Source organism: Cnephaeus nilssonii, assembly GCF_951640355.1.
Source record: "Cnephaeus nilssonii genome assembly, chromosome: 2".
In the NCBI taxonomy this organism is placed as follows: Eukaryota; Metazoa; Chordata; class Mammalia; order Chiroptera; family Vespertilionidae; genus Cnephaeus; species Cnephaeus nilssonii.
The window spans coordinates 27,661,194-27,793,657 of record NC_137073.1 but is presented as its reverse complement, the minus strand read 5'-3'; the positions used below and the strand labels follow the sequence as shown (position 1 = coordinate 27,793,657).

Below are 132,464 nucleotides of genomic sequence, written 5' to 3'. Positions count from 1 at the left end.
GATCAACTTTAATGGAATTTGAGCCTGCAAAAGGCATTAAAATGCACTTTAAGATAAGAATGCTTTCATTCACTCTGTGTCCAGCATCCAAGACTCTGTGGGGTCAGAAATGGAATGATCAAACTTTATTTGGTGTAGTAGAAAAGGCAGGAACTGTGCTCACTGTTACACCTGGATTCAGATCCCAGCTCTGCCACTTATGAGCTGTCTGATCTGGGACAATATCTCTTAGCCTCAATTTTTTTCTTGAAAAGTGGGTATTGTCTCTGTGCCTGGCTTACAGAGTTGCTGTGAGGATGGAATGAAAACATGTATTAAGGGGCAGTGCTTGGGCACACAGTAAGTGCTCAGTAAATGGAAATGGTTATTATTAACACTATCAAGTGGCAGCAGCCATGGTGATTGGGGCTCCATTCAGAAAGCCACTCATCATCTTCAACTCACGGCCCACAAAAACTACTGGACAAAGATGAAGGTAAACATTACAAGACATACTTTAAGAATAACACTCTTAAATTGTATATCTCTTTTTCCTCACAGAGCCTCTAGTCTCAGAGATATTTGGATTTCAGCTTGCAGGAGGAGGTGATTTTTTTTTGTTTTAGGTTGTTTTTTTTTAAGTTTCTAATAGTAGATAAGAGTGGGGCTGGGATGAAGAAAGAGGGGTGCAGGAGTGACTCAGAGAAGGAGATGAGGTGCTGGAGTCCTCCAGGTGGGATAAGGAAGAAGAATTTATGTCATGAAGACAATGCCCATTTAGTAGCCATGACACAGAAACCTCTTTTCAGAAAGATCCCATGCTTGGTTCGATGTTGTGCTGTCATTATCATCTTAAAATTATTAATAATTTTAATTAAGGGCCCTGAATTTTCATTTTGCACTGAGCTCTGAAAATGTACTTATGAGGCCAGTCCTGCATAAGGATAAGGGTGAGGAGTGGACAGGGCTCGGTGTACCTTGAGCTGCCTGCCCCTGTGGATTACCCAGTGATCCTCACCTTTGAACCACGAGGTATCCCAGAGTCAGCACTTTTTAATCCCCTTGAGAGGAAGGAGGACTTGGATGTGTATGGGTGTCTTTAAGAATGGGGAATCTTGCTGTCCCTGACCAAGGTGGATCTGATATGACCAGGAAGGCTGTTGGGGAGCACACGAGACTTGGTTGGAAAGTTTGTAAGGAGGACATTCTGAGAAAAGGGAAGTGTGTGGAAGGCTTCCTGCCCTGTTTATCTGAATTACCACTTAGGGGAGACTTAGGGGAGTGTTGAAGGCGGCACCCTAATTATTCCTTGACCTTTCTAAACAGTCCTGTGCATATGCAGACCCCCGGGTGCTTACTGGAATCCTTATGCCTCATCTTTGGGTGCCCTTGCCTAGAGGACAGTGCAAACACATGTGTCCTCCCAAGAGTACTCATCCCACTGATTGTATCTAAAGATAAAAACTGCGATAAAAGCCTAAGGAGGCAGGCAATCGGGGCTGTCTGGTTGCTATAGCCAGGCAGTCCCTTAGCCTCTCTTTCACAGCAAACATTCTGTCAGAGTAATCCATTCAGCTGTGGCTCAGGGTCTGCTAGTCAGCCCCGGCAGAAGGCATTTCCCTGTGAGCAACTGTTAGACTGGCACCGATGGCGGATTTATGCTATCAGAAGTCTGCACTGGCTGCCCTTGCCCATAGGACATTTTGCCCTATTATGATTTTTTTCTGCACATGGGAATAATATAATAACTATATACTGTTTCTGCCTTCTCAGCATCCTTATTTCCTTTGCAGGAACTCTCCTTCTCTTTTCCATATGTTTCCAGTGGAACTGCTAATCATGATGCACTGTCCTCAGCCCATGGACACGTGACCCAGGCTGGGCCAATCACAGGGCTACATCCCCCCCTCAAGTCTGTGAGGGAGACAGGGTGGCAGTTTAGGGGCTACCAAAGTTGAAACCATCTCCATCCTCTGATTGCATTGAAATGGAAATTGCAGGTCACTGAAAGACAGACTAATCAGAGTATTTCACTCTTCCTTAATTCTCCGTGATCACAATGCAACTGTTCCTGTTGCTGCCTGAATGTGGGAATCATCAATTGCTCTGATGGGCACAGATCCCTGCAGCTGTGCAGCTCACTCAGGGAGGGGGTCAGACAACACAGGGCCTGCAAACATGACCAGGAAACCACTGCAAAAGTCCAGGATATCGCCACCCCTTTTATTGCCGTAGGGAAGAAAGAGGCCTATTTGTTTGTTTTGTTTATATAGTTAGTTAGTTCATTGATATTATTTGAGAACCAATAGGTGCTTTTCTTTGAGCTTCCATGGAAACAGCTATCTAAAAAGTGAGGAAGCATAATTCTCAAAGAGAATTTAAGAGGAGATCCTTAAGACATGGAACCATGCAAGGGCTTTTCATTTTATTTTATTTTAAAAAACAGCTTTATAGACATATAACTTGCATACCTTAAAAGCCACTCATTTTAAGTGTACTATTTAATGATTTCTAGTAATTTACCATCACCACAGTACAATTTTAGAACATTTTCATCTCTCTCCCTCGAATTTCTTGTGCCTATCTGCATACATGCCCCATCCCTACCCCCAGCCCCTGGCAACCACTAATCTACTTTTTCTCTCTATAGATTTGCCTTTTCTGGATATCTCTTATAAACAGAATGATATAATACATGGTTGGTTTTTGTCTGGCTTCTTTCATTTAGTAAAATGTGTTTGAGGTTCATCTATGTTGTAGCTATATGAGTAGTTGATAGTTCGTTTCTTTTTATTGCTGTAAATTACCCCATTGTATGCCGACACCACATTTTGTTTATCCATTCATCCATGTGAGCATTTGGGTTGTTTCCACTTTGGGGCAATTATGAATAATGCAACTCTGAATGTTCCCATATAAGTCCTCACATAGAGCGATGGTTCTTTAGACAATGCTGGATTTTTCTTCCTCACCACAGCGAGGCAAGCTCTTTCTTGTGAGAACTTTTGTGAACCTTGCTTGAGAATAATGGATAGGGTGATAACACTCATCTGCTACTCTTGAGAAGCCAAAATTGTTATAGAGGGTGTCAGAAGGTCTTAGACCCTAAATAAGGGATTTTCCTATAGTTCCCTTAGCAAGGCAGGACAACACCCAAAAGGGGCCAATGAGTCCCCTGATTGATCCGTATATGGATATTTGGAAAGATCTCTTTTCTCACTGGGGTTGCTATGCTGAGAAAACGTAAAGTTGGCGCTCACTAGTGCCATTCGTTCACTATGTGGAAGGAGACTGTCAGCAGAATTTATCCAATAACATTATTGAGTGCCTTCTAGGTGCTAGGCACTGTCTATGTATTATAATAATAGCTGTGCAAGAAATGTGCAAAAAATACCTAGAGCTTATCTCTAGTTGGGGAGACCATGAAAAATATAAGACGTGTTACATGGTGATATGTATTATGGAGAACAATGGAGCAGGAGAGGGAAGTAAGGAGTTCCTGGGACATTATAGAGGCTGCTATTTTGAAGAGGGGAAAGCTGGGGAAGATCAGATTGAGAAGGTGATGTTTTGGCAAACCTTTAAGGAAGCTGTGTCATCTAATGCTACCTAACAAATTACCACAGACTTAGCTGCTTAAAACAACACACATTTATTGTCTCACAGCTTATGAGGGTTAGGAGTCTGGGTGTGGCTTAGCTGGATTCTCTGCTTCAGGGTCTCCCACAGTCAGCTTTAATCAAGTCGGCTTGGGTTGGGGTCCTACCCAAAGGCTCAACTGGGATAGGATCTGCTTCCAAGCTAGCCTATCTAATAAAGACGGAATGTGCAAATTGACTGTAACTCCACGACAAAGATGGCAGCGCCCACAGCCAATAAGGAGGGAATATGCAAATTGACGTGATAAGGAGAGAGGTGGAAAGGTGGCTCCAGCCAGAGCGAAGGCAGTGCCGGCAGCTAGGGGAAGGAAGGCCTATTCTTGCACAAATTTTCGTGCATCGGGCCTCTAGTAGGGTTATAAGAGTCTCAGTTCCTCAAGGGCTTTTGGCCTGAGGGTCTCAATTCCTAGCTAGGCACCCTCATTTCCTTGCTGCGTGGGTCTCTCCATAGTAACTTGTATCATCAAAGCCAGCAAGGGAAAGAGTCTGCCACCAACAAAAAAAGTATTGCCTTGTGTAACATAACCACAAAAGTGACATTCCAACAACAGCTGTGATAGGTCTTGCCTATACTCAGTGGGAGGAGATTTTTCAGGGGTGTCAGTATCAGGAAGCAGGATCATTATGGGCCTTCTTAGAAGCCGCCTGTCAGTGAGTCATGGGGGACCTAAGGGGGAGGAGTGTAAGAGGCAGAAGGAACAAGTGCAGAGACCCTGGGGTTGCGGGGGGGGCGGGGGGGGGAGAGGGGAGGACTTGTCTGAGTGTTCAAGGAATAGGGAGGAGGCAAGTGTGGCTGGAGTGCACTGAGCAAGGGGTAAGGGAGTGGAGATGAGAACAGAGGGATGGGTAATGGAGGCCAGGTTTTGTGGGACCTTTTTGACTTTTACTTTAAATGAGATGGAAATCACTGGAGGGTTTTGGGCAGAGGAATGACATGAACTGACATTATTCTAGATCCTTGATACTCAAACTGTGGTCTGTGGACCCGCAGCATTGCCATCACTTAAAGCTTGTTAGAAATGCAGCATCTCAGGCCCCACCCCAGACCTACAGAATCCAAGTCTGCATTTAATAAGATTCCCCAGGTAAGTGGACTGCACAGGCAAGTCAGAACCTTAGTGGCATCAGAATCACCTGGAGGGGTTGTTGAAACACAGCCTTCCCAAGGCTGGTGTAAGATAAGGCAGATTAGAAAAATGCATGTGAAGCACTAGTGCAGCATAGTTCGGAACCCCGGGTTTCTGATTCAGCAGGTGCATTTCTAGCAAGGTCCCAGATGAACCTGATGCTGCTGGTCCAGGGACTGTGCTTTGAGAACCACTGGTCTACAGTGTGCCCGGTGCCAGGGCTGAGGGCTGAGTAAGACAAACCCCTGTCTTCAAGGTACTCACAGTATCAGGCCTTTCTCCCAGCCTCTGGGGAAGAACAGCATGTCAGAGCCAAAGCTCTTTCCTTGTCATAAATCCTTTAAAGGCAGGTTTCATATGCTTCCCCTGGAACCTCATCAGTGCCCTCACGCTCAGGCCCACCCTGGTGTTGTTCTATTTCTGCAGTCAGTCCCATCTCTGTTTCTCCTAGCTGGGCAGAGAGCGGGAACAGGTGGTCACCAGCTCCCTGCTGTTAACTCTTCATATGTGTGCAGCCCATTATTAAATCGCCCTCAGATTTTCCTTCTCGAAGACTAAATAATTAGCTACCCTTTTCTGAATCATGGGGTGGAGAGGGATTGGCTGACTGTAGCTACCAGCCTCTGACAGGATCATATGTGGTGGAAATTCTTGAACCAGTGTGGGGGCTGGAGGTAAGATGGGGTGGAGGCTTCAAAGGTTAGACCATTAGACTCCTTCATCTAAGCAAGATCCTTAGAAGAGATGCTGGCAGACAGCATGCAAAATCAGGAGATGTCCGGTGGGACGCAGGAATCAGCTGGAGGTCAGCCGTCACGGGTGAGTCAAACATCTTCAGGGACTATGGGCACCATTAGGCTTACCCCCACCTCAGGGTGATCTCCCACCCTGACCCATTCTAATCAATGGAAGAACACTCACAGGGAAGCCCGGCTGGTGGTGATCAGCCTCCTAGGTAGGAAGTGTCTGAACATCACAAAGATGATGTCCTGGCATGCCCAAGGTCAAGGTCAAACTTTGGACTACCTGTGTCAGCATCTTCTGGGAGGCTTGTTAGGAAGCAGATCTTCAGACCCTACTCCTAAACCTACTGCATCAGAGTCTTTGGGTGAGGAGTCTGACAATAGGGAGTTTAACAAGGCAGTCCCCCCCGCCCTACCCCCCCCCCCCCCCGCCACTTCCCCTACTCCTACTTATATGCACAATTAAGTTTGAGAAGGGCTGTCCTAGTGTGTGATATGGCTCTTTCTATTCTCAATCTTGGCCACCAACAAAAAAGGAAAACTGTTCAGAGTAAATAAAGTGCCGAGTAGAGCTACTAGTAAAAATATTGACTTGTCTGTGTGGTGTGTTTATATTTTGAAAATAAAAAATAGTAATAGCGAGCATTTCTTGAGTGCCTCCTTGGTGGCAGGCACTGTGCTAAGGGAAAAATATAGATTGGCCTGTGGAATCCTCACCTCCATGAAATTAGTAGCTGTTAATATCCCACTCACTTGAGGAGGGACTGAGTCGCATAGAGACATGCCCAAAGTCATACAGTTGGTAAGTGGCAGGCAACATGACTTAGACCCACGCCTGGCTGACACTGGCCAAGATTTTAACCTCCACATTATCCCTTCTCCTCCCTGACACACATTTCCTTTCCAATTATGAGACAGGATAAGAGGCACCGTGGCCACAGATTAAATATATGCTGGGGAAAGAGGGGGACGGCCACTAATTCTGAAATATGCACTACTGCTTCACATGCATTTTTCTAATTTGCCTTATCTAACACCAGCCTTGGGAAGGGATATTATATCCATTCTGCAGGTGAAGAAAACTGAGGCTACCAGGGATTAAGTGGATTGCCTGAGGCCACACAGCTATTATGGAGGTGAAGCTGGAATAGAAGCCAGATCTCTTACTATAGAATCACACGGCCCCTGGTGAGGATGGAAATGAAAGGGGTCAGTCCTGAGGATTATACTTAGCAGGTAGCCGCCCTTCCTATTTAAACCAGCCGTTTCGTTAGCCTGGAGACTTCTTACTTCCTGAACGTTCTGACACACTGCCCAGGTTTACAGCTAAAACAGGCTCTAAATGGCATGTTCGGGAAGCTGTATACTTAAAACGGACCTGCATGGCAGAAATAGAAAGTCACTTAACCAAATGTGTGTTACCCATATGGATGTCAGTGACTGCTTTTGCCAGTCTGGCGCTTTTTAACTATAATGGGTATCCTGAGATCTGTGGTTTGCGTTGCCACCTTAGGAGTCCTGCAGAGAAAACCATTATTATGTGCCTGTGTCTGCCATTCAGAGTGGGGCTTGGAGGGGAGAAGGTGAGAGGCCAGGTTCCTCATAGCCGCTTAGCCGCTGTAGACTGATGAGCCCAGGAATGCCACCAGGATGTAACTGCAGCCTCGTCTCCTGGTCATCAGCACTGTCATTCTGTGTTAGGAGGGGCTGAACTCCAGAGCCCTCTAATCTGCCCATTGGACAGCTCTGCCTGGACGTCCCACAGCCCTATCAGCATGGATGTGTCGTTTTTGTCTGCCAGAATCTCTTTTTTTAGAGAACCGGCACCTCCCCCTCTCTACGTGGTCCTTGCGGGATCATGGCTCATGATGCCCACACATCTGTGGTCTCCTGGTCCAGGCAGAGTGCCGAGTCCTCAGAGCTTGGTCCCAGGACCAATTAGAGTTGTTCCTTAAGATTTCATAAAAAGTCTCTTTTCCTTTTGGAGCATAAGGTGTTAAAATATAAGCTGAAGGCCATTAGTGGCCATTTTTCTGATGTTCACAGAGAAGCGGTGAGAAGGTGAGATACGGAGAGCGAGCGAGCATGGGTCCTCATGACATCAACAGCATCCCTAATCAGCCGGGCCTGTAGGATTTGCCCTGGGACTCCCAGTTAATGAGCCCCGCAAGTTCTTCTTTGCTCAAGCTGGATTGAATTGGGTTCTTGCAGGAACCCTGGATAATACATATCTGAGATTCACAGTATCCAAACACAAAACCCCGACTCCTCTCCCAGCAAACTGCTTTCTTCTAGCTTCCCCTGCCTTCCACAGCCTCAGCACTGCTCATTCAGTTACAGCCATTATTCACTGCCGTGGCCTTAGTTCAGATGCACATCACTTCTTAACTGGGTTGTGGCAATGGCCTCCTGCCTCCAAGTTTGTCTACTCCATGCCCACAAACAGACCCCCTGCCCCAGCCAAATTGTTTCTTTCTGAGCCTGATCCTTCCTGCTGTTGTGTGGGGTCATTCACGAGGCTGCTGGACTTCGGGCCCCTCCCACCTGTAAACCTCACGTGGCACCAGCCTCTCCTCGCTCCAGCAGAACTGCTTGCAGTTCCCATGCTCACTTCTAAGCTAACATACATGCTACTTTCAGTGGTTCTCAATCCTTTCTGTGCCAAGGACCCCTTGCCAGTCTGTGGAAGCCTATAGAGCCTCTCAAAATAATGTTTTTAAAATCATAGACTAGGATACATAAGGTTATAATGAAATTATAATTATATTGGTATCTAGTTATCAAAATATTCAAATTAATTTATATGGTAATGTAGATGCTTTGTCATTAATGCATTGCATAGAAAAAGCTAGTGGTGGGTCTAATAACTGTTTTACTTTTCAAGCAGTAAAGAGTGTAAAAGAAATTTCAATGTATTTGCAACAACTGTAATGTGATATGAATAGATATGACTTCTATTGGTGACAAAGTCCCATATTGCTGCCTGCATTCACAATAAAAGGAAATACTGAATTTCAGGTAGAGGTTAGGGACAAATGGAGATGTAACTTTCATGGACTCTCCAGAATCTGATCCATGGACACCACTGCCGGGGTTCTTGTCCCAGCATTACAAAGGGTTCAGCAATCTGGAGAAAGGCTGTGCATAGATGATTAAGTAGGAGAAAGATAGTTTTGAAAGGCATTGGGGGTCAGAGGAGCTTCAGCTAAAGGAGCTAAAGACTACCCCTTGACTCAGGACCCAGTGCTTTTTATTAACACAATTTGTCCTAAGGCAAGGTGGAGACATACACTTCAAAGTGTAGGGTTTCAAAGGGTAGGGTTTACAGAAGCATTGTCAGATTGGGGAATAGCCTACAGCTGTTCAGGTGTTTGGCCAACAGGAGGCAATAACATGTAGATTAAGATGCCCTGAGCTGTCTGGCAGCAAATGATTATCCTATTCAGGTTTGGGGGAGATGCTTTTTAGCCGTTCCAACAGATGATTACATATGTGGCTCAGCCCTTGTTGAGCCTCCAAGCTTCATCAACCTTTTGATGAAACTCTTGTAATTATGACATGCTGGAATTGGTTCCTGGCGCACCACCACCCTCCCTAGTCAAGCAACACTGGACTCTAGAGTAATCGCCCCACTTTTTGTTCTTTGGGACTCAGCTTAATGTCAACCCCTCCAGAAAGCCTTCTTTGACCTTAAATACACTAGGTTGGGTTCCCTCCTATGCACTCCTACAGCCCCCTTTATCATACCCCAGGCCCCATGCAATTCCACACATTCGTCAGTCTCCTGGATGGGGGGCTTCTCCTCCGAGGCCTGTGAAAGTGCCAGCTGCCGTGTCCAGACAGGCACAGCCTTGTTCTGAGTCCAGGTTATAACTCAAAGCCAGACTGCGGGTCCCTGAGACGGGCAGGGAGAGGTTCGACGAGCTGGAGATGCTGAAATCGTCTTGGAATGACAGCTGACACTTTTGATGAATGGCTTAGGGCTGACATCTCATTCATTCTTACATCTGAGGCAGATGGTGCAGCTGTGAAGAGCTGGTCCTTTAGAGCTAAACCTATCTGCACTTTCACCCTGTCCCTGTCACTTTTCCCTGTTTACATTGGGGACTCACTTCCTCTCAGAGCTTCCTCACCTGTAAAATGGATTAGACAGTAATCGTGCCCACCTTGTATGGCCCTGGTGCGTATTTAACAAGAATGCATGTGTAGTGCACAGTCCTAATAATGACTTGAGTTAGAAGCAGCATATGAGCTATTATTACCATCTATTTGCTCTTTCAGCAAACATTTATTAAGCACTTATTGCATGCCAGGTGCTTTACAGACATGAAAGCATTTGATACCCTCAGAGGTAGGTTCTCTTATCCCCATTTTAAATAACCTCCCCATTGGTAGAGGGGTGCTTGGTATTCTCAGACAGTTTTAAGTCGTTAGGGACTAAGATCCCAAACTAACCCTAAAGGTATCATCCCTCCCCTTTCCTCCAAGATTCTGCGCTGTGAGGCAGCCAGGTGCAGTGGTTAGGGGACGGTTCCGGCTTAGGCTGTCTTTGAACCCCAACTCTTGGATGCTGCATAACCCCTGGGCAAGCTCATCTAAGGAGTGGGATAATATTAATACCCACCTCATGGTTATCAGAGAATTAAAAGATAGAATTTTTGTAAAAGGTTTAAAACAGTCTTTCAGACACACAATCTCCAAAACGTTAGCTATCTTCATGGGAACCCCTGGCAAATTCCTCCACCTCTGGCCAGTCCCCTTGAGGGGCACCCATCCCAGCAGGCACCCCTCCTGTGTGAGGCCCACTTCCCATAATCAAATCACCCCTTCCCATCAGTGCTGAAGAAACACTGTGGATAAATACCATACACTGGTTAGGTGTTTGGACCTTGTGGGTTCAAACGCCAGAGGGGCCAGCTGTCATACCTGGGTAGAGTGGCTTTCCCTCTCTGCACCTCAGTTTCCTCATCTGTAAATTGGGGATAATTGCAGCCCCTCCCTCATAAAATTGAGAGTAATCAAGTCAACAGCAACAACAAAAACACTGAGTGAGTGTCTACTGGTGCTCTGGTTAGGGACTGTGCCAGCTGTATAGGAGTGAGCAAGAAGGATGAAATGAAAAAATGCTTGTGACGTGTTGAGCACAGTGCCCGCTGAATGATACACGTTCAACACGTGTTACATGCCAGGTGCTCCAAATGAAATAGTATGTCACACTCAAAACGTGTCTGTATGCTAGATTTTAACACAAAATACATAAACATGTGTAGCACATCTTTCATTACTTCCACATTCATTTTCTTATTTATTCCCACAAAACAGCCCTGGAGGATAGGCAGGGTAGAGATTTTATCAGCCATTTTTACCATGAAAACAGAGGCGCTGGGAGGTTAAAAGGCTGACGAACTGGTGACTGGCAACTGGAGAAGGCTGGCCATTTAAAAAGAGAGCCGGCGGAGGGCAATGTTCCACCTCAAATCCCTCCGTGGAGAGTCAGCCCCAGCTCTGGGGCCTTGGGGCGGGAGGACCAGCTTGGAGGAGGCTTCCAGGCCCAGGGCGCCCCAACCACGTGGGGAAGCTGCGGGTGGACACGCCCTGGGGCGCACGACCAGTGGCGCGGAGCTTCCAGCGGGCAGAGGCGCTCACGACTCTGGGCACGGCGCTGGGTGGCGCTGCCGGGCCGCCCCGCGCCAAACCTGTTGCGCGGAGGGCGCTTCTCGGCCAGGTTAGGGTGAAGGGGTGCTCCGCTCTCTCCCCGGGCCCCCTGCGTCCTCGGCCGCATCTCCCTTGGGGAGCCAACGCCCCATCTTAACGTGAGACTCATTCATTTGCCTCTGCATTCCTCACTGCAACAGTTCTAGGCGCGTCGGGTGGGGTGGGAATAAAGTTTTTCCAAGCTGGTCTGAGAGAGGGCTGGGTTGGGGAGGACCCTCCCAGCCACAGACTCCATGGCTGGACTGTGCCCTCTGCCACCCCGGGGGCTCTGCTCTCGGTAGGTGCCAGCCCTGGCGCCGACCGAGGGCTGACCCTGCCCGCCCTTTCCCACCCGCTTCCCCATCCCCATCCCCATCCCCTCCCCCGCCTCCCGTGCGCTCCGGCCCGGCGTCTCCGCCCCTCCCGCGCCGGGGTCGCTGCAGTCCCCGGCTGCCCCCGGCTCCCTCCTCAGGCGCCCTGGCCTCATTCCCGCCTGGGAGCGCCTCGGGGGGAGCGCGGGACAGCGAGGGAGGCCGAGGCGGGGGCCCTGGGCACCTCAGCTCTCCCAACCTGCTGGCGGCCCCGACTCCGGGAGCCGAAACGCAGGGAAAGGCAAGGACCGGGCGGCCGGCGGAGGGGCGGGCGCCGCTCATCAGCCACGCCAGTCACGTCTGGGGCCGCCCGGCCGCCTTTTCTACCTTTCCCCCTTTGCTTTCTCCCCCCTCTCCCCTCGGCGAGGGCAAAGTGGCCGTGGCGGCGCCATGCCCGGGCCGGAGTGAGTCGCGCGGGCGAAAATGGCGTACATCCAGGTAGGGCTGAGGCTGGGGGCCAGGTCCGCGGGGTGGGTGGGGAGGCCGTGCCCCCTTCGACCGACAGCGCGCGTAAGGGAGGGCTCGCGGCTGCGTCCCGCAAACTTGCCTGGGGGAAAAGGGTGCCCGAGCGCAGCAACCTGTGCGCCCCAGGAGGAGAGGCTGGGTACCCCCACACCCCCTAATGCTGGGCCCCTTGCAGACTCTGCACGCGCGCCTTCACCTCCTGGGGAAGGAAGGGGGGGGGGGTGGTGAGGCAGACTTTTCTTCCCACTCACCCATCCCCCTCCTTTGGCACCCCACCCCAGGGAGGGGCGGAGGCGAGCGGCCCGGGGCGCCCCAGCCACCCGGCCCGCCAGCTGTTGTTGCCTTGGTGACGGCTGGGCTAATTGGCAGGCGGAGTGAGCCTGAGGCAGCTGTTCTGGCCAGGAGGGACAAGGACGTTGTCTCTCCCGGGCACTGGGTGGTGCTAGGGGTGGGGGACACACCAGGAGCGGGCTGGTGCTGGTGCTGGTGGTGGTGCTGGTGCCGGTGGGGCAGCCGATTACTTAGGCCATTGTCTTGGGGTTGGGAGTTGTGGACCCCTATCATTTTGGGGAAACTCCCCTAAGAATCTCGGCCGAAATAATTTCCAAGCGTGATTATTTTGGAGGGGGATGGAAAGTGGGGGTGAGCTGCTTGACTACGAGACCTTTCTCCTTAATACAAGGCTGGAAGCGGCGACAGGTCAGCGCCAAGGTCATGCAGTCAGACCCTTTGCTTGCTTCTGGGACTGGCTCCTCTGAGCCGGGCAGAGAAGCCTACAGGCTCCCACAGCCAGGGTGCATCTGGGCTCACTTCTCATCTCCTCCGCCACAGTTGGGGGGCTGCTGGTCCCCGAGTTTCCCTCGGGCTCACACATCCCCTCAATTTGTCCTCAGACTTGTCATTTAGCCAGGAACTCTGCTCTGTCACCTGGCTAGCCTCCTCATCTCTCTCCTGGTTTAGGTTAGCCCCATTGGCTCCCCTTTCATGAAATCCCTAGGTCATCTTTTCAAGTTCATTGTAGGTCACGTCTACACCCACTGTGTGCTGGGTGTTGTTAGGAGGACTATTCAATAGTTGCTCAACAAACAGTTGGGTGACCACCTATTATGTGTGTGCACTGGGGGCACAGCTGTGGACACAGCATGATCCCTGCCTCTCAGAATGCAAATCTAGTGAGACACGAAGAACATCTGGACAGGCTTCTACCGTTCTTATTGACCACCTTCAACACCAAGGCGACACAGCTGCTTAGGGGGTCATCGTGAGATCTATACGTGGGGAATCAGTGAGGATGGCCTGGTGATGCTGGCTTAACTTCTAGAGCAAGTTGTTAAACTTTTTCTGTCAAGGGCCAGATAGTAAATATTTGTTTCTTTGAAGGCTGCAAGGTCTGTGTCTCAACTATTCTGCTCTGACTGTGGTGCTGAACAGCAATAGACAATAGTCAATGAATGGGCGTGGCTGTGTTCCAATAAAACTTTATTTATGAACACTGAAATTTGAATTTCATATATTTTGCATGAGTCAAGGAGTATTAATCTCCTTCTGACTTTTTTTCAAACATTTAGAAGTGTACAAACCGTTCTTAGCTGAAGTGCCACACAGAAATAGGCTGGCTGCAGGCTGGATTTCTCAACCCTGTTATAGAATGTCTGCGTTTCCTTTCATCCTGTTTCTTTCTGGCTTGAATCAGTTCTCCTCCACTGGATCAAACACGTGAACCCAGGAGGCCCAGTGTGAGGAAAGGCTCACAAAGCATGCTGATCGCCTCAGAGCACCTTCTCTCTCCTCTTTCTTCATCTTCCTGAGTTTTTCTTTGCTCCCTGACACTTACCTTGCACCTGGGTCTTGAGAAGGCTGGATGGTTGTTCCTTAGCAGGGACCCTGAGGTGGCCTTATCTCTGCTCATCACGGTTTTATAAACGGCTCTCCGACCACCACATACCGAGGAAAGGCTTCCCTAAATGAAGATAATGGGCATGGATTGTGAAAAAGCATCCCTTTATCCTTGTACTTGGTTGGAAGCTTTTTAAAGCACTTGCTCTTGTAAGCCCGACGAGGACATAGCTTTCTGCTGCTTTGCTCACCAAGATAGTCCCTGGTGCCCGGTTGGTTCCAGCTGGTCTTGAGAAACCACTCTGTTCTCATGAACCACAGAGAGGGGGCAGATATTTTGCAGCTGGGCAACACACAAGCATTCTCACAGCTTCCTAGGTTAGTCTTTTCATAGAGGAAAGAGGTAACTGAGGCTCAGAGTGGCCCCCTTCACTTGCCCGAGTCACATGATTGGCGAGTGGTGAGGCCAGGACTAGCACTTCTCTACTCAGCTCTTTGCGTGCCTACGTCCCCTGTCCCCCCACCCCCCTGACGCCCACCCAGCAGGTCTTGTTCTGGTTTGAGCTTTGCTTTTGGAAGAGTTTGTGATTAGTGCCCGAGACTTTGTTTTCCAAGCTGCAGCCCTATCCTTACCACTTCAAGGATTTTGAATTTTTCGTGAGCTATGTACCACCTGTACTGTTATTTACTTAATATTTTTTTCTATAAATGGATTCACACTTTTTTTTAGTTTAAAAACTCACATGAAAGGGAAACTTCATGTCAAAACCATAATAGAAAACCAGGATGACTTGATATAAGCAGAAGGCAATGGGACAAAAGAAACACAATTAGAATAATGCCACATTCTTAGATGCTCCCTTTGAGGCTCTGAGATGGGGGGGGCGGGGGGAGAGGACCTTCTCTCTGTTTAAAAAGGAAGGGGTGCATGTGTTAGGAAGATGTTATTGAATCTTTCTCCTCCTTGCAAGAGAATTGAAAAAAATAATAACAACTTTCTCCCTCTTGGTTCAAAGTTCTGAGTTTGAGTCTTGCCTCAGTTCATCTCTGGGACATGTCCCAGGCTAGGATGTGGAACTCCTCCTAACCTACCTGGTTTACTCGGCCCCTTTGGAAAGCCATCAAGACTCTCCCTGGAAGAGGGGAGGGAGCCTGTGTCTTAGGAACCTGTGAGAAGAAGATGGGATGGGGGGGAGGGGGCGGCAAAGAAGGGGGGCAGCCCGTCCCTCCTCCAAGGACCAGATTATGGCTTCCTTTTTGGCTCCCTCTATTTGTGGGTGGTCTTATGAAGCTTCCCACCATCTCCATTGGAGCAGAATTAGAAGGTAGGGCCTCCAGGAGGGCTGGGGAGCCGAGTCACATCCGCTCAGTGCCTGCTTGCATGTGGGCAAATCATGTCTTTTGGGGTTGGCTTCATGGTTATTTCTGTATAGGAAGGTTTGCTCTTCTGAAGTGTGGCTGCATTGGCTAGCATGACTATCTATCCACCCGCACTGATTCATAACAGCATACGGTGCAAATCAAACCGAAATGCTAAAGTTTCCCATTTATTTGGTGTTGGCTAGCCAGGAGGCTACCCGCAGCCCTGAAGATAGCAACACCTAGTTAGGAAGTCAGCTCCCTTCCCAGGATGGTAAGTGGAAAGATCCAGGGCTTTTTCTTGTTCTTTTCTGAGTTGCTGGAATATTGCTAAACTGGTCTTGTCTCTCTCTTTTTGTCGCCCCCACCCCCTCCACCCCGTGGCTTCATCTTGGATCTCTAAAAGGGCAGTTGGAACCTTTAAACGAGGTGGGTTAATTCAATGATGCGTTTGGTCTGGCTTCTAATCAAGAAATGCTTGCTTTTCATTTTGGAGTCTTATGTGAGGCTGTGGGGAATATTGAATATTAAACAGTCACCGGATGTTGATAAGGGCACTGTTTCCATGCCTTTCTGTGGCAGGGAGATCCCGGTGAAAAGACACTAGATGACAAGATAGGTTTCCCTCCCCACCCCCTACTTATTCCGTTTGATTATCTCTGTTTGCTTTTGTGTCACTGAGATTATCTTTTCTAAAAAGACTATTTTTGCTTTGCTCTCAAAATGACAGACTAATATTCACTGTGTTTCGGAACATACTGTGTAACCCTCACCATGGTGGGTATGCCGCCCACATGTCAAGAAAGACGTTCCCATAAACTACAAAAGAAACTACCTGCAAATGTCTCGCTGGCTATTAATGGCTCCGGCGAGGTGGTGTTTGCCATCTTTGCGCCTGCAATTGGTAAACAGAAATGGAAAACATTTTGTTCCAAGTGTTGACAGACCTCCTGCATGTCGTTATGTCTCACCAGGGATGGGCTGCTTGTAATTCGGGTGTTTTTCCTCTTCCTCCTCTCCACCCTTCCCGCGTCTCCTCTTGCCCCCCTCCCCGCCCACCTCCCCCAATGGCCTCAGGGTTTTCTTTCTAGAATCTCTGATCTGCTGCTGTGCAGATGGACCTGCCGGCACTGCTGTCAGAAGTGTTACGAGTCCAGCTGTTGCCAGTCGAGTGAGGATGAAGTTGAAATTCTGGGACCTTTTCCTGCCCAGACTCCTCCCTGGCTGTAAGTAACACTGCTCTCAACTCCCTTGAAAGCAATCTCAAGACCTCTTTTTATTCTGTTTCTGAGAGGGGGTGGGGCCTGGGGAAGGAGGATTTGAGGTATGAAAGCAGGGAAGGAAGGCAGGGTGCCCATTTTTTTGACCTCTTTGCTACTGATGGGACATGATCTGTGCCTCTCACTTTTTTTTGGCAAGCTGGTGAGACCAGCTGGTGGTGGGACTTCTGTTCAGCTAGTTTCACATCTTCTGAGATGTGAACTGTGTAATGCTAAACACGTGGGCACTTTTAATCACGTTGGGTGTCATTCCAAGCGGAAAAGAGATCTGTGAGCATCTATAGCCTTCAAGGGATGTCGGTTCTAAAGGTGTCCATCCAAGTCAGTACCTGGCAATTGGCCTGGCATCTGACCCAGTGCTTGGCACATGGTAGATGCATATAAATGTTTGTTGCCTGGCTGGGTAGATGGAATGAACAAACAAGTGTATCTTAGCTGATCTGACCAAGAGCTTCAGAAATAGGGAAGCCGAAAAGCACCTCCGGGCTTCATCCTGTCCTCCAACGCTGTTTATGTTCTCCCTGGCGTCTTTCATTTTATTTCCAATTCGTTCTCCTCCCGCGCCTGCACACAACATCTCCATCTGCCAGTCCCTCAGATATTTTGGGAACGCAGTTTTGAAGCTTTTGAGCCACGTGTCTGGTCCATCTCTCTGTGGCTGGGAGAGGGACGTGGACAGAGAGTCTGGGTTGAGTCTAGAGGGTCTGGGAATCATCAAGTACAACTTCTTATGATACAGACGGGGAGGCCCAGAGAGGAGAGAGACAGTGCACGTGCCCACAGCTGGAGCCTCCGTGGGGACCCAGTGCTGTCTCAGCTAAATCCTTGGGCTGAAGTTCCAGAAGCTCTGGTGCCCCGTCTTTCCCTCCATACTGGGGGGAGGGCGGGGTGCAAGGCGGGTCATGCCTCAGTACTTCCTCTCATTTTCTGTTTTTAGAGGCAAGTATTGCATATTTCCATAACAAAGTGGTTCTGTGTCAGGCTCTGTGAGTTGGTATTCTATTTTTTTCTACTTTTTCCTAGTTCTGTGACCTTGAGCAAGTTGCTTGATCTCTCTGCCTTGATTTTCCCATCTGTAAAATGGCGATGATAAAAATAATAGTATTTATATCATAGAGTTGTTGTGGTGATTGCATGAATTAGTGTATGGAAAAGGACTTAAGAACGCTTGACACCTGGTTGGCAATCCTAGATGAGAGTCTTTTTACCCTGTTTTTGTCTCAGTTTCCTCATCTGTAAAGTGGGAACAGTAATATGACTTACTTTAAATGGCTGTTATTCAGAGTAATGAGATATGCACATACCATGCTTATCACAGTAGTAAGTATTGATTTCTATCATTATATTGATAGGGATTCTTTAAACTGATTTAAAGGCGATGTTAAGGCACTCTTCCATTATTCATAGGTAGTGACCTGGATCCCGCAGATGTGTGTAGAGTTGAAATGTTTGGTGAAATAAACTCATTAATCAAGAGCTCAGTCCCATTTTCCAGTGCCCTGTGTGACAGAGATGGGCTTAGCCCATCTGGTGTCTTTGCTTTGAAGAAGGCCAGCTCTGTGAGGGCAGGGTTTCTGTCTGTCTAACTCCAAAAGATAGTTGTTGACCAGCTGACTAACGTACTGGCAGAAATTGAATCCTGAAAGCATCAGTCATCCAATTGAGCCCGGCCGGTGGCTCAGTGGTTGACTGTCGACCCATGAACCAATAGGTCGCTGGTTCTATTCCTGGTCAGGCACATGCCCTGGCGTGCAGGAGGCAGCCGACTGATGTTTCTCTCTCTATATAGCTCTACTTTCCTCTTTAAAAATCTAAAAAAAAAAAAAAAATGAATCTCAGTTTCTTTGGATTATTTCTTGAGTATACCCTGCAGACACTCAATAGAATCCTATTACTGTACTCAGGGGATTTAAAATCTAGTATAGGGGCCCCAATTGGGTGGCTGAGTTGGTTGGAGCGTTGTCCTGTTCACTGAAAGGTTGTGGGTTCAATTCTCAGTCAGGGCACATGCCTAGGTTTTGGGTTCGATCCCCTGTTGGTGTGAGTACGGGAGACAACCAATTGATGTCTCTATCTCCTTTCTTGTCTCTTGAAAATCAATAAAAAAACATATCCTTGGGTGAGGATTAAAACAAAAACAGCTAGTATAGGAGATAAGGCGAGTACATAAGTCCAGGCACCCCCTAGAGTTATGCATTCACGCCCTGCACACCCATATGACAGTCCTGCATAGAGTTGTCAATGGAAAAATCCAGGGAGAATGGCTTCATTCAGGCATAGCTGGATCCAGAGGCTTAAAAATTGCCTGGGTGTGCATGCGTGTGCTCTCTTTGTCTTCGTTTCGTTTGTATCGGCCTCATTCTTAAGCTTGCTCCTTCTTTGCCCCGTTCTTTTTTTTTTTTTTTTTGCCCCGTTCTTAACAGCAGCAAAAACACCAGGAAGGGCTCTCTTGCCCAGGTTTGGGGTAAATGTGCCCAATCACTTTTGCTTGGAGGAGATGGTGCTGGGATCACCCCTGGGTTGCCTGACCATCCTGGACCCAGGGGCAGGGTCATTTCCACTTGAAACACTTGAACTAAGCTAGTAGAACAGGGTTGGCACACTCTTCCTGTAAAGGGCCCGATAGTAAATATTTCAGCCTCATGGGCTTATTCTATGTTGCAACTAGTCAACTCTGTCATTGCTGTGCGGAAGCAACCAGACTCAATACATTAATGAATGGCATGGCTGTGTTCCAGTAACACTTCATTTACAAAAACCAGGCTGTGGATTTGGCCCTGTGGTTCGCTGAACTTTGTAATAGACAGTTTGGATGCTGTGACTGGACCCAGGGCAGGCACACACGACACATGGACACTACGTCTTGGAAGAGTTGTGAGGATCGTAGAAAATGAGCCTGCAAACTCTGATCGTGCAGGTTCTTGAATGCCAGATGAAGGAATTTGGATTTTCTTTTGAACCCGTAGAGAACCGGATAGACATTGAAAATCACAATCTGTTTGCCCCCAGATACCCGGATGGAGCGTTACAGATGCCCAGCCACTGAGTTGGATGACAGTTGCGCTTTGACCAGGCTACTGACCCTTTGGGCATGCAGAGGATTCTTTTGGGGGCAGGGGGTGGGACCCTCTGGGAAGACAGTTCTTTTGGTTTTGCCACCAGCAGAGAAGTGGGCTGGGAACTTCCCAGCAGAGCCAACGCACCACACAACTTCTGGAGGCTCCGTTCACTGGTGGTTATTATGAATGGCACCACCCAGAGTCGTGCAGTCTGCAGCCTGGACACTGTACATGACCTCCAAGCTGCCCAGGATGAACCAGGTCTTCCTGGAATCCTGGGCATCACTGAGTGCATTTTTGGCACTCAACACAGGGCAAAACGTTCAGAGAAATCTGGAAAGGGGAAGCGGGTTCAGTCGTTCAGAGGGCGAGTTTACAGCTTGTGCTCTCCCCAGCTTTATTTACCAAGTGGGCAGTCGCATGTTATCAAACAGGAAGGGAGTAGAAATGTCAAGTGCACAGGCTTTGCAGTGCTGTTCCTGCTGTGATATTTGAGCCCAGAACCACAGGGCTGGCAGATGAGCCGGCTCTGTGTGTGGGGGACACATCATTCATTGCCACACGTGCTTCTGTCATGTGGGCCCCCAGCTTTCCTTGGCTGGGCTGGCCTAGTGAGGGTCAGGAAACTGTACCGTCCAGCTGGCTCCTTGGGGGCAGTGCCAGAAAGACCCTCCTTGAAGAGTGAATTAAAGTCAGGTTATTTGTTTCTACAACTAGCATGTGTTGAGTACCTACTGTGTACAAAGCTCCACAGGCCTTGCAGGGGATGCCCAGCTCAGAAGTGTGGAGCTGTGACCCGGAGCCTGCCATTGCTTGACTCAGTTGGGGTTCTACCATTTAACAGTGGTGCCAATTACTTATCCATCCCTCTTCCCACCCTACCCTGGGGCTTATATTTCCTCACCTGTAAAAGGGGCACGGTTATTAATAACTAACTCCCAGGTTGTTTTAAGGGTGAAATCAGATGGTTCATACAGAGCATTTAGCCCAGTGCCCAGCACATAGTGGGCACTCAGCACCTGGTACCTTTGATCATAGTAGGTACATGTCTCACCACTAAGAAGTGTATCCTGTTATAGGAGGGTTGACAAGACATGGACTCAGATAATTGTGACACAAGATAAATGGGATAAGAACCACAGGAAGGGTATATTCATTCACTCACTGAGAAAATAAATGTGGAACACCCCAGATGCGCCAGGTAGTAAGGCAAGGTTGGCAGTGGTGACAGGTTAAGACAGATACTATCGCTGCCCATATGGAGCTGAAGCTTGGTGTCAGATGCAGAAGAGAAGCAAGCAAGCCACAACTAAAGATAAGTGATGTGCAATGTCAAAGAGAGACAAAAGCAGGTGCAGGGATAAGGGTTGAAGGGGGTGGGAGGAGGTGACGGGGACAGGGTGGGGCCTCTCTGAGGAGATGCTGTCGAAGCTGAGACCTGAATGATGATAAGGAACCAAACAGGTGATGGCGCCTGGAAGAGCATGCGGGGCAGAGGGAACAGTTGGCGCAGTGTGTGGGAGGAAGGCAGGGAGGCCTGGTGGTTGCAGAGGAGGCAGGGGTGGCTCAGGCATACACTGGTACTGTGTCAGAGGACTCAGCCTAGGCCCTGGGGGCCGATGGCTTTTAAGCTGGTCCTGGGAGGCTGGATGGGACTTCACAGGTGGAGGTGACCACCACAGAGGTATGGCAGTGGGGAGACAGGCTGTGCAGGTGGAGGTGCCCCAGTGACTCCTTCCATGGAAGATGCTACAGCTTTCATTTAAGGGAGAGCAAGAAGAATGATTGGTACAGTGTGATCCCACCTCTGTGACCTCCCCTACTTTCCACCCCCCACATTTCATCTGCTATGTTCTCCTAGAGACCAGGAGCCAGGGGCAGGCGAGGACTGTGCGTGTCCCGGCCTTATCACAGCCCCGGTCTTGTCCTCGCCGTGACCCTTATATCACTTTGGAAGAACATCAGATCCATCTCATTTCATGCACAGGATGCATCGAAAGACCTTGGAGAATTCGAAACTTGCATTTTTCAGGACTAGTTTCCCTGCAGGCTTAAATGTCAAGCTGGGGGATGCAGGCTTAAACATATCAATCCACAGCTGAGAGCTTGGGGCGTGTTATTAGCAGCATCCATCTCACGGCCACTTTGCCAGCTTTTGTCCCCTCCATCTTCCTCCCCGCAGCATCCTAACCTAGCAGCCTTATGAATATTGGGGGAATCTTAAAGACACCAGTAATACTAGCTGAAATGTATTGAGCACCTACCTACAGCATGCCAAGCAGTGTTATATACATTTTATATGTGTGAACACATTCAGTGTTCCCAGCAGCCATGCAAGGTGGGCACCGTTATTCTCATTTTACAGATAGGGAGATGGAGACACAGAGAGAGGAAGGGACCCAGCCAGGGGTTCAAACCGAGAGGTCCTGCTCTTTAATTACTACTCTGTATCGCCCCACCCTCCGACCCAAGGCTTTTCATCTTTTCATTGGGAGCACATTGAGTCGTGCCTGCTGCTAATTCATAGCTATTTCTTTACATCAAACTATTGTTCTTTAGTCATTGATTCTCAGGGCCGTTTTGTAGCTATAGCCCTGCCTCTCAAAGACCCCTTGAGTGACATGGTTATGGATATTTTTAAAAGATGCTAAACTATAGACAGAGGGGCTGTTGGAATAGCAGAGCGTTTCTCACCAAGAGCCACTTGCAAAAGTTGGGATGCACATGGACAGCCACATGGCTCCTTCCAGACTGAAGATTGACAGGCCTCGTGACTAGTCAAAGTGGTGCCCAGCCTCCGAGGCCACATCCTGAGTAAGGTCCCATATCTCTCCCTTCGGCCCCAGCTTTGACTGATTGCTCTAAATTGGGAAATATTCATTCATATCATTTCACATTTTGTGCAAAAAGCAAGACGTTATTGAGAGTTTAGGGCTACCACACTATTTCAGATTTGCATTATCCCAAGCTGCATAAACGACATGAGAGCTGTTTCCTCATGGTCTGTTCTCCAAGGGCAGAGATGCCTGTCCCTGGGGATTCTTTGACAACCATCGAGACCTCTTCCCTCCCACAGGATGGCCAGCAGGAGCAGTGACAAGGACGGGGACTCTGTGCACACAGCCAATGATGTCCCGCTGACCCCACGTACCAACTCCCCAGATCAAAGATGCTCATCCTCAGACACGTCGAAGTCTACGTACAGCCTGACCCGGAGGATTTCAAGTAAGCATCTCCGGCGTGGCAGAGCGTCTGGCTGGGGCAGTCTTGTGCTGCTCACCTCCCTTCAGAGTCCATGAACTAGTCCCACTAGCTGGGTCCCAGGACAGAGGAGGGGGGCTGGCTTTCCCAGACACTCAGCAGCAGCCCCAAGGAAAGATGTGAAGGACACGGTTGTCCCTGGGGAGGGGTAGAGTGGGATGACAGTCAGGAGACAGGATGAGGCAGCGATAATGACAACGTGACAGAAGTGCATTGCAGTGATCATTTTGACTGATTATTTTGTTTTTGCTCATCACTTTTCATTGAATTGGCTCAATTGATTGACATTGTCAGCATATATCATTTCAGCCCCCAAAGGCAAGTGTTACCATGTTATACTGCAGGGCTTGCAAATTCTAGTGACTCCAGGGTCCAGGTGGGTTGTGTCAGTAACTGAGTGAAGAGGGTTGGATAGAGATAAATATCACCCTAATGCAATGACAAATGGGAGCCGACTCTCAGCCTTGGGAGGTACTAGGGCAGGGTGGGGACTGTGGCCAATTGGGAAGCTAATGCCCTGTTGAAAAGGGCAGCTGCTACTCAGCTGTAGCCATGGGGGACTATGGGCCCAGTATTGCCTGATTTTTTTAAAAGAGAAACTGGCAACCTGGGTTTTCATATGAAACTTTCTTACTTTTAAACCCAAATAAAATGTATCTGTGGGTTGAATTTGTCTCGCAGGCCACCCAGTTTTTCCCCTCTGATGTATAACGTATGTGTTTGACCATATGGCATGATTTGGGTGGGGAGGAGGATGGGGAGTAAAGCCTAAGGACTCCCTAAATAGAATCGTTGAAGAAGTATGATAGTTACTTTGAGGTAAGCGTCATTGGCTCCATTTCACCGATGGGGAAACTGAGTCCCAGAGAGTCTAAAAAATGTGCCCGAGTCACATGGCTCATTAGTAGTGAGCCATATGGCTCACTAAGTAAGTAGTCGAGGTGGAACTTGACCCAGACACTCCAGCCCCAGAGTCCACTCTGAAAGTGGAGCGAGTATAGGGTAATGGTTAGAGCCAAGTCTCTGGGGCCACGCAGGTCAGGCTCCTCCTCTTACTAGGTGTGTGACCTTTGGTGAGTACTTCGGGGTTTTGTTTCCTCGTCTGTAAAATGGCTGGGGGTGGTGGGAATAGTCATTAGCGAATACCTTGTGGAGGTTAGATGACCTGCTCCATGCAGTGCATTTAGAATAGTGCCTGGCGCTTCGCTGCGGGGAGTATGGTGATGGGCCGATGCTGCCTCTCAGAGTGAAAGAGAGGCTTTCAGGTGTGGAGCGCAGAGGGTGAAGAGCGTTAGGAAGCAGCGGGGACGATGTGGGAAGCTGGGAACTGTTGCCCACCTCCGGAAGGGGCCCGGGACCGGTCCCCTGCGTGGTGGTGGTCATGGTTATTTCTGGCGGCTGTTTAGGTCTGGAGTCCAGACGACCCAGCTCCCCGCTCATCGATATTAAACCCATCGAGTTTGGCGTCTTCAGCGCCAAGAAGGAGCCCATCCAGCCCTCGGTGCTCAGACGGACCTATACCCCCGACGACTATTTCAGGAAGTTCGAGCCGCGGCTGTACTCCCTCGACTCCAACAGCGACGACGTGGACTTCCTGACGGACGAGGAGATCTTGTCCAAGTACCAGCTGGGCATGCTGCACTTCAGCACCCAGTACGACCTGCTGCACAACCACCTGACGGTGCGGGTGATCGAGGCGCGGGACCTGCCGCCCCCCATCGCCCAGGACGGCTCGCGCCAGGACATGGCGCACTCCAACCCCTACGTCAAGATCTGCCTCCTGCCGGACCAGAAGAACTCCAAGCAGACCGGGGTCAAACGCAAGACCCAGAAGCCCGTGTTTGAGGAGCGCTACACCTTCGAGATCCCCTTCCTGGAAGCGCAGAGGAGGACCCTGCTCCTCACCGTGCTGGATTTCGATAAGTTCTCCCGCCACTGCGTCATTGGGAAGGTGTCCGTGCCGCTGTGCGAGGTGGACCTGGTGAAAGGCGGGCACTGGTGGAAGGCGCTGATCCCCAGTTCCCAGGTAAGGAGGTGATGGGGGTGGGGGGGGGGGCGTGTCTTCTTCTGGGAGTTTGTGGTTTACTTTTTATGAGGATTTTTATTTTAAAAAATTGTTTTGCACCGTAAAACATTCTATATTTAAATAATTCTCTACTTACAAGAAATTGCAAACACAGAACAGAGTTCCCATGTACCCTTCCCCCAGCAACCGCCATGATAAATCTTACACGCCTAGAGTAGAGTACATTAGCACTGGCAAGTGATGGTGGCAGCTAAACTGCAGGCCTTCCTCAGTTTGCACCCGTTTTTACATGCACTGCTGTGTGTGTGTGTGTGTGTAGGTCTATGAAATTGTATCACATGTATAGGTTCATGTAACCACCACCACCCTGGGACTCTCCAGTCACTGAGGTGGGCTATTTAATAAGGAGAGTGATTATCCTGGGTAGGAAGCTATCAGTCATTTTGACTTTCTGAAATTGATTTGGGAAAAATAAAATGAGGGCTGAAGAACAGGATGATAGATGGATGTTTTGCAGGCAAATTGTGAGATCCCAGCCCAGGAACATGCAATTGGCTGCTTCAGAAGCCACCCATGGACCAGGCTCTGTGCCCACTGGTGGTTAGAGTCCCCCCCTTGGGCACTCTGTGGCTGAAGGATGACCGTGCGCCCACTGCGGGTGCAGCATGTGGTGGGAGCCCAAGGGAAGGAGAAGCCCCGGCCCCTGGAGGCCGGCCCAGCCCGCCTGTGCTGCAGAGAGCAGTCCTGTACAACAGGCGGGTTATTTTGCATCAAACACACCAAGGTGCTTCTCAAAGCTGAGCTCTCCTGGCCAGGGATTTAATGGTCCAGCACCACATGTACAGGGCACACATGTTAAACTTGAGGACTGGAGGGGCTGCCCCACTGCCAGAGTGTCAGTGTCTGTGCACATCCTCAAAGGTAGGAGCTTTGTTCATCTCTTAGTTTGGATTCCTCAAGAAGATGACCCTGGGGCAAGGGGAGTCATTTATTAGGGATGTGGCACTGGAGGGAACACAAGGAGAAACTGGAGAGGTCACATAAAGGGTGCATTTGGGGGCTGGTACCACTGTGGGTGACTGGGGTGGAAACTTGCTGGGAAAACTGGGAGCCAGCACCGGACGTGCCTGAGGGTCTTTCTACCTGACGGGCAAGGGAGCTAACGTTTTTATTCACTAACTATTATCAGCTATTGGATGCGGGCTGTTGGGAGATGAGGAGGTTTATTTCCTGGCGTTTCTGGACTGTTACACTGTCAGATGAAGAGACCTTTGACATCCACAGAGCTGGCCCCTATGCACTGACGTGGTCACGGCCAAGAGGTGGTGGGCAAGGTGTTGATAGTGTCTGCTACAATCCTAAATTCTCCGTGCCACGTGATCCGAATATATTGGGTGCTTTCCATGTATCCTCCGCAGTATTTGATATCACTGGGTTTTCAACTGTCAAGAGAGTTACAGTTGAAAGAGGGAAACTCCCCTCAACAAAATAATTTCTTTATGGCCAGGCTCCATTGTTGACATCAGTGGAAGGTCCCGGAGATGCAGAGAATCTTGCCTCCTTTAGGTCTTGGCTGAAATATCACCTTTTCAGCAAAGCGCTCCTGGCATATCTGCCCTAGTTTGGTTCTCCTGAATGCCGAGGCCCAGGCAAGGACCTGGGTACAGGTATATTTAGGAGGTGATCCCAGGAAGAAGGAGTGAGGGGCGAGCAGGACACAGGAAGGAGGGGACGTCAGTAGTCAGTGGTGGTTTTTGAAGTCTCCATTCTGTCTGCTGGCGCGGGGACACTGGCCAGGGGGGCTCCCTCAGGAGGGCTGGGCAGAAGAGAGAGAGACCAGGTGTGCCGGTATCGGCCGGAGCTGAGACCGCATCGAGCAGGACTATGGGAGCATCTGTAGCTGACACCAGAGGCCGCGTCCGCTGCATCACCCTGTTCATGTGGCTGCTCCACCGTGGGTCCAGCTTACCCTTCCCTTGCTTTATTTTTCTCCATGGCACTTAGCATCATCCCACAGAGCATAACGTTTTAGGGCCCGTCTTCCATGCTGGTAGGTAAACCCCACAGGGCAGAGGTCGTGTCTGTCTTGTTCCCCTGCACTGAGAGCAGTGCCTGGCGTGTGGTGGTGCTCAGTGGGATTTGTGGGGTGAATGAAGGATAGAAGGGAGAAAGGATTCCCCAGAGTGAATTTCTTTTTTTCCTCCTCCCTCCTTCCCTTTCGCACCCCTTCACCTCCCTCTGTCCCTTCCTTCCTCCCCTTTTCCCTTCTTCCTTCTTCCTTTTCTTGTCACACGAAGAAAGGGCTCGTGGGAACTCGGAGGGAAGAAGGACTCAGGCTTGCTCGGCCTTTATGCTCTTGAGGGCACAGGCCAGTTGTCTGTGGCTGGGTTTCCTTGAAGCGGTGCCCGAGGCAGGAATTTGGGTGTGGATTAGCGTCCTAGGGCTGCTGGGACTAAGCACCACACGTCGGGTGGCTTAAAACTCAGAACCGTATCTTCTCACAGACTGGGCGCTAGGAGTCGAAGATCAAGGTGTGGGCAGGGCTGTGCTCCGGGAGCCTGTAGGGAATCCTTCCTGCCTCTCTGGCTTCTGGTGGTGGCTGGCTCTCCGTGTTTCCCGGCTTGAAGCTGCATCAGTCCGATCTCTGCCTCCGTCATCACATGATGTTCTCTGTGTGTGTCTGTCTCTTCTCTTCTCATAAGGACACCAGTCCTATTGGATTAGAGACCCACCCTGCTCCGCTATGACCTCATCTTAAATAATAATCACATCTTCAGTGACTCTATTTCCAAATAAGGTCACACTCTGAGGCACTGGGGGTTAAGATGTCAATATATCTTTGAGTGGGGGTAGGGGGCGCGGGGGGGGGGGGGGTACAATTCAACCCAAAACAAGATGCAGGAGAAAACCCTGCAGGGAGGGAGTGAAGCCATCTAGGTAAAGGGTGACAGCCGGGGGCGGGGGGGGAGTGATGGGGGGGCAGGCCATGGCGTCAAGTGAGGCCTGGCCTACGCCTCATCTGTGCTGGGGAGGGGACTCTGGACTGTGGAGCGCTGCAGTGTTGTTCCTCCGTCAGACAAGCAAGTCAGTCTGGCTGCGAACCAGACCAGGAACAGCCGGGCGGCCATGGGCCTACCTAAAGCTCCTGCGCTATAAACACGGGTTCTGAACCAGGGGCACGTCTGTGTCTCGGGACACTTGGCAGTGCTGGGGGACATTCTGGGTTTGGTGGATGGAGGTGCTACCGCCACCTGCTGGGTGGAGACCAGGGATGCTGCCACCCATCCTGCCACACGCAGGGCAGCCCCACGGCACAGAATGATCCGAGCAGAGATGCTCCTAGTGCCGATAGGGTGAGGAAGCCTCCTGTGGAAGAACGGGGGGACAGAGGTTCGGGGGACAGCAGCGGGATCCGCCCTGATGGGCAAGCTGGTCCCTGAAGGGTGTGGAGGGTTTTTTCAGGGAGAGACCTCATTGGGGGAGAGCCAAGGATGGAGGGGTGAGGAGCAGATCTCCAGGTAGCTGCTTTGCTTTTCATTCCATATGTGGGAAAGGAGATACTGGTTCTCAACGAAAATCCACATCAAGCAAAACAGGCCTGCACTGGAGACAGCAACCAGAATCCTCGCGCAGTGCGCTGAGGCCATGGCTGACTGTCGTGGGAGCCCAGCATCCGCCTTCACCAGCACGCTTGGTTGGTCGGTTGAATGGAAGGGGAAGATGCAGTTGTGTAGTGGGGTGGAAGCCAAAACTCTGCAGTTTCTCATTTCCAGCTTGACTTCATGGTGCACAGGTCAGAGTGCCTCTTAGGGTCTAGTTCTCATTCTCTGCCTTGGAGAGCCCCTGGTTGGGTGGCTGCTAGCTCTCACAGAGAGGCGTCCTCTGGCTCACGGTAGGGTGTCTCAGATGTTTTGTGCCTTTCAACATTGTGTCTTTGATCTTGGCATTCAAGAACTTAGCAACTAATGGAGCTACAGCATATTTTTTGGTCTCACTGATAAGGTTTGATTAACAGATAATGGAAATAAAGACAAATAAACAGGAAGTGTGCTGGGTGATTGACATAGGTGTCAGGTTACACTGGTCACTGAAAAAAATTCTGCTCATCCAAGTGGCCTGGAGCGAATTGATGCTTTGGCCTTTTGGAGGTGAAATCCCTGTAGGTGCCACTCTTTAAAAAAAAAAAATTAATAATTGTGGTAAAATATACATAAAATTTACTATCTTACCAATTTTTAAGTGCATAGTTTAGTAGTACATTTACATTGTTGTGCAACCATCACCACCATCCATCTCCAGAACTGCCGGGGTTCTTTTCCAGCCTTACAAAGGGTTCAGCATTCTGGAGAAAGGGGCTGCGCGTAGATGATTAAAGAGTCTGGATACGAAAGATATTTTTGAAAGGCATTGGGGGTCAGAGAAGCTTCAGCTAAAAGGAACTGAAGACTCTTACTTTGACCAAGGACGCTGCTTTTATTAGTACAATTTGTCCCAAGGCAAGGTGGACATATACACTTCAAAGGGTAAGGTATCAAAGGGTACAGAAGCATTGTTAGTTTGGGGAATAGCCTACAGCTGTTCAGGTGTTTGGCCAACAGGAGGCAGTAAAATGCCCTGAGCTGTCTGGCAGTTAACAATCCTATTCAGGTTTGGGGGAAGTGCCGTTTAGCCGTTTCCAACAGGTAAACTACATATGTGACTCAACCCTGTTGAGCTCCCCAAGCTTCACCAACCTTTTGGTGAAACTCTTGTAATTATTACATGCTGGAATTGGTTCTCGGCACAGAACTCTTTTTATCTTGCCAAACTGAAACCCTTTCCTCCAGCCCCTGGCAAACAACATTCTACTTTGTGTCTCTATGAATTTGACTCCTTTAGGTACCTCCTATAAATGGAATCATACAATATTTGTCTTTTTGTTACTGGCTTATTTTCACTCGGTATGACGTCCCCAAGGTTCATCCATAGTGTAACATGTGGCAGGACTGCCTTCCTTTCAAAGGCTGAATAATACTCCGTTGTGTGCACAGACCACGTTTTGTTTATCCATTCATGCATCCATTGATGGACACTTGGGTTGTTGCCACCATTTTGGTTATTGTGAGCAATGCTGCTCTGAGCATGGGTGTACAGGTATTTCTTTAATCAACTCTTTTTGAACCAGAAAAATATCCAGGATGAAGGCAGCTCATTTTCTGTTGAGATCGTGGCTTTGGGCAAGGGGGGCAGAGAGAGTAAATGCCCCGTGGCCATGCGGGAACCTCTCAGAGCATCAGGAAGGACCAGAGTGCTTGTTCCAGCCCTTTCACCGGTTCAGATGTGACTGGAGTCACGCAACCCTGTGGGCCTTGGTTCACTCATGGCAGGTGGAGGCAGCACCCACTGTCTTCCCTCCCTTGCAGTGCATCTGTGGAGATACACAACCTTCTCCGGAGAAAGTAGCTTCTGGAAGTGCAAGTCCCTCAAATTGGGGACAATAATAAATATATTGTACATAATAAATATACAATAAAAACATGGTATGTGTAAAAATATTGATTTATTTAGTCAATAAATATTTGTTAGGTGCTTATCCTTAGTAGCCCCAAGGCCTGGGGCTACTAATATAGTGTACATTAGTGAGTGTCTTCTGTGAGCCAAGCAGCGTTCTAAAGGATGTTTATGTGCTAACTCATTTATCCTCACAAGGACCCCTTTACAAAGTGGGCAACTGGACAGAGACAAGTTAAGTAACTTGTCCATGCTACTAGTGGTAGAACTGAGGCTCTTTGGCTTAAAAAATGATGTTCCATAACCAAGACATCAGACCGGTTCTCTACAGCAAGCAGAACAAAGCTTCCTGCCCTCGGGGAGCTTACGTTTTAGTAGATGGAGCTATGCAGCAAACAGATGTGTTAACAAATAATGCCGTGTTAGCATTGTCTATGCCAAGAGGAAAAGAGAGCAGGAGAGGGATGCTGGGTGGTGAGAAGGGGGAAACTATTTAGATGGGTGAGGAGATGACATTTTAATAGAGAGCTGGATGGAATGAGGGAGTAAACCTGGAGGATGTTAGGAGACCATTCCCAACAGCAAGTAAAGCCGTGCAAAGGCCCTGAGGCAGGAGCTGGTGTGGCATGTTGACAGTGGGAGTAGAGTGAGTAAGGGGAAAAGCAGCAGGAGAAGAGGTGGACTTGGTATAAAAGGTCGTTTCTCGCCCTACCCGGTTTGGCTCAGTGGATAGAGTGTCGGCCTGCGGACTAAAGGGTCCCGGGTTCGATTCCGGTCAGGGGCATGTACCTTGGCTGCAGGCACATCCCCAGTAGGGGGTGTGCAGGAGGCAGCTGATTGATGTTTCTCTCTCATCAATGTTTCTAACTCTCTATCCCTCTCCCTTCCTCTCTCTGAAAGATCAATAAAATATATATAAAAGGTCGTTTCTCATTGATCTTGTAGGCTGAGATAAAGACTTGAAATTTATTCCTAAGTGTGGTAGGAAGCCCTGGAAAGTTTTGAAAAGAGAGGTACTCTGGAGAGAAGTCACTGGGGGACACATTCAGAGACAAGGAATTTATATCTAAAATATATAAAGAACTCCAACACCACTGAGCCACACTGGCCAGGGCCAACAACTCAAAGATAAAACACACACCCTGAATTTAAAAATGGACAACAGTTATGAACTGATGCTTCACAAATGAAGACACATAAATTGTCTGTAAGCACATGGAAAGGTGCTCAACATCATTAGCTATCAGGGAAATGCAGATTAGCCAGTTAACTGCCACGATATTTAGAATTTAATTTAAAAAGGCCCCCCACTTGTGTCTGTAGACGCTTATGGCGTATAAATGGTTAAAACCACAGTGAGATACCACTTTACAGCCAACCCCCAGAATGTCTAAAATTACAAAGATTGAAACACCAAATGTTGGTAAGGATGTGGAGCAACTGGAACTCACATTGCTGTGGGGGTATAATGTGGCATAACCACGTACGAAGAAGTTCTAGTAGTTTCTTGTAAAACTGAACATTTATCTACCCTATGATCTAGGTATTTATGTAAGAGAAATAAAAATGGTATGTCTGCACAAAAACTTGCACACAAATTTTCACAGCAACTTTACACATAATGGCCCCAAAATAGAAATTGCCAGGTGCCCATCAATAGGATAAAGGCTAACAAACGATGGTTTATTTGTATAATGGAATATTATTCAGCAATAAGAAGGAACAAAGTACTGATACACACAGCATGGAGGATTGTCACAAACAATATGATAAGTAGAAGCCAGCCACAAGAGAGCACATATATACGATTGCATTTATATGAAGTTCAAGAATTGTCAAAACTAATCTATAGTGAAAAGAATCAGAACAGTGATTATGACTGGGGGAGTGGGAAAGGGGATTGACTGGAAAGGGGCAAGAGGCACATTTCTGTCCTACCTCTCCACAGAGCTTTGGTTTATGCATTAGTCAAACTCGTCTACGACACTTAAGGTTCGTGTATTTCATTGTAAATGAAAGGTCTAAATTTTATCTGGGGGGGAAAAAGAGCCATACACCAATATTAAACTCTGGTTAAAGAGTTTTAAATTTATCTGGGGGGAAAAAAGAGCCATACACCAGTATTAAACTCTGGTTAAAGATATGCCTGCCGAAGTGTTTAGGAGGAAGCATACTATGTTTGCAGGTGACTTTAAAATGCATTGTGAAAAGAACATTAGATATGTGATAAAGCAAATAACAGTATATTTAACAAATATTTTAGGATTATTCATATGAATTGTTCATTGTAGAATCTTGGTGGTGTGTACAAAGGGATTCACCGTACAGTTCTTTCAGCTTCCCTGAATTTGACAATGCTCATGATAAAATGTTGGGGGGTAAAAGAGAGAAAGAAGCAGAGCCACCATTTAGGAGCCATTTACTGTGGTCTCTAGGCGGGAGGTGGTGGCCTGGACCCAGAGGTCACGTGCAGGTGCACAGGGGGTCAGCTTGGGAGACAGTTTGAAGGCAGAACCTCTGATGCCATAGACATTGAACTCAAGCTTCAGGATGATCCAGGAGCTGTGACCATGGGCTTCCCAGACCCTAGCCTCGAAGATTCCGATTTCCTAAGTCTTGGGTGGATCTGCACCTTAACAAATGTGCTGGCAGATTGTAATGCAGGTGAACTGTGGACCTCATTCTGAGAAATACCAGGTGGCCAACAGAAGGCAGAAAGGGTTTGGCTGTTTGAGCAGGACAGGTGCGTGGGAAACGTGACTCTCCACTCACGGTGGGCTGTTGTGATGGTTGAACGATGGCTGCCTGAGTGCCCAATGTAGGCTGCCCTTAGGATTATGTTTGATGGAGCCATTCAGGAAAGGAGCAGTCTCGGGTTAAGTGCCCTTAGCAATTCTTTGGGGATAATTCTGAGTCACGTGGGGTGTATCTTTGATGACCAAGCCAGATTTATCACTGAGGAGGAATATTTGATTTGAGCCCAGAAGAAGAAAATGTGTTTAGTCAAAAGTGATATTTGCACACCGGGATGCTGGATATTTATGTTTCGGGAAATGGCTTTAACCTGAGATTTGCTCAGTCCAAAGGAACGAACGCCTTTTAGACCCTGGATGCTTAGAATTTAGGGCCCTGTGGCTTCGGAAGTGAAGCCTGTGCGTGCCGCCTTTGCCAAGATTCAGAGATGGTAGCAATAAAGGTGTTCTGGCACTCACCACGTACCACCTGCTGGGCTGGGGCAGTACCCACGTTACCCTACCAGATGGATAGTAATGGCACCTGCATCCTATAAATCAGGACCCCAAGGCTCAGAGAGGTTAGGGAACTTACCCAGGGTTGCACAGATAGAAGGGGGACTTGAATCTGAGGCTGACTCCATGCCCACACCCATAACTTCTATGAAATACTCTGCTTAGGAAAAAGTCCTGCCAATGGGTGCGGGCTGCCCTGGTGCTGGGAGTGTGTCCCATGGCCTCTTACTATTAGGATCCCTTCGCCAGGGGAGCAGCCAGCCTTGAGCATGGGCCCTGGTCAGATGGCCTAAATTCAGCTGCCTTCTCTGGGCCTCACCGATCCGCGGGAAAGTCACCTGTCGTCCTAGGTTGGGCACCTCTAGAAACAGACCCTGAGGCCAAGTATTTTATTTGGGGGAGAGGAGGGGATGATGCCAAGAAAAAGCAGAAGGGGAGGGGGAATGAGACCTATAATAAAAGGCGTGTTATCAGGCAAGTGAGCACTGTGGGCAGCTGCATGGCGATCCTCCTGGGACTGTGGGGTAGCCTGAGGGCCGAGGGCACTGGGTGTTTATTCACCAGCTCTCAGCAGGCACAGGTTGAAGGATGCTTCCAGAAGCCTTTAATTCCCTGGGCTCCTCTGGCTTGCCTCATGGACACAGGAAGAAGGGACCCTGGTGGCCATAGAGACTCCTCAAGATGAGAGATGCAGGGCTAGCAAAAGGGAGCTTGTGGTCTCCGGCAGTGATGCGGTCAGGCTGGGGCGGGGGGCAGGGGGTGCTCTTCAGCATCCCTACACTTACTCTTGCCGCCTCCAGGGCTTGTGCAGGGTCTCACGTGCTCCCCCTTCTCTCTGCTGGCCAGCCTCTCTCCATTTTCCTTTCCTCTGGTTGGAAGGTGCTAAGCAGATGAGCAAACCCCCCTGGCGAAGCAGATGCCCATAGAGAAGAGTGGCAGTCACCCCTGCCTGTAGAAGCATCTGACCTTTGAGTGACTCGGCAGCCGTTTCTCTCAGCTTTTGCTGGATGGTCAGGGACACTCCCCAATTCTCCCCACTCATCCAGTGCCTCCCGTCTACCTCCCTGTCTGCTTCTAGAGGCAGGGAGGGAAGGAGGATGGTGTGAACACTGCAGGACCCAGTCTCTACCCCTTAAAAAATTGCAGAGGGCTGCCCCAGTTGTTGCTGGCTCCTTGGTACCTCTCCTTCATCCACAGCTTTGGGCCCAGGCAGCCAGTTCTGGGGTCAGCTAGAAAAGTTCTCCCCTGCGTCCTGTCAATGCGCAGCTAAAGGCTTGGCCAGACTCTCCATAACTTCAGCTTTTGTCATTATTTATTCTCAGTATTTTTGGCAAGGAACTTGGTAAATGGTTTTGGACTGAATAAATATCATTATATTAAAAATATTCTCTTTAAAGTTACACTGACCTGGTTAAGGTCCCAGCTTCACCATTTCCTGGCTGCGTGAATTTGGGTCCAACTCCTCACCTGTAAATTAGGGATAATAATGCATACTGCACAGGGTGTTGGGGAAGTATATGAAGATAACAATAATGATAGGCGACTCTTGCATAGCACTCACTGTGTGCCAGGCACGATGTTTGGATGATGATGTTGTATTAACTATCAGTTGTATTAATTATCACTTCATTTTAATCATCATCCCATTTTATACATGGGGAAACTGAGGCACACGTTAACTAACATGTACAAGACAGCAGGACTGGGATTTGAATCCAGGCTGTCCAACCCTAGACATCACCTCTTGATAAACCAAGGTTAGTTAAGCAGGCAAAGCACGTGGTGTGTAACCATACATTGAATACAGGGTGACTGGGAGCTGAGGCCCTGGGAGGTTGGGGGAGGGGACTCAGGAAGGAGGACACCAAAAGAGGAAGGTGAGGTTGGGAGCAATTGAGATGGAGGAATTGGCGTTAGAATCCTATTCGCAGCCCTAGCTGGTGTGGCTCGGTGGATAGAGCATCAGCCTGTGGACTGAAGGGTCCCAGGTTCGATTCCAGTTAAGGGCACATGCCTGGGGTTGCCAGCTCAATCCCCAGTAGGGGGCGTGCAGAAGGCAGCGGATCAATGATTCTCTTTCATCATTGATGTTTCTCTCTCTCTCTCTCTCCCCTCTCCCTTCCTCTCTGAAATCAATAAAAATATATTTAAAAAAAAGAAAGACTAGAATCCTATTCGCCTTTCAATATAGACTACTTTGGTCTTAACCATGCCCCAGGCAGATGAAGATAGAAGGGATTTAGGATATTTTTTGAAAGGAAAAATTGTAGATGATTCTGGGTGCCCCGTGTTTGGTGCTGATTGGGCCTAGAATCTGGGAACTGCCTGAGTGACTCATGTTCACGGCCTCTCCTGGCTGCGTTTTGTATTTTGAGGTCATTCACCACCTGCTACCACAGCAGGCAGGGCCCTCGACAAGGCAAACATCAGTGTTTTGTTTTCTGGGGGTTTTATGCAGTGTTGTGGGGTTTTTTTGTGTTTTGTTTTTTTTAATGAGAATCTCTCTTTAACTTGCCCTGAGCTGCTGCCAGCCTTGACCCTCTTGGCAGAATCCTCGCCTCTGTTAAAAGGGTTTCCTGCCCAGGTTTTGGTGAATAGCTGTGTTTGGGCAACACCGTACAGTCGCCTGGGCTCGGGCCAGAACCTTGCAAGGCAGCATTAGCTAGAAGTTTTATTTCATGTGCTCCTTCTTGTTTTACTTCTCCTGAAATAGAAACAGAATTTACATTTCAGTCCTCAACATGAGCTTTTAATTTCTAGTTATAATGTGAAGTAGAAGAGGAACCATAAATAATTTGGACCAACCCTATTTTATAAAATGAGAAAACTACAGCACAGAGAAGTTGAGTGACTTGTCCAAGATTACACAGCTTTCAGGGACAGAAATGAGACTGGAGACTCCCAGGCAAGGGGTCTTGCCACTGTGCCACACAGCTTTACCCCCCAAGGGAAGGGATCTATTGTGGCTAAGAGCACAAGCTCTGGAGTCATACAAACCTGGGTTCAAGTCCCAGCTTTGCCACCCTCTGGAGGTGGGGGCCCAGGAGAGTTAATTTCCATCTCTAAGCCTCACTTTCTTCCTCTGTAAAATGGGGATTTTGTGCTAGAGCTAGCTTGGACTGGCTCATAGAGCCTATTTTATTTTATTTTATTTTTTAGGATGGGTGGCAAATGTGGCACTAAGTCTCTTTAGTTTAATATATTTTATTGATTTCAGAGAGTAAGGGAGAGGGAAAGAGATAGAAACATCAATGATGAGAGTGAATCATTGATTGGCTGCCTCCTGCATGCCCCCTACTGGGGATTGAGCCGCAACCCAGGCATATGCCCTTTGACTGGAATTAAACCTGGGACCCTTCAGTCCACAGGCCAAAGCTCTAAGCACTGAGCCAAATCAGTTAGGGGCATAGAGCCCATTTAAAATTTTTCAGGTATTTTCCAAGCTGCTGAGTTCACATTGCTAGCTTGAAATCAGCCTTTGTGTATGAAATTGGCAAATGAGAGCCTTTTCCCCCTGGAGAGTTAAACACTTACAGGCATATCACTGATCATGGAAGTACTTACTAGTACTTCAGAACATTTTCCTGGTCTGCCAGAGGGCTAGTTCACATGAGGCTCAAAGCACACAATCTGTCAAGTGCATACAGTGGTGCCTATGGAAGTCAAGAACAGGGCCCATATCCTCAAGCAACAGTCAGCCCAATCACTTCATGAGGTGTGACCCAGGACAGTTACTCAATGTAAGTGAGTACCCAGGGCTTCAGTCTTGGGGGTCATCCTAGAATTTGGCCTCCCTACCCCCCATGGGAGAGGACTCTAATTGGCTGAGTTGGTCACATGACCATTTCTGAGCCAATCACCTGGCCAGGGAGAGGAGGGCCATACTCCAGCCCTGCCCAAATCACTCCAAAGAGGTTCTGATAGAAGAAGGAGGCAGTGGTTCTGAAGAGACAAAAAGTGTGATTTTTCATAACAGGGAGGGCTTCTTAGGGCAACAGATATAAGAATGGTAAGTAGCTACGGAGGATGCCCTGTGCTTTTCTTTCCTTCTAAGTCATCAGTTGATATATTAGATTCTTACCACATGCCAGTCCCTGGACTAGGTAAGACAGTGGGCTTTGAAGTCTGACAGACCCTAGTTCAAATCCTGACCCGACCCTCACATTCATTCATTCAACAAATATTTACTGAGCACGTAGGCAGAGCAGTAGTATTGTCACAGGGGACAACTCACTGTGTGACCTTAGGAATGTTAGTTGACTTATCCAAGCCTCAGTTTACTCTGGAGGAAAGTGAGAACAAAAGCCAAATAGCATAGTTGTCAAGAGTGCACAAACGAGTCAGCCTCCAAAAGTTCATACCCCATAAACTGTTTTTACTCATAACACTTCTGACACCAAATGTATGGGGTTTTTCTCCACACTAACAAATTCTCCGTTTCTCCAGACACTAACTGGGTGTCCTGCAGTGCAGTTCAATTCTAACACTAACTGCCTGGAATTGGCTCATATCAACAGGGAGAGGGCTTAGTCCCAGAAGATTAACCCAGTTCATATGCCAATGGCAAGTCCCAGGTTGTCACTCATACTTACGATCAAATCAGGGGTTTTTGTGACCTCTTTCTCAGGTTCTAGAACTTGCTAGAATGGCTCACAGAACTCAGAAAGGCACTTTATTTACTTCTGTCAGTTTATTATAAGGGCTACAACTCAGGAACAGCCAAATGGAAGAGATGCATAGGGCAAGGTATTGGGGGGATGGGAGCAGACCTCCCCTTCTCTCTTCAGAAGCTCTCTAAGTCCTGTTTTAAAGGAATTTTTATGGAAGTTTCATTATGTAGGCATGGTTAATTAAATCATTGTTCATTGGTGATGACTCAGCCTTCAGCTCCTCTCTCTTCCAAGAAGATGGGGGTTGTGTCTGAGAGTTCCAACCCTCTATCATACCTTAGTCTTTCTGGTAGCCAGCCACCATCCTGACATTATCCAGAAACCTCCAGCCACCGGTAATCTCATTAGCATACAGAAGACACTCTTACACTCCAGAGATTCCAAGGCTTTTAGGAGCTGTGTACCTGGAATTGAGGACATAGACCAAATACATATTTCTTATTGTATCATCCCCTGACTCTGCTACCTGCTTTCTGTGTGATGTCAGGCATGTGCCTTAAACTTCCAGTGTTTTATTTTACTCATATGTGCAATGAGTATAATAATAGTCCCTCTTTCAGTGGGTTGTAATGAAGATTAAATGGAAAAATAAAGGAAAGCACTCAGAACCCTGTGCCTGGCAGAATGCACTCTTAGTAATGTTGGTTGTCATCAACATTATCATCATCACCATTATCACCATCATCATCAGCAGCAGCAGCAGTATCACTGTCGTCATAACAGCAGCATCATCATTGGCAGCATCATCATCATCAACGTTATCAGTGCCATCATCAACATCATCATCAATATCACCATCATCATCATCAACATTATCAGTGCCATCATAATTATCATCAACATAATCATTAACACCGTGATCATTGTCATCAACACTAGCATCACCATCATCAGCAGCAGCAGCACCATCATAATCATCAACATCATCATTAACATAATCAAAATCATTATCATCATAACCATTATAATCATCAAAATAATCATTAACACCATGATCAACATCATCATCACCAGCAGCAGAACCATCTAGTCATCATCAACATTATCATCATCATCACAGTTATCATCAATGCCATCATGATCATCATCGTCAACACAGTCATTAACACCATGATCATCATCAGCAGCAGCAGCATAATCATCATCAACATCATCACAATCATTATCATCAATACCATCATGATCATGATCATCATCATCATCACCATTATAATCATCAACATCTGCAGCATCAGCATCATCAACACTATCATCATCATCAATACCATCATTGACATCATCAATACCAAATAGTTCTCTTGAGAATTGAATGGGATAATGCATGCCCTATGCTCATCCTCATGTGTGGTACAGAAGTACTCAGTCAGTGTTTCTGCTATGGTTATTCATTTAGTTAGTGAATATGTTAGGAAGTTTCTCATGTGTCAGCTCTAGCGTGGGCTCACAGTTTAGAAAGAAGGTGACAGTTAGAACCCAAAGTCCTAAGTCATGCCCTATCCTGACACCTCCCTGGGATGGGGTTCCTGAGGATCTTATTTACTGCTCTACACCCAGTGCTGTGCCAATACCTGGCTCAGAATAGAGCTTCTGTTTGTGGAATTAATGACCTGTTGGTAGCATTCACTTTAAGAGGTAAGTCTGAGGCCTATAGGAGCACAGGGGAGGGGAACCTCTGTCTCTGCTTTTGAGTGTGGGACAGGAGCGGGAGGGAAGTTGAGTGGTCTGGTATATTCCATTTGCCTGGCACATAATTTGGCCATACAAGGAATGTCACGGCATGAGATTGAGGGGAACTGGAACTGGGGGTTGAAGAACCTCATAGATAGTGTTTATTTGTGGGGGGGAGCAGGAACCATTGAAAGATAAAAAGGGGAGAAACCTGGTTAGGTTTGCATTTTAGGTTGTTCCTTCTGGGGCAATGCATGAGTTAGATTTAGATGAGATGAGTCCAAGATAAGTTATATCTCACCCTCTGCACTAGTGACACCTTGGGCCAGATCACTCCCCTCTGAGGGGCTGTGCTGAGCACTGTAGGATGTTCAACAGCACTCTGGCCTATAGCCGCTAGATGCCAGTAGCACCCCTCCCCCAGTGTTGACAACAAAAAATGTCTGCAGACTTTGCCAGATGTCCCCTGGTGGTATAGTCACCTGGTTGAGAACCATTGGTTTAGAGGTGTGTGAGAACAGAGGCAGATGACCTTTGACTGTGGTGGGTGAGGGGTTGAAGATGTTTAGGAGTTGAAAGTGACAGGAAGGAAGAGGGTGAGGGAGGCCTCCAGGATCTTGGTCAATTTGCCACATTGATGGGTTTGCCAGTTGGGGGTACTGGATAGTGAAGTGGGAGGAGCAGGTGAGATTGGGGGGTGGGGTGGGGATGAGTAGTTTAGTTTGGGATATGGGGTGATAAGCATGAACATGGCGCATCCATATGGATATTTCTAGTGGACTAGATTAAAGATCCCTAAGTGATCTTATCTGATCCCATACCTTGAAACACCCATGTTATTGGTATTTCTGGGTGCATATCTTGTGGGGTACTTGTTTAAAATACTATTTTCCAGGTCCTCTACATGGTCTGCGACTCAGACCTTTTGTTTAATTCCCACTGTGTTTCCTGGGTCTGCCAGAACAAATCACCACAGACCAGGTGGCTTAAAACAACGGGAATTTGTTCTCTCATAGTTGTAGAGGCTGCAAGTTCAAAATCAAGGTGTCAGCAGGGCTGGTTCTTTCTGGAGGCTCTGAGGGAGATTCTGTTCCATGTCTTTCTCCTAATTTCTGGTGGTGTGGCCATTCTCGGCATTCCTTAACCTATAGATGTATCACCTCAATCTCTGCCTCTGTTGGTATATGCTGTTCCCTCTCCCTCTCTGTGTCTCCTCTTACTAGGACACCAGTCATATTGGACTTAGGGCCAGACATACTCCAATATGACCTCATCTTAACTTGATTACATCTGCAAAATCCTTATTTCCAAATAAGGTCACATTTGTAGATGCCAGGGGTTAGTACTTCAATATATTTTTTTGAGAGACAAAATTCAACCCGCACCAACCATGCTACTTTCAATTACTAGGGCACAAAGGAGAGATGGGTGAGAAAAAGAAGATGCACTCCTTCCCCACAGAAATTTGTACATGAAAATAGTACATGAAAAGTAAAGGAGCCTCCTAAAAGAGTTTGTTATGAAAGAAACTCATAGAAGTGAATAATTGCAACATAAATGAAAGATGGCTGAAGAAGGAAGCAGGAAGAAGGTGCAGCCAGAGGGACCTTTTAAAAATGCACATCTAATTAGGTGACTCTCTGCCTAAAGCCTTCGGTGCCTCCTTATTCCTTAGGATAAGTCCAAACTCCTTACCTGGCAAGAAGGCCTGAGCAGACCTGTCTTTCCCCAGCCTACCTGCCCTCGCCCCATCACTTGTCCATATTGTAACTCCTGCTCCTGCTTCTACAGGGGATATCTTAGGAAGGTCAGTTCCCATAGCACCCACCGCAGTGCTGATTAAATCACCCCACAATTAGTTATGCATAATAATTAAATAATGTTTACTCTCAGGCACTGAATTACCAGGACCCTTGCCTGTCTTATCTGCTGCTTTGCCCTGTATGCCTGGTACAATCTCCCAGTCATTGGATCCTAGTTGTGCATCTATTGTGTGCTAGGTGTGCATGACATGTGGGAGGTTCTCAGGAAATATCTGTTGGCCCAGGTAGTTGGACTGGATCTGAGTTAAGTGAGTAAGAGTTGGTGAGACACAGAGAAACAGATGGGGTCTTTGTATGCAGAAATAGAACAAGCAGATGTATGAAGGGTCTGGGGGCTGGACTGTCCAGGCTCAAAAGTTCTCCCTTAGCTGGCAGAGCTTCTCCCAGCTGCTGCTGCTTCTTTTTTTTAATCGATTTGAGAGAGAGAGAGAGATTTGTTGTTCTACTTATCCATACACTCATTGGTTGATTTCCGTATGTGCCCTGACCTGCAACCCTGGCATATCAGGATGGTGCTCTAACTAACTGAGTTACCCAGCCAGGGCTCCCAGCTGCTTCTCTGTAAGTGCCCTGGTCCGTCCTGTCTGCTACTGCTACTACTCCGGGGGGACTCACCCCAGTATAATCTGTCCACTTTCAGTCCTTCATTACAGGCAGCTGGAGGCAAGGCTTCATGCCTGTCATCTAGTTTGGGCTAAAGCATTGCATGTTCTGGAGCAATCTCTGCTAAACAGCTGCCTCGGCCACACTGGGAGCCCAATTTAGGATGGAATCAATATCTCTTTCGAGAAGCTTGAGTGGTTCTGAAGTAGGTTGATCTAATTTGGATGGCCATTGAGCCCTAGACATAAACTCTCAGACATCAAAAGATCAAGCTTCTCTTGAATCTTCCCTGGAAGGTGTAGCTTCTATGAAGGACGTAGACAAATGTTTCTCTTGGCCAACATTCCCCAGGGGTGTGTTCTGTCCCTGGGGAAGCAATGTAAGATCACCACCTTCGATAAGTTCACAGCCTCGTGGGGCAGAAATACAGAGAAAAGAAGGTCACTATCTCAAAAATGAAAACAGAGCCTTATTTCACACCACACGCCAAAATTAAGTGCAGGCAGTCCAGGGACTTGCATTTGGAAGGCCACACTTTAAGTCCTAGAAGGGTAAAAAGGAGAATATCCTTATGACTTTAGTGCAGCAAAGCATTTCTAGAAAGGCCAGAAGGTGTGACCCATTGAGGGAAAGGATGGATGCACTCGGCAATAAAAGTGTGCACTCTGCTCAAACCCACAAACTGGGAGACCACATTTGTACACACACATTAGTTTGCTGGTAAAAAGTACCACAAACTGAGGGGCTTAAACTGAAATACACTGTCTCACGGTTCTGGAGACTTAGCAGTTTGAGATCCAGGTGTGGGCAGGGCCTGCTCCCTCTGGACGGATCTGCTCCAGCCTCTCTCTTTGCTTCTGGTAGTTCCTTGGCTTGTGGCAGCATAACCAGTCTTCACGTGGTCTTCTCCCTGGGTGTGTCTGTGTCCAGGTTTCCCCCTTTTATAAGGACACCAGTCATACTGGATTAGAGGCTCACCCTACTCCTGTAGGACCTCATCTAAACTGATTATATCTGCAAAGACCCTATTTTCAAATAAGGTCACATTTTGAGATTTTGGAGGTTGGGACTTAAACACAGGGACTTTGGTCAGACACATTTCAACCCATAACAACACAAAACTGGTGAATAATTTAGTAGTATCCATAATATTTAAAAGCCTGTTTATAAATTAACTAGAGGCCCGGTGCACAAAATTTGTGCACAGGGTTGGGAGGGGTCCCTCAGCCCGGCCTGCACCCTCTCGCAATCCGGGACCCCTCAGGGGGTGTCCGACTGACTGCCAGTTTAGGCCCAAACTGGCAGTTGGACATCCCTCTCACAATCTGGGACTGCTGGCTCCTAACCGCTCACCTGCCTGCCTGCCTGATCACCCCTAACCCCTCTGCCTGCCTGCCTGATCGCCCCTAACCACTTGCCTGGATGCCTGATCACCCCTAACCGCCTCTGCCTTGGCCCTGCCGCTGCAGCTTTGTCTGGAAGGACCTCTGGAAGGTCGTTTGGCTGTCTGGTCTAATTAGCATATTACACTTTTATTATTATAGATAAGAGAAAGACAAATACCCAATAGAAAAAATGGGTAATATGAAACAAGCAGTGTTTTCAAAGAAGAGAAAGCATGAATAGCTGATAAGCCTGAAAAGATGCTCAGCCTTTTTAAGCAGTCAGGGACATACAAGCTAAATCCACAATAAAATATCCAGTGGGCGGGAGTCATTAGAAAGCCTGACCATAACAGACCACAATCCACGTACCTTGTAGCCACACCATGTACAGGTGAGGAGGGGTGTTGAACTCACAACAGAAATCAGAAATTCAACGTTTCCGTGCAAAACAGGAAATGCAATTAATATTTCGATATATGCCTACAAATGCAAACAAAAAATAGTTAACAACCCCCCTGATCAAGGCCATTTGTCAGATGTTACCACCCAGCGCTGGTTCTGTCCCCTCTCTGCTGGTGGCCGTGAGGTTAGTTCAGCCCTTTGGCCGGTGCTGTGCCAATCCATATTGAGTGGGAGGAAAAGAGCTGGGTATTTTTTATATATCTTGATACAGTCTTTGACCCAGTGATCTCACCCTGGGTTTTATTAGAATGATGTAATCTAAAAAAATAAAAGATGTCAAAGTGCCCATTTTAGGTCATTAGAAATAACCTAACTTCCTAACAATAGGAAAAAGCTTAAAGTAGATTACAGTGTTTCAGCCTAATGGAATATTCTGTGTAGATATTAAAAATTATACTTTCCCTGTCTAAGTAGTAACATGGAAAATGAGTGTCTATTTAAGTTTAAGGGGGGCGGGGGAGACCTCAGAACTCGCCTGCGTTGTCAGTACAGCTATGCAAATATAGTTTGGTTGTATGACAAGGACTGGAACAGAACCTGAAGGGGGGTGGGCTGGAGAAAAGAAAGCATTTGATGAAACGTGTAAAGTGCTGAGATTATGGCTGGATTTTGCTTTTTAAAAATACATTCTTGTTCTAGCCGGTTTGGCTCAGTGGATAGAGCATTGGCCTGAGGACCAAAGGGTCCCAGGTTCCATTCCTGTCAAGGGCACATACCTTGGTTGCAGGCTCCTCCCAGCCCAGTCCCTGATCGGGGCTCGGGAAGGAGGCAACCAATCTATGTGTTTCTCTCACATCTATGTTTCTCTCTGTCTTTCCCTCTCTCTTCCACTCTCTAAAAATCAATGGGAAAATATCCTCAGGTGAGGATTAAAAATAATAATAATAATAAATAAATAAATAAAAATAAAATAATAAAAATGCATTCCTGCCCGGCCAGTGTGGGTCAGTGGTTGAGCATTGACCTTTGAACCAGGAGGTCACGGTTTGATTCCTGGTCAGGGCACATGCCTGGGTTGCAGGCTCGATCTCCAGTGTGGGGTGTAAAGGAGGCAGCTGATCAATGACTCTCTCTCATCATTGACGTTTCTATCTCTCTTTCCCTCTTTCTTCCTCTCAGAAATCAAAAATATATTTTAAAAAAGGAAGTGGATTTTAAGTAAGTAAATAAATAAAACGCATTCCTATTTTAATGTTATTTGTGTAGTAGAGACAAACTGTTTCTCCCAACCCACGGGAACAAAGGCAGGGGAGCTCACAGCAGCGGCGTTCATTCAGGCGGTGGTAAAGTGTGTGCACACATCTGAAACCCTCTGCTAGGTGAGAGAGCAAGGCGGCCCTTTAGAAGTACTTCAGAGGAAGCACGGCAGGAGAGCCGGGCTGTTGTTTTCCCCAGAAAGTGCCTTTTGTCCCAGATGGTTTTCTTTGATTTCCTTTTTATTGATTAGAACTTAGCTGCGTTCAAAGGCTGCAGGGAGAGAGAATTTTTGTCTGGGAAGAGAGGGAGCGTCTGCACGAGCCGGCTGCTGGGAGCTTGCAGGGGGCCTTCTGGATCCATTTTAGTAATTTACGGTCTATTTCGGTTCTCCCAAGCTACCCCACGTGGTTCAACCAAATTAAGCTCATCAGGATCTTAAAAAAGGAAACAACGCCTGTTTATTTGTGACATTGCCTTGAGAAGGGGAAAAGTAGAAGTGGCACCCAGTTCCTTCTCCCACCTCAGCTCCCATTCTCTTGAGGTTGGATCAGGCAGGGGACAGACATCATGCCGACGACTCCCTTGGAACCAGTCGGCTGCACAGCCCGTTCTCACGGTCATCTGTTGAAGTCGTTCAGGTGCTATGAGTACAGTGGTGGCGAGATGGACATTGTCCTTGCCTTATAGAGAATGAAAAAATATCCGGTAAGGACAAAGTGCCCCGGAAGAAGTAAGCAAGGTGGTGTGGTGGAACGCGATGGAGGCAGGGGACTGTTTTTCACTGGGTGCTGGTGGAAACCTAGATGAGGTGGTAGCATTTCTATTGAGATGCCCAAGTTGAGGGCGCAGCAGGTGCAAACACAGAGTGATGTCTTGTGTTTTCAAGGAATAGGTGAGGTCTGAGATGTAGGCAGGACCAAACTATTTAGATCCTGGTAGATCCGTGGCTCTCAGGTGGGCGATTTTTCCCTCAAGGGACGTTTGGTATTGTGTAGAGACATTTTGGTAGGCTTTTAGCATCTAGTGGGTAGAGACCAGGGATGCCCAGGACGACCCCCCTAACACGTTTTGGACCAAGATTGACAAATCCTATTGAAGACTAGGCTAAGGATTTCGGATTTCATTCTAAGAGTGATGGCGGGTGTGAAGCAGGGAAGTGAAAATAATGGGCTGGTTCTGTTTCCCTTTAGAAACCTAGAGTATTGGACCAAATTACTCCAGGTCTGACAACCTTATCTGACTAAATTGGGATAGGGGAAGGGAGACTTCAAAGTGTTGTAGATCCTCCCAGAATAAGCAATTCATTCTCCTCGGGGCAGCTGAGCCTACTTCCTGGGGAGAGTTTTGTGTCTGGTGCCTGGGTTTCTGCTCACAGCAGAGGAAGCCCTGAGGAGGAGGCGAAAGGATGGAAATTGGAAATTGAAGCTTGATCTTTGGCTTGCAGCTGGTGCTCTGGCCTCTTCCTTTGGTTGCTATCAACACTTGTTCGGGCTAGAACCATGTAAAGAGAAGAGTCTGAAGCAGCCCAAGGTTCATAGGTTCAGTTAACATTTTTCAGCCTCAGCACTATTGACGTTTTGGGCAAGATCCTTCTGTGTGGGATTGGGGGGGAAGAGGGAGTGTCCTGCGCTTCCACCCACTAAATGGCAGTAGCAACCCTCTCCCCAGTTGTGACAAACAAAAATATCTCCAGACATGGCCAAATGTCCCTGGAGGTGGAGGGGCGGGGGTAAAATTGCCCCAGGTTGATGTAAGTCTCATATGCCAATACTTCATAGCACAAAGATCGCCATAAATTCCATGATCCTTCAGGGCAGGAGCCAGGTTGGGGAGCTACTGGAGTAGGTGGTCCTGCTTTCTGTTCCCACATCCTAAGTTTCTTACCAGCTGGCTGCTGGTCACTTTTTAAATGTAGCATCTTCTAGGGAAGAGAGACTAAGAAGACACTGGCCTCAGGAACCCTCCGGGCACAGTTTTGTCCTCAGGCTGTTTGGAGCTGCAGTTTTTGATGCCACATGGATGCTGTTGCTCATTGGTGTCACATGTTCTGGGGCACAGGAAGTGAGGACCCTCACTTTCTCCAGGGCTGGGTTAAGATATGACCTTGATACTCCACGCCCTGAAAATTATGGAGCTTCTCATCTATGTCGGTTAGGATAATTGTCAACTGCAAGTCATTGCAATGGTCTAAGTTTCCCACAATGATTACATCAGTATTATTTCTGAAATACCAAATATTCCATTCTTGTGAAGAAAATGATATTTCTCTCTTTTTTTATTTGAAGTGGAGGTGGAGGGATAGACCCTGCTTTTAGGGGGCCCGGAGCACACACCTGTCCTACCTGACAGGCAAGCCAACATTGTCTTTCCCACTTAACAAACAAACACACAATACCAAGAATGCAAATCCTATCTAATAATAGACAAATATGCAAATTGACCATACCTCCGACACACTCACAAGCCACGCCCACCATCCCATTAGAGCGAGTATGCAAATTAACCCAAACCAAGATGGCTACAGCCACAGAGAGCAAGGTTTCCTAGGTAACAGAGGAAGCCAAGCTTTCCGCCTGCCCTTGCCAGGCCTAAGCCTCCACTCAAGCTACAAAGTTTCAATTATAGAAGGTAAACAAATTCAAACAAATGGTGGCAGAATGGAGCTTGAGAGAGCAGGCCAGGGTTGCCGCCGGCAACAGGGGAAGCAAAGCTTTCCGCACACCCTGGCCGGGCCCACCCGCTTAAGGCAACAAAGTTTCAATTATAACCCCAACACAAATGGCTGCTGGCCTCGGAGGGAGCCCTAGGCTTGGCTCCGCTCCAGGCTACAAAGTTTCAATTGTAGAAGGAAAATAAATTCCAGATACCAGGGCCTCCACTTGGGTTGCCAGGGGGCGTGGCCGGCCTGCAAACCACCACAGGCCCTTCGCTCAGGCCGCCCCACACCCCAAGGGAACCCCCACCTGATCCGGGACGCCCTTCAGGGCAAACCAGCTGGCCTCCACCCTGTACCAGGCCTCTATCCTATCTAATAAGAGTAATATGCAGATTGATCATCACTGCAACACACAATATAGCTGCCCCCATGTGGACACAAGATGGCCACCACAAGATGGCCAGCAGGAGAGAGGGCAGTTGGGAGGCACCCGGCCTGCAAGGGAGGGCAGTTGAGAGGGACCAAGCCTGCAAGGGAGGGCAGTTGGAGGTGATCAACCCTGCAGGAGAGGGCAGTTAGGGGTGACCAGGCCGGCAGAGGAGGGAAGTTGGGGGCAAACAGGCTGGCAGCAGAGTGGTTAGGGGGTGATCAGGCTGGCAGGCAGAAGCGGTTAGGAAGGCAGGCAGGTAAACAGTTGGGAGCCAGCAGGGCAATCAGGAAGGCAGGCAGGTAAACAGTTGGGAGCCAGCAGTCCTGGATTGTGAGAGGGATGTCCGACTGCCCGTTTAGGCCCGGGCAGTCGGACATCCTTCAAGGGGTCCCATATTGGAGAGGGTACAGGCTGGGCTGAGGGTCAACCCTCCTCCGTGCACGAATTTCGTGCACCGGGCCTCTAGTAAGGTTAATGATATTTGTAAGAGGAATCTTCACTACTTTTTTTAGAAATCCAAATTATTAACCATAGTGGTCCTGCTATCTGGAATTAGTCTTCCTGTGTCCAAATGCCAGCACTATCACTTTCCAGCTAAGTATTTAATCCCTCCGAGCCTCAGTTTCCTCATCTGTTCTATGGGAGTAACACTCATATCTCACAGACTTATTATGTAGATTAAACCAGTTATTATATGTAAAGTGTTTAGCACAATACTTGATTGTCCTGTAGCATTTATTTATTATCATTATTGATGCTTTTGGTATCATTATTGCTGCTGTGAAGTGTTTTAAGAGCAGAAAAAAACTTTCTGGGATAGAAAAAAGGAATTGGGATCAGAGGCTAAAAGAAGTCAAAGAAAACAGTACCACTGTCAACTGATCCACCCACAGAAGCCCGATTGTGAGCTTCTGGATCAATTTCCTGTGCAGTAAGTGCAGAATAAAAGAGAAAAGCAACTTCCTGACTATTCCCTTTCTCTGTAGAATGAAGTGGAGCTGGGGGAGCTACTTCTGTCACTGAATTATCTCCCAAGTGCTGGGAGACTAAATGTTGATGTCATTCGAGCCAAGCAACTTCTTCAGACCGATGTGAGCCAAGGTTCAGGTACAGTGTGACTCCCTCCTTCCCCCTTTTCTTCAACAGGGCACTGTGTTTGTTTGACACAAAGGACCTCATTTCTTTTTCTGACAATCTGACAGCCCAACCACCTACCCATCCTTTCATCTATTTTTCCATCAATCCATCCATCTTCCCACCCACCCTTTCTTTCATTTGTTCATTTTCCCATCTGTCTATCTGTTTTTCATTCTTCCTTTTCCCTTCCTCTCTTCCTCTAGCCATCCAGTATTTATTGAGCTCCTCCCATGTGTCCGGCATTTTATAGGCGAAGAAACTGAGGGCTCAAGATGAGAAATGATTTGCCTAAGATCTGGCTAGTGGAGAAAGAGCCAGACCCATCCTGGATACTATTAATAAGATAAGATTTTGTGAGGATAGACAGTATCCAGAACTAGGATGTTAGTTCAAGGGGAAAAATAAATAATCACATCTCTCTTAAAATGAGGCAGATAAATGATGCCATCTCTTAATCCCATTTGAATTGGGAATTTGACTGAGAGCAGGTGTGATAACTACTGAAATTTAGATTCTCTTTGTACACATGCTGCCCGAAGGAAGTGACTTGCCTTTCCCCTTGCTATGCCTGCAATAGAGACACCATCCTCCAGGTGGCGTGAGTGTGCATTGGCCTTGCATCCTAATCAGGGAGAGTGGTCTACACACCCTCAGGTTTTTCCCCCCAGCTCATTTCAAATGTACCATAAATCTTTATAAATAAAAGCTCTGAAAAGACTGTCATATTTAAAGTGTCTATTTTATAGCAAACCAATTCAAACATGACTTTTAATGAAATGGAACAGATTACATTCCATCTGTATGTAGCTTCTCCAGTGACAGCAAGGATATTATCATGAAAGCAGCCATGGTCGCTGGGATCTCTTCAGCTCAGGGGTGGAAATACCGTCTTCTCTAAATGCAATAGCTAAAATAAATTACTTTTGCTATAAGGTGACAGCTGAATTTAGAAGGCAGTTTGCATTCTCAAAAATCACATTACAAAAGCAGGTTTCTAAGGGGCCAATGGGAGGAATGGTTATTAAGGCTGGAGAGTCAGTATGATAAAATGATTAAGGGTTTCAGAGTCAAACTGCCTGGAACCAAATCCCATTTCTACTGCTTGCTAATAACATAGCCTTGGGGAAGTTATTTGACCTCTAAAAGCCTCAATTTCTCCACCTGAAAAACTGACATAATAACAGTATTCTTCTCATTGGGTTGTTTAAACAATATTCAGTTGTATAATGTACATGAATCTTTTTGTACACTGTAAAGTGATCTAAGAATGACAGTTATAATTCTGCCTTTCCTATTCTGTTTATGGGCTCACTGACATGATAATGGGTTTCTAGGACAGAAGCCAGGACAGGCTCTGGGTCTGGCTCTTTCTCCACTAGCCAGATCTTAAGCAAATCATTTCTCATCTTGAGTCCTCAGTTTCTTCTTCTGTAAAATACCCGACATATAGGAGGAGCTCAATAAATATTGGATGGCTAGAGGAAGGGGAAAGGAGGAATGAAAAATAGATAGATAGATAGATAGATAGATAGATAGATAGATAGATAGAAAAATGGATGAATGAAAAGAGGGGTAGGTAGATGGTTGGGTTCTCAGATAGATGGGAAGATGGATGGAAAGAAGGAAGGAGGAATGAATGAGTAACAGAATGAATGGATGGGAGGATTGGATTTCATGATCTCTGACATTCAGTGATGTTGTATCCAATTCTCAGACCCCTTTGTGAAAATCCAGCTGGTACATGGACTCAAGCTTGTGAAAACAAAGAAGACATCCTTCTTACGAGGCACAATTGATCCTTTCTATAATGAATCCTTCAGCTTCAAAGTTCCCCAAGAAGAACTGGAAAACGCCAGCCTAGTGTTTACAGGTAGGTAGACCCTGATGACTCCCCCAGGTGAGGTGTGTTCAAGTCATTATCCTAGAGGTAGAAGGCACCTAGAAAGGGTAATATTTAAAACCTTCATGTCTGGTGTTCAGCTACCTAGTTTTGAATCTACTTACCCTTTGTGAACTTAAGCAAGACTCTTAGGGCCACATAGCATAATTGTTACAAATATAAATTTTGGAACCGTATTTCCTTATTCTTCCTCATAATTACTAAAGCCTTGAGCAAGTTACTTAACCCCTCTGAGCCTCAGTTTCTTCAGCTATCAGATGTGGGTAAAAATAGTATTTGCTTTTAGGTTTGTTGTAAAGATTAAGTGACTTACAACTTTGGAATAATAATAAATGCTCACTATGTAAGTTTTGATGATACTACTCAAGTAGCTTACTGACTAATAGGGAAACATGAGAAAATAGGGGCCTCAGAATCCTCAGAGAGGAGGATTTTGAAAGGCTTCCCAGAGAACTTCATGTTTAAGTAGAGGCTACTCTGGTTGAATTTAATCTATTGTTTCCAGGGCATACTAGTTATCCACTGCTGCATAACAAATCACTCTAAAATGTAGTGGCTTAAAAAAATGAACATATATTGTCTCATAGTTTCTATAGAGTCAGGAATTCCATAGAGTCAGGAATTCCATAGAGTCAGGAATCTGGGAATACCTTTGCTGGGTGCTTCTAGCCAAAGTTCTCAGATAGGCTGCAGTCAATGTATTGGCTGGGGCTGCACTGTCATCTGAAGGCTCAACTGAGGGAGGATCTGTTTTCAAGCTCACTGACATAGTTGTTGGTAGAATTCAATTTCTTACAGCTGTTAGACTGGGGGCCTGATCCTTCCTGGGTGTTGGCCAGTTGACCTGCCTCAGTCCCTCACCACATGGGCTTCACCATAGGGCAACTCACAGCATGGCAGATGCCTTCCATCAGAGTGGGCAAGTGAGGGAGCAAGAGATGGTGAGCAGGATGGAAGCCAGAGCCTTTTTGTAACCTAATCTCAGAAATGACACCCTATCCCTTTTATTCATTAGAAGCAACTCACTTGGTCCAGCTCACACTCAAGGGGAGGGTATTGCATGAGGGCATGACTACTGGAAAGTAGGGCCTATTGGGAGTCCTTTTAGAAGCTGCCCACCACAACATGGTTAGAGTTCATAGTAGTAATTGTTATTACATCCTGTGTTCTATTCACGGCAGGGGCTTCACCGATATTACTGTTAATATTCATTAGATCCTACCTTGTCAAGTCAGTATTATCCTCATCAATTTATAGGGCTGAGGACTGAGCCTTAAAACCTAAACAACCCACCCAGCATCTCACGCTGGTAGAACTAGGATTCAAGCTCTGGTCTTGTTAACTGTTGTTAGATCAAGGGACCTGCATTTCCTCAAGCACAAGGTAGTGCTGGCATCGGGGATCTGACAGCGTACTTTGAGGAGTCCTGCTCTGGGGTAATTGGCAGCTCTCATCTGTTTAGATCTAGTCTAGAGTCCTTGGCTGCAGGTCTCCCAAGGAAGCAGGCCATGGCTGAAACCCCCTTGCATGCACGGCTTTCTCTGCAGGAGCTTACTGTTTCTCATCACCAAGATTGCAAGTGTTCCGTGCTCTGAGACCCCTCCAGGCAGGTTGGTTCTGAGCTTCCTCAGGGCCCGTCACCAGGAGAGCCTGCAGCCAATTAGGGGATGCCTGCCCTAAGCAGATATATACCGATTCTATCTGATGCAGCCTCTGTGGCTGCTGTCCAAGGACCCTGCTGTCCCTGAGATTTTAGGTCAAACACAAGACCTTCCATTGAATCTGTAAATGTTGGAGGGCAGGCAGTGGGAATTACAGTTAAACCTTATCGCCCTACCCGGTTTGGCTCAGTGGATAGAGCATCAGCCTGCGGACTGAAGGGTCCCAGGTTCCATTCTGGTCAAGGGCACATACCCGGGTTGTGGGCTCGATCCCCAGTGGGGTCGTGCAGGAGGCAGCCAATCAATGACTGTCTCTCATCATTGATGTTTCTATCTCTCTCTCCCTCTTCCTTCCTCTCTGAAATATATTGGGGAAAACAAAAACCTTATTTATTCAATAAATACTTGTTAATTTCAATAAGTATTTAGTATTTATACTTTATTCAGTAAGTATTTATTGAAAAAGTTGCATGTAAGTGAACCTATGCTGTTCAAACCTGTATCATTCAGGGGGCAACTTGTATTTTCGATACACAGCTAGGAACCCACAGATGTGAAGGGCTGACTAGTTACCCATAGATTTTTGACTGCATGGAGGTCGGCACCTTTAACCCTGGCTTTGTTCAAGGGTCCACTCTGTATTGAACCAAAACCAGATCCAAGCATGGAACATCGATTCCTAAGTCCCTACCGAGAATCAAGAACTTAATGTTGCACTGGTCGTGGGAGTGGGGGCGGAGGTCATTAAGAGCCCATATGGAAAGCCCTGACACTGTTATATTTCATGAAGAATGTAGCACATGGGTATTATAATGAATGACACAACCCAAAGATGTATAAGGACAAGGAATCAGAAGAGCAGAGGGGTGAAAAGCATGGGCTATATGTGGGGGACGGGGGTTGGGGGCAGGGGGCGGCACGCCTGGCCCCTGGGTTTGTGGCCTTGGACAAGATCTGTGTGCTTAGGTTTTTCTCATCTGTAAAATGGGGATCGCTGTACAACAGCATTGCAAAGGATTGTAGCATGAATTAAATGAGGGGGATGCTGACCACTGTGCCTAGCACCTAGCTTTTTAAAAAAATATATATTTTTATTGATTTTAGAGAGGAAGGGAGAGGGAGAGAGATAGAAACATCAATGATGAGAGAGAATCATTGATTGGCTGCCTCCTGCACACCCCCAACTGGGGATTGAGCCTGCAACCCGGGCATGTGCCCTTGACCGAAATCAAACCCAGGACCCTTTAGTCCGCAAACCAACGCTCTATCCACTGAGCCAAACCGGCCAGGGCTGTTAACTCTTATTAAAAGGAAATCTTACTGTCTTCATCATCCCCCTTCCACTCCCTTTTCCCTGAAGTCAGCACCTTTAATGTCCAGGTGTGAATCATTCCACACACTTCTCCTTGTTCACACAAACATCATCCACATATAGAGGATTTAGTTCTTTAAAAAAGGTGATCATTATTCAAGAAGTGTGTATGAAGCACCTTTTCTGAGCTGGACACTGTCTCCAAGTACTAGAATGGAGCAGTGAACAAAACAGACCATCTCTGCTCTTGTGGGGCTTCCAGACCATTCTGTGGACATCACTCTGAAACTTGCTTCTGTGTCATTACAGTGAGTGTGTTCAGTCCCTCCAGGTGAATGTAGTAAATGAGAAAGCATCTAACTCTTTATTTTCAATACCTGCGTTATATACCACAAGTGGAATGCTGTGGTAAAAGCGGAGGTTATTCATTCCTGGGTGGTGGCGGGGAGGTGTGTGACAGAGCTTCAGAGAATGTGTTGTGAACTCTGGATGACCCTCCTTAGAAAAATACAGAGGGGACAGAAAATTTTGCATGTAGTTCAGAGGTTTTTTGAAACCCATAAACCCCATAAGGCAGAAGCCTCAAACTGGAACAGCACCCCCAACCCCTCACCCCCCACATCTCTCATTTGGCCCACCCTACTTGAGGTGGCTGTCACCAGCTGCACCCATCAGACAAGGCCTGTGCTCTCCGTTCATGGGAGACCTGCTTCTCTCTTGTACACACTGGGGTTTGGGCCCTGGCTCAGGGTTCCCTCTCCTCAGGTTAAAAGCCCATTGAAAATGTTCTTTAAAGACAAGGAAAGATTACAGGCCTCCCTGTCCCCTTAGGTAAGGATTCTCAACCCTGGCTGCTCTTCAGAATCAGCTGGGAACTTTAAAATGCTACCAGGAGGCACACCCTACCCCAGAGACTGTGATTCAGTTAGACTGTGTGGGGGCCTGGGCTCGATATGTTTCTAAAGCACCCCAGATATTTCTAATGCTCAGTCAGGTTCAAAACCATGGCCCTGAGTGGAACTCCAGCTGGGTGACATTTTTCATAAAGGGCACTGGCTGGAATAATGAAAGAATGCAGACTGAGCTGATACATATCTAGACAAAGCCACTGTTCTCCTGAATCCCAATCCGTAAGGTTCTAGCTTGTTTTATTTATAGCGAGAGGAAGGAGCTATTACCTCCAAGCCCATTAACTTGTTTCCAAACACTTCATAAGAAAAGGAAGGTTGATGTGCAATTTGAGCATTTGCCAAGAATCCTGGTAAAAGGCCTGTAATTAGCTGGTGGGCTGGGCTTGAGCAGTTCCTTTCCTCTGTGGGAGAGGGTTCTTCTGTAATCTTCAGTCAGGTGATTTCTGCAGCTGAAGTTTAAAGAAAAGATGGAGGAAATTGCTTTTCAACTCCTGGGCTAGCAATACGCCGTCCAGGAATGTGGCGTGGGGTTGGCCACTGAGGTTATTGGGCTGTAATTGGAAGTGGGGCCGGGGAAAGAAAAGAAACATAAAAAGATATGTAGCTTGCTGATGGCTGCTAAAATTTTTTTAAATGGAATTGCTATAATTTCACTTCCGGGTGTATACACCCAAAGGAATTGAAAGCAGGACTCAGATATGTGCACACCCATGTTCGTAGCAGCATGTTTCACAATAGCTAAAAGATGGGAGCAACCCAAGTGTCCATCAATGGGTGAATAAATGGATAAGCAAAATGTGGTCTATATATATGGTGGAATGTTCTTCCGCCTTAGAAGGAATGAGATTCTGACACCTGCTCCAACATGGATGGGCCTTGAGGACATTATGCTAAGTGAAGTAAGCCAGATGTGAAAGCAGAAACACTGTATGATTCCATTGAGGTACCTCAGTAGTCAAATTGGTAGAGACAGAAAGTAGAATAGAGGTTACAAGGGCTGAGGGAGGCGTGAGAATGGGGAGTTACTGTTCAATGGGCACAGAGTTTTAGTTTGGGAAGATGAAAAGATTCTGGAGGTGGATGGCGGAGGTGATTGCACAACCAATGTGAATTGTCTTAATACCACTGAATTGTTTATCTAAAAAATGATTAAAATGGTAAATATTATCTTATCACAATTTGGGGGGGAAAAGAAAGAGGAAAGAAATGTAGCTTAATGTCTACAGAACCCAGACTCCCTCAGAGCAGTTCAGGGTAGTGCCTGATGCTGAGGCTGGCCCCCTGCAGACTGTCTCCCTGAGACCAGTCACCATTCTTTCACTGCCCCTCTGAGAGGGCAAGCACAGATGCCTGGGGTTCGCTATGTGAACTTGGCACTTTTCTTGGCCACTCTGTACCTCAGCTTCCTCATCTGTCAAGTGGCGATAATGGTCCTTGCTTCAGTAGATTGTTGTCAAGTCCAAAATGGCTTAATATATGTAAAGGCTTGGAATGGTGTGGCTCAGAAAGTGCTCCATAATTATTAGCTACTAGAGGCCCAGTGCACGGATTCGTGCACCAGTGGGGTCACTCGGCCTGGCCTGAACCCCCTCGCAATCCGGGACCCCTCAGGAGATGTTAGATTGTTGGTTTTGGCCCGATCCTCGCAGGCCAGGCTGAGGGACCCCACCGGTGCACAAATCCGTGCACTGGGCCTCTAGTATGCATATAAGATCTTTGGTTAATCTCTTCCTGCCCTCCTTTCCCCCTTCCCTCTGAGATTCATCAGTCTGTTCCATGTTTCCATGCCTGTGTTGGGTGTCTGCCCCCTGGTGGTCAGTGCATATCATAGCTACCAGTTGAACGGTCAAATGGTCAAACGGTTGGTTGGTCTCTTAGGCTTTTATATATATATATAATTATTATTACTCAAAGGACGCCAAATGTATGCAGTCAGATGCCCCCGCAAGGCTTTTCTGGAACAATATGGGGCATAAATACATAATTAAATCATATGTTCTACCAACTTTGTCAACTTAGTATGAGGTTCTGCAGGAAATCCCCAAAGGGAAGGAAACACTTATTTCACAGACTTACCTGGGTGGGAGATTGTCTTCCTGTCCCCCTGCCTCCCAGCATCAGAGGAAGACCCTCTGCCAGCTTGCAGGTGAAGTTTTGGGGAAACCGTGAGGTTAGAAGCAGCTAAATGTCATGTCATGCTCCTCTAGCCTTGAATCTCCCTCGGTTTCCCTTAAGTACCCTGGGCTTCCTGGCCTTCTAAAAAGCATCCAAACTCTTACCTATCTGGTGATCTTGGTCAAGAGGCACTTGACTTCAGAAAGGTTCCTGGTGCTGGAGGAAGCAGGAGTGGGGCATGCTGTCTACAGGCAGCCTCTGATGGTGCGGGTAGGAGAGGGTGAGGTAGGCTCCCTGCAGCAAGAAATGACCAGGTCTTGTCAGGCCCCACAGATTCAAATTTAAAATGTGTGTGTGTGTGTGTGTGTGTGTGTGTGTGTGTGTGTGTGTGTTATTTCAGAGAGGCAGATAGAGGGAGAGGGAGATATAAACATCAATGATGAGAGAGGATCATTGATCAGCTGCCTCCTGCATGTCTGACACCAGAGATCAAGCCCACAACCTGAGCATGTGCCCTGACCTGGAATTGAACCATGACCTTCTGGTTCATAGGTGAATGCTCAACCACTGAGCCACTCCGACCAGGCCCCACGGATTGAATTTTTTAAGCACCTGCCTGCACTGTCCACTAGATGCTGCATATTCAACTGGGAACCAGACATTCATGACACATGTTGTCATCGAGCTTAATTCTAGCAGGGGACAGACATTAACCAAATGGCACACCAATAATGACTTAATTGTGAATTGGTCTCAGGGTAATGAAGGAGAGAGGCAGGACATATTGCCCAGTGCCCGACCTAGCTGGGGGAATGAGGTGACGTGAGCTAGGAACTGAAGTTGTGGGGGATAAGGAGAGATCAGGCAGGGCTCCAGCCCAGAAGAGAAACTGAGGTCTGGAGGAGAAATTGAAGCCGACTGCATGCTTCAACCTGGGTGCTAACGGACTGCCAGGGGTTGGCCTAGAGCGGTGGTCGGCAAACCGCGGCTCGTGAGCCACATGCGGCTCTTTGGCCCCTTGAGTGTGGCTCTTCCACAAAATACCATGGCCTGGGCGAGTCTGTTTTGAAGAAGTGGCGTTAGAAGAAGTTTAAGTTTAAAAAATTTGGCTCTCAAAAGAAATTTCAATCGTTGTACTGTTGATATTTGGCTCTGTTGACTAATGAGTTTGCTGACCACTGGCCTAGAGGACTCATGCCCTTCTGCCCACATGTCCCGTTAAATTTCTCGAGGCAGCTGCTGCAGGATTTGATCTTGGCACAGGCCTAGAAGGAGCCCATCAGTGGTAACCAGTGTCAGGCAGCTGCCGAGCACCCAAGAAGGGAAACCAGGTAGTGACTGACACTCCTTGCTTCTGCCAACTCTTAGTTTCTCTATCCAGGACCAGAGAACATGGTGCCTGAAATGAGATGCATAGGCATCTCCCAGGGGTTTGTTAATATGCAGATTATGACTCAGTAGTTCTAGGGTGGGGCCTGGGATTCTGTATTTCTAACAGCCGCCAAGTGATGCTGATGCTGCAGGTTACAAACCACACGGTGGAAAGCAAATACATAGAAGCGGGAAGTGCAGCAGGGTGAGTGACAGTCACTTACCTGTTAGAATCAGACTGTCGAGCAGTGATCCCTCCCTCTGCACATCATTACACTTCCTACCCTGTCTACATTCGTATCATGTGGGGTCTTTTAAAAATCCTGATGCCCAGGTCCCAGCCCAAAGCAACTGAATCAGCCAGGGCATCTGCATTGGGGGGAAGGGCTGTACTTTTCAAAGCTCCCAGCTGGTTCTCTTGTGCAGCCCGGGTTGGCAAGCTTTTGCCTATACTGTCCTGCCTCCACCCCACCCCGCTGTCTGCTTGGAGGCTTCTCAGGCCCCTCTGTGTGAGTGAGTTCCAAGGCACCTGGTCTGTTTTCCATAATTGCTTGGCTTTCTGCAGCTGTAGCATCAAATTGGTTAATTGAATCTGCTGGTGAGATGAGCTGGGAGGGGAGGCATGGTGGAGAATGAGATGGGAGGTCTGGGACACGTGCTGCCACCCTCTTGCCTGGGACGACCCCAGCTTGAATGGGCATCGGAGGACATGTTGAAAGTGTCAGGGTTTGAGTAGTGGGACAGTGGAGAAGCTGGGCTTTTCCAGCACAGGAAGCCAGTGTGAGAGGGGCACAGCCCCTCTCTGTGAGCCAGAAACGCCCTTGAGATCGAGAGATGCTGTGGATTTGTTCTGTGGCACAGATGTTCTCCAGTATCTGGCCTCTGGCCTCAGCCCACCCATGCCACTCCTCCTCTCTGCAACCTCCCAGCAGCCTATGGCTTCTACCCTCCCAGCCCAGCTCTGCCTCCTAGAGAGACAGTTGAACAGCCATGCAAAGCATAGATTGGAGTGAGATACAATTTGGTTCGAATGTCACACCACTTAGCAAGTGTTATGTGACCTTGGGCAAATGATATCCCTTTTCTGAACTTCCATTTCCTCTGTTATAACCTTCTGATCTTTTTTGTTGTTGTTAATCCTCACCCGAGGATATTTTTCAATTGATTTTTAGGGAGAGTGGAAGAGAGAGAGAGAAAGACAGAGACATTGATGTGAGAGAAACACATCAATTGGTTGCCTCCTGCATGAGCCCCAACCAGGGCCTGGGCCGGGGAGGAGCCTGCAACCAAGGTACATGCCCTTGACCGGAGTCCAACCCGGGACCCTTTGGTCTGCAGGCCTCTGCTCTATCTACTGAGCCAAACTGGCTAGGGCATAACCTTCCTATCTTGATACTTCATATCAAAAGCTTTAGACAGGGCCTTCCTCGTAGTTAGTGCTCAGTAAATACCAGATATGATGATGATGATGATGATGATGATATTGATGGACCCTGCCATAGAAGAGCAGACCCTAGAGTTACATGGACTTGGGTTTGCATCTTGGCCCCCCTGTTAACTAGCTGTGTGACTTCAAGCAAATGGCTCCACCTCTCTGAGTTCCCACTTTCTCTTGTGTAAAATGTAGCAGATCATTCTTATTATGGGAACTAAAGGTAAATCAGCATGTGGATCCATCCATCCCAGAAGTCACTTGGAAAATCATATCTGCCGTTTTAATAATCACAATGTGCCTGAGAGTTGAAACCCTGGCACTTTTGAGATGAATAGCTCATCCTGTGGTTATCTCCCCCTCATCTTCCTCACCTATTCACCATCACCCCAAAGCTACCAGCTGGTACAGTCTGGGAGCCAGGGGTTGACGCTAAAGCTGTGCCAACCAGCCACAGCACCAGACCAGTCTGTGCTCCCAGCAGTGCCCCGGGGTTGGCCATGTGTAGAAGGAGTTGGCAGCAGGCACTTGGCTCCAAGCCCAGCCCAGTCCTGGGAAGCGAGAGGCAGAGTGGGGACACTAAAGCCACTGCTTTCTAGCCAAAGGGGCATGAAAGTGGGCCCCTGAGAGCTAGAGCGTGGGGAAGATTGCAGAAAGGAGGCAGCTCCTCACGAAGGGGTCCCATAAACTTATATATAAACTCCTGGGCCCATTCCTGAGCTACATGTGAGTGGATATGACCCTCAGTAGTACACCAGAGACTGTGAGAACTGAACTACAGGGTAGACCACCACTTAGGTCCTGAGCTGAGTCCTGGGGACCGATACAAATAACCTGCAACGGCTTTGAAAACCAAACTGCCATTGGAATAACAGCACACAGAAGGCTGGCGAGAACTTGTGGTCTGAAACTAATCTGGTCAATTGCCAGCTACAACTAAAAAAAAAAAAAAAAAAAAATCAACATATTAAATAGGATTTAAACAAGACCTAGAGTTTTGTAACATAATATTCAAAATGTCTGGAATACAATCCAAAATTACTTGACTTATGAAGAACCAGCAAAAGCTGGCAAATTCTTAGAGGAAATATAATCAGTAGACACTAACTATAATATGACCCAGATGTTAGAATTATCAGACAAAGACTTTAAAGAAGTTATAATAACCATGCTCCAAGAAGTAAGGGTGAATCTCTAGAAAAGAATGGCAAGTTGGAGAATATCAGCAGATCAGTAGAGAAATAGAAGATGTGAAAAAGATCCAAATGAAAACCCTAGAATGGAAAAGTACAATAACTGAAACAAATTATTCACTGGATGGGCTCAAAAGCAGAATGGAGATGACAGAGGAAGGAGTTCATGAACTTGAAGACAGATCAAGAGAAAGTATGCAGTCTAAGCAACAGAGTAAAAAGACTGGGGAAAGCAGAACAGAAGGGGGGAAAAGAGAACTAGGGTATAATATGAAAAAGTTCAAATCCATATCCTGTGGATCCCAGAAGCAGAAACAGTTGGAAGCATTGGGATGGGGGTGAGTGACTCACCCCACAGAGGATCCCTGAGTTCCTTAGCAGGTTCCTGGGCCCCCAGCTCAGGAGAGCCACTGCTGTCCTTCCCTTCCCAGAAGCGTTAACCCGTCATGAGGAGGCAGTATTGCACTATGGACAAAGTCAGCCAAACCTGGCTTCAGACTCTGTGTGACTACGGGCAAATTGCTCTACCCTTCTTCACCTCAGTTTCCTCATCTGAACAACAGGGACAGTCGTGCTTACTAGTACATGTATCATGAGCCTCTTATGTGTTCATTGTCTCAATCTTTCAACAAGCTTTTAAAGTCTGATGTATTCCATGCCTACTTTTCAGTTGGGGAAACAAGTTCAGAGAAAGGAAGTACAATGAATTGAGCCAACTTCAAAGCCTGAGAGAACAATCCCCACGAGACTGGCCTCACTTCAGACATTAGCTATAGACTCAGGGCTTCCCAGAAACACCCTCACTTCAGTTCGCTACAAATTTGGGGTCCCTGTGGCCACCCTGGGGTACAACAATTTACTAGAACAAATGAGGTCAGCACTGCTTATGACGAGTTTTATGATAGCGAAAGGATACAAATTAAAATCAGCCCAGTAAAGAGACACAGGACTAGGGGTCCAGATGCGGAGGTTCCAGTCACCTCCCTGAAGAGTCATGGGCACATTACGTCCCCTGGTCACTAAGTGTGACCTTGTGCACAGAGTAAACGAACCAGGGAAGAGTACTGAGCCTTTGGTGCCCAGAGATTTTACTGGGGCTCAGTCACTGTCCAGCGGCTGACCTTCAGTCTCCAGGGCCTCATCCTTAGTCATCAGTTTCTCCAGAGGTCTGAGCTGACACTGCGTGGCCCTCACGCTGCCATCATAGATCACATGTTAGACTGTCCAGTGGCCCAAGCCCCAGGCAAACAAAGGCACTTCTGCAGGGCATTCCAGAGGCCTGGAGGTCACCTCCCAGGAGCCAGGAGCCAAGACCGGACCTCTCTTTTAGTAAAGCGAGTTCACGCAGCCAAGTCATCCGGCACGTGAGTGGCTGAGCTCAGCTTCAACGCAGGCCATTTGGTTTCAGAGCCTTCCTCCCTCTTAACCACTACACCTGGCGTGCCTATGGGTCACCTGGGGATCTTGTTAAAATGCAGATTCTGGCCTGGCCAGCGTGGCTCACTGGTTGAGAGTCATCCTATGAACCAGGAGGTCACGGTTCGATTCCCAGTCAGGGCCCATGCCCAGATTGTGGGCTCGATCCCCAGTGTGGGGTGTGCAGGAGGCAGCCAGTCAATGATTCTCTCTTATCACTGATATTTCTCTCAATCCCTCTCTCTTCCTCTCTGAAATCAACAATACACACACACACACACACACACACACACACACACACACACACATATATATATATATTTTTTTTTAATGCAGATTCTGAGTCTGTCAGTCTGGGGTGGGGCCTGAGCATCTGTATTTGTAATATCTCCAGGTGACACCGTTGCAGGTCTGAGGACCACAGAGTGAATAGGGAGCAGACCCTTCCTCTATTCTCCCACTTTACCCCAGCGTGTCCAGCCTGTGTGTGTGTTTTCTAAGTACATAGAGAGGTCTTCGGAGGGTTTTGACCAGGGAAGTGATATGTTCTGGATAGTGTTTTAAAATATTCCAGCTGTTGAGTGGAGAATGGATTGTAGAAGAGCAAGGGGGAGCAGTGCCCATCTGGGAGGCCATAATGCTGGCCCAGGACAGAGGTGATGGTGGCCTGGACCAGGGAGGTGGCAGGAGGGTTTCAGAGAAGCAACTCAGGGGGCTGTAGCCCTGGAGGCAGAGTCAACAGAACATGCTGGTGAATCAGCTGTGAAGGATCGTCCCCGTCTTGACAAGTGACTTAACTCCTCTGAGCCAGGATTCCTTGTCTGAGATGTCAGTTGCCACCTTTCAGCGCGTTGTGGGAACAAAGGAAATGATGCGTGTAACGTGCTAGCACAGTGCAGGCGTATAGGGAGGGCGCGGGGGATTGCGGCATTGAACCTGGATGTGGGCAGAGGCAGAACTCCAGGCACCTGGTCGGGGGATAGAAGCAGAGACCTGTTCCCCTGGGGTTCTCTGGCAGAGCACAGAGCCCACAGTGGCACCCCCACCCCAGCCTCTCCCCCGGAGAGCTCCCTGAGGCTGCCGAGTCCAGCCGGGCGGTAAACCTTGGCTGGATCTTAAACATTCATCGGGTTCCAGTGACAGCCTTTGAAGACCAGGCCAGCTGCCAGGACTTCTGAGGTTTTTGTCCCATTTTCATGGCTGTTTAATGATTTGGGTGCCTTTGGATGGAGCCTCGTTCCAGGCAAATCCTCATGGGGGGAAAACATTAGGGGGTTGGGCATTTATCCAACCCCACGTGTCCCTGCAGAGCCTGAGGTAGGCAGTGTGGGAACCGAGCCAGCCAAGGCCCGGTGCAGCTTTGCCTGGTGCCTCAGCTGGCTCTGCAGCCAAGGCCAGCACCCGGGTGGGTGTGAGATGAAGGCTCATGCTGGAATACCATCAGAGACCAAGGGCATCCTTTCTGTTCATCACCCCATCCTGGCCCTGCCGTCACCAGCCCAGAGCTGCCCGTGAGCGGGAGAAGGCTTAGCCTTTAAAACGCCAGGGCCTGCAGGGTAGTGTCACCAGTCTCCATGCATTTCCAGGAAACGTGTTGCTGTAGTGAAGATAGCTGTGGCTTAGGAGTCAGAAAACCGGATTCCCAGAGCTTGGTTGCTGTATCAACTTGAGCAGGACCCATTTTCCATCTTTCAAATGCGTATAATTAACGAACTACCTTAGGGTTGTTCATTCAGTTTTTAACAATAAAGTAGCAAACACCTATACAGAGCTTCCTTCGTGTCAGGCACTGCTCCAAGTATTTCACACGAGTTAGCTCATTTAATCCCCATAGCAACACTGTGGTGCAGGAATCATCATTTTATGAAAGAGGAAACTGAGGCAGCAATAGGGTAAGTAGCTTGCCTGAGATCCTGGAGCCAGGATTCAAACTCAGGTTGCCTGAACTCGGAATCTGGGCTCTCAATCTCTGGGTTACATAGCCTCAAATATTTATGAAGCCCCTACTATATTGAGATGCTGGGCTAATTGCTGGAGAAATAGCAGAAAGACAGAAATAATTCATCCATTGTTATGCTGGCATTCTAATTGGGGTGAGACAAACAAAAAAGATAAAGACTTAAATAATAATAGATTTAAGCCAGCAGAGAGGACCTGAGCATTGCTATAAACTGAGAAAGGGCCAGTTGTGCAGAGATAGGGGCTAGGAGCATTCTAGGCAGAGGAACGGCAAGTGCAAAGGCCCTGGGGCAAGAATTATTTTGTTCGAAGAAGAGAAAGAAAGCCAATGAGGTCAGAGCAGTAAGTAGGAGTCATGGTAAGGAGCTTAGATGATAAGTATTTATTGAGCCCCCACTATGAAGGCTGCTAGGTACTGGGGAAACAGAAGGGAACAAGACAGATGTGCCTCCCGCCTTCATAAAGGATGCGGACATGTGTGCAAGGACACTCAGCACTTAGCAGATGCTCAGTGGGGGTGATCTTCCGTTTTCTCCTGTTTGTAACTGGACATGAAAACTGATTCCCTGGGTCCCTTCCTAACCCCCACTCCCATGTTAAAAGAGAACAGGACGTAGCATAAAATGACAGTCATTTCTAGAGATGGCCATAGGCAAGAAGGGCATTATGTACAAGAAAAAATAAACCATTGGGTGAAGGATAAGCAGAGTGAGTGAAAGGACACGGCCTTCCCTCTGTCTTTAGAAGAAGGGGCCCCACATTGGCAGGGGAGGGAGGGTTTTGGGGGCTTAACTGCTGGTCACTCCCTTTAGGATCCTGAGTTACAGAGCAGGCCCAGGAATGGTGTCCACTGGCTTGGTGCCAACGTCCCCATTATGGGTCTGCTTTTGGATTTTATCCTGCTTGATTTTACTGGGGCCGGAGAAGCAAAGGGGAGCTGGATGGGGTCCCCGTCCATCCTTGTTGAGGGTCACCTTAGCCTCTCAGTGGCCTCTTTGGTAAGGAGGGGCCAGGACACTTAAGAGATGCTTGGCCCTGCCCGGTTTGGCTCAGTGGATAGAGCGTCGGCCTGCGGACTGAAAGGTCCCAGGTTCCGGTCAAGGGCATGTACCTTGGTTGTGGGCACATCCCCAGTAGGGGGTGTGCAAGAGGCAGCTGATCGATGTTTCTCTTTCATCGATGTTTCTAACTCTCTCTCCCTTTCCCTTCCTCTCTGTAAAAAATCAATAAAATATATTTTTAAAGAGAGAGAGAGAGAGAGAGAGAGAGAGAGAGAGAGAGAGAGATATGCTTCGACAACCATACGATAAAATGAGGTTTCTCTGCTTCAAGAAGTATTCCTAAAATCCAACATGTCCCCAAGGATTGACAATGAGGCAAGTCATTCTTTTCTAAGTTATTGCGTGTGATTTGGAAAAGAAGTCAAAAGGGATATTGAGGAGAGCAGGAATTCTGTGGTAGCTCTTCTCCCCACAAGTAATAAGAACCAACCTTTGTTCCAGTCAATGTGCCAAGCATATCGCTATTGGTCCTCATGAGGGAGGTACTGGCATTCTCCCCACTTTACAGAGGAATTAACTGAAGCTCGGAGAGCACAAGTGACTTGCTAAAAGTCACTGTACTAGTTAAGAAGAGGCTAGCTGCTGTAACAGGTCAGCCCCCAAGGTTTTGTGGTTTAACACAACAGAAGCTTTGTCCCTTTTACGAGTGACCCAGACCCCTTCCATCTTGTGGCTCTGCCACCTTCCCAGGCCTTGGAGCGTTTCCCCTCCAGCTGGTGAATGGGTGAGAGAGAGAGTTGAGGATTGAATGGGAAATGTTAAAGGGCCGAGCCTGGAAGTTATTCACATCACTTCTACTTCCCTCAGGCTCTACTGGGTACAGCTCCCTGCAAGGAAGGCTGGACAATGTAGTCTAGCTGCTTGCCCAAGAAGAGAAGGCTTTGGTGACAACACAGCCACGGATGCCACAGGTATCCAGGCGGGCAAATAGAAGAGCCAGCCTGGACCCTGAACTAATTCGCTCCGCTGCCACCCTGAGTGCCTGTTGCCTATAAGTTCATGATAGGTATCCACATGGGTGTCCCACCCCATCTAGTTCCAGGTTTGTGGAATTCAGCCCAACTAGAGCTGTCCCTACAACAAATTCACCAAATACCTTTTGTCTGGCAAGCCTCAGGTCCCTGCCAACATAGAAAAGTAGTTACACCAGGGGTTGTCAGCCAGGATGATTATTTCCCCCAGCAGACTCTTGGCAATGTCTGGAGGCAGTTTGGGTTGTCACAACTCAGGGATGCCATTGCCATCAGGTGAGTGTAGGCCAGGGCTGCTGCCCAACTTCCTGCCATGCACAGGACGGCCCCACAACAGAGAATGTCCGCGGTGCTGAGGTGGACACCCCTGAGCGAGAGCCTCCTGGAGTTTGCAGGGATGGGGCGGTGACCTCGGCAGCTCTGAAAGGCAGGTTGGCTTGGCTGGGAGCCAGTGGCTTTTGTTATGTTCCTGTTTGAGGCTTGTTTATTCTCTTTGTGGCGTTTTAACCGCTCATCATCCCCAGGGGTTCCTCTTCAGCTGCCTGAATGGGCAGAACTTGGAGGCAGAACCAGTGGTGAATTCCTGCTCGTCTGGGTAAATTTTTCAGAAGACTTCCCTGTTTCTGCCCATAAGAATTTGGGCAGACAGAAACATCTGGCTCTGCAAACAGGCCCCGTCTCCCAGGTGGTGGGGCCTGGGCGGGGAGACTAGCCAGCTCAGTGGAAGGTGGGCTGGGAGCCCTCTTGGGAAGAGGGGTGCAGTATTTTTAAGTCAGATCTCTGCTTCTTGCCAACCTTGTGGCTTATGGGTGCATGTGGTGATATGAAGGGGATACATGGGGAAAAGGGGGCTGATGGCCTTTAGTATTGTTATTATATGTATATATGTTTGTGTGCTGTATATAGGTATATAAATTGTGTGTGTGCATCTGTGTATATGTATGTATATATCTGTATCCTCTGTTGCTAGCATCCAAAATATTTTTTTTCCTGCAAGTTGTTCTTTTCACTTAATATATCTTGCCCATTTTTCCATATCAGCATATATATATTTGTTCTCCAATATTCGTTGAGTGAACAGATTAGACGGAGTCCTGGTTTCATCAGGATCATACTTGAATGTAGGAGGATAGACAACAGTAAACAAAGCAAATAACTGAATGATGTTAAATGCTAAGGAGAAACAGCAGCAGGGGGAGGGGAGTGTGAATGGTAGGTAAGGGTTGCCATTTTTTAAAAGGTGGCCGGGGAAGGCCTCACAGAGAATGTGACATTTGAACCAACACGTGAGAGAGGTCAGGAATGTGCTCTGGGTTTTTGTGGGAAGTGTGTTGTAGCCACAGGGAATGGCAAGTGCAAAGGCCCCTCCATGGGGGAGGCAGTAAGGAGGTCAGTGTGGCTGATGTGGAGTGCAGATCCCCCTAAGTAATTTTTTAAATATGTTTTTATTGATTTCAGAGAGAGGAAAGGAGAGAGAGAGAGAGATAGAAACATCAGTGATGAGAGAGAATCATTGATTGGCTGCCTCCTGCACGCCCCTCACTGGGGATCTGAGCCTGAAACCTGGGCATGTGCCCTGACCAGGAATCCAACAATGACCTCCAGATTCATGGGTCAGTGCTCAACCACTGAGCCACGCCAGCCGGGCCCTGTAAGTATTTTTAATGGTGCATGATATTCCATTAAGCCCATGAGTTGAAGAACAATTTATCTAGTCAGTCCCCTGTTGGTAACATTGGGGTTAATCCCCGTTATTTGCAGTTACAGACACTATTGGACTGAGCATCCACGCTCATGTCTCTGCTTATGTGCCCAAGTGCACCGTGGGCTAAAATCCTAGCAGTGGAACTGTTTGTTTAAAGCATCTATGTTTGTCGATTTTGATAGCTATTTCAAAATTTGCAATTCCAAAAAGTGACACAGTTGTTTACTATTTTGTGTCTTCTTGAAGCATGCAATTGAAACAAATGACTTGGGCAAATGTTTTGGCCCTCCTGTGGCCCAGAGAGGCCCCAACTCCTGTCCCCTTCAAAGGATTCTTGTAAGGGTGAATTAAGCAAGCTTTGAAAATTAAGTGCTCAACAACTACGAGGCGATTTTTTTAATCATTCTTTTTACCTTGAAATTTTTTTGAGTTTTAATTATGCATTATGTAATCATTCAAACATAAGGAAATGTACAGAAAAACAATCACAGGCAGCCATGGACCCTCCTGACAACCCCCCCCCCCTCAGATCTACTTCAGATTTTATTACAGTTTGTATTTCTTAGTTGGCATAGGCAAAGGAGCTCCACATTGGTTGCTGGCTTCCAAAACCTGGGTGTGAAACTTTTTTTAACTAAAATGAGTGAAAAAGTAATAAAATGAGTGGGAACGCAAGATGCTGTAACCATTTTGGAAAATAATATGCCATTGTCTTATGAAGTTAAATACACATTTACCTTACAAACCAGCAACTCCAATCCAAGGTAAATACTCAAGAGGAATGAAAACATGTTTACAAAAAATTATGTACACATATGTTTCTAGAAGCGTCATTTGTAATAGCCAAAAATGGAAACAATACAAATGTTCATCAACTTGCAAATGGATGAACAAATTGTGATAGAGCCATACCTTCGAGTACTACCCAGCAGTAAAAAAGAAGAAAATATTAATACACATACACATAGATAACCCAAAAAAAACATTGTGGAATTGACTATATTCTGTATGATTCTATTTTTATGGAATTCTAGAAAAGGCAAAAAAGTATAGGACAGAAAGCAGCCGATCTGTGACTGCCTGGGGGAGGGCCTGCTTGGATGGGAGGGATGGAGGAGTAAGGGGCAGGAGGGAATTGTTTTAGGGGGAGAACTATATCTTGAGTGTGGTGGTGGTTACACATGTGTATAAAATGATTATAACTCATCCAGTTGTATACTTAGAGTGGATCGATTTTATTCTGTGTAAATAATACTTTAGAAAACAAAATCGAGGGGAAATGTTACAAAAATGCAACGCGTGGTTGTGATTTTCATCGGCAGTTCTCTGATGGCTCGTGGTGTGAGGCATCTTTTATGGGGAAGGAGCAGGGGCATGTGTGCCCATTGGTCCAAAGGAGACCCTTTGTTTCGTGTTGTGACAGACCAAACATCAGGGTGCTGGACCCTTCTGTTCGGGCCAGGACAGCGGCTCTGGCCACGTGTGGTTTGGTTGTCGTGGGATAAACCCACTGGGAGCTCCTTGCCATCTCTCCAGATAGCTGGCGTGTTCACTCCCCGTGTTCAGTGGTTCACCAAGTGCCCTTCCTGCTCTAGGATCCAGCAGCCTGGGGCCAGCCTGTGAACTGCGTAGCCACACAGACCTGGACATTTATGTTTCTGTGGCATAAAGAAGCAAGTGAAGGCTATAGAAGTAGGAAATTGAGCCTATTGTGTGCTTGGGTTTTAAAATCCCAACATTTTAAAAAGAAACTTTAAAAAAAAACCTGAAAGAATTGTTCAGTCGACACCTATGTTCCTACCACCTAGATTTTGCAATAAAATGTTGCCGTTTTCTTATCACACATCTATCCATCCCTCTATTTACCTCTCAATTCATTTTTTTCATGCATTTCAAGGTCAGTTGCAGATATAAGTCCCATTTGTTTGTTTTTTAAAGTTGACTTTTTTGTTGAAGTGTAACATACATATGTACAGAAAATCATTACACAGGCATGATTGATGAAGGCATTGACCACTAGTGATTAAGTCGATCTCCTGCCCTCTCCTTTCTCCAGAGATTGGGGGTTGGAGCTGAAAGTGCCAACCCTCTCATCACGCCTTGGTCTTTCTGGCAACCAGTCTCCATCCTGAAACTATCTGGAGACCACAGCCACCAGCATCTTACTAGCATACAGAAGATAATCGTATCCCTCCTAAGATTCCAAGGGTCCTAGAAGCTCTCGTGTCATGAAAAGGGACTAAGACCAAATATAACAGAAGATGCTCCTCTCACCCCTGTCACTCAGGAAATTACAAGGCTTTTAGGAGCTCTGTTGTCAGGAAGTGGGGGTAAATACCAGATATTTATATTTTTACCAGAGGCCTGGTGCATGAATTCATGCACAGGTGGGGGTCCCTCCGCCTGGCCGATGATCGAGGCCTATTGGGGGGCCGGCTGGCCAGGGGGAGGGACTATGGGAGGTTGGCCAAGGGGCGGGGGAGGGGCCACGGGAGGTTGGCTGGCCGGCCGCGGGAGGTTGGCTATGGGAGCACACTGACCACCAGGGGGCAGCCCCTGCATTGAGCGTCTGCCCCCTAGTGGTCAGTGCACATCATAGCAACTGGTCAACCAGTTGTTCCAGTCATTCAAGTCATACCGGTTGCTTAGGCTTTTATGTATATAGATTATGTCACATAGCCTTGCCCACTCATTTACATATTATCTGTGGCTGTTTTCTGTTACTCTGGCAGAGTAGTTGTGACTGAGACATTTGAAAAACATCCAGTCCCTCACCCCTAAACCAATCAACAGAATCTCCTGGGGTAAGATCCCAGCACTGGTATTTTTAAAAAGTCTTCTAAGTCTCAACCAAAAAAAAATCTAGGAGGTAATAATCGAACAAAAAGCATTTGTTTGGGATCAAAGGAATTGCAATTCTTGGGACACCAATTCAGACAGAAGCCCAAATAGTGTTCCCTCCTGCAGGAGAGGGGCCCAGGGATTTTATGAGAAAAAAAGGGAAGAAAATGAGGCAAGTTGTTTTAAAGAAGAGTTCATTGGTGCAAGATAAGGTAAAGTTAGATTCCTTCTTCACAGGTTGGCTTGAGATTCAGTCATTAGGAAAAGGGCTAGATTTAAACTTCATTGATTGGTCGGCGATTTGGTCATCACAAGGTCTAATTTCATCAGTCCTTAAAAACAGGGTATTTTCTCCCTAGCTGGTCTGGCTCAGTGGACAGAGCGTTGGCCTGTGGACTGAAGGGTTGTGCGTTTGATTCCAGCCAAGGGCACCTGCCTTGGTTGCAGGCTCTATCCCTGACCCAGGTCAGGGTGCATGCTGGAGGCATCCAGTCGATGTGACTCTCTTGAATTGATGTTTCTCTCTATCTTCCTCCCTTCCACTCTCCCTAAAAATCAGTGGGAAAATATCGTTGGGTGAGGATTAACAAACAAAACAAAAAAAAACCCAGGATATTTTCATTCTTACTGACTTTTTGGAATGAGCAGTTTAGTCAAGTTCAGAAGATCCTACCTAATAAAATAGCAATATGCAAATTGACCACACCTTCGCTATGCCAAGCCACGCCCACCAGCCAAAGCCACGCCCATCAGCCAATCAGGGCAAGTATGCAAATTACCCACCCAAGATGGCGGTTAATTTGCATACATGGAGGGAGGGAGGAGTGAAGACTGAAGACAACTTAGAAGGAAGAGGAAGGAAAAGCGGAAAGCAAGGTGGCTGCCAGAGGGAAAGCCCGGGCGGGGTGGAGCGGGGCGGGCGGCAGCGGCCCGGGGGTGCAGGCTCGGCAGCCGCAACGCAATGCAACGGCAGCGGCAGCGGCTTGCAGGATTCTTCCTGCAAATGGGCTACTAGTAAAGAAAATAAGATGTGAAGGGCAGTTTCTCTGAACTGGCTGCTCTGGCTCTATTTTAATATGACTCCACTCACGTCACCTTTCACACAGTGATTTTCACGTTCATGGTATTTTTACTTTATATTCTCAGTTATTTCTCAATTATTTTAGAAGATGAAAGGGGAAGATTTGACTGATTATCCCCGTAAAGCTTCAATAGGTATCTTGTAACTATTTCTGGAGAGAACATTTCCCCCAAGCAGCACCAGCATCTCTAAAACAAATGTACAAAGACGATCCTCACTCAGATGTATCAATTTTGGCTGTTCTTGTAAAAACAAGCACATTACTTTATAGCCACACGTTAAATGCATCCTCCAAGACGGCGTGATTCACACACAGATCTGCAAGTGATTCTTCAAACCATATGTCAGCTGCCTCCACGCAGGTTCCACGTGGCTCAGTTCCCACACACGGGCGTACAGCAGTGGTCCAGCTGTGTCCAAAGGAGCCTGAAAAGAATTTTCAACCTTGACTTCTGTGTCTTGAGGAAGGAGAGACAGATTTCATTCCTAAGCCACGGCTCCCTTTCTCAGGGGCTCCTTCCCTCCACTTCCCAATTTTCTCTTACCCTGAATTTGTTTTGGAATTTCATCTCCTTGTTTTGGCCCAAGGAGATAATGGCACTTTTCTTATAAATACTGTCACTGTGTAGGTTAAACACATAAGTGCTATCGAAGTGTTAGGTGCTATTATTATTTTGTTCATATTGATAGTCCCTAAACATAAGACAGCTTCCTTGTCTGCTGCTTGCTTGAAAAAAGCAGCCATCCGTTCAAACACTGGAGGCAAACCTGACCATACCCGGCCCTAGAGAGACGGTGTGAGGGTCTCCATGGCACCTGCGTGAGGGATTCTTGAGGGCCATTGACTGTTGGCACCTCTTGTCTTACATGCTGGCTTGAGGATCGAACTCCCTTTCAGTGCACATGGCACAATACCTATCTCCTCCTAACCTTGTCCTGATCACATGGCAGGGTCAAGGGAAGAGGGGGATGGGTAAGACTTCTTTCCGAGGTGGGAGAAGGAAAAATGATACTGACCTTTGAGTTTCTTTCCTGCGGTGCCACACGTTGACCTGGAGCCCTTAACATCTTAACCCTCGAAGCCTCTAAAATTGGGATGTAAACAGTACCTCCCCTAGCAGGATTGTGGTTTGGATTAAGTAAAAAAATATATCTAAAGTACTTTGCTCAGTGCCTCGTTTACAGAACTCAGGATTCACTATGGCTGCTCTTTAATTATTATAATACTGTTATCTAAATTGTCATTTTGACTCTTGGAAGGAAAAACATGGAGAAAAAAGTTCTGTCCGAGCAGCTGCTATGAATCACACAATGAGCCAAAAGAGCTTAAAAAACATCACCCTTAAGTCACGGATGAAATTTCTTAGAGCCAAAGAAATGTCATAGCTAAAAGGGGCCTTCAAACCTACCGGCACTCACCCGTGGTATAAATGGGGACCCGGAGGCTCTGGAGAGGGATCTGATCTACCTTGTTTTGAAGAAAAACCTGAAACAGCTTCTAGGTTTCAGAGAAGAAGGAAAAAGAGGGAGTGTTGTCGTTAGGGGAAGTTTTGTAGAAGTTGAAGAAGAATGGGTACCACCTTTGTTGGGGTGAGTCAGAGGCGGCCTGTGGGGAGGGGAGGGGCGGGCAGGAAACGGATGTGTAGACTGCTTGGGGCTCCTCCAGGGGTTGAGATAACCAATGAACATCCAGATGAGTGTGGGGTCCCTCCGTGGTGAGGAACTAGGGAGACTGTGAGTCAGCCCAGGGTGGGCTTTGCTGGCTTAGTGCATCCAGCACCCAAGAGGTGGATTACGGGGGACAGCCATGATCTGGGGGCACCCTGCACTCGGCTGTCAGGCTCAGAGCCGCAGATGGGACATCACCTTGTGAACCAAACATGCAAAATGGGGAGCTGTCACATGGGCTCCCATTGGTAAAGTTTTTTTTTCCCCCTTTTAATTTGCAGTGTTTATCACACCCACACGCTAAGTCATCCAGCTTCCCTTCCAGAATCATCTTGGCAAACTAAATTAGCAAGCCAGAGTTTAGCTCTGAGAGGGAAGAACAAATTCATTTTTGCGGCAAATATCAACATGTGAAAGACTCAACTTGCCTCTGACTCACTGGGGCAACTGGATCTTGCCTGGAGCGGTGAATGCTCTCCCTGCACCCCGCAGGCCCTGTTCTCCCGCCTGATAGCAGCCCCTTAGAGCAGTGTCTCTTACTGGAGTGGGGGGGGGGGGGGGCGGTTATGCTCCCCAGGGACACTGGGCAAAGTCTGGAGATACATTTGGTTGTTGCAACAGGGGAGGGCTGTTAATGGTATCTGGTCGGCAGAGGCCAGATGTGCCGCTAAACTTCCTGCGATGCTCAGAACAGCCCCTCACAGCCCAGGACGGTCTGGCCTAGAATGTCAGTAGTGCTGAGGATGGGAAACCCCATGCTAGAGGGTGGACATGAAGATTAAGTTAATCCACGTGGCCTGCTTAGCCCTGGGCCGTGCACATAGTAGGGCTTAACAAAGCAGTGTCACTCTCCGTGCTTCCTCAAAGCCCGGTCACACAGTGATATCCCTGGGCTCTGCGAAGGAGTAAAGGGTGTTTGCCCTTCACCAAATGGCTCAGTTCTACCGTACTTTCTGAAGTTCTTGTATCTGTCAGGTACTCACAGTCCACTGAGTTAATTTAAATGACCGCAGGTGGGGAAACCAGATGACCACGTTCAGTCGAAGAATGTCTAAATCCATGAATAGGATGTAGGTTCTTAGAGAACGTGTGAGGAGCCCTCTTCCTGGGATTTGTGCATGACTTTGTGACATCTGTTCTGACTGTTTAGACGCCTGTTGCCACTCTCTGATTGTACACACTGCTGGGAAGGGGCTTCCAGATGACTAAGGTACATTGGAGCATGTACATTGTCATACATATAGTGACTATAGTAAGAGGAATCAGTCCCCTGTCGCAGCCAGTGGGAACATTTGGGGGGCCTTACAACAAAATGTCTGGCTGTGATTGTTTCTGAAGAGGATTGTAGGGACCTAGTTGTGAGGAACGTGCTTCCTTTGCAGGTTATTTGCTGCAAATACTGCGAGTTTTAGTACCAGCTAGCTCGGTGACTTGGTTTCCTTACGGATAAAGTGGAGGGGGCAGGGTGTCTGGCCCACTGTTGCTGAGCCCCTGTCTGTCTTCTATAAGTAGCCAGTCCCCAGAATGTTCAGTGATGGCAAACCTTGATATTCTCCCAGTTAGCTTTTATCATAGACGTCATTGGTTTTTTTCAGCTTCAGCGTATTATAATTTGCATTTTGAATGTTTGCTTTCTCAAAGACTTTCAAAGTTGCCAACTGATTTGCCGTAACTTGACCGAGGGACTCGCGAGCGCGGAGCCCGCCAGTTACCTCGGACTGGGACGGCCACAGCTGCTTCCCGGCAGAAAGGCGGACTCAGAAGCTCCCCGCTTTTCCCGGCCAAGTGACTCGCCACGCACTTTGCAAATGGGGATACGGAGCGTAGGATATGACTTCCTGTTAGTCTTCTTCCCCTTCTGGCGACTTAGATGTGGATTCTCTAACAGAAATAAGTGTATTTTTTTCCTGTTTCCTTTCCATCACAACATGCACTTGTGAGAAGCTTAAACTGTACATACTAACCTAACAAAAGCGAAAGTTCCCTCTGTTTTCCTCCCTAGAGAGAGCCACTCTTAGGAGTTTGGTGAACATTCCTCCAGATACTGCTTTCTATATATTAGTATGTTTTTAGCAAAACGAGATTGTGTTGACATACATTGCTTTGCAACTTGCTTTTGTCTCCTAGCAATAGGTCTTGGAAGATTTTTCCATTTGTATATATAGGTCTGTGTCATTTTTAACTGTGACATTGGTTTCCATGGTATTGTTACATCAGAAATTACCTAATTAGTCCCCGCCAGGCCTAGTCTGGGTGCCTCCCAAATCTAATCCTAAAACAATGACTCGTGCAGGCAAGCTACTAGAAGGGGATCCCAGGAAGCACTGGCAAGCGAGTGGGGAAGGGAGGCCGGAAACCGAGGCAGTTCTTCTGAGTGTGTAACTGCGGCTCAGGGGCCCCAAGACCAGCCTCAGGTTCAGTGCTGTGATAGACGGTGGAAGGACTCACGAAACTCTGAAGAGTTGTTATACTCGTGGTTACCATTTATTACAGCAAAGGGGTCCAGACTAATATCAGCAAAGGGAAAGGCGTGAGGGCAGAGTCCCGGAGGGCCCAGTCGTCCTCTCCAGTGGAGTCCTGTGGACAGCAGTTCATTCTCCCTGTAACAGTGTTGGCAACACACTCAGGCCCGCCCACGGGGGAAGCTCACTCAGGCCCTGGTGTCCACATAGGCATGGCTGCCCGTCCAAGCGGCTTCATCTAGTCTCCCGCCCCTTCCAAGGTCAAGTTGATATCGAGTGGCCCAAGCCCCCCGCCTCCCCATAAATCACCTGTTAGCACAGACTGGGGGCCCAGGCAGAGCGCCATGGGGGCTTGTGGTAGGGCACCGTCCACAGAAGCTGCAGGTGGCCTGCAGGGCGGGCTGAGCGGGTGGGTTAGGGCATCAACAGCCTGGGCCACACTTCCTCATGGACATTTTTGTTATTTCCGTTTTTCATTCTTCTAAACAATATTCTGGAGCGGGGATCAGCAAAGGTTTCATAAAAGGCCAGGCAGTAACTGTTTTCAACTTTGGGCCACGTGGTCTCTGTTGAAACTACTCAGCTGTGGGGCTGCTGTGCGAAGGCAGCCGGCGGACAGATGTGAACAAGCGGGCTTGACGGGGTCCCAACAAAACTCACAAAAATCAGGTGGCAGCCAGGTTTGCCGTGGGGGCTCTGGTTCGCCAGCCCCGGCTGCAGAAACGTGGTTGTGTATCTTCGTCCATTTGGGCAGATCGTTCTGTGGGGTGAATCCCTAGACGTAGAATCGCTGGGTCACGGGTTAGGACATTTTTATTTTGCGCAGACACTGTGAACTTCCCTCCAAAGCTGAACCAACCTCCTCTTTCACCAACAATGCATGATTAGTGTTAGAGATTTCCTTTCTTAAAACCTTTACCCCAGGGAAGCAAAACCCGTACTGATTTACTAAGATGCTTCTGCATTTTCATTTGAACGTTGGGGAGGCAGAGGAAGAGGGAATAGTTTGCCCCAGTGGGAGAAAACCAGATGGAGCCTGAAATGGTCTCATATATCTTGCTAAAATGATAATAATATCTTGCTTTAGATTTGAGGTCCAAGAGAAGGGGACTCTGATAACTTCTTATTTGGTGAAATCAAACCTTGCACTGCCCACCAGGTGTGGTTCAAAACAGTCCTGAGTGTTACCTATTCAAAAACAATTTTTTTTCAAATGCATCAGAAAGCTCCTTAGCAAAAGATTCCATTCCTAACTTTCATGAAAATGAAGTCCACCTATGCATACTGAGCATTTTACCAAATGTACAAAAAGTATACATGGTCCAATTTTTGTCCATGGAGCGGACAGGTACGGGAGGGACACTCTTGACCGAGGTGTGTAGCGTTTCACTTAGCCTCGTCCACTCAGCGTAGTTCACTCTAGGTCTTTCGGTTTTTAGACAATGGATGAGGTTTTTGTTTTTGTTCTTCCCCCCCCCCCCCCCATTTTTATCATTTGGAATTTCTGATGTGAACCCCACAGGGGAGAACAGAGGCTCGTTAGCATTCAAGCTCTGTTTGGGGCTGCATATTTTAGCCGGTTTATTTGATAATGGCTTCCCTCCTGGGATGCAGCCTGCCTTTGCTGGGCTCACGCTGGGTGAAGCTGTGATATTTCCCGTTCTGGAGTCCTTCATTTATAACAGCCGCGGCCTGCTTTCCCAGTAGCGAGATGGCACGCCTGGACTACCCACATGCAGATGAAGAATTAGGCGGAACTTGGCTGGGAAGATAAATCAAGCTAACTATCTCATTAGGCTTGAAAGACACAAATTAAGCTTGCATTGGAATTAACAGGAAAGCTTTCCAAAGAGACATCCAGTACAGCCAGGGATGAAGGAACTGCCGCAGCCGTTTCTCTCAGGAAACTTGCCTCTGTTGCCTGGAACAGAGCGAACGCGAAGTCTCTTTTCACAAAGGTCCAGAGACGGAGACAGATGCAGAATTGTGCACGGAAACCTGTGTAATTTCTGTTAACCAGTGTCACCCCAATAAACTCAATAAAAAGGGGGGAAATAAATAATAAACATTAAAAAGGATCAACAGAAAATGTGGACGTGAAATAGCAGTGCATTAAATGAGTGCTTACTGTGTGCTAGGTAGGCACTGAGTGCTGAGAGTTTTACATGCATTATCTCATCGAAACCTCGAAAGGTAAGGTACTATTAAGATTGCGATTGAACCAACAGGAAACTGAGTTTAGGAGCGGTTCCCTCAGTTGCCTTGGGGTCCCAGAGCTGGTCACCTCGCTTGCCTCGGGGTCCCAGAGCTGGTCACCTCGCTTGCCTCGGGGTCCCAGAGCTGGTCACCTCGCTTGCCTCGGGGTCCCAGAGCTGGTCACCTCGCTTGCCTCGGGGTCCCAGAGCTGGTCATCTCGCTTGCCTCGGGGCCCCAGAGCTGGTCAAATGATGGCCAGGATTCCCGTGGGATGCCTGGCCCCTTGGCCCACAGCTAAGCCTAGTGGTTCTCATCTGGAATGGCCTGACCCCCGGCCCCCAGGGGATATTTGGCCACGTCTGGAGTCATTTTGGGTTGTGGGAGGGGTGCTGTTGGCATCTAGCAGGTAGAGGCCTGAGGTGCCGCTACACCTCCCCGTGTACAGGTCAGGCCCCACAACCAAGAATTATCCAGCCCCCAGTGCCATCAGTGTTGTGGCTGAGAAACTCTGGTGTCACTGCTCAGCTGGACTCGGTGACGGTGACCGTCCCACCAGGACTGTCCGGTACTCGAGCTCTGCAGGCAGCATGGCAGCCGGACAGAGTTCCAAGCTGCAGAACGCAGGGGCAGCTGTCCAGCAGCCAGTGCGAGGCGGGGCGCGGGGGGTGGGGGTGGGGGAGCAGGACATGCCTGGCCCGGGGAGAAGCAGGAAGCCCTTGCCAAGCCCAGTGCCCCTGCAGCAGAGCCTGTGGGAGAAGAGCTGAGGGAATCGGGAGTTCTCACCGTTCAGACACAGTGTCCTGAAGGCCAGGACCCCGTGTCTGCCGTTGAGGAATGTGTAGACTAATGGCCTGTCTTGTTCCTGCCTCCTGTTCTGTCCCCCTCCTCCTCTTGCCTCGTCCCCCACCCCCCACCCTCATCCCTGTGGCTCTCTAGTGTTCGGGCACAACATGAAGAGCAGCAACGACTTCATCGGGAGGATTGTCATCGGCCAGTACTCTTCGGGCCCCTCGGAGTCCAACCACTGGCGGCGGATGCTCAACACCCACCGCACGGCCGTGGAGCAGTGGCACAGCCTGCGGTCCCGGGCCGAGTGTGACCGCGTGTCTCCCGCCTCGCTGGAGGTGACCTGAGGCTGCAGGGAAGGCACCGGTCAGATGTAAAAAGAAAAAAAAAAAAAAAGAAAAAGAAAATTTAAGACAAAAAAAAGTGTCATCGTGTCATCTACCTATTACATCCACACACACACACTCACATACCACACACACACACACACACACACACCCCGAATCCTCTCAGACCTGAGAGGAAGCTGACTATTGATCACGAAATGGCCATCCTCGGTGAGCGAGGCCCGAGAACTTTCCGGAAGCCCCATCCGTGTGCCGTGAGTGAGTGCGCGCTGCTGTGAGGCGCACTGGCAGTGCTTGCTCTTGTTGACACCCCTCTCCCCCGAAAAATGCACTTTCAACCTTCAAGCCAGAGCCAGGGGCTCCCAAAGGGAGCCAGCTCCAAGCGGAACTCGAACGCGCGTTGGCCAGAGTGGGCGAGGCCCGACCCCCAAGCCCAAAGCGCACACCCACCGCTGACGGGAGCAGGCTGCTGTGCCCCGGGGTGCTTCGAACCTGATACCTTTTCCCCAGAGTAAGCCCTTTGTCTTCTATCTCGGGGGCGGGATGGATAGAGCAGACCATTTGGAGACCCAGTCGGTAACAAACAGATTGCAGCGTGCGGAGCCTCTGCTGGCTTCCCTGAACGGCTCCTGTGTCAGCTGATCCCCGGCACTCCCTGGGGGCGTGCGTGGATGTTCCCGTGCGTGTGCCCTCACCAGTGAATGTGTGTGCCCGTGTGTCCTCTTGGTGAGCAAGGTAGTGGCCAGGACCTCCGTCCCACTCTGCCTCTCCCATCAGTGAAATTTCACCCCGTGTCCTGTCGGTCAAGACCCCGCCTTCACTAATAGTAGTGTGTATATGTATGTCAAGAAAATAGAACATGGTAGAGCAAAAGCAGCATTTTTTCCGACCAAATCCTGGTGGCTTTGACCTGCAGAGGACAGTGACATGGGTTAGAACGGCCACCGCGCCCGCACCCTCATGCAGGACGCGCTCCTTCCTGTCATATCTGAGGATCTTCCCGTATGTGTGTGAACCAAAGTTCTTTCTCTTGTGCTAAGGAGTTAGCGTAGTTAGAATAGGTATCTCTGTTGGATGCTTCTGTATCTTTTCCCACAGCATATCGTCTGGTATGCTGGGGAGCTGTTTGTTGAAATTAAAGATTATTTATTTGTGCCATGCATTCGCGTTATCTTTTTCTTCAGGGACACGGCGCATAGAGGGTGGGAGGGTGGTTTGGTTACCATCCTGATGCCTCAGAGCACCTGTATTTGTTATGTTCATGGATTCTGTGGGTCAAGAATTGAGACCAGACACATCAGGGTTGGCTCATCTCTGCTCCATGGTACCTAGGCCCCCAGCTGGGAGACTTAAGGGGTAGAACTAGACAGCCAGCTGTGCGAGGCATTGTTGGTAATATTAGTGTGGTCTTAGAAGGAAGAACAGTTGAAACATTAAAGTATATTAATCTGATGACTGATAAGAGAAACCTTACACAGAGAAGACAAGGATTTAACACCAACTAGTTTGTGACAAAAGAAGTCCCACCTTCAGGCAGAGCTGGATCCAGGTGCTCAAATGAAGTAATCAGGCTTTGTTTATCCCTCTGTCTCCTGGACAGCAGGTGAGGGCTGCATCAACTACCAGTGTGGGCAGCTGGGCTCAGGCACGCTGGGACCCATGTAGCACACACTAAGGAATGATCATTACGGGAAGCTTGAGTGTTTAACTGCTGACCCTATCCCTCAGGGCTTAGGGTTGCCACTGGGGGCTTTAAGTGTTTGGTACTTTACGACTGTCCTGAGGAAGCCCTCGCAGCACCGAGAAATCCCTGGCAGAGAACGAGGTGCATGTGCTGAGTCAGGTAAGCGTTCTGTGCACGGCCGGGTCCCCCAGCCACAGGGGAGCTCAGGTGGTCTGGGGGCTCTGCAGTGAGCATGCCCAGCACCTACTGCCCTCGATAACAAGAGGGCTGGCTGGCACCAGAGGAAGTGCCAGATATCTCATTTAGTCCTCACGCAGCAACCCACATGGGAGGTAGTATTCCCCTTTAACAAAGGAGGAAACCAGGGTTTCATGAGAGAGAGTGGCTGGTCAGTGATAGGGCCAGACTGCCTGTTACAGGCTGCATCGTGTCCCCCTCACAAAAGATATGTAGGTGTCCTCACCCCCAGGACTTAAATCTGTGACCTTATTTGAAGACAGGATCTTTTTGTTTTGTTTTATTAATCCTCAACCGAAAATATCTTTTCCATTGTTTTTAGAGAGAACGGAAAGGGAGGGGGAAGAGAGAGAGAAACATCTATGTGAGAGAGACACATCAATTGTGGGGATCGAACCTGCAATCCAGGTACGTGCCCTGGACCAGGGATCAAACCCGTGATCCTTCAGTGCATGGGTCGAGGCTTTAACCACTGAGCAACACAGGCCAGGGCTGGAGACAGGGTCTATACCGAGGCAATCAAGTTAAAGTGAGGTCATTAGGATGGGCCCTAATCCAATATGACTGGCGTCCTTATAAAAGGGGGAAGTTAGGACACAGACACTGACAGACACACAGGAAGAGGATGTGAAGAGGCACAGGAGAAGGCGGCCATCTACAAGCCCAGCAGAGAGGCCTGCAACAGCTCCTTCCCCACGGCCCTCCGCCAACATCCTGATTTCGGACTTCTGACCCCCAGAACTGTGAGAATGAAGTCCTGCTATTTAAGCCGCCTAGCCAGTGGCACTTTGTTAGGGGAGCCCTCGGTCACTAATCCAGAGCTGGTGTGGCTAACCGTCTCAGCGGAAAATAGGGTGACAGTTCTTACCCCATATGCTTTACATGAGGATTAGCCGGGATAGTGCCTGCAAAGTCTCAGCATACCGTCCTCCATGGCTGCTCCTGCTCAGCACGCATCAGGCAATGCTTGCTGTGGACTAATGGGAAGGGGAATAGATGTCAGAGCCGTCCACGTCTCCGAGGATAGAGTTTGTCAGGAGACAGGGAAATGTGTTGAAAGGTGAAGGAGTGACTTGGTTTCTATAGAAACCGGAGCCCAAGGTGCCCTGTTGTGGCCACCCACTCATTTTAATTAGCATCCTCCGGCGGGAGATGGGAAAGGAGATGCACAGGCCACCTGCGTACCATCTTTGGGGTGCAGGACCCCAGTTCAAAGGAGGAGGTGGGGTAGGAGTTTTAAAGCCCTATTTTCCCAGGGCCGTTTAAAGTAACTCAGGAATGATCACTGCTGTGTAAAAACTAAAATCGTCTGCCTAGAAAAAGTCGGGAAGGCATTGTCCTAAAGGCCGGCAGGGTTATCCTTCGGGAAGTTGTTTTGCTACTCGATGCTCTGCCCTCCTGTGCAGTGTTTTCCCGGGTCTCAGAGGGACCTAAGAGTAGCTAACATACACTGAGTGCTTATTGTGTATCAGGCATTGTCCTGAGTACTTGTGTAAGGGAAGTATTGATTTGTTCCCATTTTGCAGATGAGGGAACTGAGGTTTAATGGGATTAAATGATCAGCGTGTGGTCACACAGAAACAGGTCTGGAATTTGAACACGGATCTGCCGGAACTGAAAGCCATGAATGAACTAGCCTCTGTTGTCCCTTTTCTAATGGTGGTGAGGGGCCAGGAGACTTTTTTTATTGGTAAATAAACAACGTTTTTAAAAACCTAGGACATTAAAGGAGATGATAGATAGATAAATAGATAGATAGATAGATAGATCTTCACTGAATCCCCAGGCCACCATGAGCACAGTGCATGTATGAGTGTGTGTGTGTGTGTGTGTGTGTGTGTGTGTGTGTGTGTACTGGTAGAGGGGGGAGGACTGGTAATGCCATCACATGATAAAGACAACTTTAGGAAGCCAGACAATATATACTGAGGGAATTGCCTACTTTATGACCAGTAAATTTGAGGTCTAAACAGGGGTTGGCAAACTATGGCCCACGGGCCAAATCCTGTCCACTGCTTGTTTTTGTAAATAAAGTTTTATTGGACCCCAACCAGAGCCACTCCTATAATCTCTGGCCACGTTGAATAGTTGTGACTGAGACCATATGGCCCACTAAGCCTAAAATATTTACTACCTGGCTTTTCACAGAAGGTTAGTTACAGTTGTGTAGGATGAGTACGTTCTACAGAGCGAATGCACAGCCGGTGACTACAGTTAATCACAGTGCACTGAAGACTGGAAATTTGCTAAGAATAGACTTCAGGTGCTCTCATCACAAAAGAAAGGTAACCACAGGAGGAGATGATACGTTAGTTGGTTTGACTGTCGTATCATTTCACTGTGCGTATGTATATCAAATCCTGTCATACACCTTAAATATATACAATTTTATTTAAAAATATAATAATAGCCCAGCTGGTGAGGCTCAGTGGTTGAGCATCAACCTATGAACCAGGAGGTCAAGGTTTGATTCCTGGTCAGGGCACATGCCTGGGATGCAGGTTCGATCCCCAGGGTGGGGAATGCAGGAGGCAGCTGATCAATGATTCTCTCTCATTGATGTTTCTCTCTCTCTCTTTCCCTCCCCTTTCCTCTCTGAAATCAGTAAAAATATTTTTAATATATAATTTTTTAAAAGCTTGCCTACCCCTGTCTAGAGCTGTGCTTCATAAACGCTAATGTATATATGATACACACACACACACACACACACACCCCACCTCTACCCTGGGAGCTAGTGACAAAGCATGTTCAATTGGGCAGGTCTGGTTTGGGGCCGGGGGAGGAGGGGGGGGCGTGTCTGCATTTTTCACATGCTCTCAGGTGATGCTGCGGGTCCGGAGACACTCAGGATTGAGCCTGTAACAAACACTTTGTGTTTCCATCCAGAGACAGGCATGAACCCATCTACCAACACCTTCAGCCATCACACATCCACAAATTATCAACAGATCATTAGGAGGTTTATTTGCCAAATCAAAGGATCCTTCACTTCTCAGTGGCCTGCGTCTGACTCCCCGCTTCTCCCCACCTGCTAGGTTCTCACTCAGAGAGTGATTTCCATGACAGCAGGGGCCCCCAAAGTAGAGTGCACCAGGTGATGGGGAGTGGGGAGAAAATATCCAAACCTTCTTCTAGATTTATATTTTGTGCCAACTTTTTAAAATGTCAATTTGGGCCGAAACCGGTTTGGCTCAGTGGATAGAGCGTCGGCCTGTGGACTCAAGGGTCCCAGGTTCGATTTCAGTCAAGGGCATGTACCTTGGTTGCGGGCACATCCCCAGTAGGGGGTGTGCAAGAGGCAGCTGATCGATGTTTCTAACTCTTTATTCCTCTCTCTTCCTCTCTGTAAAAAATCAATAAAATATATATATATTTTTAAATGTCAATTTGGGGGAAAGGTGTGTTGTAACAGACACAATGTACTAGTACAGTAGGCAGCACATGCAGATCACTTATAGAAGAAATGTTTATCATCTATACTAATAAAAGGGTAATATACTAATTAGAGCAGACGTCTTCCGGATGTCCATCCAGACAAAGCCACAGCGGCTGTGAGGCCTGGGGCTCAGGCAGCCGTGAGCCCCCGAGGCTCAGGCTTCGCAGCTACAGCGGCCGGCATAGGCAGCAGCAGTGGGGTGATGGGGCCGGTGCTGTCCCCTGATTGGCCTGGTCGCCTCCTGCAGAGGAGCGGGCCTAAGCCGTCAGAAGGACATCTCCTGAGGGCTCCTGGACTACGAAAGGGGCAGGCTGGGCTGAAGGACCCCCCTCCCAGTGCACAAATTTTTGTGCACCGGGCCTCTAGTTTATAGATAATAAGTGTGCATGCTCCGTGCGCACCAGCACAGAGTATCGAGGCAACTGGTGACGTGAGGCATGCTGCCCGCTGAAACGGGGCCTGGGCTGCGCTGTGACCCTGAGTCAGGCCTTGGCACAGGTTGTTTCTGGCAGGCACACCAGTGAGTGTTCCAGGGAGAAAAGGAGTGAATGCCAGTCGCACAGAGTGTCTGGGCACCTGGCTGAGGTTTCGGGAAAGAAAGGGGGCGGTGCAGGGTGTGTAGAGTGTGGAATGCCAGAAAAAGGCTTGCACGAGGTCAGTGATAATCACAGCAAAGTTTACTGTCGGAGAAACCAAGATGGCGGCATAGGTTAAACACCTAACCTACAGCCGGGCACAACAATATCAAAAACACAACTAAAAGTCAAAACGGACATCATCCAGAACCACAGGAAAGCTGGCTGACTGAAATGCGCACAATTAGAAGGAAAAAGAAAACCACAAGGAAAATCAGAGAAGCCGTAAAAGCTTGAGGTATGGAGACACGGGCGGAGACACGAGCCCGCGCGCGTGCGGGGAAGCCAGAGCCGGAGAGGAAGGGGCGGCTGGCCGCCTGGCTGGCGTTCTCTGGCGGGAAGGAGATAAAAGCGCCAGATTGTGCTGAACCCCAGCTCCGACTGCACTGAACCCCAGTGCCCGGCGAAACCCTGGGAAGCCGGGCTCATGCTGGGGGAGTCTGGGCTGTGGGACAGAGACACAGAGGAGCTGCGCCGGAGCCGCGCACGGGAATGTGCGCAGAGGAGGGTCTGTTGCCTGTGCCGCTGGATTGCCCTAGCGGGAAGGAGACAAAAGCTCCGGACTGTGCTGAACCCCCAGTTCCAACTGCACTGAACCCCAGTTCCGGGAAAGACCCGGGGAAGCCATGCTCATACTGGGGAAAGCTGGGCTGTAAGGCAGAGATGCAGAGAGGCGGCGAAGAGCAGAGCACCGGAGGCGCACACAGGATTGTGCGCGGAGGATGGGCTGTTGACTGTGCCGCTGAGTCGCCCTGGAGGGAAGGAGACAAAAGCGCCAGACTGAGGTGAGCCCCAATTCTGACTACACGGAAACCCAGTTCCGGGAGAGAATCTGGGAATCCAGATTCATTGGGGGAGAAACTAGACTGTTTGGCAGCGCGCGAAACTCCAGGGCGCTTTTCTCTCAGAGGTGTTTGCTGGGAGTACAGAGGGACACTGAGACCCAGGAACCTCATAGGGCGGGGCTGACGGGAAGCCAAGGCGGTAGGCTCCGCCCTGTAACTCCGCCCCATCCAAGCTGAACACAGAGGCTTTTACAATTTTGCAAGTCTAGTTGAATGGGGCTGTCTCCCGGCATAGACACAGCTGATCCTCACAGCCAATTGGACTGGAGGTCACATCCTCCCAGTGTACCAACAGCAATCAAGGCTTAACAACACCAAGACTTTGCACTCAGCCCACAAAGGGGGGTATCAAGAGCGACCACCTAGGGAGATTGGGGAAGCTGAGCGATAGGGAGGCAGCCAAAAGGGGAAGACACCGAAACAGGTCACGAATATAAGGGATGCTGTAATTCCTGCTGAGGGGCCACAGGCAGTAGCTGACCTACACTCCATTGGAGACCCAGAAACGAAGGCATCTAGTGGTCGGTGTGAGATGACATCAGATTTCGACCACTCCCATAAGGGACACATTCAAGAGGCAGACGCAGTGAGCGCCGAAGCCTTGCTGCACCAAGACCCGGCACATAGGCGTGTCTCCCGCACAGCAACTCTTCCTTTATAGACACAGAGGGTCCGCACGGCCAATAGGCCTGGAGGACAATTCCTCCCAGTGACACCAACAACAATCAAGACTTAACTATACAAACAAGGACCAAGGTGGAGGCATAGGGCAGAAGCCTGATTGCTGCCTACCACAATGGTTTTGAGACTACAACGGGAGAGCGGAGCGGACACCATCCAGAACCACCGGAGGGCTAACTGAGCGGATGCTATACAACTAGAATAAAAGAGAGGGGTACGCGGGATGAAGCTGATGCCGGTGACCCAAAGACCACACTTTAAAAACTACGGCTCAGGCGACACAATGGCGGCCTGGAACGTGCTCGGCGCAGTTCCCCCAGCGGTCTCCGGCTGAGGGGAAGGCTTCACTCGCTGCCGAGCACGGACAGACGAGCCCTTGGGAGACATGGGGCGGGAGAATACGCGCTTGCTGACCTCCGAGTCCTTCAAGAATCTCAACGCCCCGGAAGCGGCCAGGTGCGCACGCTCGGCGACCGGCCACCGCTGCAGACCCAAGGGCCGACGCAGCCACCCCGGACCAGCCCGCCGCCGCGCACCGGGCACACCGGAGCTTTGCCGAGCCCGCCGCCCAACGAGTTCTGCGGTGGCTGCCCTGGAACTCTGAGAAAATGGCCGAAGGAATTGCTGAGAGGGAATTGACCAACAGGAATTGGGATCAAGAAGACGAAACTCCGCTGGGTCCCGGATCCGGGTGAAGCCGCGTGCCCCTGGGTCCGGGTGAGGCTGGGAACTGGGTCAGGGTGAGGCTGGGCCCCGGGTCCGGGTGAGGCCACGTGCCCCTGGGTCCGGGCGAGGCCATGCGCCCCTGGATCCGGGTGAGCCTGGGTCCCGGGTCCGGGCGAGGCCGCGGGCCCCTGGATCCGGGTGAGCCTGGGCCCCGGGTCCGGGCGAGGCCGCGGGCCCCTGGAGCCGGGTGAGCCTGGGCCCCGGGTCCGGGCGAGGCCGCGGGCCCCTGGAGCCGGGTGAGCCTGGGCCCCGGGTCCGGGCGAGGCCGCGGGCCCCTGGAGCCGGGTGGGCCTGGCCCCGGGTCGGGGGGGGCCGCGGGCCCCTGGATCCGGGTGGGCCTGGCCCCGGGTCCGGGGGGGGCCGCGGGCCCCTGGATCCGGGTGGGCCTGGCCCCGGGTCCGGGGGGGGCCGCGGGTCCCTGGATCCGGGTGAGCCTGGCCCCGGGTCCGGGTGAGGCCGTGGGCCCCTGGATCCGGGTGAGCCTGGCCCCGGGTCCGGGTGAGGCCGTGGGCCCCTGGATCCGGGTGAATCAGTGCCCCTGGGTCCGGCCGAGACCAAACCAGAGGGAGTCGGACCTGCAATACCACCATTTGTCCACCATCCAGACCTGAGGGGTCAGTGCCGACATGTACTCATAGGGAACTGGTGGACATTGATATTGGGTCTCAAAAGAACTGTTGGTCCAGAAAGAAACTCACTACAGACTGATTCATTTGCCTGTCAGCATAACTATTATTGCTCGTCGCACATTCAATTCTTATAAGTATATCTCTAGTGACACATGATTTCGCTCATCTAGGGGAAATGATGAACAACATAGACTGATGAACAAGAACAGAACCAGAAACAAGGAGGCATCGATCGGACTATCGGGCCTCAGAGGGAGGATAGGGGAGGGTGGGGGGAGGGGGGAGAGATCAACCAAAGGTCTTGTGTGCATGCATATGAGCCTAACCAATGCTTAAGTTCAACAGAGGGTTGGGGCATCCAAGGGGAGGGGTGTGGGATGGGAATGGGGGGATGAGGACAAATATGTGACACCTTAATCAATAAAGAAATTTAAAAAAAAAAAAAGTTTACTGTCATTTATTGAACACCTACTACTTGCCAGCATCTATTCTAAGTTTTATAAGCAGATTATTTCACTTAATCTTAGTGAGGTCGGTACTGTTACTAACTTCTCTTGTATAAAGGAGGAAAGTGAGGCTCAGAGAGGCAAAGTGACTTGCCTGAGGGGACCCGAGGTGCGGGGAAGACTGGTTTTTAGCGATAATAATTCTCCGTAAATGCAATGAGATCCCCATGGAACATCAGCGGATTTAAAAAAACATGTCAGTCTGAGCAAACCACGCACTAGAACTGTTTATTAACAATAACATTTGCTTCTCTTTGCTGAGCAAGAACCTTCTACCCAAGCCTTCTTTAACCTTCAAGAGACTCTGAAGGCTCGGGCACACCTCCCCTTCCTCTGAGCCTCGTGCTCCACCAGGTCTCCAGTGCTTTGGGGACCAGGGGGACAGGGTGGGGACCAGCCGAGCGGAAGTCCATAGGCCCCACCTGAAGGGGGTGCCCTTTGCCAGCTCTGACCAGTTGTTGCCATGGCTCAGTGTAAAGGACCTCTGACCAGACCTTCAGATTTTCAACAGAAGGCAGAAATCTGGACTTACACCTAAAATCTCCCGATGTAATACCCTGACAACAATTTAAAATTTTTTTTTTAAAACACAGCATGGGCCAAACAGCTCACTGCCCTGGGTGAGCTGGCTTTGGCCGAGAGACCTCTGTATTCAATGGTAACTTGTATTTTTACCTTCTGGTCCATATTTCCTCTGAGGGGCCGAAATGCTGTATCTCCTGAAACGGCTGGGACATGAGCTCTGTTATTACCCCATCTTACAGAGGAGGAAACTGAGGCTCAGAAGTAAGTGCACACCCAGGGCCACAGGGGCTCAGAAGCAGGGCTGCTGCTTCTCTTAGCTCCTCTAAGGGGCTGGCCCAGGGCAGCGATCACGCTGTCACTGTGAGCTGTCTCCTGCGGAGAGAGGAGGAGGAGAGAAGGGAGGGCAGGAGGAGGAGACTGGGGTGTGCCCTGTTCGTTCCAGCTCTGGCCGTCCCCACCTGTGCCCAGGAGAGCAATCCGGACCCCAGCTCCCCGGGGAGGGCCTCCTTCCTCCACCTGGGGCTTCTTGGGGCCCAGGACGCAGAGGTGGGAGCTGTGGGCCTCGGCCGCCCTGACCTCCTCTGTATCGTGTGGCCACTAAAGCAGCCCAGAGAAGGGAAAGCAGAGCTCAGGCATGTGCGGTGTGGGAACCCCAGTTCTGTTCACCAGAGCCAGGACTCCCTGGGAAGGAGGATGGGCTGGCAGTGGGACGCGAGGACCAGGGAGGCAACAGGAAGCGAAGGTGATGGGAGTGACTGAGCCCTCCTACGGGCCACCTTCCTGGACACTGAGAGACACTTCCTCCCGACCCTCTGGGGCACCTGGGGTCCAGCAGTGTGGGTGGGTGGGGGGACCCACACAAAGGTGGCCCCCAGAGCCTCCCCCTCCTGCTCCCCCGGCTGGCTCCCAGCGCTGAGCTGGGCAGGAGGCAGCAGGGTAGTGAGTTTGTGGGTGGCTGGATTGGGGCCAGCGGAGCGAGCAGCCAGAGTGAGTGGGAAGGTGACAATTTATTCTTTTAAAGAGAGAACGTGGGAACGAAAATGAGCCTTGAGCTCCACTGGTGTGTTCTTTCCTTAATAAGCTCAGTGGTCCCAAAGGCTCTGACTCCCTTCCCTGCCGGAGGACCTTGGGGGCCTTTGGTGCTGCTAATTGAAGCAAAAGACCTTGCAGTTTGGCAGCTTGGTTTCCAGAGCAACAAGCTCCTCTGTGCATCCTTTTCCCACCCTCCCTCTGTCACCTCCTGGGCCTCTTCTCTCTCTCTCTTTTTTTTTTTTTTTAATATATTTTATTGATTTTTTACAGAGAGGAAGAGAGAGGGATAGAGAGTTAGAAATATTGATGAGAGAGAAACATCGATCAGCTGCCTCTTGCACACCCCCTACTGGGGATGTGCCCGTAACCAAGGTACATGCCCTTGACCGGAATGGAACCTGGGACCCTTGAGTCCGCAGGCCGACGCTCTATCCACTGAGCCAAACCGGCTTCGGCTGGGCCTCTTCTCTTAACCGCCCCCACCCCCCCTTACCCCAAATGCTTCTCTCTCTCTCTTATACCTTTGCACACACTGTTCCGCTACCTGGGACACTCTTTCTCTGATTCTTATTCAACTCCCAGGGAGCCTCCCTGATCGCCACATGGAGGTGATGTGTCCCTTTTAGGTGCCCCCGTGACAACGTCCTGTATTTCCTCCGTCTGGGAAGGGGACTCTGGTGCCTGTTACAATCACCTCCTTGAAGACAGGGGCCAGACAGCCACCAGTTCAACTCGGAAGAGAAAAGAGGCAAACAAATAGCCAGCTGCCAAAATCCTTTGGGGGCTGCGCCCTCAAGTTTCTGCCTGCACGACACCCATCCACACATGACATGTTAGTGACATCTTGATGTGGGTGCTTATTTTTCTTAATATCGGTGTCCATAGGCATGCGGGCAGAGCCACCGCTGTGTGGTTTGCCACACAGTACGTCCAGCGTGCAACCGGCTGCCTGAGACCAAGTACGTGCTCACATGGGACGTGTGGAATGAATAAGGGAGTGGATGAAGGTCCAGCCAGTCACGACTGAGACCGAAGGAAGAGGGCATGAACGTAGCTGAAATCTCTAAATTAGATCTGCAGCCAGACAGCCTGGCTTCATCACTTAGCTCTGCCCCTTAGGAGCTGTGTGCTCTTAGGCAAGTTACTCAGCCTCTCTGTGATTTTGGTTTCTCAGTCTGTGGACTGGGGGTGACCTACATCATAGGATGTGTGAAGACTCATAAACTGGTAAGTGCAAAGCACTTGACACAATGCCTAGCTCCGATGAAAACCCAGTTGGCCTGGTTATTCTGTTGCCATTACTCCCTGTCAAGCCATAAAACTGTAGAAATCCCTTCACGAGAAAGACATTAACAAAGGCTACTTTGGGGGTTAGGTTGATGAAAGATGTTCCTGGGATCCTTCTATTCCAAATTTCTAAAATCCCAGAGGAAAAGTGAGTATGGGAGGAGCGGGAGGAGGGGGTGGATACCAGGCAGAGTGGAGTTCATTACCATCCCAGTGCAAGCACCAGGCTCCTGTTACCTCCCAGGTCCTCCCAGTTAAAGGCCTTTGCCTGCTCACCTGGAAAGGGGAGTAATTGAGCACTGACCTGTCACAGCCTCATTTTCTGGTATGTTTCACCCCAGGAATCCATCACCATCATTTTCTTGGGGGAGAAAACCAAAAGGATCAGGAGTGAGGAGTGGGAGGGAGTGTTAATAGCTCTGTGGGGCCACACCTCGGGGAGAGAGTTTTCCACAGGGGCACTTGCTCTTAAAACAGTCCTCAGGCTTCGAGCCCTGGAGAAGCCTTGGAGCTTCCTCGGAGCTGGGATCCTCCCCTCCCCTCCCAGCTGCCCCAGAGCATTTAACTAACCATCCAGTCCTCCTGGCCAAGCCTGACTCAGCGAGTGAGTGAATGAGTGAGTGATTCTACAGGCTCTGACCTTCGGCCTGGCACACGGTAGACCAGTGCTCCCAGACCTTCCGTGCACACGAACTTTGGGAGTCTTGTTAAAATGCAGGTTCTGACTTGGTGAGGCTGGGGCAGGGGTGCTGAGATGCTGCTGTTTTTTCTTTTCTTTTCTTTTTTTTCTTTTTTAATCCTCAATCGAGAATATTTTTCCATTGAATTTAGGGAGAGAGGAAGAGAGAAACATCGATGTGAGAGAAAAGCATCGATTGGTGGCCTCCTGCACTCGCCCTGACCAGGGACCGGGCCTGGGAGGAGCCTGCAACCAAGGTACGTGCCCCTGACTGGAAATTGTACCCAGGACTCTTCGATCCGCAGGCTGACGCTCTATCCACTGAGCCAAACTGGCTAGGGCAAGATTCTGCATCTCTAACAAGCTCCCTGATGATGCTGATGCTGCCCTTCCCAGCTGTTGTGCTAAATAATCTGGAAAATCAAGCGTCAGCCTGCCTTCAGTGCTCAGTGAGAAAAGCCATCCCAGAGTCAGGACACATGGATGGGGCACACACCCTTCTCTCCACTGTCCCCCCAAGGGGGCAGTTGCCCAAAAGAAACAGTGTGTGATTCCCTGGCATGTATTTAGCCATTGAGAATTAGTTATTTTGTACCTCGTATGTGCCAGGCTCTGGGAGAGGGATGACTCAGTAGTCGATGACCTGAGTGGGGCAGAGGGACCAGCCCTGGACGTGTGAAAGGAGCCGGGAGTGAGACTGGGGCCTCATAGAGCAGAGCCCTTGACGGTCCACCTTCTGGGAAAGGGACTCCAGGAGGAAAACCCACACAAAAAACCCCTCCCACTGTCAAATGGGAGTTGACAAATGTCTGTTTCATCCCAAACTCAGGGAGGAAAAGCAAGCTCTCCCTTCTCCAGCATCCTTTGGTGAGGTCTGTACCATTAAATTTAAATACAGTGTTCTGCAACGTCCCCAGTGCTTTTAAGCCTATAGTGAATAATAATAATGTTTTAACTCGAAATTAGAGAAATAACCCAAACTCTACTTTTAATCAGTTGTGTGGCCTGTGGCTTAATTTTTGTTAAAATACAGATAAGCTGAGCAACGTGGATATCTGCTGTGATGTTTTGTGTTGCTGCGCGGTGGGGTTGTTTTATATTTTTGGAGTTCTGCCTTCCATCCAGGGCTGGGTTTCTATTGACATTTGGGGTTGGAAAGTTCTTTGTGATGCGGGGGTGGGGGGGGGGGGCTGTCCTGTTCATTGTAGGATGTTCAGCAGCATCCCTGGCCTCTACCAATTGGATACCTATAGCACCCCATTTTTTTAAATATATGTTTTTATTGATTTTACAGGGAGAGAGAGAAACATCAATGAGAGAGAAATATCCATCGGCTGCCTCCTACATGCCCCCTACTGGGGATTGAGCCGAAACCGGGGCATGTGCCTTTACCGGGAATTGAACCGGTGACCTCTTGGTGCATGGGATAACACGCAACCATATGAGTTACACCAGCTGCGCACTCCCCCAGTTTTTAACAACCAAAACTGTCTCTAGACATTGTTCAGTGTCCCTGGGGGTGAAAATTGCCCCTAAACCATTGCTCCAGCGTGAACAACGAGGGAGGCCTGGGATGTGGAACTTCCACTTTTAAAACTGGGACTGCCCCAGGCAAGCTGGGAAGATTTGGCCACCCTACTTCCACCTCTAATAGGAACAGGACAGGCCAGAAATACCATCCTCTTTGCCCATTAGTCCAGCCGACTCCTGGACAAACCAATGTGGTTACAGTGATGGGTGGGAAGGAGATGGAATGGGTTTGCTGCTCCCATCCACGTGAGGGGGAAACTGCTCCAAAGTAGCCGAGCCTCCCTGTGTAGAAGGCAGTGCCTGCAAGTCCCCACGAAGAGCTCACAGCACACAGCGTCCCAAGGGGTCCTCCAGCCTCCTGGCCAGCACCGTGCAAAGGCATTGCAGCAATGGCCTCTGGGACCCATGTCCTCAGCTGAGAAAGGGGGAGACCAAGCCCTGAGGGGCCGGGACCCGAGCACACCGAGCCCGCTGGACTCTCACGCACAGCTCTCTCCTTTGCCATGCAGAGGAGAATCCAGGGGGCAAACTGTGCATCAGTTTAGAAAATAGCACACATTGAAAGACAGTTGGCCAGGACCAGGCAGCGGGGTGGGACACACCAGGGCTGACCCTGGTCAGATGGAAAAGCCCGGTGGCTCTGACAGGAAGCACGGCTCGGAACCTGCCAGCTTAGCGTAGCTCTATTGATTAATGCAACCGTCCCCTTCTTCAGAAAAAGGCACGGAGGCGCGCGCACACACACTGTCAATGTTGCATTTAATTTCCGGGGATTCCCTAGACTCCTGAAGCGGCACCAGCCCGATTATGAAACCCTAAGCTAGTCATTAATAATCATACTATTACAGAGTGATCCATATATGCCAAGGGCTCCGCAAATTTATTTGGCCCAGCTAGCAACCTTTGGTGGGGTCTGTACCATTAAATTTAAATACAATGTTCTAGCAATGCCCCCAGTGCTAAACCCAGTGAAGTGGGTTCTAGAAGTGGATTAACCATTCTCAGCCCTGCTGGTTTCCCCATGAGGAAGCATCAGGGGCGTGGGCTTTAAGATCAAAGACTTTGGTGTCCGGAGTCCCCGGTTCAAGTCCCTACTCTGCCACTTGCTAGCAGGATAACCTTGGGCAAGTCAACCTGTCTAAGCCACAGTTTCCCTAATATGAACTTGGCACATCCTAAATGCTCAATAACTGTTGTCTACTACCTTTTTGATTCCGCTATTATAGTGGCTTAAAAGGCAAAGACTCTACACCCCTGAGCACTGCAAAAGGAACCCCAAAGATCAGCCAATTTGACCGCTGAGCAGGGAAGGAGTGTGTGCATCACACAGCTCCTCAGGTGGAGAGCTGGTGGCATCAAATGTCACCTCTGGCCACGGCCTGACCTCACAGATTAGCCACTGAACCTAGTTCAAGGATGGTTCTCAGCAGGCCTTCCTCCCACCAGCCATCTGGACTTACGGCTTCAAAAACAACAACACGCGTTCCCCAAGGGGCCGCCAGAGGAGCTGGAGTTCGGGAGAACTTTATTGTCTCAAATGTGGGTTTTCCCTTTAAGCCTCTTCAGAATTAAGAACAAACACCAGCAGTTCAATGGGCTAACAATATAAATAGTGTTGGCTGTAGTTTGTCAATAAACACGTGGAAGAAATGTCCACCCTTGCAAGAGAGCCCAGACTTGCCAAGGGAAACAAGATACCATGTTTTGCTTATAAAATTGGCAAAGATTGCCATTAAAGTGGTAACACTGTGAGATGGGCACCCAGACATTAACGTGGGAGTACAAATTGCTTTCAGGAGGCAATTTAGCAAATTGTATCAAACCTTCAAAATCTCTCCTCAGAAAATCATGAGAAATGCTGAAAAGGCTTTATGCCCATGGCTGTTCATCTCCGAATAATGGGTAATTGTTGTTTAAAAGGGGAAACAATCTAATTACCCTCAAATAGGGGGATGATTGCATAAACTCTAGAGGGGCCACTCAGTGGAGTCTTCAAGAGCTATTTAAAACAATGTTTACTAAAACTTACCATGTGTGGGGGAATGCTCATACTCTAATTTTTAGAAATCAGAATATTAACTGGTGTGTATAATACAATATAATCACAAGTGTATTTTTTAAAAATCATCACCCGAGGATATTTTCCCATTGATTTTTAGGGAGGAGGAGATAAGGAGGAGAGAGAAACGTTGATGTGAGAGAGACACATCGATGGTTGACTCCTGCAGAAGCCCTGACCCTGGTCGGGGATGGAGCCTGAAACTGAGGTACATGCCCTTGATCAGAATTGAACCCAAGACCCTTCAGTCCATAGGCCAGCTCTCTAACCACTGAACAAACTGGCCAGAGCCACAATTGTATTTTTAAAATATATTTTTATTGATTCAGAGAGGAAGGAAGCGGGAGAGAGAGATAGAAACATCAATGATGAGAGAGAATCATTGATCAGCTGCCTCCTGCACACACACACACACACACACACACACACACACACACACTGGGATCGAGCCCGCAACTCAGGCATGTGCCCTTGACCAGAATCGAACCTGGGACTCTTCAGTCCGCAGGCTGATGCTCTATCCACTGAGCCAAACCGGCTAGGGCCACAATTTTATTTTATTTTTTAATATATTTTATTGATTTTTTACAGAGAGGAAGGGAGAGGGATAGAGAGGTAGAAACATCGATGAGAGAGAAACATCTATTGGCTGCCTCCTGCACACCCCCTACTGGGGATGTGCCCGCAACCAAGGTACATGCCCTTGACCGGAATCGAACCTGGGACCTTTCAGTCCGAAGGCCGACGCTCTATCCACTGAGCCAAACCGGTTTCGGCCACAATTGTATTTTTAAAAAATCACTTCATTCAAGCATGGCATGAAGAAAAATGGACCAAAGTAGTGACATTTTCCTGGTGTTCTATAATGAGCGTATATTACTTTGATTAATTTGTAAATGCTGGTATGCATGTATTTTTTGGACCTCAAGGGTAGAATTGCATTAATCATAATGGACATGTTTTACTTTCATTCTTGAAAATATGTCAGAAGCTGTAGAAACAATGTTGGCAGTGCCCGCCTTCCTCGCAGCCTGTTTCCTCTCTGCCCCCAGCCGTGCCAGCGCTGCCCCAGGCTTCCCTGTGCCCACTGTTCTGTGTGGAGTTCAAAGGTCACGGCTATCGATTTCTCCCTCTCAATCAGACCTGGGCCGAGGCTGACTTGTGCTGTTTGAGTTCTCCGCCATCAGGAAGTCCACCAAACTGGCCTCTATCCGAGGTGAGTAGACTCCTTGGTCCTCCACAGCCCAACCAAGCACCCGCTTTGGAAAGGGGAGTGGAGAATGGCATTTGCCACTGGCACTTCTCTTTAGTAATTGAAACTGACTTTTTTAAAAATATTTTTTTATTGATTTCAGAGAGGAAGGGAGAGAAACATAAGTGATGAGAGAGAATCATTGATTGGCTGTCTCCTGAATGCCCTCTACTGGGGATGGAGTCTACAACCTGGGCATGTGCCCTGACGGCGAATTGAACCTGGATATTGAACTGTGACCTCCTGGTTCATAGGTCAACAACCACTGAGCCATGGCAGCTAGGCGAAACTGAACTTTATCCAGCTCAATTGCTCATCAAAACTGTTGTTGGCTATCGAAGGCAAAGCATTTAGTAAGAGGAACAAAGAGTGTGCTAGAAGATCCATCTTTATAAGTGTCGATCTTGCGCTGTGCCCTGCTCTTTAATCATAGGGGTTAGCCCTCTACTATAGCTCACACGATATACACACAAAGAATATAAGGAGTAATAGCTGATGTTTATTTGCTAAGTGTTGATATACATCATCTTATTAAGCCTCCCTCAAACTAAATTAGGTAGATGTCTCCATTTTACTGACGTGGAATCTGAGTCTCCAAAAAGGTAAGTAACTTGCTCAAAGTCCCTTTGAGCAAGCTATACAGTGGTGAAGCTCGGCTTTGAACCTAAGCAGTCAAATTCCATAGTTTACCCACCAAGGTATCCTTCAGCATCCTCTGTCTCCTAAGCCCCAGCCACACTGACCATCTCAGAGTTCTGCAATCTGGTCCAACCCTTTTATACCTCCATACCTTTGCACATTCTGTTCCCTCTGCTGGGAATTCCCATTTATATCTTCTACTCCAGGTTGATATCTCCTCAACCTTCAAGACATAGCTCTGCCGCCCTAGCTGGTTTGGCTCAGTGGATAGAACGTTGGACTACGGACTGAAAGGTCCCGGGTTCAATTCTGGTCAAAGGCACATGCCCGGGTTGCAGGCTCGATCCCCAGTTGGGGGTGTGCAAGAGGCAGCTTATCAATGATTCTCTCTCATCATTGATGTTTCTATCTCCCTCTTCCTTCCTCTCTGAAATAAATAAAAATATATTTTTTTAAAAAAGACATAACTCTGCCTGGGCCGGCATGGCTCAGTGGTTGAGCATTGACCTATGAACCAGGAGGCCACGGTTCAATTCCCAGTCAGGGCACATGCCCTGGTTGCAGGCTCAATCCCTAGTGGGGGTTGTGCAGGAGGCAGTTGATCAATGATTCTCTCTTATCATTGATATTTCTATCTTTTTCCCTCTCCCTTCCTCTCTGAAATCAATAAAAATGTTTTTTAAAGACATAGCTCTGACAACATCTCTTCACCAAAGTCTCCCTGTCTAGGTGGCAGCCACTCCCCTAGAGCACTTTCTCCACCGCATTTAATGACCGGTTTTCACATCGATGTCCTTGCTGGATTGTGAGCTCCCTGAAGCCAGGTGTGCTGTTTTCCATGCCACCCAGCTTCGAATTCACAACTTGAAAAGCCTCTGCTTTTCAAGAATCTCAGAGACTTGAAGTTAGAAAGGCAGTTGGTTCTTCATGCCTTAGAGTCACTGCGTTTTGCTAAAAACAAGGAGGGGTCCTCATTCTCCCTTAGTTTCCAAGGGAGTCTTGAATCTTCCCATCTATTCACCCAACAGATATACTGAGCACCCACTGTGTTCTCGGTGGTGCTGAAGAATATAGTGAGAATAAAGGATCTAACCAGGAGAACGGGAACCGCTACAAATATTTAAAACAGAGAGAATTTAATATATCCATAAGTGATGGGATCTGAGAACTTAAAGAGACGGTAGTGAGGTGATCTAGAGATTGGCAACAGCAGGAAAGCCAATCCCACCGCTGAGGAGGCCAGTCCCCAGGCAGAGAGAAGCTGGAGCCACTGAGGCGAGGCAGCCCCAGCCGCGACTCCCTAGGCAGGGAGGGAAAGGAATACCCTGACTCCCCCCCCCCCCCCCCCCCCCCCCCGCTCCATCCGTGCCTCCCTTACGTGGAGGGCGGCTGACCTGACAGGGAAAGGCAGCCTTGAAAAGTCAAGTGCCCTGTGATACAGAGCACAGCGCAAGACCGGCACGTATGAAGGTGGATGAAATAAGTTCTCAAAAACGCTCAGCCTAGAGGAGAAAGTGAGGTACGTGCACTAAAGAGTAACTGTGCCCGATTCCACGGAAGCCGTTCCTCTGGCCGGCCCTCGGGAAGGGCAGTCGGCTGCCTCGCGCTGCCTGGAACCTAAACCTCGGTTCATCGGCATCAGAAGGATTTCCTGCAAACCCAGGGGTCTCCCAGCAACCTCTGGCCCAACTCCTGTTCTGCCTCAACCTCCCGTCTTCCTCTCTTCTCAACTCCCCTCCCTTCCTCTCTTACACTAGCATCCTCCCCATTTCCTCTCTCTTACAGGCAGTTTTCCACTTTGGCATAGAATGCTTTCCTGAAAACGTGAACAAGAGTGGAATTCCAACAATGATTTGTTATCAAAGAGGTTTTTGTTCTCATAAAACTGGACACTATTATAAAATTTCCAATTACATCTTGTCTTTGAGACACAATTCAGTCTTATATTTCTGGAATTTTCTTCATGCTTTTTAACTTTGTCCTTTCCTTCATAGTTAACCACACATCAGCGTATGTCTGTGGAGCGTCTGATTGAAGTTCAAGTTCATGGTTCTTACCTAATAATGTCCATCTTTGTTTCAAGCAACAGCTGAATTGAATTAAGTTTATCTGCTCTCCTTATTACTTGCAGTTACACCTTGGGCCTTTCTATTTTCTAGTTATTTTGGCCAGATTTGGGGAGAATTGCAATAAAATATTGAAATTGTTTCTCCAGCAGGAGCTGTTGAACAAAGACAGCGATGGCGCTAAACTGACCGGGCGGCCCCTCCACAGACGGCTGCCCAGATGCATGCTCAGCAGTTGATGCAGCCGCCCCTGGATTGTGCATCAGAGGGCACTTGGGATGCCAGTACTCAGCCAGCTGGGGAGGACCCAGGTCAAAGAACACTTTGTCCCCAGAAATCCTACCACTCCTTTTTTTTAAATCCTCACCCAAAGATACTTTTCAATTGATTTTTAGAGAGAGTGGAAGGGAGGGAGGAGGGGGAGAGAGAGAGAAAAAACACACACCGTGTGAGAGACACACACCAATTGGCTGCCTCCCACATGTGCCCCAACTGGGGCCAGGGATCGAACCTACAACCCAGGTGTGTGCCCTTGATGGGGAATAGAACTGGAACCCTTTGGTCCATGGGCCCATGCTCTAACCTCTGAGCAAAACCATTTAGGGCCCTACCACTCCCTTTTTGTCTCTTCATGGTATCGCCAATATAACCCACCTTGTTTGCTAGGTGTTTTTTTTGTTTGTTTGTTTGTTTGTTTGTTTTGAGGTGGCTATACATTTTTAGGATGAATAGCATTACTGAGGCCTGCTCTGAGCTGGCATGGATCAAATCCAGAGGTGCCCCTGGGATGACAGCCACATCCAGGTGACCTAATTAAAAAAGAAAAAGGAGAAAAAAAAGCAGGATTGTATCCTGTCCTCTATTTACTCTGGTCCAGGAAGGTTAACAAGGATTGCTTTCAGATTTCAGCGCCACCCTGTGAGCAGAGGCAACAAGTGACACGCTGCTGCTTCTTACCTTCACAGCTGGGAGGAGAATGTCTTCAGGTTCCTGGGATCCCAGCTGACACCTGGACGGGCCTTCACGACCATAGGCAGGTGAGGAAGCAATGGCCAAGGCTCCGGCCAGGATTCCATTCTCATTTAACCAGCGTTTCATGTGGAACTGGTGTACCCGGCCGTGCTAGGTGCCCAGCAGACAGAGAGAAATCAGACACCAGGGTGCCCAGTTAGAATTCAACAAATATTGTGGCAGAGGGTATGGTGGGAACATATAGCATGGTCAGGGAAGGCCGCTGTTTGGCGTGGGGGCTCCAAAAAGCAGACATAGGGAATGTCTTCAGACAGTGATGTGGGTCTGAGACCTGTGAAAGGAGAGGGGAGGGGAGGCCTGGGTAGGAAGAGTCTCAGACCACAACACAGTGGTGAGAAGGTCTTGGCTAGGCCCCTGGGGAGTCCCCAGGCAAAGGATGCTCATGACAGAATTGGGCCAGCGCTCGTACCTCTGACATACTGAGTAACTGACAAGTTATGGCACAGCCTGGAGGAAGCGAGGTCTGGCTGTGAATGCCATGGTGGACCCAAAGGGGCCGTGGGTCCAAAGGGGCCGGGAGCTGAGGCTGTCAGTCAACCATGCTCCCTGCAGCTGGTTCTCCAGCTCTAAGCAGTGCCGTCCGTGGCTGCCACAGCCTCCCTGCATAAGAGACATTTGAGCTAAAGTCTAACGGACAAACAGGTGTCAGCCAGAGGACTAGCATTCCCGGTAGAGGGAACAGCATGGGCAGAGGGCCTGAGGTGAGAGAGATCATGGCACTTTCAAGGACACTAAAGACCAGTGTGTCTGGGATACACAGTGGGGCAGGGGTGGGTGGAAAAATGGTGGAGAATAAGGTTGCAGAAGATGGCTGGGGCTGGATCTCAGACCTGGCAAGACCACAGCAGACTCCACCCAGAGATCTGGTCCCCAGACTTTCCCTGGGCAAGCTGCAAACCGTCTCTATTTTGCAAGCATGCTTCTGGCCCTGCCTCAGAGCACTGTAGGGGACAGGGTTCCAGTTCCAGCTCCTAATCTGCCACTTAGTGGCCGCCAGGTGACTTTGAGCAATTTTTTTTTTACCTCTCTGAGCTCCAGTTCCCTCAGCTATAAAATCAGGTTGATAATAATGGTGGTGCCTTATTGTAAAAAAGTAAATAAGCTGATGTATGTAAAGGGCTTAGCCTGGCATTGTATAAGAGCTCATCAAGGAGGGTACAAATTGCTTGCAAAGTAGCAGAAGTAACAGTAGTGTCCAAACTCAGTAGAGAGAGGTTTTTAAATCAAAGAATTCCTGTGGCAAGAACCCATATAAAAGTTGTAATTAAAAAAATGTCCATTGATAATAGTAACTTTAAAATTGGATTAAGAATACACCTTTTTAGAGTTTAAGGAACTTGTATTACAAGATCTAAGAATAATAATGGAAAAAAAAATACAGCAAAAGGGCTGATTTTTTTTTTTTTTGAGGGCTAGGCACCATGTGCCAAGCACTAGCTAAGTCCTTTGCATGCTTTAATCATTCAATCCTCGCAATAACTCTCTGAGCAAGATACCAACTCCATTTTACAGGTGTGGAAACTGAGGCTCAGAGAGGCTAAGTCACTTGTCTAGATTGCAGAGCTAGGAAGTGGGTGGAGCTGGAATCTCAAGCTCTAGTGTCTCTCTCTCTCTTTCTCTCTCTCTCTCCTCTCTCTCTCTCTCTCTCTCTCTCTCTCTCTCTCTCTCTCTCTCTCTCTCTCTCTCTGGAACAGCAAGCTATTCCCATTATATGATGTGGCCTCCATAATCATTGGTGCTTTGGGGAGACTTTTCTAAACACTTGAATAAATGGAGAAATGAGATCATGGAATGATAACACCTGTAGCCGGAAGTTCCTTTTGTCTGCAAGATTGCGTCTCTGACCATTCATTGAGCCAGTCCTGCCCTGTTGGAGTGAGCCCAACTCTAGCATCATCTTGTAGCTGTGCCTAGTGTGGAGATGACACTCAATAACTGTAAAGCACAGAGGAGATAAATCTCCCAGACAGAGATTTGAAACAAGCAAATCTTGACACAGAGTGGTTGCTTGGTCATAAGTAACAGGAAACCCAATTAAAACTGGCTTAATAAATAAAAAGGGCAGTGGGCCTGGCTGGTATTACTCAGTGGTTGAACGTCGACCCATGAACCAGAAGGTCACAGTTGGATTCCTGGTCAGGGCACATGCCTGGGTTGTGGGTTCAATCTCCAGTAGGGGGCATGCAGGAGGCAGCCCATCAGTGATTCTCTCTCATCGTTGATGTCTCTATGTCCCTCTCCCTATCCCTTCCTTTCTGAAATCAATTAAAACACACACACACACACACACACACACACACACACACACACACACAGGCTCTTGGCTTTCATTCCTGGATCAAGTGTCTGTTCGTTGTCCTGAGCTGTTTCTTACGTTTCTGTAGCATAAAGCCTTGTAGCACTAGCCATCCAATCTAGTTATGCTTATAGAATCTAGTTTATCTAGTCATCAGCTATCTGATTCATCACTCCTGCTAGTGTATTCCCTCCCCCAGGACACCCTCCCGGTTCCCTCCACGAAAGTTTGGACAACTGGACACGGCCTTGTGCCGGGGCTGTCTGTGCTCCGCACGCCATCACTCATCGCCAGCCTGGAGGGAGGCCATCCAGCTCCTGAGCCCCATCTGGCTGCCTGATTCCTCAGACTGCTCCCAGGATCAGTGGTTCCAGATCAGGGTCTCTGGAAGCGGTTGCTGAGACAGAGTTTGGAGTAGATGTTTATTAGGGATCAACACTTGCGAAGAGAAGGCAGAGGAAGAAGTGGAACTGAGCCTGACAAATTATCCGCCAACCTGCTAGGGAGATGTGGGGCAAATATCGGCCATCAGAGCAGACCACATAGGGCTGGAATGGCCAGGGCTTTAGACCCGGACTTCACTCAGTCAGTGACGTGGGCTTTCCGGAAAAGGATGTGACTTCAGTTACAGCAGCTCTCTGGGGCTGAGGCTAACTCTGAAGGAGATGACGGCTGCAGGTCCAGCTTCCTCCTTCCTTCAAGAAGCATCTGTGTGGTGCATCTCCGTATTACCACATCTGAAATAAAAAAGACGTGGGTTCAGATCCCACCCCTGCCACCCACTGTGTGTCCTCATGGAAGTGGCTTGTCCTTTCTGAGTTTCTGTTTCCTCCTTCGTAAAATGGAAACAGCCCCCTCCAGCTCTTACTGTGAGTTATCAGGCAGCTTTGGGAAAGAAAAAGTCTGCAGAGGTGACTTCTCCAGAAAACCAGCATTTATTCCTCAAGCATTGCAACTATCTCTATTTTCTCCACTTTGGCTGCATATCTTTCTAAACCATCTTATACACTTCCCTGCTTTCTTAAATGGAAGATACCAAGAGGATTCGCCTTCTCTTGATGACACAGGGCCATGTGGGCTGCATCTACCTCAGGTATTTTTGTCTCCTGTCATCGTATCTTGGTGCCATTGTGCCTGTCTCTGACAGCTCACAGAATCCCCCATCTTTTCTAGGATGTTACTGCTGAGATGCTGTGGGAGGGAATAATGAGAGAGAGATTAGTGACAACTAATGGATGGATGGATGGGTGCATGGATGAATAGATTCATGGGTAGATGAATATTTGAATGAATAGAGATGATAGATATTTGTAGAGATCTAGATGATGGATGGATGGATGGGTAGATAGATGGATAGGCAGACAAGAAGGCAATGAGGAATCAACTCTAAACCTCAAACTGGGAAGAGATAAAAAACACAGAAGGCTGACCGCACCCTCAGGACAGTCGTCTCAGAGAAGGACAGGCTGCACCTCACCCCTGTGAGGGGCCCTAGGAGGGAGTGTGTTTCTCCTGTGCTCAGTGTATAAGCGGGGTGTTCTCTGTGGGGCTGTAAAAGAGATTCTGGAGATGCGTCAACTGTCAAAATAATCAGATGGGGCAGAGTTAAGTGATTTGACCAATTTGAAGGATAATAATTTTTTAAAGAAACAGGGAAGTCAGACCTATGTTATTTAGAAGCAAATTTCAGAGCCAACAGCCCGATATCCATCTTTTTAAAGAGGGTCCGACCAGCTGGGGTGCTCGCTGAGGAAGCCCTGTCTTCCCTCTCCCGATCCTCACAAATGAGTTAACATGTTAGCATGTTCACAGAAGATTCCAGGGCTTTCTTTTCCAACCCAGGGTTAGCCACACAGCTCTTCTTCCTAACACCCACTGAGCATCAGGGACTTTAGCCATGGAAGCTCGTTTCTTTCAACAGTCCCACGGCAGGAGCTCTGCCAGCCATGTGTTATGAATGTGGACATCTCCCGCCGTCTATGGCGTGGTGAGGTGGGGGACCATTGCCCTAAAGTAACTGACAGTGAGATAAACGATGGCCCATTTGTTCAGGGAACTCTATGCAGCCTTTACATACAGATTGAGAACATGTAGGGGGCATATGGTTGAGGGGTAAAAGCAAGTTGCAGAAATATGGATAAAATATTATATCACTTGCATATCTAAAATCTCCCCCACAGAATTACACTTCTTATTTCTGTAGACACATATAACTGTCAATATGGAATAAAAAATCTGGAAGGATTCACACAGAAGTGTAAAACTAAGGGCCTCAGGGATGGGGGTAACAGTCCCAAGGGTGAACTTAAGTGTGCTCTGTAATTTTTAACGTTTGACAATGATCATATATTCATATATCCATGTGTAGTTAAAAATATAGAGCTACATTAAAAATACTATAAGTTTTAGTCCATGCTCTTTCACAACCTCCAGGGCTGGGTTTGACTTGGCCAAGAACCCAGGACCAGCTAGTGATTGAGACAAACACTGATATGTTTAATATATTTATTACCAAAATGCTTTTAAGAGGGTAGTTCCAATTCCCACCCTTACCTATGCAAATAATAACATTCTTTGCTGGTACTGGTTTTCATTAATATTACTTTGATTGCCATTGAGGATGAGCATTGTGACAGGATCATAGTGTATTGGGCCCTCTTGAGTTGGAGGTGGGGGTGCCAGTTTTTCAGTCTCCCCTTGGCTGGGAAATGCCCACCTCCCACAGCCTAGTGACTATTTAATTAGCACCTGCCCCTTACAGAACCAACCAGGCACCCAGCAAACTCCCCCTCTGCAGGAGCCTGTACTTCTCCCACACCCTCTGGAGTTACTGCTGTTTGCCTTACAATAGAAAGACTGCAACAGTAACATCGGCCTGTCAGAGCCAAGTCTTGTAGGGAGCACTGGTGCGTGTTGATGATGCCGTATATCCGCAGGGGCAAGGCCCCAGCTGCGGCAAGCACAGGTGCAGGGGAGAGATGAGGAGAGGCCCCTCGTGCCTGCTCTCCTCCACGTGGGCCCTGGCAGCCTGACATTCACTGGTACCTCCTTGCCAAGCCCCACAGTGCATCAGCTACCACCAGTGTCATTAACTCATTACCTTTCATCCACACAGGCCAGCCCATTGCCAGCCCCAGCCACAGGCTCTATGGAGAAGAGTGTTGTTGCAAAAGGGGCCTCCTAGTTCTAACAGAGCCGCAGAGGTAAAATTGTAGGCATCAGAATTTCAATTAGGGACAGACTTGCCTTTATTAGGACAACATCTTGATCAAACACTTGGAGGGGAGGGGAGAAGCCAAAGTAACGAAAGAGATGGTCAAACCACTCCCGATTCAAAATGAGTTGGAAATCTATGGCTATCATGTGTCAGAGATTTGTTTAATTCATCCATGAAGGAACCAGCAGGATGGGAAGAAACTGGGTCAAAGGATAGGATGAATGAATAGACACACACCATCATATATCCATTTTGGGGGGAAGAATGCTAGAGAAAATTTCCAAGATAAATACAAAACAAGTTAATGATCAACAGGGCAATAAAACCTCTAGGCCAAGAATTAGCAAATGATGACCTGCTCATCGAATCAGACCCACCACCCGTTTTTGTATGCCCATGAGCTAAGAGGGTTTTTTACATATTTAAACAGTTGGAAAAAGAAAGGACAATGTTTCATAACACGTGAAAATGACATGAAATTCAAATTTTATTGGAGCTCAGCCATGCACATTCGCAGCAGTCTGGCTGCTTCCACAATGCGATGGCAGAGTTGAACGCTTGCAATGGAGACTGTATGGCCCGCAAAGCCTAAAATATTCATCATCCAGCCCTTCACCTGCTGTAGGGGAATGACATGCCAATACTCTTTGAGATGATGTTCTCTCCTGGACAAAAATCATTTGCAACTTAATTTTCTACAAGATCACATCTAACTTTATAGCATCTGGACCTAATCAATAACAAAGTCAAACTTACATCCCCTGGAAAATCAGATAACCTTTAAGCAGACAGGGTTTCAATTTGATTTTGAAAGATTATACAGCCATCTTTTTACTTTATTTTCAACTTTCAGATAATTGTTCTTAACACTTGGAACCAAAAGATTATTAAGTATTACGGACTCGGCGATCTATTATGATGTACATTTCATAGTTCAGCAGGTCACTGCTGCCTCAGGAGTAGGTAAAAAAGTCAGAGCAAGTCTATGAATTGGGCCAGTGGTTCTCAATTCTAAGGTGCGTGTGAAGAAGGGGATCCTCTTACAATGCACATCCTGCTTCGGTAGGTCTGGCGCAGGGCCTGCGATTCTGCATTTCTAACAAGATCCCAGGAGATGCGTAAGCTGCTGGTCCAGGGGCCACACTCTGAGCAGCAGGCATGTCATTCAAGTTTAAACTGCTTATTGAGTTCTCCCTACATATCATGCACCATGCTCAGCACTCAGCGTGTGACGGGGAAGCCACTGCTCGAATGCAGAGCTCTCTGATCTCAAACTCCGTGCTCAGAGTGAAGGACGTAGAAGCAGGGGCAGGAATGGCCGTATGGTGGGGCAGTCACACCCCGTGATAACTGACACGATGTGATGTCATCCACTTTCTCCTGTGTTCAGAGAACTTGGTCTCTGGGGGGGAAAAATGCTAGAGTAAATTTCCAAAGTAAATATAACCTCCGGAGAGGCTGAATATCTGCCTTGTGTGGGTAGCAGGCCCCGCAGGATGGGAAGGTGCTTTTTAACTGCAATGTCATTTCAACACGATGGCATTTGCTCTGTTAGTGTATGCTCACGAGTCGTCGCCAACTGAGGACCTCTGGTCATCAATTCCCAGACTTTGACTCAGCTCCATTACCTTTGTCACAGGACCTCAAGGGGTCTCTTTATGCACCAAACAATCTCCTGAAGACAGAACAGGCACGCATTTCTGGAATTTCAATCTGCCCTCCTAGGGAGGCCGGCGTGAAGGAGCAGGCGCCCATCCTCTGCTGATGGGCTTGCTGCCCTCGCCAAGCACATCCCAGTCCCTTTGTCCTTCCATCCAGCAGTGATGGGAGGCTGTGGTTGATCACCCAGATGTCGTTATGACCTCCACTGTTTCTGGCAGTCCAGAGGGCAAGTGGCAACCACAGCTATGTCCAGTTGGAATGACCATAGCTATGTCCAGTTGGAATGACCAAAAGGGTTTTGACGTCATAAGACTCAGCGCCTCACCACACGGCAAACTTACCAGGTGTAATCTTAGGTGAATCATTTGATTGCACGCCAAGCTCTTTATTTCTAAAACTAGAGGCCCGGTGCGTGGATTCATGCACAGGTGGGGTGCCTTGGCCTGGCCTGCAGGGATCAGGCTGAAACTGGCTCTCCAACATCCCCCGAGGGGTCCCTGGATTGTGAGAGGGTGGTTCTCAGGTGATGAACCCGTAATTGGGCTCCTTTCTCTCTGGTTCCAGGTATGTCACCCGAGAACTGCAGCTGCCAAGTCACCACAGCTTGGCAGCTCCTGCGTTGAGCATCTGACCCCTGGTGGTCAGTGCACTGGTTGGAGCATCTGACCCCTGGTGGTCATTGCGCATCATAGCTACCAGTCAGATGTTGAATTGTCAGACAGTTGCTTAGGCTTTTATATATATAGATGAGTGTAATGATGCTTACCCACCAGAGGGTTGAATGAATTAAAGTGAAATTATGTAGATGGAAATCTTGGAAAACGGAGATGGGTTAGTTAGGGTCTGGGGCTTTAAACAACAGAAACAAACAATGTCTACCTTAAACAAAGAAGTAAACATTTATGGAAAGCATATAGAATATCTCACAGGAAGGAAGGAAAATAGGAGAGCCAGGACTTGAAAGGACAGGGACAAGCTCAGTGTGGTAGGCAGAGTTCTAAAATGACCCACAATGAGCCTTGTCCTTGTATAATCTCTTCCCCCTAAATGTTGGTGGACTCTGTGATTATGATAAAATATCACACCCATGATTCTGATATGTTATCTAGCAGAATGGATTTAGCAGATGTAATTAAGGTTACTAATCAGTTGACATAAAAAGGGAGATCATCCAAGTGGGTCTCATATGGTCACATGAGCCCTTTACAAGCAGAACGTTTTCTCTAGCTGGTAGCAGAAGAGGCAATCAAAGAGACAACAAGTGTCAGAACTATTTGATAGCTCTGAAGAAGGAGGAGATGCTAGGAAGTGAGAGTAGCCCCCACCTGATAGTCAATAGGAGACTGGGATGGCAGTCCTACAACCACAAGGAACTGAATTACTCCAACAATTTAAGCTTGGAAATAGATTCTTCCCCAGGGCCTCCAGAAAAAAACTCAGCTCAGCTGGCATCTTTTTCTTTTTTTCAGCTGGCATCTTGATTTCAACTTGGGAGACCCCAAGCAATGAGCCCAGCTAAGCCTGCCCATACTTCTCTGACCTGCAGAATTGTGAGATAATAAATGGGTGTTTTGTTATTTTTGCTATCTTTGATATTATCTTAAATTTCATATTATTATTACACTAGAGGCCCGATGCACGAAATTCTTACAAGGGGCTTGGCCCTCGCAGCCCGGCTGCCCCACAGCCCCGCCCACTGGTCGTTCCAGAAGGTCGTTCTGCCATCTGGTCTAATTAGCATATTAGCTCTTTATTATATAGGATATTTATTACAGTGTTTATAAGCACAATTTGAAAAACCAGAGTAACTGTTTTGTATGCTGCATGACAAATTACCACAAATATACCGTAGTTGCTTAAACCAACACAAATTTAGTAGTATCTCAGTTTTTGTGGGTCAGAAGTCCAGGTATGGCCCTGGGTTCACCTGTCTGAAATCAAAGTGTAAGCTGGGACTGGGGTCTCACTTAAGGCTGGGGGCTCTCCCAAGATTTATTGGTTGAGTTCAGTTACTTTAAAAAAAAATACTTTTTATTGATTTCAGAGAGGAAGGGAGAGGGAAAGAGAGAAACATCAATGATGAGAAATGATGGGAGAGAATCATTGATCAGCTGCCTCCTGCACACCCCCTTATTGAGGATTGATCCTGAAACCCTGGCATGTGCCCTGACCAGGCATTGAACTGTGACCTCCTGGTTCATAGGTCCGATGCTCAACCACTGAGCCACGCTGGCCGAGCTTTCAGAGTGTAGTTTTAAGGCTCTGAGGGGATGGGGGCTTGTAAATCCCAATGTTATTAATTGCTCATGACTACTGAGCACTTACCATGTGCTATGCTAGGCTGAGCACTTTGTATCCCTCATCTCACATCCTCACAGCAACCCCAGTCGCCATTATTATACCCAGGAGTTGGGGGCTCAGAGAAATTAAGCTACTTGCCAAGGTCACACAGCAAGTGACCGGTATGGGATGCCCACTCACATTAGTGCAACCAACTGCTAGCTTTCCCCTGAACCCCAAGGCCTCTCCTCAGACCCCCTGGCTTCTCTGCCATCGTGGTGAGCAGCTGAGGCAGCCCTGCCTCCCGAAACCCTCAGCTCACCCAGAACGGGAGCAGAAACAAACGGCAGGCCCTGGCGCTCCCTGCCTCCCAGCCCACAGCTCTCTCCTCTGCTTTGCATTCACGACAACATCAATCTTGTTCAAACCCCAGAGCCCGTGAGCCCTGCTGGGCTGGCAGCCTCTGAGTCACCGCACACTGTCAGACGGTGCTAAACTAATTTCCCTGCGTCTTGGGGAAGGATTTGGTTACTGTCTCCCTGGCTAGGAGCCACGCAGATGGTGACAGGAGGACAGCAGGACCCAGGGGCACCCGGCCTGGTCTGGGAGAGCCCAGACTGAGATGTGATAAGATCCTGATTAGCAAAGTGGCTGGAGCTTGGAGAGGGTCCAGGCTGCAGCCTGAACTGGATTAAGGGGTGGGACAGTAGGTGCCCAGCCAGAGGACTGGGGCTGAAACATCCCTGGAAATGAAACCAGGTGGAGAAAACTGCCATTTTTAACAAGGACTTACAGGGCTCTTACTGCGCATGCAGGTGATTTGATCCTCATCACCACCCTACAAGGTAGAAGCTATTTGTCAATGCCATTTGCAGATGAGGAAACTGAGGCACAGAGCTCCAGAAACTTGCTCAACGTCACAAACCTGGTAGGGGATGGAGCCAGGTTTTTAACCCTGACCACCTGACTCAGCAGGACGCTGTGTCATTTGCCTGTCCAGGTGCCCACATGTCTTGGTCCAACCCCGATCATAGCACCCACAGAAGGAAAAACAGTCCATTGCCATCTTTCTCTCCCTGGAACTGGTTTTGAATTGGTCCCCAGGTGGTAGTGATGTGTATTTCCAACCAGGCCCAGCCATCTTCTCGGTGCCCTTCTTCCTGCTTCCCTTACAAAGCTGACGATGCCACTTTCCGCCCGCTAATCCCATCTACAGAGGCAGCCTGGGGTGCTGGAAGGAGCCAGGGCAGGGGAGCCAAGTTCAGATCCTGGGTCGGCCACTGCCTGTGGCCTGGGGCACTCGCCTCTCTGAACTGCGGTGTCCACGTCTGGGAAAAAGGCACTGATAATGCTGACCTTGCTGAGCTGTCAGAATGAGCAGACCCATGTGTCTCTCAGTAAGGGCTCTCAGCCAGCCCGCCATGGCAGCGGCAGAGGGGACACCGGCAGTGGAGCGGGTTAGCCTGTTGGCCAAGCACACAGACTCCAGAGCCCACAGCTGCGAGTCCGTCAGAGTCGTTTGTTAACCGCAGGGTTCTCATCCGTGCAGTGGAGTACGAACAACACCCACATTTTAATTAGTTAAAATATAGAAAGTTTTAGGACCCCACTGCACACTAAGTACTCATAATGATTTTCAAAAGCGTGATAGCAGAGAGGCAACATGTCCCATGTCCACCTCTGCCTTGGCTTTGGCAGGTGGATAAGATTCTGCTAAATGGCCTGACCGGTGGGCTCGGTGGCTGAGCATTGACCTGTGAACCAGGAGGTTGAGGTTCAAATCCCGGTCAGGGCACATACCCAGGTTTCAGGTTTGATCCCCAGTTGGGCCATGTATAAGGCATCAATGTCTCTCTCTCTCTCTCTCCCTCTCTCTCTCTCTCTCTCTCTTTCTCTCTCTCTTTTTCTCTCTCTTTCCCTCTCTCTAAAAATCAATGAACATATCCTCAGACGATGATATTTTTTAAAAGGTATTCTACCCACTCATTTTTCATCCTAGAAGTGTCACAAAGTCTGGACTATTCTGGACAGAGGTTGAGTGATTGACCTGTGGGTTTCACATTTATTATTTTATGTGGAGGGTACTGCTGACCTTACAGTGGTATTTGAACAAGCAAACTGTTCCCCTGCTTTGAGAGCAGCTTTCCCAGGCTGCAGTCTCGTGTGCGTGCTGTTGGCTAACCGTGGAACCATAAGCACACGCCGCCAGGCCGAGCTCAGCTCTGCTCAGATCCAGGGCCCAGTGAAAGGGCGTGACTGTGCACAACCCCCATCGGTGACCTGCGTCAGCAGCCGTGGGAGTGGCCCTTTGGAAGCCTCCTGAGTTCATTTTTTAAATGATTTCTCTGTGGTCCACAATGCACCCTGAATTTGTAAAGTGAGACACGCCTCCCCCAAAATATCAGGCTGGAACGGATGTGACAAGCTCCCGCATTTGAAAACCCCGTTACCCAAAGCGGCTGAAATGAGGGCTTTGGAAGCCTGTCACTGCTCTTCGGGTTCCGAGCTGCCGTGTGGCTTTTAGAGCTGAAAACCCAAAGCCTCGGGTGTTAGAAAGGCGGCCGCTGCAGGGAGAAGCCAAGCGTCCTCTGTTCATATGATTGGCATCAGTCAAGTTTGGCAAGGCTTCTGGGCGACTGCTCAGAGGGGCACTGGTGGTCCGTGTGTCTTGGCATTCGTGTGGTAGCAGGTGGGCATCGAAGGTGCCCACCGGCACCACCTGACATTCCCAAAGCGCATATGGCTCGCAGGTGTTTTGAATGTGACGCTGGGTTTCAGTGTGAAAGCTGGAGTCTGAGATCCACACGGGAAAATCTTAACATTTGATTTTTTTAAAAAAGAAAAATTTTTTAAGCTTAGAGATAACAAAAAAACGGTGTCTGTGATTGCCTGACTGTGTTTAGTTTTTAGCTTCAGAGCCAATTGAAGATTTTCTTCCTTCCACTTGGAAAAGGCCAAATCCCAGCTGAGTCCTGCTGATCCTTATCTTGCTTCTAGATCACATCCTCTTTGGGTAATTGGCATCCGTGAGCTCAATAAATTCCAGCCTTCCTCCTGGGAGACAGGGGGGCGCCCGCCCTTCTCAGAAATATGTGGCCGTGAACGTACTTTCTTGATTCTGTGGCAGATGCGACCAGGCTCCAGTGTCTCCAGGAGACATAGGTCAGGCCAGCCCACGTCAAACCTCCGTTCCCAGCATCACTGAGAACAGCCGTTTCTGCGGGAGCAAGGAAGCTGTGTTCTCACATGGAGCCCACAGACTGCCGTTAGAAGCAACTGCAGATGTTATTGTTTTATCGGTTATAACAAGATACTCCTTTGCTCTTTTTCTGGTCCCGCACTCTGGGAACCTGGCTGCGAAACCCACCCCACGGCCAGTAAGACCTCCCTCCCTGTCCGGGTGGAGACATCCTGTGCGTTCTATCCCATCTTTCACATGCCGTGCTTACATTAAACCGTGAGCCTGGACCTCAGCACACCTGGCATTTCTATGAAAGGTGGGGGTGAGGTGGAGTGCAGGTTGGGGTGAGCAAAGGGCTGGGTGTGGTAAAAACATCTCTCCCTCTCTCAACTGGGAATTCACTGCCCCCCTCCCCGCCCTCCTTCTTAACCGCTCTCCCCTCCCTGACTCTCTCGTTAGCCAGTCACACATGACCGTCCCCAAACAGACCAGAGGCCAGGCCGCTGTTGCACCACTTTTTAAAGAACACTTCCTATCCTCAATTTCATTAAAAGGGATAATATGAAAATATTACCCCACCTGTACAGTCTCCTATCTCTGCAGCACAGTTTGAATTGAATTTTGCTGGGAGACAAGGAAGAACTCTTCCATATCCCTCTTCTAGCCTCTGATTTCATTATAAATTGTGAGAATTAAAGTGATATAATTATATCATTTAGGGAAGGTTTTTAGGAAATTGACATTAAGAGGGAACTGAAGAGAAAGGAACCCTGTCCATTTTTTCATCTGTTCAGTGAACTTCGGAGAGAATAATCCTTTGTATCCAGACTTGCCTGTTATCTCCCATAGATTCTTTTCAACGCCATTTATAAAAGGCCGCCATGTGAAAGTGGAAATGTGTACCATAGAAATGTCCTCGCTATTCCAATCAAAAGAAAGAGAGTTCAGCCGAAACCGGTTTGGCTCAGTGGGTAGAGCGTCGGCCTGCGGACTGAAAGGTCCCAGGAAAAAAGAAAGAGAGTTCAGCAAGAAGTTTTGGCCGTTAAGGCAAGTTGATGGCTTCCGGGCTGGGAGTGGTCCATAGACACAGTCTGTTTGATGGAACTTTTAAAAAGCCGGTTGCTGTGGCCGGTTACCCTGATGGCCATTCCCAGCTCCCTTCTCTCTCGCCCCCGGCACAGAGATTGTCCACTATAGAGATTGAAACACACACACACACACACACACACACACACACACACGTATTGATGTGTCATTTCCTGACTTTGGTTATTCTACCATGGCTATATGGAAGAATAAACTAGTACTTGGGCAATACACTCTGAAATGTGTACAGGTAAAGAGCATTCTGTTTGCAATTTTTTTTTTTTTCCTGCAAAAAGCTCCATTGTTTCATTTGGTCCAGTGCATGGGAGCGGGCTTCAGGGTGGCTAAAAGAATGGCTAGTCGTTTCAGGGAGAAGCTCAGGCAAAAGCCAGACACCAGGGGGATGCAGAGGGGCCCCTCAAAGGCCTCTGGGCTCCAGAGGCTCCTGGTCGTGCTTGAGGGTGAGCCTTTGGAAGAGATACTCGCCCACCAGCTGGGGGCCGGCAGCCTGCAGGGGTGAGTCAGGTGTGGCCCATCTTCTTGATGAGTTTCACCTGCTCACCCGGAAGTGGTTCCCCAGGAGGTCACGGAGCTGAGGGTCCACGCCGGCGGAACCAGGGCCGGCAGCTCCACCAGGGCCTGGCTCAGGTTCCTCTCCGAGGCCAGGGCGGCTTCCATGCGCCCTGAGTTCCCCCACTCTCCTTGGGGAGGCTTCCGCACGTCCTGGTCCTGGAGGAGAACGCGGCCACCGCGCTGGCTTTGCAACTTTAGGAGTCGCTCAGCGCCCGCGCTCCTTCTCCGCCAACTCGCGGAAGAAGCGGCCCAGCCCTGGGGAGCCACATGGATGCGGGGAAATAGAGGCCCAGAGAGGTAGGTGTGGGCGGCCCGCGGATGCAGGTTGGCCGGGGATTGACCGCAGCCTCCACCTCGGTGGGATAATGCTGACCAATTTGGGAGCCCATGGTCGTTGGGCAATAAGGACTTAAGGTGGAAAAGACAAACGTGTTGGCTGGTCTCGGAGGTGGTTCTGAAGGTCATGACTGGATGAGACGCTGGAGAGAGGCCGGAGGCTGGAAGAAGGGGGTCCCTGGGTCTGTTCCGTCCAAACACTGTTGAAGCAAGAGACAGATCCTGGATTGTCGAGGGCACTGCCTACAATTTATTTTTAATTTAGAAAAAATAAAGGATTATTAAGCAAATATGGCAAAAAGTTAATTGGGGAACATGGGTGAAGGATATATGGAAGTGCTTTATATTATTCTTGCCACTTAGCTATAAGTCTGAAATTATTTCAAAATAAACTAAGAAATAATGGAAGGAAATGTTTTAAAAATATATTTTTATTGACTTCAGAAAGGAGAGAAGAAGGACAGAGTTAGAAAAATCAATGATGAGAGAGACTCATTGATTGGCTGTCTCCTGCACACCCCCAACTGGGGATCGAGCCCACAACCCAGGCAGGTGCCCTGACCGGGGATCGAACCGTGACCTCCTGATTCATTGATCAACGCTCAACCACTGAGCCACGCTGGCCGGGCTTTTTTCTTCCTCTTTAAAGAAATTTCCCTTCTGCCCATCTGTGGTGGCTCAGTGGTTTGCCACAACTTGCAGCTGAAAGCATTCCTAATACAGTTGCTGTACTCAACTTTTTTTAAACCTCCCAGCTTGTAAAGACACAAAATAGGAATTCCAAAATAGCTTCTCTTCTCATTTTACTGTCAAAAGGGACAGCTATTTCCTTTCTCAGTTTTCGGAAAGCCAGGTGCGGGGACATGTGACCCAGGTACTTCCAGCTGAAGTGCACACCCAGCATTTTGGTGTGTGTGTGTGTGTGTGTGTGTGTGTGTGTCTTAGGTATATTTTTATTGATTTCAGAGAGGAAGGGAGAGGGAGAGATAGAAATATCAATGATGAGAGAGAAACATTGATTGGCTACCCCCTGCACACCCCACCCCCTACTGGGGATCGAGCCCACAACCCGAACATGTGCCCTTGACCAGAACTGAACCCAAGACCCTTCAGTCCACAGGCTGACGCTCTATCCATTGAGCCAAACCAGCGAGGGCCACACCCAGCATTTTGAACACAGCGGGCAGTTGGAAGATGTCAAAGGCGGTGTGATTGATGAGCTAGGGGGGCACTACTCCATGTCCTGTGCAGCAGTGCCAGTGTTAGCTTTTTACCAGCCTGTTCCTTTGGCAAGATCCAGCTGTGTTCCCAGCTGCTGGGCCTCTCGTAGTGCTTGCCCACTTCCTGAGTCCATGTCTCCACTGTCCATGCTACCTGACATACCTTTCCCATAAACCTTTTTTCTGCTTAAGCCAACCGCAGAGGATCTGTTAGCAGTAGATACCCCTGACTGGGATAATTGCACATATCTGAAAATTGGAAAATTCACATCAAAGTCTACATTTCTGACACATCTTGAAAAATGAGAAGGTTGTGCAATAGTGGAGCTTACTTTCCATATGGGGATGATAGACTGGTGCTGAACAGCAGCCACCACGCCCCTTTAAATGGTATATTTTGGTTACCTGGCACATGGGCTTGTGTCTTTCAGTCCCAGCTAACCATGTTAAACCTTCATTTATGTCTTATCAAAAGTACCAGAATTAGCCTGGCCAGTGTTGCTCAGTGGTTGAGTGTTGACCTATGAACCAGGAAGTCATGGTTTGATTCCCAGACAGGGCACATTCCCAGTGTGGGGCGTGCTGGAAGCAGCCAATCAATGATTCTCTCTCATCATTGATGTTTCTATCTCCCTTCCTCCCTATGAAATAAATAAAATGGGGGGGAAAAAAAGTCCTCAGACCTAGACTCCTGTATGGCTGCTCCTGGAAGGTGCAGTCACGTGGAACCTCTTAGCCTCAGCGTTCTGAGCTCCAGGAGGGAGTGTTGCAGGTCAGATAGAATTATACACCACTAGAGGCCCGATGCATGAAGTTTGTGCAAGAGTAGGCCTTCCTAACCAGTGGACACAAGACACTGGGGGTGGGAGGAGGAGGGCATGTGCCAGGGGGTAGGGGAGGCCGGGGGAAGGTCAATGGGGGGAAAAAGGAGACATATGTGCTACTATTTGTAATACTTTAAAAAATAAAATAAAATTTTAAAAAATTACAACTAAAAAAAGAAATGTAGGCCTTCCTTCCCCCGGCTGCTGACACCGGCTTCCCTCTGGCATCCGGGACCCAGGCTTCCCTCACAGCCCAGGGTTTGTCCAGAAGGTCTTCTGGAAGGACATCCGGTCTAATTAGCATGTTATGCTTTTATTATTATAGATTGTTTCTTTGAAACCTTCCGCACACAACATCCAGCCGCCTCCAGGTCCCAGCATCATGACCTCAGTTTCAGCACAATTGTTCTCAGTCCTCATTTCACTGGTTTTGGAGCTGCCTGTTGTTGAAGCAGCAGCCAGGGATGCAGCCGCTCTCTTGTTAGGCGTGGTTCTTAGCATTACACACATCTGGGCACATGCACAAAGAGAAGTGGAGAGGTGTGACTTGAAGGGCCGCCTGAATCAAACCTTGCCCTGAAAATATTTGTGCTATTGAGGTTAAAACTGAGCTTTGGTGTCTTTACTGTTCCCAAGAAACAGTAAGTAGGGTAATTCTACATTCTTAGTTTCCCCATAAATGAGAATAAATTGATATATGTTGAATGGAAAAAAATTTTTTTAATAACAAATAATGCCCTGAAAAATGCACTCTGGCCCTAACTGGTTTACTCAGTGGATAGAGCGTTGGCCTGTGGACTGAAAGGTCTCAGGTTCAATTCTGGTTAAGGGCACGTACCTTGGTTGCAGGCCCCTCCCCAGCCCAGGTCCTGGTTGGGGCGCATGCAGGAGGCAACCAATCGATGTGTTTCTCTCACATCAATATTTCTCTCTGTCTTTTCCTCTCTCTTCCACTCTCTCTAAAAATATACTTAGGTGAGGATTAAAAAATAATAATGTAATAAAATATTTTTTAAATGCACTATGTAATTTGTTTTTGCTGGTTAGGAAAAGGGTTGGAGAAATAAGATGGTTGAAACTTGCATAATAATATCTAATAGACTCAAAATTCTTGGACATGAAATTTGAAGAAGGAAACTCTTGCCCAGAGTCCGAGGAAGTCACCCCTTTCAGCTCTGATCACTGCCTCCTGCATCATTCAGGAGTCTTTTCTCCATATTTTTATTAGATTTTTGTTTTATCTTCCGAGTTAATATTGTACTTAGATATTAGATATCAAGTACAGTCAGTCAAGACTTAAAACTTTCATATCTTTTGAGGGGAAAGGTTAAAAATGTATTCAGTGTATCTAACATTGAAATGGAGAAAAGATTTAATGTAAAAAATACTTTGTTTTGACATTAAAAGAGAGAAGAGATTTAATGTTTTTTAAAAAGCCTTTATGTTAACTGAGTAAAACCCCCAATGGTGTTTATATTAAGTATAAACCCATTATATTGTAAAAACTAAATACAACTGTAATGTCCAGTTAACCCATTTTTAACTGTCAACATGTTCCTAAATAGGTCAAGTTCAGTGACTAGATATAGTCGGTACCAATAAATATATACTAAGTGGGTGAATAAATGACTATAAGGAATGACTGTAGCATCTGGAGGTATTCAGCCTGGAGGTAAGGATACTAAGTCTGTAAATAACCAGAGATATTAGGTGAAAGAAGAATGTGTGTGCTTTGGATTGACCCAAGGTCAGAACTAGACCCGGAGTGTGGAATTTATACAAAAGCAAATTTCCATTGAGACTTAATAAAAACAAACAGTTTGCACGGCTCATCATGACGGGGCTGGCTGCTGAAGCACGAGACAGGTCCCCATGACTGAGGTGTTCATGCAAAGACTGAATGGGGGCTGGGCCGGGATGCAGGATTTGCTGTACTCCGCGGAGGGCAAGGGAAGACGTCTCAGAGTGACTGGGCAGAGGAATCACCCGGGATCCTGTGAGTGGGCAAAGGAATCACCTGGGATCCTGTGAGTGGGCAGAGGAATCACCTGGGATCCTGTGAGTGGGCAGTGTGCGATCAGTAGGTCTGGGGTGCGGCCTGAGGTTCTGCATTTCTGACAGGTTCTCAGGGGATGCTGGTGATCCTGGCCCACAGACCACACTCTGAGTAGCGATGGTTAGATGATCTCTGGGCCCCCTTAGGACTCTGACATTCTGTGAATGAATCTATGGTGGATGTCTTCAAGCTCTAAACCAGTAAGAACCATATCTGCCCTGTCTTTTGTGGCATCTTCAGTACCTAGCACAATGCCTGACACATAGTAGGTGCTCAAAAAATGTTATTGAGAAATAGTAATCAGCAATAAAAAAACTAACTGAGTGACAGAAGTCAGTCTCAAAAGATTATCTAATGTATGATCACATCTATATGACATTCTAGAGAAGATAAAGCTATAGTGACACAGAGCCTACCAGTGTTTGCCAGGAGTTGGGGGTGGGGGGAGAATGCAATTATAAAGGGAAAGCGCAATGCAGTTTCTTGGGGGTGATGCAACTGTTCTCCATTCTGATTGTGGTGGTGGTTATAGTATCTATCCATGTGCTAGAATTCATAGATCTGCACACCAAAAAAAAAAAAAAAAAAAAAAAAGAGGCCAATTTTACTGTATGATCATTTTAAAAGTAAAATAAATATTTTTATTTTTTGTTAATCCTCACCCAAGGATATTTTTCCATTGATGTTTAGAGTGAGTAGAAAGGAAGGGGAGAGACACACAGAGAGAGAAACATCAATGTGAGAGAGACACATTGATTGGTTGCCTCCCGCATGCACCCTGACCAGGGCTGGGATCGAGCCTACCACCGAGGTCCATGCCCTTGACCAAAATTGAACCTGGGACCCTTCAGTCCTCTGGCCAATGCTCTATCCACTGAGCCAAACCAGCTAGGGCTAAATATCTTTAAAGTAATAATTATTATTGAAAACAGACATTTTCTGAATCACATTATTTGAATACGTACCCTAGCCCAAGGCAGAAGCAGGTACTGAGGATTCAAAGATGAGCAAGACAAACCCCCACTCCCAGCCAGTGTCCCCACTGTTGTTAGAGCTGCTCTGTGAAAACAATGGTCCTGGAGTCGTAAGTGACGAATGGAGGCACAGAGACGGTCTAAGTCTTCATCAGTTTGTAATCATCGTTGTTTACGCTGGGAATTGAGATGACTGCTAATTATATTCTGCGCTTTTGATGGGCTTAGAAAAAATACAGGAATGCTGCTCCAATTGCCTTATTTATTAGCCTGTCCCCACTTAACAAATCCAGGAGTTCGCCTCCAGACTTAACCTTGTCAGTTGTTCAATCCATCCAAGGGAAAAGCCAATTTGCATAATCCAGTCTAGCTGCCAACTGACAGATGAAACAGACCCACCAGACCAAAGGGAATCTTGACTCAGATTTTGTAAAAATGGAAACAACACAGAAATCTGATGGGGAGCTTGCTGCTGCTGCCAGTGCTGTGTCTTCCTCTAGTGGGCTTTTTCCCATGCACATGCTAACATGGACATAAATTCTTTTGTTTTACAATAATGTGATCATAATGAATAAACTGTTCCACCGCTTGCTTTTTTAAAAATATGTTTTTATTGATTTTTAGAGAAAAAGGGAGAGGGAGAGAGAGAGGGAGGGAGGGGGGGGGAGAGAGAGAGAGAGAGAGAGAGAGAGAGAGAGAGAGAGAGAGAGAGATCGGCTGCCTCCATCATGGCCCCCCACTGAGGATCGAACAGGCTTGTGCCCTGACTGCTGACTGGGAACTGAACCAATGACCTTTTGGTGAATGTGACAAAGCTCAACCAACTGAGCCACACCGTCCAGTGCCACAGCTTGCTTTTTTTTTTTTTTTTTTTTACTTAACAATATGGACAGTTTTCCATCTCAGTAATAGAGATGGACTTTGCAGGGGCTGGGGGCGGCATGACTGCGCTAATAGACTACTGTTGAAATGTACTGTAATGTATTAACTTAGTCCCCTGTGGTAGATTTAGCATTACTTTCCAGTTTTCACTGTTACAAACTCCATCCGCCTGGATGGGCGAGGTTAGGCTGCTGTAATGAATATTTCAAGTCTTAGATGAAAACAAGAAAGGTTTATTTATTTTTGCTTATTTTATTTCCTCTGCCGGTCACCTGGGCTCTGCCCTATGTGATCCTCACTCCAGGAACCGGGCTGATAGAGCAGCCATTCTCTGAAATTCGCAGGACAGTGTGACATAGGGAAAAGAGAGGGTGACAAAGCACACACCGGCTTAAAGCCCCAGGTGACCCAAGTCACCTGCTCACATTTTCTTTCCCTGACACAAGTCACATGACCTTGCCTGAGTTCAGATGGCAAAAAAGGATACTCCAATCACAGGAAGGGGAGCCAGATATTGGCAGAGTCAGTCTAGGGATGAACATCCTGCCACATGTATCCTTATAATCCTAGGGGAGTTAGGATAAACTCCTACCAGACTCCCCTCCTGTCCCATGGGCCAGATCAAGACCAAATCCCCATTGCTAAGCCTGGCGCCACCAAGAGGGGCTGGAACCAATCAGGGGTTATTCTGGAGTCCCATGGGGAGGAGGACCCAGGATAAAAATCGGGACTCAGGCTGCAGGAGGGCAAACCAGGTCTTCCCCAGTGTGATCTTTTGAATGAAGCAAGAGTTGAAAGAACCCTTCCTTTCATGTGCAATTAGAAAAGCAAGCTAATAATCATTATCTCAGCACTATCACTTACACCCCCAAAGCTAGAGTTTTCTCTGTAAACTGTGTTATATAAGGTCCTACCAAATGCAGAGAGATGGAAAAGATTACCATTACAAGACGCCTCTAGTCTAGGGGGACTAAGAGTCTAAGGCCTCATCTGGCTGCATGACCTCGGACAAGTCACTGCCTTCCCTCCGAGCTCCAATGCCTTTGATCATAAAATAAATATGGCCCTGTGTCTAACTCCCCACTCTGCTGAACTCACTGCTTACTCATAGTTCTTTTAAATATACAAATGTGATGATCTTTTAATTAATATTTTGTCATCAATATTATTACATTTATTTAAGAGACATTATAGCCAACTGATTACACAGGCTGTCTGAACATAAATCTCAAGTTTATTAATCCACTATTAATGTCAGTGTGACAGTAAGCGGGTTAACTAACCACTGTGGGCTTCAGTTTTCCTGGCGGTAAAACAGCATTTACCCCCTAGAAGAACTATATGAGATGAGGTTTGTGATGTACCTCACATCCGTCTGGCACACCAACACTCAATAAATCTGAACTCTTATGTTCATATTAGAATCAATATTGTTCTCATATCATTATCTTCTCTCCTGCTATCGTGTGGAGATACATTAGAATGACCAGGTGAGGGCCGCAAGGGGCCTGTGGTGGGTGGATTAATGGACTCCCCAAAGATGCCCGTGCCCTAATTCCCCAGGACTTACTTGGGAATGTGTTACTTTATGTGGCAAATTTAACCCTTTGTACACTATAAGCATCTCTAGATGCTTTAACCTTTTGCACTCGGATGTCGAGTGTGACTCGACATGGTTAGCATTAGAATAAAGGAATCGAGAAAAAAGCAAGCCGAGTGCAAAGGGTTAAAATAATTTTTTCGTAAGAATTTTCAACAAAATATTCAAGAACACCCGAATTGTGAGTAATACATTTATTTTCATAGTATTCATTGCAAATTGATTTTTTAAATTAAATTCAAAATATTGTGGCGTGTGGTGATGGTTTCTGTTTTGGATGTGTGGCAGTTAGCTGGTTAAGCTACAGATCTTGAAATGGACTATCCAGGCGGGCCCAGTCTAATCACACGAGTCCTAAAAATGGAGGGACAAGAAGGGGTCGGAGAGATTCAACAGGAGAAAGATTCCACTCATCATTGCTGGCTTCGAAGACAGAGCGAGGGGACCAAGGAACAGCGTCCAGAAGCAAAAACAGCTGACAGCCAGCAAGAAAACTGGGGCTTCGGCCCCAGAATCACAAGCACGAAGTTCTTCCGACAACGCAAACGTGCAGGAGACGGACTCTCCCTGGGGACTTCCAGAGAGGAATGCAGCCCGGCCAACACTTTGGTTTTAGCCCAGGGAAATCCACGTGGGACTTCTGACCTAAAGATCCATAAGATAGTAAGTTGGGGGAGGGGAGTTATTGTGGTAAAAAAGACACCACATAACGTAAAATGTACCACCTAAACCATCTTTAATCATACAGTGTAATAGTATTAACTGCATGCACATTGTTGTGCAACAAATCTCTAGTACTTTTTCACTTTGCAAAACTAAAACTTTATACCATTGAAAACCACCTTTCCGTTTTTCCCTCCCCTGCAGCCCCAGGCAACCGCCATTCTACTCTGTTTCTAAGAGTTTGACTACTTTAGATAACTCATGTAAGTGGAAGCATGCAGTGTTTGGCCTTATATGATTGGCTCATTCACCCAGCATAATGTCCCAGGTTCATCCATGTCGAGGCATGTGACAGGATTCCCTTCCTTTTTAAGGCTGAATAATGTTCCTTTGCATGTATGTACTACATTTTATATACCCATTCATTGGTTGATAGACATTTAGGTTGCTTCCACCTCTTGGCATTTGTGAACAATGCTGCAGTGAACACCAGTGTGCAAATATGTCTTCGAGATCTTGTTTTGCATATTTTGGATATATACCCAGAAGTGGGATTGCTGGATCACATGGTACTTCTATTTACTTTTGTGAGGAATCTACATAATGTTTTACATAGCAACTGCACCATAAATGTCTGTTGTTTTTAAGCCACTAGATGTGTGGCCATTTGTTATGGCAGCAGTAGGAAACTATTATTGGGCCTTTATTGATTTTTTCCCCCCACCCATTTTGAAGTATAACATACACACAGAAAAATGCACCTATTGTAAGTATACAGCTTTATAAATTTTCATAATCTGAGCACACCTGCATAACCAGCCCCCAGATTAAGAAAGAGAATTTTTCAACTCCAACCTCACGCTCCCCAGGACCCCCGGCGTCTTTTGAAAACCATCTTTTCTGACTCCATTTTGCAGAAAGAAGAATCAAAGCCCAGGAAAGTGCAAGCAGTGCCACCTTTTTCCCCAACATATTTTTAAAAGATGCACGTTTCAAATATCAAGCACTTTGAAAATACTTAATAGATGAAATGGTTGGAGGAAAGAAAATCACTCCTCTTCTAGAGAAATTAATTTGACATTTCCTTTTTAAAATGAGTTTCAAAAGGATCCCCAAGAGGGTTTTAAATATGCCAAAAATAGAGGGTTTTAAATATGCCAAAAATAGAAACCATTCCTTAAATTTGTGGACTTGTTCGTAAGAAACATTTTTAAAACTGTAAACCCACCCATGATTCTACATCTTAGGAAGAATGAGAACAGTTTATGTTTAGTTCTCAATTGTGGCCTGGCCTCTTGTGCCACCTGCTGGTTGGTTGTGGGAACCTCATCACCGCATCCTGTTGTAGGCACTCATTCATTTCAGCAGACACATATTGAATGCATTATATGTGCTGGACACACACCGTCTTGTGTCTGTGAGGTTCAGGATCTTGCCTAGGAGGCAGACATTCACCCACATATAATCAATGAAAAATTGCAAAAGTAATAAATTCAACAGTGAGACGTGATTCCCTAACCTGGCTGTTAATCAGATCCTGTGTGAGAATCTTATTAGAATAACCTTTACCAAACATTCCTCTCCCAGAGATTTGAGTCCATATGCCTGGGTTGGGGCCAGGGGACCTGTATTTCCTACCAGCACTCAGTAAGACTTTTGATGCACAGATCGGTGTGGACAGGGTAGATTGGTTTTGGAAGGGTTATTGCAAAGGGAACTTGGAAAGTTGAATTTTATTTTAAAGGCACTAAGAATAGAAATCTGTGTAAAGCAAAGATGTCAGGTGGAAATCATCAGGGTAAGAGGGCAGTTATAATTGGAGAAAGTTGAGTATTTTGAGAGAGACAGAGAAGTAAGCAGAGAGAGCACAAGGCAGAGAATAAAGTTTTATGTGGGGAAAAGGAAAGAGAGAAAAAACAATGGGGGAGAGGGAGGAATCGGATCTTCAAAAACACAGTATGCTCAACCCCTACCACTGTCAGTCATCGCACCATGTATATTTTAAAGGCCCAAGAGGATCGAAACAGTAGCTGTGACTTCAGCACCGCCTGGCACAGGGCCATGATACAAAGTGAATCTAGGATTACATTTTTGTCAAGCCACAAAACCATAAAAATAAATCCATTTTTAATTTCTTTTTTCAAATTGATTTTGGACAGATAGAAATACCGATTTGTTGTTCCACTTATTTATTCATTCATTGGTTGATAGTTGTATGTGCCCTGACTGGGATCAAACCTGCAACCTTGGCTTATTGGAACAACACTCTAACCAATCGAGCTTTAACCAACTGAGGTACCCAGCCAGGGCTCCATACTTAATTTCACCATTTTAGGGCAATTATTTGTTAAGTAATTATTATATGCAAAGCAATATGCTACGTGCATTATATCTTAACAACCTTACAAGATAGATTTTTTTTTTACTCCATTTTTTTCAAATGAAGAAACCAAGATTTACCAGAAATTAAGCAATTTTCCCAAGGTCAAACAGCCAGGAAGCTTGGAATCAAGCTTAGATTTCTTTGACTTCAGAATTCAAGCTCTTATTAATGTCTAAATGATTCTCATCCACATGATTATGCACTAAACACATCCCCAGTGCATTACGATTTCTTTAAAAATAACCCCACACATTTCTAGTGGCTACATTATTTCACCTTGTGGATGTAATATAGTTTAAATAATTTCCAATTATTAATAGTTAGGATATTTTCAACATGCCATTACGAATGACATTTTGTCCTAAATATAAATGACCTATAGTTTTGTGGGCCAAAACGGGCCCTCGGCCTGTGTTTATAAATAAAGTTTTACCGGAACACAGCCAGCCACACACATTCATTTATGTATAACCTATGGCTTCTCTCACTGCCAAGTTGAGTTGTTGTAAAAGAGACCATATGTCCCACAAAGCCTCAACTCCTTATGATCTGGCTCTTTATAGAAAGGTCTGCTGACCCCTGTTCTAAATATTTGCCAACATCACTGATTATATCCTTAGGGTAAGCATGGGAAGAGAATCAAGCCAAATTGTTTTCCAGAAAGTTGATTCTGGACAACACTGCCACCGGAGGTTTGTTTGAAGGATCCATTTCCCGTACCTTCCAGCTTTGCCCGCACCGGCCCCTATGCAAATAGATGTCAACGTGTCCCACGGCTCAAGGCACTGGGGACACAGCAGAGACCGGAACACACAAGTGGCTGCCCTCATGGGCGCATCATCTACCGAAGGGGTGAGGAGATATAATAACCTACTTGGCAAGTCAATATGTCACTTGTCAGTTGGTGATAGGGGCTATGAAGTCAACTAAAGCAGTAAAGGGGCGGTGACTAGGAGCGTAGAGTGGGGCGCTAGTTTACGCGGGGTAGTCACCACTGTCACTGATAAGGTGAAATTTGAGCAGAGACCTGAAGAAAGAGTATCCCAGATGGAGGAAAACGCAAATATAATGAACGTGGTATTTTCAGAGTTCAGGGGGGTGAAATAGTCATTTTTAACTCCACAGTAGGGTTGTGCTGTGGCTGGCGTAGATAACCCCAGAGAGCCGATAAGTCAGAAACCGTTTCTATTTGGCTCTGAAGTCCCTGGTACTTGTGTGATGGCGGCAGCAGCTGATTTGCTCTGAGATTGGGTTTTGCTAAAGCTAACACTAAAATTAGTTTTTATTTCCTAAGTAAACAGCAGCTGGCAGTACACTTGGGGGTGGAGAGCAGCCAGAATGAGCTGGGTACAGGAGAAGACTCATCGGGAGGGTTCGTATTTTCTGGGGAAGGAGAGGCACGTATCCGTAAGTACATGTTCAGGACCCCGGGGGCAAGGTGTCTTCTACACTATAAGTTAGAAAGCTCACTGTCATCTGGGATCCCTTTTTTCCCTCACCCCCACCCCCTCATTCATCCAATCACTAAATCCTGTTATATCTCCCTCAGCAAGAGCACTTGATTCTGGATCATAGATCATAAGGTGGAGGCCCTGTGTTGAGCTTGCAAAATGGGAAGATGGGAAGAGCCTGTGTCCCCAACCCGATCATCTCACAATTCAAGCCCTCGACCTCCAACTTAGACGGTTATGTGAGAGAGAAACAGCCACCTATTCCAAGGCCTCTTTGTTGCAGCAGCCCCTACCTGTCTCCTAACCATCTCACTCTCTCTCCACTCACGTTGTTACAACAATCCCCCAATAGACCTGCTACCTCCAGTCCCTCATGTTTCTCTCCATCTGCTAGAGCAGTGGTCGGCAAACTCATTAGTCAACAGAGCCAAATATCAACAGGACAACGATTGAAATTTCTTTTGAGAGCCACATTTTTTAAACTTAAACTTCTTCTAACGCCACTTCTTCAAAATAGACTCGCCCAGGCCGTGGTATTTTGTGGAAGAGCCACACTCAAGGGGCCAAAGAGCCGCATGTGGCTCGCGAGCCGCAGTTTGCCGACCACGGTGCTAGCGATATTGCGAGCACAATGAGCACTCTGACACGGATCACGTCATGCCCCTGTATTAATCATGTTTGTTGGATTCCAGTTAGAACTCTTACATTTGGCGGATATAGGTCTCACAACCCTAGCCCCAAACTGCTCCCCGCCAACCTCTATTCCTGCCACATCTGTTCCTAGACTGCTCTGCTTCTACCAGACTCAACGCCTCCAGAATGTTACTCCGACATGGCCACCAGGATCGTCACCTCCTGGTTGGTGCTCATGCCCCTTGGCGTCCTTCCCCACACTGAGCAGAGCGGTGGGACCGTTAGGACACTAGGGGAGTGACTGCGTGTGACTTCCAAATCCAGGTCATAGAAGACATTGTGTGTTTCTCCTTGCTCTGTCTTGAGTCCCTCACTGGGGAACAGCAGCCCTCAGGTTGTGAGGACGCTGAGACAACCCTGTTGGAACATTCCGGTGGCGAGAAGCTGAGGCCTCCAGTCCACAGGCCTGTGAGCAAGCTTCCTTGGACAGCTGAGTCCCCTCGGCCAAGTGACAACCTCTGACAAGGCTCCTGTCATCCTCATGCGCTTGCATCCTCGTTCCTGAAGTGCAGGGAGGGAAAAATCTGCAGTCTTGATGGGTTCAGGGTTCCAGCTGGTGCGATGAAAACCCCTGAGGCCCGAGCTGACCTGGTGATTCTGCCACTTCAGTGATACTGATTGTGAAATGCAGCCTCATCCGTCAAGAATGATTCCCAAGAACTTGAGATTGTTACTACAAAGAGGACAAAACTATTCCATGCTCCCAACGTTTGGCATCTTCTGATGAGAAGAGAACATTCCTAAGTGGCAATGGGTGCTTGGTGCTCGCCCTTAAAAATGAAGTTCTTGGGCTAGCCGGGTGGCTCAGTTGGTTGGAGCGTGGTCCCATACACCAAAGGGTTGTGTGTTCGATTCCCAGTCAGGGCACATACGTGGGTTACGTCTCATGTGGTGTGTGTGGGAGGTAACGGATCAATGTTTCTCTCTCACATTGATATTTCTCTCTCTCTTCCTCTCTCTAAAGATCAATGGGCATATGCTCAGGTGGGGATTATAAAAAATGGAGCTCTTATCTGGAATTTCCATAACTGCTTCAGAATCGGCAGCTAAGTTCCTGTGTCAAGGCACTCGAGCCCTGGGCTTTGCTGCTTTGTGAAATGACTGCCCTGGTACTGGCGGGTTTAAAGGCTCTTCTGAACAAGAAAGGACCCATTGCATCTGTGCCCGGCACAACCTCTCAGCCTGATCGCTCCCTGGAGCTCCAGGACCCCCACTGGCTGATGTCTGTGCTCTAGTAGAGGACTGGCTGGCCAGAGAGGCAGTGCACCTGAGGCCAGGCACCTAGTAGCTAGGGGCACAGCCGCTGGAGCTTAAATCCCAGCAGGCTTTAACAAACTAGGGCCATAGGCCACACCTGGCCTCGTCCCTGGTTTTGTGAAGTTTTATTGGGTCACAGCCATGCCCATTCACTTACATATGATCAACGCCTGCTTTGGTGAAGCTTAAATTATTTACCACCTGGCCCTTTACGGAAAAGGTTTGCTGATCCATAAGAGAGCCTTTACTAATTAGCCTGTTTGACTCGCTAGTAGACACTTTGGGAAAATCTAGCTTTTTTCTAGATCTAGAAATCTAGAAAATCTAGCTTTTTTCTAAAATCTAGCATGGGATTTTGATGAACAATCCACAGTTGATCAAACAGTCCTTTCACTTTCTTATAAGATTGTGATATGTTATAACTTTACAGCCCATAACAAAGTTAACTCCAAACATGATTTTTGAGTTTTGACTTGTAGAAAATTAACCAGTCTTATCTAATTTAATCTAATTTGTTTCATTCTTTTTCTGACTGATATGTAAACCTTGCCTCTCAAATACTCTTCAAAACAGTTTTTTTGTTTTTGTTTTTGTTTTGTTTGTTTGTTTGTTTGTTTGTTTCGCTTCTGGCTGTTTCTCTCATTAGTAAGAAACAACCAAACCAGTAAGAATTTTTATGAGTTTATTTGAGCCAAACTGACGACAATGCCAGGAGGCAAAATCTCAATGGGTTGAGAAAATGCTCCGGAGAAAGGCTGTTTTGCAGTTTATTTTATACATTAGAATCAAAAGAGGCGGCTTAAGGAGGGTTACATAAAATTCATTGGTGATTGTTAGGGTTTGCCGTGGGTTGTGAAAGAATTCACAATTAAGAGATGCAGCAAGGAAGTTTATTTTACTTTCCAAGAGAGGAAAGGGCCAAGTATTGCTAGTCAATGGGCAAGGAAGGAAGGGTAGCCTGCTCTTCTAGGCAGTGGCTGTTGCTAAGCAAAAAGGAAGGGAGGAGGATTTTGTTGAAGTTGAACAGATACCGGGAGTTGTCTTGAAAAGTTACAGTTTGTTTGCTTTCCAGGAGACAGTCTGGCAGATGTCCTAGGGAGGTGTCTTATCAGTACTTTTCCCAACCCTGTAAAACATGCTTAGAGTAGAAGTTATGAAGAGTTTGAAAGAGGCTTATTTGAAGGAAAGGGAGAAAGGAGTTATCCCTGAGTTGTGAAAACAGAAGGGAGGAGGAGGGTGCAAGAATGTAGCCTTGAGAGTAGCTTATCTTGTCCTGTGGCTTGAACAGAGGAGCTGTTTGAATCAGAGGAGCCAACAATCTTGGGGCTTAATTACCAGATGCTTCTCATAAATTGTGGAAGACCTCAGCAAAGAAAAGGAAAGGCCTTTTCCCTGTCCTTACAGCGGTAGATTAGGGAGGCAGGAGAGAAAGCAAAGCGGGGAAATCTATGGGATGAGATAAAGAGTAAATGGAGGACACATGCTTCTTTTACATTGGTGGGTACAGGACAGTTAACAATTAACATGCACAGCACATGGAGATGGTTTGCAGGAGAACAAGATAACAATGACAGTTCGGGGTCCTGTGGTCTTGTGCCCTGACGGGTCTGGAAAAAGGGTATTACTCTGTTCTTACAAAGGTTTGTTATCATAGATGCAGAAAGACCATGGGCAGGCTCAGGACAGGTACAGAAAGGTATCAGCCTAGGATGTGACTACCCACCGTGACTCACTTTTAGTTGGGTATTTTTATGTTCACACCATCCTATGTGGTTACTGTTGGTCTCTGAGTTTGTAAGGCTCGCCATGCAGTCCTCCCCTGAGCTTGTTGGGTTTAGCATGTGGCCCCCTTTTCTTCCATGTAACTTAAGTAAACGACGACGCCTGGTAATGAGCAATTACACATTTACAGTTGCCAACAGCAGGGTCCTCAGCTTTAGTGAACCTAAAAATAGCCAAAGGAACTTGATTTTAAAAATACAGAATCCAAAGCTCTGTCTCCAGAGAGTATGCTTTGGTAGATCTGGGTGAGTCCTTGTGTTGTAGGTGATGGGAACAGCACCGAGTGTTAGGCCTGTGGGGTCAGACTGGACCTGGGTTCAGCAACCTAAGGGCTCAAGTTCTGGCTAGGAAAGAATTCAGAGCCAAGACTCCAAGTATAAGAGAATATCTATACACTAGTGGGGGAGAGGTTGTCCCTCAGCCCGGCCTGCACCCTCTCCAATCTCAGACCCCTCGGGGTATGTCCGACTGCCGGCAGTTGGACATCCCTCTCACAGTCCAGGACTGCTGGCTCCTAACTGCTCACCTGCCTGCCTGCCTGATTCCCCC

General features: G+C 48.0%; 2 protein-coding genes across 2 annotated transcripts; both read left to right on the top strand.

The window, feature by feature from the left end:
- Positions 1-16,352: 16,352 nt before the first annotated feature.
- On the top strand, positions 16,353-81,158 carry SYT17 (synaptotagmin 17). Its single transcript, XM_079780563.1, has 6 exons — positions 16,353-16,459; positions 22,649-22,797; positions 24,240-24,859; positions 49,478-49,598; positions 51,343-51,498; positions 79,820-81,158. Exons 2-6 carry the CDS (start codon positions 22,650-22,652, stop codon positions 80,014-80,016), a joined length of 1,242 nt encoding a protein of 413 aa, XP_079636689.1. The 5' UTR covers positions 16,353-16,459; position 22,649; the 3' UTR covers positions 80,017-81,158.
- A 15,191-nt stretch (positions 81,159-96,349) lies between these two features.
- Positions 96,350-103,354, top strand: CLEC19A (C-type lectin domain containing 19A; the record flags this gene model as incomplete). The annotated part of the gene is given in 5 exon segments (XM_079789572.1): positions 96,350-96,353; positions 97,563-97,676; positions 97,679-97,726; positions 103,276-103,311; positions 103,314-103,354. Coding segments are annotated over 5 exon segments (243 nt in total).
- Between the last annotated feature and the right edge of the window lie 29,110 nt (positions 103,355-132,464).

Excerpts from the sequence above, each read along its gene's own strand:
- SYT17 (XM_079780563.1), top strand. The coding sequence starts at position 22,650 with ATGGCCAGCAGGAGCAGTGACAAGGACGGGGACTCTGTGCACACAGCC. Across the intron at positions 24,860-49,477 it reads CGCTGATCCCCAGTTCCCAG|AATGAAGTGGAGCTGGGGGA; the intron begins GTAAGGAGGTGA and ends CTTTCTCTGTAG. Across the intron at positions 49,599-51,342 it reads CGATGTGAGCCAAGGTTCAG|ACCCCTTTGTGAAAATCCAG; the intron begins GTACAGTGTGAC and ends TCCAATTCTCAG.